Source organism: Anastrepha ludens, chromosome 6, assembly GCF_028408465.1.
Source record: "Anastrepha ludens isolate Willacy chromosome 6, idAnaLude1.1, whole genome shotgun sequence".
In the NCBI taxonomy this organism is placed as follows: Eukaryota; Metazoa; Arthropoda; class Insecta; order Diptera; family Tephritidae; genus Anastrepha; species Anastrepha ludens.
The window spans coordinates 125267889-125410113 of record NC_071502.1 but is presented as its reverse complement, the minus strand read 5'-3'; the positions used below and the strand labels follow the sequence as shown (position 1 = coordinate 125410113).

At 35.9% G+C, this 142225-nt stretch overlaps 14 protein-coding genes across 39 annotated transcripts; 6 read left to right on the top strand and 8 right to left on the bottom strand.

Annotated features, from left to right (window-relative positions):
* Positions 1–4320: 4320 nt before the first annotated feature.
* LOC128868307 (mucin-2-like) lies at positions 4321–28922 on the top strand. Of its 5 annotated transcripts, none has more exons than XM_054110238.1 (5): positions 4321–4487; positions 8776–9046; positions 22308–22607; positions 23625–25904; positions 28242–28922. In XM_054110238.1, the coding sequence occupies exons 2-5, from the start codon at positions 8917–8919 to the stop codon at positions 28727–28729; spliced, it is 3198 nt and encodes a 1065-aa protein (XP_053966213.1). In that variant the 5' UTR covers positions 4321–4487; positions 8776–8916; the 3' UTR covers positions 28730–28922. The 5 variants fall into 5 exon arrangements, with proteins under 5 accessions (XP_053966213.1, XP_053966215.1, XP_053966214.1 ...); XM_054110240.1 differs by having other exon boundaries at positions 4321–4495; XM_054110239.1 differs by having other exon boundaries at positions 4321–4502.
* Positions 28923–28993: 71 nt separating this feature from the next.
* LOC128868306 (KAT8 regulatory NSL complex subunit 3) lies at positions 28994–34978 on the bottom strand. 4 transcript variants are annotated; one of them, XM_054110237.1, is made up of 8 exons: positions 34931–34978; positions 32865–33217; positions 32263–32789; positions 31886–32183; positions 31667–31814; positions 31367–31604; positions 30192–30998; positions 28994–30131 (listed from the first exon to the last, which is right to left on the bottom strand). In XM_054110237.1, the coding sequence occupies exons 2-8, from the start codon at positions 33140–33142 to the stop codon at positions 29191–29193; spliced, it is 3237 nt and encodes a 1078-aa protein (XP_053966212.1). In that variant the 5' UTR covers positions 33143–33217; positions 34931–34978; the 3' UTR covers positions 28994–29190. The 4 variants fall into 4 exon arrangements, with proteins under 4 accessions (XP_053966212.1, XP_053966209.1, XP_053966210.1 ...); XM_054110234.1 differs by lacking the exon at positions 34931–34978 and adding an exon at positions 34507–34924; XM_054110235.1 differs by lacking the exon at positions 34931–34978 and adding an exon at positions 33746–33875.
* Positions 34979–40417: 5439 nt separating this feature from the next.
* On the top strand, positions 40418–43121 carry LOC128868442 (WD repeat-containing protein 43). The gene is made up of 9 exons (XM_054110535.1): positions 40418–40704; positions 40778–40891; positions 40943–41472; positions 41530–42018; positions 42104–42232; positions 42301–42450; positions 42515–42612; positions 42672–42935; positions 43030–43121. The coding sequence occupies exons 1-8, from the start codon at positions 40495–40497 to the stop codon at positions 42848–42850; spliced, it is 1899 nt and encodes a 632-aa protein (XP_053966510.1). The 5' UTR covers positions 40418–40494; the 3' UTR covers positions 42851–42935; positions 43030–43121.
* Positions 43122–43496: 375 nt separating this feature from the next.
* LOC128868443 (glucose-6-phosphate isomerase) lies at positions 43497–49878 on the bottom strand. The gene is made up of 5 exons (XM_054110536.1): positions 49497–49878; positions 44988–45570; positions 44681–44920; positions 44088–44619; positions 43497–44015 (listed from the first exon to the last, which is right to left on the bottom strand). The coding sequence occupies exons 1-5, from the start codon at positions 49628–49630 to the stop codon at positions 43828–43830; spliced, it is 1677 nt and encodes a 558-aa protein (XP_053966511.1). The 5' UTR covers positions 49631–49878; the 3' UTR covers positions 43497–43827.
* A 12583-nt stretch (positions 49879–62461) lies between these two features.
* Positions 62462–67694, top strand: LOC128868278 (protein lines). 3 transcript variants are annotated; one of them, XM_054110174.1, is made up of 3 exons: positions 62462–62785; positions 63308–66407; positions 66491–66584. In XM_054110174.1, the coding sequence occupies exons 2-3, from the start codon at positions 63387–63389 to the stop codon at positions 66497–66499; spliced, it is 3030 nt and encodes a 1009-aa protein (XP_053966149.1). In that variant the 5' UTR covers positions 62462–62785; positions 63308–63386; the 3' UTR covers positions 66500–66584. The 3 variants fall into 3 exon arrangements, with proteins under 3 accessions (XP_053966149.1, XP_053966148.1, XP_053966147.1); XM_054110173.1 differs by having other exon boundaries at positions 62463–62580; positions 63308–67694; XM_054110172.1 differs by having other exon boundaries at positions 62463–62785; positions 63308–67694.
* Positions 67695–67794: 100 nt separating this feature from the next.
* LOC128868280 (uncharacterized) lies at positions 67795–75895 on the bottom strand. Of its 7 annotated transcripts, none has more exons than XM_054110179.1 (5): positions 75720–75895; positions 70521–71395; positions 70321–70405; positions 68618–68851; positions 67795–68522 (listed from the first exon to the last, which is right to left on the bottom strand). In XM_054110179.1, exons 2-5 carry the CDS (start codon positions 71379–71381, stop codon positions 68281–68283), a joined length of 1422 nt encoding a protein of 473 aa, XP_053966154.1. In that variant the 5' UTR covers positions 71382–71395; positions 75720–75895; the 3' UTR covers positions 67795–68280. The 7 variants fall into 7 exon arrangements, with proteins under 7 accessions (XP_053966154.1, XP_053966153.1, XP_053966156.1 ...); XM_054110178.1 differs by lacking the exon at positions 75720–75895 and adding an exon at positions 73634–74046; XM_054110181.1 differs by lacking the exon at positions 75720–75895 and adding an exon at positions 72028–72313.
* On the top strand, positions 74234–76965 carry LOC128868282 (ADP-ribosylation factor-like protein 6-interacting protein 6). 4 transcript variants are annotated; one of them, XM_054110186.1, is made up of 4 exons: positions 74234–74320; positions 74518–75087; positions 76300–76519; positions 76576–76965. In XM_054110186.1, the coding sequence occupies exons 2-4, from the start codon at positions 75072–75074 to the stop codon at positions 76700–76702; spliced, it is 363 nt and encodes a 120-aa protein (XP_053966161.1). In that variant the 5' UTR covers positions 74234–74320; positions 74518–75071; the 3' UTR covers positions 76703–76965. The 4 variants fall into 4 exon arrangements, with proteins under 4 accessions (XP_053966161.1, XP_053966160.1, XP_053966162.1 ...); XM_054110185.1 differs by lacking the exon at positions 74234–74320 and having other exon boundaries at positions 74425–75087; XM_054110187.1 differs by lacking the exons at positions 74234–74320; positions 74518–75087 and adding an exon at positions 75445–75686.
* LOC128868281 (uncharacterized) lies at positions 76966–78055 on the bottom strand. The gene is made up of 4 exons (XM_054110184.1): positions 77984–78055; positions 77401–77904; positions 77210–77335; positions 76966–77144 (listed from the first exon to the last, which is right to left on the bottom strand). Exons 1-4 carry the CDS (start codon positions 78030–78032, stop codon positions 76987–76989), a joined length of 837 nt encoding a protein of 278 aa, XP_053966159.1. The 5' UTR covers positions 78033–78055; the 3' UTR covers positions 76966–76986.
* Positions 78056–78279: 224 nt separating this feature from the next.
* Positions 78280–80790, bottom strand: LOC128868279 (exostosin-2). The gene is made up of 3 exons (XM_054110175.1): positions 79242–80790; positions 79023–79182; positions 78280–78933 (listed from the first exon to the last, which is right to left on the bottom strand). The coding sequence occupies exons 1-3, from the start codon at positions 80707–80709 to the stop codon at positions 78432–78434; spliced, it is 2130 nt and encodes a 709-aa protein (XP_053966150.1). The 5' UTR covers positions 80710–80790; the 3' UTR covers positions 78280–78431.
* Positions 80791–81743: 953 nt separating this feature from the next.
* Positions 81744–83547, top strand: LOC128865904 (GTP-binding protein 128up). Its single transcript, XM_054106299.1, has 6 exons — positions 81744–81933; positions 82031–82154; positions 82235–82410; positions 82480–83018; positions 83082–83204; positions 83266–83547. Exons 1-6 carry the CDS (start codon positions 81892–81894, stop codon positions 83366–83368), a joined length of 1107 nt encoding a protein of 368 aa, XP_053962274.1. The 5' UTR covers positions 81744–81891; the 3' UTR covers positions 83369–83547.
* A 2444-nt stretch (positions 83548–85991) lies between these two features.
* On the bottom strand, positions 85992–92017 carry LOC128868816 (sister chromatid cohesion protein PDS5 homolog B-B). Of its 2 annotated transcripts, none has more exons than XM_054111346.1 (14): positions 91825–92017; positions 91026–91202; positions 90584–90969; positions 90316–90523; positions 90083–90251; positions 89251–89992; positions 88928–89191; positions 88758–88851; positions 87869–88705; positions 87671–87807; positions 87531–87610; positions 87203–87474; positions 86774–87124; positions 85992–86713 (listed from the first exon to the last, which is right to left on the bottom strand). In XM_054111346.1, the coding sequence occupies exons 2-14, from the start codon at positions 91104–91106 to the stop codon at positions 86600–86602; spliced, it is 3735 nt and encodes a 1244-aa protein (XP_053967321.1). In that variant the 5' UTR covers positions 91107–91202; positions 91825–92017; the 3' UTR covers positions 85992–86599. The 2 variants fall into 2 exon arrangements, with proteins under 2 accessions (XP_053967321.1, XP_053967322.1); XM_054111347.1 differs by having other exon boundaries at positions 91026–91164.
* Positions 92018–92398: 381 nt separating this feature from the next.
* LOC128868817 (retinol dehydrogenase 12-like) lies at positions 92399–94813 on the top strand. The gene is made up of 6 exons (XM_054111348.1): positions 92399–92670; positions 92732–92897; positions 93076–93173; positions 93240–93396; positions 93455–93714; positions 93790–94813. The coding sequence occupies exons 1-6, from the start codon at positions 92612–92614 to the stop codon at positions 94022–94024; spliced, it is 975 nt and encodes a 324-aa protein (XP_053967323.1). The 5' UTR covers positions 92399–92611; the 3' UTR covers positions 94025–94813.
* Positions 94814–98224: 3411 nt separating this feature from the next.
* Positions 98225–113575, bottom strand: LOC128868473 (protein 5NUC-like). Of its 2 annotated transcripts, none has more exons than XM_054110595.1 (8): positions 113278–113575; positions 100616–100857; positions 100393–100543; positions 100083–100339; positions 99893–100014; positions 99646–99800; positions 99267–99567; positions 98225–99178 (listed from the first exon to the last, which is right to left on the bottom strand). In XM_054110595.1, exons 2-8 carry the CDS (start codon positions 100840–100842, stop codon positions 98613–98615), a joined length of 1779 nt encoding a protein of 592 aa, XP_053966570.1. In that variant the 5' UTR covers positions 100843–100857; positions 113278–113575; the 3' UTR covers positions 98225–98612. The 2 variants fall into 2 exon arrangements, with proteins under 2 accessions (XP_053966570.1, XP_053966571.1); XM_054110596.1 differs by having other exon boundaries at positions 113306–113575.
* A 10215-nt stretch (positions 113576–123790) lies between these two features.
* LOC128868471 (metallophosphoesterase 1) lies at positions 123791–130097 on the bottom strand. Of its 6 annotated transcripts, none has more exons than XM_054110591.1 (8): positions 128683–128829; positions 127758–128383; positions 127481–127695; positions 127308–127432; positions 127140–127239; positions 124896–125058; positions 124333–124840; positions 123791–124260 (listed from the first exon to the last, which is right to left on the bottom strand). In XM_054110591.1, exons 3-8 carry the CDS (start codon positions 127504–127506, stop codon positions 124073–124075), a joined length of 1110 nt encoding a protein of 369 aa, XP_053966566.1. In that variant the 5' UTR covers positions 127507–127695; positions 127758–128383; positions 128683–128829; the 3' UTR covers positions 123791–124072. The 6 variants fall into 6 exon arrangements, 4 of the variants coding, with proteins under 4 accessions (XP_053966566.1, XP_053966568.1, XP_053966567.1 ...); XM_054110593.1 differs by having other exon boundaries at positions 124333–124813; XM_054110592.1 differs by having other exon boundaries at positions 127308–127417.
* Between the last annotated feature and the right edge of the window lie 12128 nt (positions 130098–142225).

Here is a 142225-nt window from a genome sequence, read left to right as displayed (position 1 = left end):
TAAAATAGTTGAGAAAAAAGGCTTCTAAGTTCTAAATTTTGTATGCCTTCCTATGGAAAAATAAAGGCATATTTTTCTTTAAATTGTGATGTGGTATACAATTTTTGAAATTGGACTCCAATTTGCGATCACAAAATCTGCCGAATCCAATTAACTTCTTTTTGCCGAAAAAATCAATATTGGATTATGCTCTTCTGTTGCTACTTCTAGTGCCGTTATAAAAGTCTCTCAAATACATACAAACATTTTTCTGCTTTTATAATTAATTTTCTTGTTTTCGATGAAATCAAAAGTAAACCCACGGCGACCCCCACAATTTACAGAAGACTGAAACACTCATTCATACGTGTTCGGACTTGCAGACTTTAATCGAGCTAATTTATACAAAATGTCTTAGCTGCTGCTAATTTTATACGGGTAAGCATATAAATGTATAAATGTGTGTGTATACATTTAAGTTTTGAAAACTTAACCTGTTCGAAATTAACATTAACCAATAAAATTCAGCACCAACGTGAAATTCCACAAAGATCTGGTTCCATTCAAGAGAGGTGAAGAGACGTAAACTAAGCTAAGTAAATAGATATCTACATATATAAGTATATGTATATATATGCATACCTATTTAAAAACCAAATCGGCCAGTCTTGCGAAAAAGCGCTAAGACACTCCCTAATACTGATACCACAATCAAATTTCTTAAGTGTACTTGCTTTTGTATAAAGAACACTGCCATTAGAATTCTTTTGAAAGTGAGTTTTAATCTGTTAGGGCTCCACTTCTCTGTGAGGAACCGATATTAAGACCTCTCACAATTCCAACAATTTGAAGGAGAGCAAACTTTTAATTTGTTATTGTTAAATTTTGTTCACACACATGTACATACATAAAAGCATAACTTCATAAGTTTCACAAGAATTACTGAACTTATTTATCGTTATCGAAGAAATATTAAATTTAAACGCAGTCTGTATTATAATTTATATTTTTTCTCACTTATTTTAAAACATTAAATGCATTTTGTAAACAATTTTAAAATTTCATTCGTTACATAGCAAAAATTACTTTTTAATATATTTTCACTTATGTATTGTACATACATTTTGTTATAAAAAAAAGCTTGAATGTGGCTAGTTTCATAATTAAAAAAAATCAAATTAAGACCTTAATAGTGACTTTTAGAGGTAAAGAGTAACGGAGAATTCAGAATCTGGAACTGTGTGAAATCCATATTGACGTGACGTCAATTAGCACTTGAACGGATTATCTGATGCATAACGGTTTTAATAACATAAGATGAAAAATTATATTTTAAATGCATATTTTCAGCTTTGAGCTTTGTTTGTAATATGTACACATACACTTGTGTTCATGTGCACATATACTATATACATATATCTTTCCCATGTCTGCGAGTAGCTCCACAGCATCTTTAATGGACTGCCTTGTTAATTGCGCTCTTTCATAGCTGATTACTTATGTAATAACGTAATAGGGATAATTACGATGACGCTGTTGCTGGTAACGTTACAATGATTAACATTTATTTGCTCTTGTGTTATATTTGACTAATGATTTTACTTTCTGGTACAAAAGTCAGGTTGACCTATTTTTTATAGGAAAATTTATAGTTGTAATATATTTTCACATAACAAATATGTATGACAAAAATTAAATGGGAATTCTCAAAATAAATAAAATCAAAAGCGCTACCTGCAAGTTACATAATAAATTACACTGCCTAAAAACATTTTTCGAACAGAAAAGCTACTATACTTATAATGCTGAAATTCATCAAATATTTAGTAGGCCAATTACAATGGTTCACAAATAATGCATACCTGCTAAGGATTCTCCAGAGATACCTGAGTGAGCGTGAACTGCTCTACGACACACCAGATGGTCAGAAAACAAAAGTGATAACGTCTGGCGCAGCTCAAGGATCTATTCTCGGCCCCGATCTCTGGAATCTGAGCTACGATGAGATATTGAACATAGAAATGCCAGGAGATACATATCTAGTGGGATACGCGGACGATATAGCGGCTGTCATACCAGCTCGGGACACTGAGAACGCTAGAAGGAAGCTGAACCAAGTCATGATAAGGACGCAAATATGGCTTGAGGACCACGACCTGGAACTCGCCAAATATGAAACTGAAGTCATCCTTATGACACGAGGTCACATCCCACTCGAGGTCAGCATACAAATAGGCGACATTTCCTTAGTGACCCAAAAAGTAATGAAATACTTAGGTATTCAACTGGACTCAGGCTTACTTTCTGGGCCCAGATACGGTATGCGGCTACCAAAGCAGCAAAGGTCACGGATATGCTCAGTAGATTAATGGCAAACATCGGCGGGCCAACACAAAGCAAAAGAAAGCTAATTATGGCGCCCACAAGCTCAATTCTTCTGTACGGCAACGAAGTATGGGGAATTGTTCTAAACTGCAAAGCCAAGCGCAAAGCACCGGAGGCCGTGCAACGAACAGTGGCACTCAGAGTTGCCTCATCCTACCGCACTGTATCAGGCGCAGCAATTTTCGTGATCAGCGGGCAGATACCCGTCGACTTCATGGGTCGGGAACGAATTGATGCGTGGGACTCCAAGAAGAAACCCGTCATCACTAGCGTCTCAGAACGGAGATGCCAAGACATGCTGCGGTGGCAAAGTCGATGGTACACTGAGCCGAGTGGCAGATGGACGGCGAAACTTATTCCATCAATTGACAAATTGGTCCAAAGGAACTTCGGGGAAGTGAACTACTTCTTAACTCAGTTCCTCTCGGGCCACGGATACTTCCGGAGATACCTATACCACATGGGCAAGGTAACCGATTCCAAGTGCATATACTGCGAAGCGCTGAGCGATGACGCTGAACACACGTTTTTTAGTTGTAACAGATGACTCACGGAAAGAAATGCTCTGAGGGAGCAGATTAGCGACATCGCACCGAGCAACATAATCAGCAAAATGCTCGAACGCGAGGACAGCTGGAACGCGGTAAAGAAATACATCGAGAACGTACTACGAAAAAAAAGATTGACCTCGACACAGTGCAACAAAACGAAGCCTCGCAGATAAAGACACAAGAAGACGAGCCTATAGCATGAAAGCTGGCTACAAATATGGTGGATGCAGATGGATGCCGTTCTGGGCCCTCCCGAAGTAATATAGAAAGCAATTTAAAGTGTTCTACGAAAACTATCCGCGTCAATAGAACATTGACTAGCAGGAAAGGACTTACAACACTCTTTACACGTAAAATAACGCTTTCTATGACCTTCGACCTTCCTTATGGAAGCTTCGACTATAAAAAACATTTAGGCTCATGATGTACTTTCAAGACTATATGAACGCTTATCTTTTTCAAAAAAACTATAAATATAAGAAATATACAATTCCAAAAGTTTTAATATGTGGCTTTGTAGCACTGCAAAAAACTTTTTGAAAAAAATGCCGGCTTTGACGATGATGACTCGTACAATTTAATCTCGTCTTTCTTATGATTTGTATAAATTTGTACGTATGTACATACATACATATGTGTGTGTCAGTAAATCTTTAGTAAAATGTAGCTTAATGAAGTATGTACTCCATACCCGTCACTTAATTCCAGTTTGAATGCAATTCTTCATAGATATGCGCCAGTCTCGCCGCATTCAGCACGATCGTGTGTTTGAGTATGCAGTTACATATGTATGTGTTGAGATTTGTGCACAATAATTATAATAGCAAAAAATCATAGTCGAGACTTAAAATAACAACAATAAATTTTATAGCTTTCAGAGATTTTTTTCCAATGCATACATTTCCTAAAACTCACATGCCAGCAAAAAAAAGCTACGAGTAAATAAAAGTTTGATGAATATATCACAATAACTCCCGCAATGATATAAATAGTTGTGAATGTATGTCTGTATGTTAGATAGTAAAAACGTCGTGTTGAAAATATACAATGAATGCGCTGAGCAACCAATAATAAAAACGCCCAAACATTTGAATGTTCATTTGTGTGATCAAACGATCAGCTTACCATGCGATCGATTATATTCGATGCAAAAGTATGTGTTCATGTGTATGTATGCATGTATGTAAACTGTGTAACTTTGAAGCGCCTGCGCAGCTCCCTTTTGGCACCTCACGATCGCTTAAAATCCAGATGAGAAAAAATAAACGAAAAGCAAAAATCGAGATTCACAATTAAACGAGTAAATTTCGCGATTTGATGCTGCAGTCAAGACGCTAACGATAGTTCGACAATCACCCGCTGCTGCTGTTGCCGTCATCAGCTTTAGCGACCTGTTATATTAGGTGTTGTGGTGCTTTAAATGCTGGAAGCTCTGCTTCAAGCTGTGGTAGCGGACTGTTGCAAGACAAACTCAAGAAACGCGCGTTTATTAAAACTGTAGAACTCGTGCGGTGCGGACGTATTGTTTGACGTTTCGCGTACATTGCAACAAATTCCACGGAGAAAGAATTGGTACCCAAGTAGAGAGTAACATATGCAAATTTACATACATAAATACTTATATGACTAAATTGTGTAATTCCCGCGTCTACTTAATGCGACGAATATTCGCGACTCCAAATAAAGATAGTGTTTACAGTTTGATTGTCATCTACGCTGAATTGGCCAATTGTCGGTGGGCCGTCCGCCGCAAATCCAAACGACACAATTCTGTGAATTTGAATTTTTAATTTTACCACGAATTTACGATTATTGTCACTCTGCAAATTGCAGCCGGGGGAATATCTATTCGAAGTTCACCCCATTATAGACTCAGCAAGCGAGGAATACTCGCACGTTTCGTTATACATGCATACCTACATACTTTGGAAAAGTTATTCCACTTGAATAGCTGGAAAATAATGGATAAAGATGATGTGTTAGTCTTCGCACGAATTTAAACGACTATTAATAAATATCGGCGTTATATCACTACGAATGACGGTTAAAACCTCAGAATAAATTCAAAATATTTACATGAAAATTTGCTTGATAAATAGGAGAAAAATAAGTGCGAAATAATCGAACACATTTATCAACAAAACTACAAACAATAAAAAGCTACTTGAAAATTTGGATATACCAAATTCATATATAAAAATATTTGTATGCCTAAAATTCGTGACCGTTAACTTATAGTTGAGCAATTTACAAACGAAAAAAATCGGTACTGTTTTTCCATCATTATAATACAATCTTTTGAAATTTCTGAAAAAATATTAAGAAAAGTATTATGACTAAAGTGAGCTGGGCCGACTTGAATGTACCTCAAAAATCCTTATCCTTTTAATTGCGTTGATAAAATTTTTTAACATTTTTATGCCGAGCTTTTAAACTTAAACTCTTCTATCAACCGAAAACAAAAAAATTACGAACTAATTTTATTTATGAAAACATCGATTTTCGGATGTATTTCCAAACGGTTCAGCTCTCGTAAATCTTATTATTTTCCCGAAATATTTTGGTGGTGATAAAGTATATAATTCCCATGGAAAAATCGCAATCTCTTGAATATATTTTGACTAGTTTAAAAAAAGGATTTATTATTATATTATCCTGTTGCGATGCCGATTCCATTTTTTTTAGTTTGATTTAACCATTTCAACAATTTAAGACTCTGCATGGACGAAGTGTCAAAAAAATTTAATATTAAATTAATAATTGAATATAAAATGAACTACTACTACTACCATATTACAAATAAAAAAAAAAGTTATCGATGTATACCTATGAAACCGGAATTTCTAAATAAAAAATACCCGTTGGTTACAAGAAATAATTGTCATTGCTAGATACAATCTTCCCCATTACTCAGGAAATTCATAGACGACTCACCACAAGCATTACACTCTACAACAACAAAAAAATCAAAGCTGACCCGGTTTTTTGCCAAGAGAACCGAGAAGTAACGTCTGTTATAACGAATTTTGGAGTTTAGGTCTGAATTCCTTTTTATAATTTGCCTCTTTTTTGGATGAAATGACATACGAAATCACATTTGAAAAAGGAATTATAATATACATAACACCGTGCATTACTATTGGGAAATATTAACCCCAGATCCCCTTCACATATGTCTCATTTTTGTACCTTTGCAGGCAATATAGGGGAAAACACATATAATATACGACTTAAAATATAGTAAAAAATGTGAATGTTCCACTAAACACTAAAGAAACTCATATGTAAAGAAGAAAGAGAGTTAATATGTATTTGCCAAAGGAGTTATATCCACAGTATACCACACAAAATTGCAAAAATGTTGAAAATATTTCATACCTCAGATATAAGGATCCCCAGATTTCATATGCAGTTTCATTCGAAAGAGGAGAAATTTTGACTATATTGAATATTATTATTTAAAAAGAAATGTAATTTTGCTACAGTTGTATTGGTCTTTTAAGTCTAATAAATGATCGAGCCTTTTTTTCACATTTTTGTAGGGAATCAAATATTAAAAGTTAGTCAGTCCGCTGAATAAGTATCGAGGGGCGGAGCCATCTAGTTAACTGCCTCTGTACGAAGCTTTCTTCTGTGCGACAATGCATTACACTGTGCGACAGTGATATTATACTTTTATGGAGACCTAGTACAACTTGTAGGTATAGTAAAACTAAGAAAAATGGTATAGGAGAATTTTCCAATACACCCCCAAAATCTCATTTTATGGCCATAAAACCGTTTTTCAGTACGTTGATGTGAACAACTTCGCCAATTTCCATCCGATTTCGAATTTGCTTTTTTAGTTCGAAAGAACAAAAACAAGCCTTTTTGACGGTGTGTTGACAATTTTTCTGAAATGACAACTGACGAGACTGTAGACGGAAGTATTAGGATTTTTTTTTATTTTTTCTCTATTTTTTCAACTTTGACATAATTTTTACAATATTATCCGATATTGAGGATTTTTTTAGTACGCTACTGTTTTAGTAAATTTAATTTTGCGTCGAATGAGCTATATTTGACTGTAATTTAATTAAAATGAATAGAGTTGTGTGGGTTTTAAGATTTTTTTTTTTTTACTAATTTGGTATGTAGGTATAACTTACGCTAAATGGGAATAAGGGCGCGTTTCGAAGCATGAAAATGATAACAAGTGTCATTATAAACACATAATATTTATTGGAGTATTGTGCAGTCCAGCACTGTACGGTATGGTACGGAGCGGAACGGTGCAGTACACAACGAAACTGGTTCCAAACTTAAAAATGCATTGGAAACGGCCCTTTGAAGTTTAGTATGGTACGGTACATTTGTTATTCTCTGCATCAGTTTTGAATACTTCTCTGTAAGAAATTCGATCATCATCATTCATCTGAAGTCGTCATCAACTAAATTCCATTGTTTAAATCGAGAAGCGAGCGTTTCAGATTGTCTTCCCAATAGAAGTAAATCACGACAAAGATCCTAAAAATCTGAATTTGATACAATGTGTCGTTCTGAAGACTTAGAACCCGACGGAAAGTACTCTTGTCATCACGTTCATTATTATCAGTTTGATCATCATCAGCTATGAGTTGAACTTCCTTCAGTTCATGACCTGCAGTTGAGTCAGTCATATCGTCCAAGACTACGGGGTTCTTAACAGTTGCAACATCAGCATACTTTATGTGCTTCCGAGTTTTATAATGATGACCGTTTACGTCCGTTTTACAAAAATAACAATCATCTGGTTTATGATAAGGCGGATGATGCCACATCATCGGAGAATATAAAGAAATTCGACTTTTCTGGCAACGTTTTGATTTATATCTCTTGAATTTCAATGAACACTCAGTTCAAGCAAATTCCGATTCATACCAGCGATCCGAAGTATTATATGTAAGCTTAAAGAAATCGTTGTAGCCATCAACCAGAGCTTTATTACTTGTATACTCCAACAAATATTACGTATCTATAATAACGCATCAAAACACGTCCTTATTCCCATTTAGCGTAAGTTATACCTACATACCAAATTAGTAAAAAAAAAAAAAATCTTAAAACTCACACAACTCTATTAATTTGAATTCAATTACAGTCAAATATAGCTCATTCGACGCAAAATTAAATTTACTACAACAGTAGTGTACTAAAAAAATCCTCAATAACGGATAATATCGTAAAAGTTATGTAAAAATTGAAAAAATAGAGAAAAAACAAAAAAAATTCCAAATACTTCCGTCCACAGTCTTGTCAATTGTCATTTCAGAAAAATTGTCAACACACTGTCAAATAGGTTTGTTTTTGTTCTTTCGAACAAATTCGAAATCGGATGGAAATTGGCGAAGTTAGGAGTGATTGTTCACATCAACCTACTGAAAAACGGTTTCATTGCCATAAAATGAGATTTTGGGGGTGTATTGGAAATTTCTCCTATACCATTTTTTTTAGTTTTTCTATACCCACAAGTTGTGCTAGGTCTCCATAAAAGTATATTAAATTTTTTTTTTGTCACACAGTGTTATCATCGAGAAAAATCACTTTGTGTTGCCTATCTTGACATTTTGAAATATTTTTTGTAGCAAAACACGACTTAAAGCGATCAGTTGTTGTTAACAACGTTGAGTAACAATATCTCCTGGTTTTAGAAACTCCTACCAGATTACATAATAACAAAAACCAGTGTTGCCCACATATCGTTGTTTGAAGAAATCATTCCTGCATTTGTAGCTGGCGCCACCCAGCTAAAATATTTGAATTCCGATTTCATAAGTATTATATAACCCTATGGTCAACGATTTTATTACTTAAAAAAATATCAACCATCTAAATTCAACAGGTTTCCAAAGGGAAGTGCACTTAATGGTTCAGTAAAAAATTTATATTCTCCTTTCACTGCTAAAATAGAGAAGTGCCGAAAAAGTGCAAAACAAAAATCAAAACTAATAAAAAGAAGAAATTCATCGTAAAGTATAAAATTATGCGATCATCTCCGCGAATCCCTTACCGGGGATTAAACACATTGTGGCTATTTGCCGTTTGTACTATTACCGTTACTTTATTGAGTGGATCATTTGTGACGACAGCTTTTGGAGCGCCAGCCAAACTTGGTATTTCAAGCACTTATGTCGTGCCATTTTTGCTATCTCACCTTTTATTTTGATATACCTATTTATAATAATATATAATAATACATATCTGCCTTACATTTGCATATACGAGTACTTGTACTTACTTTTGGTGTTGTGGAATTTCAATACTAATACAGCTATTTGTAAATAATTTGGTAACTGCTTAAATAAAATACATACATATAATACATATAAATATTAGTAACAAAGCTTAACTAACAGCTTTCAAAAAAGAAGAAAAACTAAAAAATGATCAAACTTGGTGTTTTAATTACATAATTACGAAAACTACTTTTCTTTGCGTTATATTTAGACGAGCTATACATATATATGTATATTATTATTACTAACCGAACTATTTACAAACTGCATACATTTTAGTTTCACATCAGTGCTAATTTTATCATTTACCCAATTTACTCCAATCACACTAAGCAGCCATTTCAGTTTATGAACATAGGTATGTATGTATGTGTTTCTTAGTATGTAATCCCTATGCTCATGTACCAGAAGTTTAATTATGCATTTAAGCAGCTTAGACCTGAAAGCGAACTTATGCATCTACATACAAATCGAGTCATTTAGATATCCGCACTCCAAATTACCAAAGCCATTAGTGTCATCAAAATACTAGCAAAGAAAAAACACGTCCATCTCTTCACACATACCGATGTATGTACACATCTATATACGTATATATTGTATTTAGGTGGATATATGTTTACCAATTGTACACAGCATACAAAATATATATTTTTTTGCAATTTGAGCATTTCTATGTTGATTTTCTTTCCGCGAAAGCCCACAAAAATTGCTCCTTAAAAAAAATAGATCCGAAAAAAGATCATATTTGGCCGTCAGGTCGAATGATCTTCAAAAAGTAGTGAAAAAAGTGTCCTTGAACTAAAATAAGTGAATTAAATTTTTTTTAATGTCCAACCCAGTACAATAAATTGGTAATTTAAAATGTTTACGCCATTACCAGCTAATTAAACACAACATGGAAGCCCCAGTATTTCTTAACCCTCTAATGCACAAATTTGATACTCTGAAGCTTTGAGCCCATAATTATGACTATGTGTCTAATTTGGTTCCAGGCAGTGGTTGAAGGACTCTCGTGGCAGATTGTGCGCAACCAAGTTTGACGTGGGCGACCTGTGCGTCGACTTCCTTGCGGATTCCATTGAAAAGCCTATTTAGCAACATTATCGTTTTCTCTGCGGAGAGTATGTCCAATCCAATTCCATTTCCGCCCTTTTATTTCGGAATTAATTGGGCAGCTTTTAGTAAGCAGAAGAAGGTCCATATTATGTGGTCAGACACAAACCAGGTTTCAGAGCCATATAGGAGGACCGATTTAACACTGGTATTGGAGATTTTAAGTTTAAGATCGCCCCTGTCTGCTAAGCTTATGGAACACAGTCCTAGCTTTACAAATACGAGCTGCCATATCTGCAACTTCGCCACCATCTTTTGTGATTTGTAAGTTTGTTGTTTGTATTCTCATATATTTTTTTTTTTTGTGAAGTTTATTTTAAGACCACCTGCGCGTGCATTCTTTTCTAGTTGGCGAAGTTTTGCAGTGGCGTCAGCATAATCCAGGTCGCTAAGTTTCTGGTTCAACCTCCATTGCAGTCTTTCTGGAACTTCTGAATTTGTAAGTTTTAAGACACCATCCAGAATTGTTATGAATAAACGCGGCGATAAGAGGCAGTCCTGGCGAATGCCGTTGTTTATGGTAAATTTGCCGCTGCGTTTTCCTTTGAAGCATACTCTTAGCATTGCATTACTATACAAGGCTTTGATAATGCCAATGATTTTATCAGGAACGTCGCCGCTCCGAGAGATGGTGTTATAATTCTGTGATTATAATTATTATTTTTATTCTTTTTTTCTTTTAATAATAATAATAATAATAATAATACAGGATAATCAAATTGAGACTTTTGAAAGAAAATCAATTTCGAAAATTGTGGTTAGACAGGGTGAATCAGTTTTCTGTCCTTTGAATGCATCCAACACTCTAAGAGCCAGATCTCCGGACTGTACGTTTTTTGAACTGTCTTTTTTGTAGTCGACAAAGAACTTCAGCAAAGGAGGCAATTTAGCTTCAGCTCAAAATATCAATCCTCTTTATTCCGCGGTGTACATTTAGCGCACTACCAAAGCACAAAAAAATATTTATTCAATGGCCGATTAAATCAGCCTCTTCGATGGTGGACAGAGATCTTTTTTCTCTTAAGGATAATTTCAGCATCAAAGTCCCAATCATAGGCCATTCCTCTTATATGACTTCAAATCAGTGTTTTAAAGTTTTGACGTGATATTTATTTGTTAATAAGAGGGTTTCCCACGCAAATAAAGTGCCCAAATCGAAGGTTTGCTATTGTCTGCCGAGGATTAATCGAAATTAGAAGTGAATTTCTCTACAATTTTAAATATTTTCAATGTTTTAAAGTAGCGATTGAACCCACAACTTGAGGACTAATAGTAGCCGATATGCCACGCACGAGCGACGTGATGATTCTTAGAAAATACATACGTATGTACTTACAAACATACAAAATTAATTGTTTTGTAATTAAATACATGTGTATCCGGGTAACTGCTTTGCTAAACAGTTATAAATAGTAACGACCTTTAAAAGGATGACTGGAAATACTAGTTTAGCGAAAAAATAGAATTTTTTTTTTTTGGTTTCATTTTGAGAATTCGAATATTTGCATTACTCATGTGTAGAACTGGCATTGTTGTGGTAATATTTTATTCTTCGTTCTATAAATTATGTTCACTTTGGTTCGGCATGCCAGTCACATAGCCATAAAAATTTACTTTGCATATACAGTGCTACATATTCGTTTAAACGCATTGCATTTTTTTCGTTTACTTTAGAACTGTTTTAAGATTACAACAATAACAACAACAAATATTCTTCCAAACTATTCGTTTAGGTAACAGTAAACCATCGTTGCATTTGTTTCTTATCTATTGCTTTTTGTTGTAACATAACGGGTCTCTATTTAAAATTATACTTAAAAATGCTACATATTCGTATAAACGCATAGTTTGTTAAAGACTGCAGTAGTTAAGTTAAAAGTGATTAACTTGTGAATATTGTTTGTAACTGAATATTTTGGTAAATTCTTACAATGTTTTTACACATTCATTCAAATTTCTTAGTTAAATTAAATTTTTTAACCTAATTTTTTCAGATTTTCTAAAATGCCTAAGGCAAAATACTTAAATGATGAGGAACGGGTATTGGTCAGTGTTTACCACGAGGAGGGCTATTCCAATCGTGAAATTGGACGAAAAATTGGAAGATCGGAAGGAGTTGTGCGTGCTTTCTTAAAGAATTGCTCCTTAAGCCAATTTCGAGACTCTCTTGGCACATGGATGGAAGCGTTGTCTTGCTGAAAAATGCTGTCTTCGTCCATTTTTTCATCTAAAAATGTGATGAGGGCATCTTCTAACATATCGGTGTACGTTTTTGAGTTCATTTTTGACGGCACAAAACACAGTTGAGCCTTGCCAGCTGACGAAAATGCTGCCCACACCACAACACTGCCACCACCAAAGTCACAGTTCGACATGCGTACATTATTTTTTTGTAGATCATACCAATAACATGAGTGTGAGTCAGGGCCATCTAAATTGAACTTCTTCTCGTCCGAAAACACAACTTTCATCCATTCCGTAGTCCAATGAATGTGTTTACGGGCAAATTCCAAACGAGCTTTTTTTGATGTTCCTTTAACATTGGCTTAGACTTTGGTTTTTTCCATTTTATATTTGCATCACTTCGTAAAATGTGTAAAGTGTGTTTTGCCGTTACAGGAAGACCCAATTTATTTTTTATTTGTGTGCAATTCAAAAAATTTTTCGTAGCCTCATACTTTATTTTGTTTTTGTCACGCTGTGACAATTTTGTGTTGCCTCTTGTTGCTTTCTTTATTCCATAATTGCCTGCTTTCTTTAAGAAAGCACGCACAACTCCTTCCGATCTTCCAATTTTTCGTCCAATTTCACGATTGGAATAGCCCTCCTCGTGGTAAACACTGACCAATACCCGTTCCTCATCATTTAAGTATTTTGCCTTAGGCATTTTAGAAAATCTGAAAAAATTAGGTTAAAAAATTTAATTTAACTAAGAAATTTGAATGAATGTGTAAAAACATTGTAAGAATTTACCAAAATATTCAGTTACAAACAATATTCACAAGTTAATCACTTTTAACTTAACTACTGCAGTCTTTAACAAACTATGCGTTTATACGAATATGTAGCATTTTTAAGTATAATTTTAAATAGAGACCCGTTATGTTACAACAAAAAGCAATAGATAAGAAACAAATGCAACGATGGTTTACTGTTACCTAAACGAATAGTTTGGAAGAATATTTGTTGTTGTTATTGTTGTAATCTTAAAACAGTTCTAAAGTAAACGAAAAAAATGCAATGCGTTTAAACGAATATGTAGCACTGTACATAAGTGCATATGTATGTATTATTTTTATGTAAATCTCACTAAATTCTTACGTTTTGAAAATTATTGCAAATCTTAAGTTGAACTTAATTAAATTCATAAAAACTCATCGTCAATAAAAAAAAGAAAAGAAAGAAAGAATAATCCAAAATCACTTTTTTCTAAATTAACCAAATATGAACTCAACTCATTTTGCTTAGTTTGCGACATTTCATATTATGAGATGGTCATTAAGGTAATGTTTATAAATTTAATTTTTCTTGTTGAATTAAATATTTTACTGCTTGTGAAGGAAAAAATTAGTTGTTTTTCAGACTTAAGTTGACATTTGTTTCGTAAATCGCGGAATGAAATAAAAAAACACTTTTTTTTTTTGCGAATTCCAGTTTTAAATTAATCTTTTTATTTTTAAGCAAGCGTGGGATTTTCTACAATGCTCTGAAACAAATGATTAAGCCAAATTTATGGCGTTTTGGTGTAGTCGTTCTAGTAAAATGTCATTACTTGACTGGAACAATAAATTACAGTTGTTAAATTAATTGTTGAGTATTTCTCATTCAAATAAAACAGAATTTTTTCTTTATACTGAATTTTGTACATAACTGTATATGTACAATATATGTAGGTATGTACACGCACTTGTGCACCAATGAATATTTTAAAAAATATTTATAAATTATTTAAAAAAATCGAAAGCATGACGCATTCAAAATAATATTCCACTAATTTTATTGCAGCCTGTACATATTCGAAAACAAATTTTAAACTCTACACTTCTATAATTTTTTACATACATACCTAAGTACATATGTGTGTTTTTGTACTCCTATAATATATTTATGAAAGTAAAGCTTGAATGTAAAAAGTATATAGAAATACAAATTTGTTGTAATGCGTCACAATTTCTGACGAGATACTCGTAAGGTTGTACAAATGCGATTTTCAGTCAGAAGTCTTTAAAAATATGTTCTTTAAACATACTTATGACAGTTCCGGGTACTTATCACTTGTATGTATGTGTGAATGTATGTATGTAGGCAAGAACAATGCAAAGCGCAAATCTTAATGCGTAGCCAACCATCAATTAGGTTAGGTTAGGTTAAATGGCTGCCCTAGCTAAAGGGCTCACTTGGACAAATGTTAGTAAATTCGTCCGCTGTGATGCCATACATGGGAGAGGAGGAGGGCGATGGGAAGGAATAAGGAGCCTTGGGATTAGAAACGATGATGACCATACATTTTTACGACGGCGCCGACGGGGGCTGATTTGCGTTCGTAGTTAGCCGTAACAAGCTACTAATGAACTTCACCAAATTTATGATATCTACACCGGCTATATCCGCAGGCGTAGCGAAAAAAATGAGAGCCCAGATATCTAAGTCTTTGCCAGACGAGAGCAGGGCAGCTGAGAAGAAGGTGTTGAGATGATTCCACCTCGTCCTCCAGACAGTTTCTGCAGAACGGACTTGAGGCACTCCCAAGTCTTACGGCGTGAACACCTAACGGACAGTGTCCGGTAAGGATGCCCACCAAATTTGAGAGTTGGGGTTTTGTTAGCCTTAGGAGTTCCCTTGAGCGTCCCCGATCTACCCGTGGCCAGAAGGATCTCGCGACCTTGCACGTTTGCGCAGTAGCCCAGCGCTCGCTGAGTTGACTCGAGGCCCATCTTTCCAGGAGCAGACCACAGGTTCTCAGGGGAACCCCAATTCTCTCATTTCGCGACGAAACCGTCTCCAAAGTTCCCTGTCTAGCCAGCTCATCAGCCCAGCAGTTTCCCTCTATGCCGCTGTGCCCGGGAACCCAAATGAGCCTGATGATGAAGTATTCGGATGCAATCGAGAGAGAAGCCAGACATTCCCCGACCAATCTCGAGCGCACAAACAGCGAGCCCAAGGCCCTAATTGCCGATTGGCTATCGGAGTAGATATTTACTTCCATAACGGTAATTACCGAATTGAGCAACCAGTCCACCGCTTCCTTAATTGCGGATACCATCAATTAATTTGTCATACAAATTTGTTAATAAACGCACATCCATGCACATAAACATATGTGGCACTCCCCGTGTACTTCACATCTCAAAACGAATTATCGAAATGCCAAACAATTTACTTTTAAAATATAATTTTTGCTTGCTTCCGCGCTTTGTATTAAAGCAAGCACAAATGTATGTAAGCATTTGTTTACATACCTACCTATGTATATCTTGAATTGTACATCCATACATACATAAGTAACCGTACATGTAGCACAAATTAATTAAATCGGCATGTTTCCTAATGTTTTTTGCATATTTCTACTAATCGTACAATAGTTTTGATCACCACGAATTTTAAAATCAATTTATTTTAACTTCCCACCCAATAATATGATTAATTATTTCTTTGATAAACAAAATTTGCAGACTTTTAATTATACACACGTATTAATATTAAAGACTAAACAACATTTTTAGTTGTTTTGGCGCTTACGTACACTTCTGAAAAGAAATATTGGCACGTAGATAAAGTCAGCTTTGACATCAAAAATCACTTTCAACGAAATAAACATTATATTTTCATGTGCATTATATTTTACGTGTATTTAAATACGTCTAATTTATTGGCGGCCGCCGTAGCCGAATGGGTTGGTTCGCGATTACCATTCGGAATTCACAGAGAGAACGCAGCTTCGAATCTCGGTGAAACACCAAAATTAAGAAAAACATTTTTCTCCGAGTGTATTTCTGCCATGAAAAAGCTCCTCATAAAAATATCTGCCGTTCGGAGTCGGCTTAAAACGGTAGGTCACTCCATTTGTGGAACAGCATCAGGACGCACACCACAAATAGGAGGCGGAGCTCGGCCAAACACCCAAAAAAAGTGTATGCGCCAATTAATAATAATAATAACTTATTGAATAGTTAAAGCACATTCATGGAATTAAAAAAGTCCCATTTGCACGTGGAAAAAAGTATTGGTACACTTATTTTCATGTAATAAAATAAAAATTTAATGCATTGTTGACATATCATTTCATTTTATAATACAGGGTGGCTGATGAATTTTGCTACATTAAGAAACTCAAATAACTTTTTTTTAGTGTATGGAATTCATTTATTTTTTTTTCAAGTTGAAGGTCATTAAATTTTATTAAATGTAGCTTAACTAGTTTTAAAAATAATTGAATTTAAATGCCCCCCATGCTCGTTGACACAAGTGCGGCATCTTAGTAAAAAGTTGTTCATTGCTGCTTTGAGAGTTGCGACAGGAATGCCGCAATTGTTGCCCGAATGGATTGTTTTAGTTCATCCAAATTTGTTGGCTTTGTTTTATAAACTTCTTGTTTACATAAACCCCACAAGAAAAAGTCAGGTGCAGTAAGGTCAGGCGACCTGGGGGGCCAACGAAATTCGGAGTTTCTTGAAATCAGTTTATTGGGAAATTTTCGTCGCAACTCTGTCATAACAGTCTGGGCTATGTGAGACGTTGCCCCATCTTGTTGAAACCACTCAGAGTTGAAAGGAATTCTCTTTCGGCGTAGTTCTGGATAGAAAAATTCTTTCAGCATTTTCAAATAACGGTCTCCAGTAACCGTAACGGTGTGACCATTTTCTTCAAAAAAATAAGGTCCGACAATACAGCGTGAAGAAACCGCACACCACACTGTCACGCGAAGAGGATGCAATTCCGTCTCGTGGAGTATCTGTGGGTTAGAAGTACTCCATATTCGACAATTTTGTTTGTTCACATTGCCGTTTAAATCGAAATGGGCCTCATCAGACATGAAAAGGCAGTTTAACATGTTTTGGTCTTCTTCCACCATTTGCAGGATCTTCTGGCAAAATTCCAAGCGAATCGGCAAGTCTGCTGCATTCAGTTTGTTAACCATTTGAATTTTGTAGGGAAATAAATCTTTGTGCATTATTGTTTGCAAAGACTGCCGACTGACACCAAGTTGAGCAGATAAACTTCTTGTTGAAACCCTTGGATTGCTTTGTATAGCTGCAGCTACAGCAGCGATCGTTTCCTCCGTCCGAACTGGTGGGTTTCGATGATAAGGCCTTCTTGCGACTATCCAAATTCTTGTTTGCGTGTCCCAGTTATCCATTTTAATAAATTTTAAAGATCAATCTGCAAATTAAAACAAAAATGGAACAGATAACTTAAAAAGAAAAAAAGTTATTCAATTTTTTTTTAGTAGCGGCTTTCATCAGCCACCCTGTAGCATTCAACCGATTTGGCATCGAATGTATCAGCTTTTCGGTAGCCACATTCGTACATCGTGAGCCGTTTGTTAAGTGAAGGTGCACGCTGTACGCAAGTTCAGCTTTTCAACTGTTTTTGAGGTCCTTTGTTGATGTAAAGTTGTTTATCCATTATGCCTTCAATGAAAACTAACTCACACACACCAAAAACGGCCGTGCAACCCCACACCATTACCCGTCCATCACTGTGATCTACGGCGAAAACAAGATTTTTTGGGTCTAATGTCATATTAAATTTTCGCAGTAGCCCTATTCTTCGAGCGAAAGCTATTAAGTTTGCTTTCATTTTAAAACATAATAGTGCACGGTTGTCTTTATAGTATTTTGCATAGGCCTTTCTCTTCATTGATTGGTTGATAAGAGATACGTGTGGTATACGTCTAGCAACTCGTGAATTGAATCCAGCCTCGTGCAAAACATTTCTTACGTTTTTTGGGATGAATTTCATCTTACCCTCTATCCCTATTTGAGTTGATGTGATTTGAGATTGTCAAGTTTAATTTTGCGCTGAGATTGCTTTAATTCACTTTGTTTTCGATTAATCTTAGAAAAATTTAGCTATTCAAAATAGAAAAACTCATTTAGCTGCGCAAAATAAATTATCAATAAATTCTTGCAAAAGAAGAAGGGCACCAAAACTTTTTGAATACGACGTGAAAAAGGAATTTTTTTAATTCCATAAATTAATGTACTTGAATTGTTCAATAAATTATTGTGATGTTTTTTAGATGTATTTTTGTACATGTATTATTTGAAAAAATATGAAATACTAGAATTTGCATCATCAATCAGCTTAATAATATATCTTCAATAATACGAAAAGAAAAGGGCCTGAGATGCTACTTCGGGAAAAATTTTACCTTGGATTATCACAGAGGAGAAATGAAGTTGTCAGATATTATTAGCAACGGGTGAACAATTGCAGAAAATTAAAAAAAAGACGATGCGCCATCAATATCTGTTTGTGATTAAGATCTAAGTGCAAGTATCAGCTTTGAAAAATTAGCTGCAGAAAGGCTTAATGAGCCAAAACTAAGCAATGAACTTACATCGGATGAAAAATCTGCAGGAGAGTCCAACGCTGCGGAAATTTGATTTGAAAAATTCAGCAAACAAACTCGCAGCAGTATTAGGATTGCAGGCAAATTTATAGTTTTGGAAAACAGCAGAAGGAATATTCGAGCATGCCATTCTCGCTTTAACAAAATTCCAAAAACCTTTAAGGTTAGATATAATACTCAACTCCGTATTGCGTATATAATTATGTATGTATATATGCCCATTGAGTTTCTTAATCAAATCAATGTGTAATTGAAATTATATCTCTTTGAAAAAAGAAAGAATTTTTAAACCACGAGACCTCTGTATCTACACGAAACCAAGAACGTCGCATACTCTTACATATATGTGCAAAAGCTTATAAAACAATAGCTGCTGCAAACACAAGTTTACACTTAAATATGTATATATTTAAATATTATTCAGGAATTCCAAGAAATTCTTAACGACGCATTAGTGACTTTTTCCTTGTCTTAAAAACAACTATTGGCTACATTTAAAATGTATTTATTTGGCGTGAGGCAAGTTATTGAATAAATATTTGTGGATGAATCAATAACTAGTTTTATGAAGAAAAAAATTAAAAATAAAATGTAAACTCTCATGCAATATAACACAAATAGATTTAAGGAAGTATTAATGAAAGGAGAATACAAATACAAAAAAGGGACCGAAGCTGACGAGGTACAGCAGGGCAGCAAAAATATATGGGAATATCTCCATTATTATTACTTTGACATTTTCTTTCCTGGGCATTACGAAATCATCGCCACAGGTACAAATTCTCACCCACAGTGGTGAATTGCTAATTCGACTGTTGTAAAATACGTAAACAAGCTGTGAAGGCAGTATGTTAGTTAATAAGGCCATTACCCGAACGTAATCGCTAATTTAAATGTTATCTTAAAATCTAAAAAGCGGAGAAGGAAATGTTAAAAAGATGAATATAAAATGATAATTAAGTTAATTAAACAACATGGCCTAATGGCAAGCCGTACAAGAAGTAATTCAAATCGAGTATGTTGTAGAAATTATTTATTGTATTTATATTTGTATATATGAGTGTATGTATGTACCTTAGGGTGCATCACTCTTCATACAGAAAAACGATCGGTACTGTTTTTCAGTCGGAGCTACCAAATATATTATATATTAACAATTCGACCAAGATGTTTTTGAAAATATAAAGACTTACGTTAGCTGGACCGATTTAAAAGTACCTCCTAAAATCAATTAAAAAAAAAAAAACAAAAATGGTAATATTTGCCAAAGAAAATTTGAGCCGTGGGTAACAACGCTCTAGCGCACCACCTTGAATGAATTCGCCAAAAAAAGTCAAATATCTCATTTTTTCAAAGTCGTTGATACAATTTTTAAATATTTTTATGCACACCTTTTAAGCTTATAATTATATATTCTATCATCTAATGTAATTTTTCAAGAAAAATATTATGGCCAAATTTTTAAAATAAAATAAATGTAATAGGTCTGATGGAAAAACCGCAACTTTTTTTAGTGAGGCACCCTAATGTATGTACATATATATGTGCGTTATATCAACATAAGCGCATAATTATTTGCAAATGTACGTATGTACTTGTCACATGCCGGCATTTGTTGATTCATAATTACTTAAAAGTGCTGACGCTGTAAGCAACTCTTAATTGCAACTTGTGATTCTAATAAGGCGATAAAATAATTCGTCCTCCTCTTCAAATGCTGTTTACAAGAAAATCTAAGAAATGGCTATGGAATGGTATATATGAAAATGGTTATTTATTTGGTTGTTGTTATATTCATTACGAAATAATGGCCATTGACATTGAACCTTATAAAAACTACATGAAAAACGAAATGAATTCGCAAAAATTAAAAGAACATTATTTTTATGTCGAACTTCCTGAATGTATTTCCTGTTACCAAATGAAATGGAATAATTGGTTATGTTAATCGGAGGGAGGCGGCCACCATAGCCCAATAGATTTGTTCGTGATTACCATTCGGAGTTCACAGAGAAAACGTCGGTTCGAATCTCGGTGAAACACCAAAATTAAGAAAAACGTTTTTCTAATAGCTGTCTCCCCTCGGCAAGCAATGGCAAACCTCCGATTGTATTTCTGCCATGACAAAGCTCCTCATAAAAATATCTGCCGTTCGGAGTCGGCTTGAAACTGTAGGTCCCTCCATTTGTGGAATAACATCAAGACGCACACCACAAATAGGGGGAGGAGCTCGGTCAAACACCCAAAAAGGGTGTACGCGCCAATTATTTATATATATATATATAATCGGAGGGAGTTATTTTGGTTATTTTCAATATTCATTCAATATTTTTTTTCTTTAAATTTTAATAACGCTTGAAATTTCAAAAGTATAACCATAAAGCTTTCTCGCTCTAAAATCTACGCAAGTGACTAAAATGCGGTGTATTCAAATACAAATAGGAATGCAAAAGAGACCCACACTGAGTTGTCAATCCCAACTTATTTATTAAATCTTGCGCCCAACGCTCAAAAAATTGTTATAAAAGAAGAAAAGTGAAAATCACAAAAATTTTACCTCAACAAGCGAAATAGCACAACTGAGAAACTTAAGAGATATTGGCTTGAAAAATTATGTAAATAAATAAATTTATACGCTTTCAAGTTTCCCTTCCCAAACAGACAGACATGCATGTATGAGGGTCGTTTGAAAAGTCCGTACAAAAATAAGAACTTTAATTCCAAATAATAAGATGTTTCTTAATCTGAAAAATAGTCATAACGTTTCGCCTTCGTTAAACGCCGGTAATGACTTCTCTATGACTTTGCACCGACTAAGAAGCACACACACACTTTCACACAATTATTTATATGTACATTTATACACTTTGGTGTAAGCACTTTTGACTTTAGTTTTGTAACAATTGCTTTTGCGCCTAAAAATATGTATAACAATTTTCATCATTTAGAAATACCTAAAATTGTTTGATTTTATTTTGCATTCACATATTCACTAAGCAGCTTCAGGAGCTAGCGGCTTAACATTTCCAAAAGTGGCACATTTTTGTATGCTAGTGTGACTAAAGAGCTTACATCTATTTTTTAGTATACACTCTAATGCATCTTAAACCATGAAAGTACTTCTCTATATCCTTTCAATTTCAAATAAATGTATGGTCTTATAGTCAAGCATCGGATAAAAAAAGGAAAAAGTAGAATTCGATTAATTAATGCATGAAAAATATGTAATTGTATCTGTTGGGGAATACACTCAACTTCGACTCAAACACAAACACAAACAAACACACACACACACAAACAACTCTATCTACTATGTCGTATATAAATAATATTTCCGATATATGTATATACATAACTATGTATACTCGTTCAACACACATTCAAAACTAAATACGAAATGCAATACAACAAAAGAACAACAAAACAAAACAAAAACTTCCTTTTCAGATGGCATTGCACCACCACCACAATCGCCATTTCCTTTAGAAGCGCAACCGGCAGTATTCACCGACTCAGTTGCTGCTGCTCTCAATAGCGATAACGGTGGCGGTGCTGGTGGTTTCATCAAAAGCCAACCTTCGGCCGTTGATAGTTATGGTAATCCGATTGAGGCGCTCAAACCCATCGATACACCTGATGGCCGGAAGGTAATCAGTGCGCAGGGTTTACAATTTGAAATACCCAACTATGCCTCGGGCATAACCGAGATAAAGAAGCCAGCCGATGACCTACTGCCACCATTCATTGGTGAGTTTAATAATAACACTAGTACAAAAAATAAAAATTTTATTGCACCAAACAATACTACCAATTTAAATACGAACAATCAACAAAACAAGAGCTGTGAACTTGAATATAGTCAACAAGAGCAGGCCGAAGATGTTGAGGTAAACGAGGACAGAGTAATCAACTTTATTAGCAACGATGATTATGTCTTAGATGTTTTGAAAAATCGACATAAAATTGCCGAGGTCATTAACCTTGACAACAACTCCAAACCCAGTAATGAAGCCGAGCACATTGAGTCTAAATTGTTCGATTCGATTCGATACCAACAAGTACTGAACGAAATCGGTGAAAGCCACTTAGTCTATTTTAAAAATGAATCAGTGCACACATACAACAACAAAAATTCTCGAAAATGGAACTTTATTGAAAATGGTAGCGATTTAATCGGCACTAATGCACACAAAAACATAAAATCACTAAAAACTGATAACTCAAAACAAATCGAGCACTGGAATAATAAGGACCGCACGCTTGCCGGCACTAGCACTACTGATAGCACCACAAATACATTCAAAGCAAACACTGTTGACACAACCGACACTACCACAAGCGCACCAACTTTGTTGGCTTCTTCGCCTCCGCCTTCGCATACACAATCATATTTTAATCAATTAGCTAAATTTAATTTTATTAAGCATTCCTTACTTGATTTAACGGATAAACTTACACCAGACTTAGAATATAATTCAATATCTCCATTAACAACCTCATCAATTCTACTAAAAGCGCCAATTGCCCAAACTAACCCCAAATCATCGCATTATCCTCCACTTGAAAGCGAACATCAAGTTTTCATTGCTAACGATACTAATAAAAACTTCACCCAGCGAGTTAAAAGAAGTCCCACTACCATCCCTCACAGCAAAGCCCCTTCTCCCTTGAGTAATGGTAATTTTAATTATCCACACGTTCCTACTGATCTAGCCATTATTAATCGCATTGCTGCTAAATACCAAACTCCCCTTCCCTCCTTAGATCCCATTGCCGTTGGTGTGCCGAGCGACTCGATTGATGGTACAACCGGTACGGGATCATTTCCCGAGGCTGCTGCTACAGTAGATGTGGAAAATGCTCAACTAGTCGAAATGAAGTCGGAGCAGTCAAGTCCAGTCTCACCAAAGCAAACCGGTCACGAAAGAAATAGCGCTCTTAACTCATTACCGTCATATATACTTGAACTTAACGACCCTGACATTGGTGGCCCGGTTGAATATGTGCCCGCCGATGATACGTCATCCTTGAAGGTCATAGCATGGGATTTACTGCCACCATTAGAGCAAGAATCCATAATAAGTACCTCTCTAACCGCGGCACAGACTTTAAATTCGCAAGGCGGTCTAAATGCCGTCTCTAGTAAAGAAAGTGTTTCCATAGTACCGCTTACTGATTCAAAACGGAGTGGCGTTTATTTCACGAGTTCAACTACTACCATACCCAGGTCAACTACTGGGCGCACAACAAGGCCGACGACAACGAGGACTACAACGACAACCCAGCGACCAACAACGACAACTCATCGTCCAACTACGACAACCCATCGTTCAACCACAACAACACGTCGCGCCGCAACCACATTCCGCACCACTACAACAACAACCACACCCGCGCCACTTAACCCCAACGACTTCTTCCAATTGGAAGGTGGGGACTCTTACACCATACCATCTTGGTTGGCCGATATTGATGACCCTGAGTTGGATGCCGCTGTAACATTTATCACTCCGGAAAATATTCAAGAATACAATGACACAATTTCACGTGATATCCTCCCTCCACTTGAACCATATACCGATCTTAATAACATCGATTTGCCGGGACCAACAGGTCAATTTACAACTACCAGTACCACGAGCCGTCCACGTACCACAGTAACAACTTCTAGTACTCGTCAAGCATTTACCACTACTACCCGACGTCCCACCGTTTCAACACCCCGACCACATTGGGTGCGCGCTTATCCCACGACCGCCCGAACTACCTCTACCACAACCACCCAAAGACCAAATACTTTCGATGATCGTTTCTCTTCTAATCATATTGCACAATCGCACGATTCAATACTCGCCTCATCTACCACATTTCCCAGTTCGAAAGTGAGCACATCATTCCTTAGTAAAAGCGCAACCAGCACCACAACGACGACACAAAGACCGCGTTTGACAACACCTACGCACCTACAACACAATGATTTCAATAGGTTTAATCAAAATCTTCCTACTACTAACACAGATCATATAACGAATACCGAAGTGGAGAATAGTCAAGGAGCCGGAAAATCAAAATTCTCAAATTCAAATCCCTTCTTACCAACACGCAGCAATGATGCACCTTCGTTGGGATCGTTGAATACAAACAAATTTTCCACTACAACCACAACAACCACATCGACGACGATTACAACTCCAGCAACACCAATAGAGGAGAATCCATTCGATTCCGCCACCATACCGTCATGGTTAGCTGATTTCGATTATCCCGACTTAGCCCCAGGTGTGCCGTTCATATACAATACAGGTGACTCGAAGTCAGAGGTCTCCAATGATTTATTACCACCTTCACAACAGAACATACTGGCGACAGATGCAACAAAACCTGTTTTCATAACATCCTCCCCTCCATCCTTTAATTCCTTCCAAATTTCACCCAGTTTAGCTAATCGGCACGACTCCATTTCTGCTTCCGCCTCTACTTCTACTACACGTACTTTCGCTTTTAATAATTTCCCATCAAAAGTCACCACAACTGTCAAACCATCCAGCATCCATAATCCATTCGCGATAGTGCCTAACAACAAAAACAACAATCAAGAAGAGACGGCTGCTTTGCCACCAGTCCTTTTCATACCACCTACTGCAGAAACCGAAAGTAACGTCAACGCTGCTGCCGTAAATGAGGTCAACAAGGAAAATCCACAAACAAACAATCTAAACGCTAATAATTACAGCCAACAACAACAAACTCAACTGCAACCAGCAGCAACAGCTGGACAAGCATTTAACCAGAAACCATCCTCATCAAGTTTTAATAAAAATTTTCCAGCTCCATTCGAATCAACAACGGCGCCTGGAAGCGCGGATGCAGCGTCATCAGGCGATCAAGATCTTGGCAGTTCGACAAAGACCACTTTTACGAAGAGTAACGAAGGCAAAGTGATAACCAACAACATATTCGGTTTTACCAGTGATGCTACAATACCATCAAAGCAATTTGGATTTACTACGAGTACCACCGCTGGACAAACAACTCTTCAAAAAGGTAATTTTTTAATAACAAACATATGTACGCACTTCCATGATTTAAATATCATAGTTGCATAGTTTGCCTGCCCTGGTTTGAAGTCCACTATGGGCATGAAACATCCAATGTCAAACCTCAGAGTATATTTCTGCCGTGAAAAACTACTCATAAATCCATCTGCTACGGAGGCGAGATAGGCATAAAGCTGTAGTCCCTCCATTTGTAGAACAACATTAAGGCGCACACCACAAATCGGAGGATGAGCTCGACTATGGTAAACACACCTAATCCACCTTGCTTAAGTCTCCACTCGGTTGATTTTCAAAACTGCACAACTTTGCGCAGGTTATACAGGACCTTTCAAGTTCGAGTTTCATTTTTAAACTAAACACATCTTTTTCGAAATGCTTCCAAAAATTTCCAGCATGCTTCACCTGTTCCCACTTCTAACGCTTGGCGAAAAGAGGTGGCCGTCCTGTGAATGCCGTAATCGGAGTCCAACCACCACCTATAGCAGATGAAGAGCTCCAGCTTTCCCGTGAGACCCGCGTAACACTGGCACAATTACGTTCTGGATATTGTAGCAGGTTAAACTCCTACTTATCCAGAAGTTACCCCGACATACCAAACATATGTCCGGCATGTGCAGGTACCCCGCACGACACATGCCATTTAAAACCACCCCTCTCCCTCTTGACCCAACCCGTCGAAACAGCATGTTTCCTGGGCCTACCTTTAGATGAGCCAGACGAAGATGACCGGTGATATACCCTACACTGACGGGGCTTCTATTACTGTTAAAACAACAACAACAACAACAAAAGGTGGCCTAATATTTTGATGCATGTTTATTTTTGAGCAAAGTACAGTCTTCTTTTGAATTATCAGAACCCCTTGTGTTACTCGATCAAATACGGCTGCTTTAATAACCATTTTCTTCCATACATTTTTATTTATTGTCTCTAATCAAGTGAAACGGACTGTACATAGAAGTTATTGAAAATTGGGTCGAGGAAGCTAGCACCGCCACAACGTCAAAATCAAAAACTTTTTGTGCCCAATTTATGGGCTATTTATGGGCTAATTTTGGGCCGCAACAAAAATTTTTGGGCTCTTCTCAATCTAGAATCATTGACACTTCAAAGTGGCGGTGCCAGCTGTAAAATAGCCAGCACCGCCACAATGATAACTCGAGAACGGTTGGTCGTAGAAAAATCTCAAGCATATCAAAATTTTGGGCTATTTATGGGCTTTCAAATGCATACAAAAAAAAACAAAAAAAAACCACCCTTTCTGTGTACACTAACACCCCCCTCCTCAACTTGCGTGAATAAAAATGACAAAAAAATATAAAAAATTTTTTTTTGCAACTGAATAGTGTTGAGTAGCAAGTAACTTTGATAATAGTGCTGTGAAAAAATTTCAGTTTGTCGTTTTCATTATTATTTACAGGACATATGCATGTGGGGGTGTCAGTTTATGCAGAGAGGGTGACTTTTTAAAAATTTGTTTATATGGATTTGAAAGCCCATAAATAGCCCAAAATTCTGATATCCTTGAGATTTTTCTACGACCAACCGTTCTCGGGTTATCATTGTGGCGGTGCTGGCTATTTTACAGCTGGCACCGCCACTTTGAAGTGTCAATGATTCTAGATTGAGAAGAGCCCAAAAATTTTTGTCGCGGCCCAAAATTAGCCCATAAATAGCCCATAAATTGGGCACAAAAAGTTTTTGATTTTGACGTTGTGGCGGTGCTAGCTTCCTCGACCCTTGAAAATTCCATTTAAATATTATGTACTTATTTCTATTATAAATTTTATAATGTATCTGAATTTGAATCTTAGTCTGTGAGGATGTAATAATCCACAGACTTGAAAAATTAAATAAATAAAATAAAGAAGCTCTACTACACCCCAGTACTTACAGTTTGTTAGATTGCTTACTAGGCCCTGAACATTTTTTATGAGAAATGTGTCATCTTACAGAAGTTCTGTGGTCTAACTGTGCGGGTGCGACCTGAGTTAACTAAATGCTTTCTAAAATATCTGTGGGTTTCTGGCAAAACAACTTATGTCACGTTAACAGATGATGCTTTAAGGGTCAATAAATTCTGAACTACCATAGAAAAATTTTGTATTTCATTCAACTTTCATTAACATGATTACTCAAACAACCGCTATGAGTGATTAATTGATTAATTATTTCGAGAAAAGCAAGCAATTTAATACGTTACAGAAAAAAGTGCTAATCTGAATTAAGTTGTTTTATCAAAAGTACGCAGATATATTGACACATGTGTGTATTGGCTAGGCCTTTCTGGATTGCTAATAAAACTTTTTTTTCCTACCAACAGATTTCCAGCACAGTACATCAGATCGTTTCTCAAGTAGTAGCAGTAGCTTTAGTGGAAGTTCGCAAACCTTTAATAAAGCTGCAACACCTACCGTTTTCTCTAGTTTTACCAGCACACAGCAAAGCATGAATTTCGGCGGCTTTAATAGCAACGGTGCCATTGTTCCAGCAACTAGTATTGGCGTTGGTAAATACACTGGTGGTTTTGGTGGAGCACCAGGTGTGTTGGGCAGCGGAAAACTGGGTTATGCAGTGCAAGCAGATGGATCTACCCGGCCTTCATCCAGTGGGGCATTCGGCCAGGCAACAGTAGGTCTACCTACAACCGCACCAAAGCTGCCCACAAACCCAAGTTTTGCAAACCGCATCGGCATTGCGACACCAGCCGGTGTCACGCCCGACACCGGTGTGGGTGTTAATAAATACCAGGGCACTTTTGGCGGTCCACCCGGGGTGTTGGTCCCTTTTGACATTGCCAAAAGCGGATAATTTCACTATAAGTAAACATCACTAAGAGCCTATCGGAGTGTCAAAGATTATTTATTTATAACACACGTTTGTTTATACTATATGGTATGTCAGAGAGTATTCTAATTTATGTAAAGAGTTTGCGTTTATTCTGTAACGGGACAAAACTAAGCCAACGATTGAATAAACTATGTAAAATTGTATGTAATAAAATTATAAAAAAATCTAATTTTTTATGTACCTTTGTATAATTCAGTATCTGTCTTATTAAAACCCCAAAGATAGTAAAATTTCTTTAAAAATTTATTTTTAGGAGTATGAATATGTATGAAGTAGTTGAACTACCAAATTATATACATAAGTATGGTGGAATGAAAAATAATATTTTTTAAACTAATATTTTTGTTATGCTACAAAAGGTAAGTTGAACTATGAAGTTAAACGCTAACGTAGGGTTATGGTGAGAAAGCCAAAGATAAGAATCAATCAGCAGCGCTATTGCTATTGGCAGATGCAGTGCTTCCTATGGGAACCGAGGGATTGATCGGATTTAAAGTGATCACCTTTGGCGAGGTTTGAATAGACGTTGATGTACTAGTGACTCCACTATTAATGGAATCCTGTGATACAGCGGTGGTTTGCGCTACTATTGTTACACCAGGTGAAGTTGAGGAAGCACCGACTGCCTTTGTGGCCGGTACAATATTCACCAACTTGCGTACCGTCAAGTTGCGATTGAGTAGCTGCGTCTTCAATTGAGGTGGGATTTGCTTCAAGCCACCAGGTTTTACAACAATATTTCGAATATGGGGTCGATCTGCTAGTACACCGCTGCCACCACTTATTACTGTCGAAGGGCCCGTATTAGTATTATTGCCCACAGTTGGCGTAATAGCCGCTCCACCGGCAGTTGTGCTAATAATTTGCACTTGTGGTAGAGACTTTGTAGAAACGTTCAATATGCCTGATGTCTGACGAGCACCAATGCTCACTGGAGACTTTAGTGCCTGCAAATTTACTTGTTTTACCGAAGAAACAATTGGTGTATTAACGCTGCTACCACTGGACGTAGCTGATGATAGGTGCGTTGCTGGACGTGGCACAAGTGTTGTTGCAGATGTTTTCGGATTGGTAACAACAACTTTGGTATATTTCGGCAATTGTTGTGCAACATTTGATCGAGATATGATATTCGGGCATGGTTTCATTGTATTGCGATTGATGAAAACTACTTTATTTTGTTTATTTGCGGTTTGATTTGTATGTTGTAAAACTGGGCTACCGGTAGTCTTATTGATTATGTATGTACCACCCCCAGTCTTGGGAGATGTAGACATAATACCGGTGGTATTAGATGCAGAAGCATTGGCCTCTTTCATAATTTTTTGACTTATAATCAGTTGGCCAACACCGGAGGTATTAGCTGAAAAAAGTTTAGTAGCCGATATAAATAAAGTTAAGAAAATGTTTATACGAAGCGTACCTGGTTTGGTAGTTACAGCTGATACAGCTACAGAATCAGAGAGATTGCCATCATTATCAGCGAACACAATTGGCATATCTATGATATTTGATAAGTCCACATTTGAAGTCGATACGCCTGAGACGCTCGTCGTAGCCGTTGTCTTTACACCGGCCAGTTGAAGTGTGGTGCCACCACTTGTATTTTTCACAACCGTGTATTTTTGTTGGCCTTGTCCAGGGGGTGCGGCTGTTACAAACTGAGTCGTTTGACCATTCGGAGACTTAAGAGTAAAGATCTGCTGTTGATGCTGTCCTGCAGTGTTGCAGTTTGGCGATGTTGAAACAATGCTCCCTATAGATGTACTTCCGGAAGCGGTGTTCTGCTGCATTGACGCGGTCTTAATTGTATAGATTTTCGATTGTGATTGCAGCGGCGGTTTGAGTTGTACAAATTGATTTGATGGTATCATCTTTATTTTAGCACCAGCTGGGAGCACCTGCTTTTGCAGAGGGTTTAATAATGCTGTTTTTATTGGAGTCGACTTTGATGGTGCAACAATTTCATAGTTCGTCACAAGTTTCTGTGCTCGTTGGGAAGATTCTGTACTAGAATTAAGTATCGAACCATCCTCTTCATTTGAATCGCCCAATATCGATTGTATGGCCATGTTGAGATCATCGTTAGTGATAGAAGAGCTAGGTGATATCTGCGACTTCTTTTGTTGTTGTTGAGTTGCCTTTGTAGAGCCAACCTTCAATGTCGCCTGCGTAACCTTGGCTGGCGCAGAGCTCGGCACATTCAAGGGTCGTGTGCGCGGACGACCCACTATAAAACAATAATTAAAAGAAAATGTAGGTGTATTAGGGATGAACTCCTTTATACTTAAACCAGGCATTAAATTAATGATATGAACATGAGTTTTTACCCTTCCGCTTCACTTGCAACGGGTCGGGGATTTTTACTTTTCTTGGTTTGTCTTGGATAAGGATGGGATTTGAAAGTATACGGTAATTTCGAGTTAATTTCACATTTTGATGTTGATTAGTACATGAAAAATTTAATTTATTAATAAGTATTAAAATTGCCTTGAATAACTTAAGATCTTCTAACTACGATTAAAAAATAGGAGAGTCCCCAAAAACATAAAATGGGAGATATGAGATTTATGAAATATGTGCATTCAAATAACATACTTGATTGAACACATTTGCTTTTCGTCGGCGTCTGATCTTGGTCAGAGCTCAAAGCGTCATTCTTACGCTTGCGTTGTATAACTCCAACCTTGGTGTTCCCTTCAGCACTACTTCCACTGGAGATATTACCCATTGCATTTCGTCCCTGCTTAGTGTGTACTAAACTTGTAATTGTGGTAGGCACACGTGGTCCAGGCGGATTTGTTAGCATTTTTTTAATAAACTCATAAAGTTCATCCTGAATTACGAATTTATTTTCCTTATAAATTTTAAAATAAATGAATAACTAAGGATACGTACCACAACCATAGCGTCCACCATAGACTGCGTAACATTATCTAATTTGCGACGACTTTTAGGAACACGTAAAACGTCGTCAGCGCTCCCCACCACCACCAAAGAAGTTTCCGACTGCATTTTTTCACGTAGTGACTCAATTTCTTCCGTGCTATAATTAAAAATTCATTTGTAATGTTTGGATTACACCTCAAATATTGACTAAAAACAATTATTTCACACCTGGTTTTCGCCGAGTTTTGACCAATCACAAAAAGAATTGGAATTTTTATGTCCAATATTCGGTCATCTGGAGTACCACGCACTCCGTTAAATGTATTGTATGCGAATCCCATACACACCACGCATGCTACATTTTCTGATACAGCCACTTGCAAAGCTAGACCAGCACCTGCATTAAAACCTATCAATATGATGCTACGTTGGGAGTTCTCATTCCGAAGCTCCTGTATTTTTACCCTTGTAAGTGAGACTATTTGTTCGGCAACTTGCTCTAATGGCTGCCGAGTTATATGGCTTACTGTATATTTATAAAAATAAATTAACAACTCATATGAGTACATATACATATAAGTCAATAAATGAGGGCGTGGGCTTACCATTTGAAGGAAGTGTTACTTGTACAATCTGCGTTATGCTTGCCAATTGATGATACCATTTTTGAAGCCTATTTGGTATTGGACCACTGGTAGGTACAGAGGGCAAAGCAACAATAACTGCATTCTGTGTTAGTTTGCGCACTTTCGTATTAACAATGGGCTCCCATTTATTCTTCATTACCGGGGCCAAGAGCTCCTGGCTCACATTTAGTGGCCGTCCAAATAGCATTTTATCCATCAGGTTTGGTAGTTTTGATTTTAAAGTTTGTAAAATATCTAAATATGAGGCCATGTAAGTCGATGGCAAAGAATCCATTAGCAGACAATGCAACCATTGTGTGAGACGTGAGTCCCAAGCGACATATGCTAGAGCCCTACGCATACGACTAGCTGACTTATCGACTACAACACGACGTTGCATTGGCTCGTTTTGTCGGTTGACATTCGCCAGACGTCCTAACTGATCATTGTCCAAAATATTTGCAACTTTACTAAAAAGGGTCTTTTGCATGTTACTCCATCCAATTCTAGAATATTTATATAAACATATTTATAGAGATGTTAAATTTATAATTTTTTAGAATATTGCTTATGATACATACTGATTAACATGTAATTCCCAGTCATCATCGTCAGGATTATTGTTCTTAACGTATTTGGCAATACGAGAGCACTCATTCATGGCTTCTTTAGCTCCGATTTCATTGTACGAAGGCACATTTGCCTGATTGCAGTCATCAAAATCATGCTCTTCAAGTGGATGGGTATGGCAGGAAGGGCACTGTGGAGTACGTCGAACTAGAATTTTCCTAGCCGGTGACAAACCGGTGCTAACGCTTCCTATAGCCCGAGTGTTGTCTCGCGTATAACTATGCTCCATTTTATTGTCGCCACCACCACCGCTACTGATAGCATTAATAGTTCCACTAATTGACTCAGGATTGGTATTCGGTTGCTGAAAATAATTAAATATGGAAGTGGGAATAAAAGAAAACGATATTGATTCTTTTTTTCATTAATGTCTAACACATCATTAGGTAATATTTATTTTAACTGACAACATTTTCATGGGAGTTTCAATATTTTTTAAACCAGTAAAGTATTAAGTCCAGAATTTACGCTCGGCAATTAAAATCTATGTTTCACTAAAGAATTATGTGAGTAAAAATATTAATTTACTCTTTTCATTGCCGGCGCTGCTGCCAGTGCTAGAACTGATCCTCTCGGCCGGACCGGCACACCTTTTGCAATGTAGTTTGCCACTATTGCTTATGCCTGTAACTTTTCGACGATTTAATTTTACACTATATATTCTTCATGTATTTTAGCATTTGTACTCTAGTATTTCCTTTTTTATTTTTTGTCATCATTATATTCTAGGGATAATTTTACACAAAACCAATCTCCTAGTGATTAACCATGTACTCCAAAATTATTATACACAATTATATACTATAAATTTTAAACATTTTAAACTTCTCACTTTTACGACAGTCTTATTGATAAATTTTAATTTCTTTTCCCTCTCCTTTTTTTGCAACATGGCGTCGGTAGTAAAGCTGCCATATATTTACGTTTTGAAAAATTAAAAAATTTGAATTAAGACATATTTTCCAAACCACAATCAAACCTTAGTACAATCGCAACAGTTATGCAATAGGTAACGTGTTGCGCCCTAGATTATTTCCAATGATTTCATTTTCTTTAGTAGTTGAGCTCAAGCTCATATTTGAATAGAACATTGATTTTTCCTTTAACTATATAGTAGGCACATCAAGGTCAATTGAATACTGAAGGTGGCGTCTTCCCAAAACAGTTATTTTATTTTTCGCGATTTTGACAGGTCTCACGTTAGGCTATTTTCCAATACAAAACAAACAAGGAAACATTTCAATTCAGTTTTTTCCGATATGAGAAGTCGCCATTCGCACTTAATCTAAATTTAATTGCTCTTAACTAACATAAAACTGATAAGTAATTAAAGGTAGTTTGTATATTTTGTACATATTAAAATTATCTATGAACTTTTTCATTTTACGATTATATATGGTAACACTGTTATTAATTTTTTTCTTTTTCTGGTTTGTAATAGATTACAGGTAATTTCACCACTACTTTGTAGTGATTCCATAAACAAAATATACATTTAATGAATCCAAAAGAATAATTTTATTTATGTAGCAATCTTTTATGTTATTTGTAATAGAACTTTTTAAGCATTAAACAATTTCAATCATTGTTTACCTCTACATCTTCGTCTTCAGACGCAGCAAGTGCTGTGCGACTGCCATCACATTCTTTGCGCTGCAAAAAGTCTTCAAACAATTTCATATATGAAGCCATCACCAGCAATAGCTTTTCAGCTTTGCAGTCCTTACACCGCTTTGACAATTAGCACAATATTATAATAAACTATATTGATAAACACTGCAAAACGTTTGCAATTTGCCTGCTGTCGCCAACGTTTGCTGATCGGCCACAAATAATTTTGACAACTAATACAACTCAACACGCAATGTCGTAGAACTCAAAGAAACCAGTACTTGCAAAAATATTGCATATTTCTAACTGCCTTTACATGCAGTCTTAGATATTGGTTTCGATACCGTTCCAATGCATGAACTTAAATCAACAATAAAAATAATTTGTATTTGCTCAATTTACTAACATAGTTCCAGAACACTTGCCGCTCTACGAATTATTCCACCATTAACTGATGTTGATTATGCATGGTGAATTTTCACGTGATGCCATATCTAGAAAAAAAAATTTATTGGCTATAGTACGTTCACATATGCATTAATTACCAATTAATCTACTCGTTCACATATGGCAAATTACCTGCAAAATTGACAATCAGCTGTCAATACTGTTGTAAAAGGTTTTTCTTCATAGAAATTATTTTGGTGGAGTAGTTCGGTGTTTGGTTTTGGATTGTTTAATTACACAGGCCTGCAAAATCTCGCTTTTTTACAGCTTCTAAAACGGCTATGGGTGTTTCTTGAAGGTTTTTTTATGCTGAAAACGAATATGACCTTGAAAATGCTCCAGCACGTCAGGATTTTTGGCAATTTGAGGTTAAATAGTCAAAAAATGCAGATTTTGGCCATATTTACAATTTTTTTTGAGCAAGGTAAAGTTTTTTTTTAATTTTCCACAACGGCATCACAAAGTACTACACTACCAAGAAAACTGTACCTCGCAGGACTGTAAAATATATCCGATACATTTTGGTAGATAAACGTTATTTTTACTTAATTGTAAAATGTGAAAAATTGATGGGTGATATAACTTTTTAATAATTTTTTTCGTAATCAGGACACCAAATTACAAAGTAATTAGTTAAAATTATCGAACAAGTTTTTTGGTTGTTGGCCTGTGTTATTATTAACGATATGAAGAAACAATATGGAGAAGGAATAGCTAACTTAATTGCGCAATTGGCTGCTAATAATAAACAGCTGGGTGAAATCCGTAAACGACGTTTACGCATACAACAAAGGAACAAAAATTAATGTACCAAAAGAAAAATGGATGAATGATGAAATTCTGAACTTGATGAATGAGAGAAGGAAATAGCGGAACATAAACATTGACGAATATAAACGTAGAAACAAGGAAATCAGAGACAAAATAAGAAACGCAAGAAACCAATGGATGGGCAGACAATGTGAGGATATAGAGCGATCAGAAAAGTTACCTGATAGTTTTAATTTACACAGAAAACTAAAGGAAATATGCAACCTGAGAAGATACAATGCAATTAATAAACCAATGGATGGGCAGACAATGTGAGGATATAGAGCGATCGGAAAAGTTACCTGATAGTTTTAATTTACACAGAAAACTAAAGGAAATATGCAACCTGAGAAGATACAATGCAATTAATACATTATACGATACAAACGACAAAGTTATAAACGACGAAAACGAAAAACGCAATATTTGGGTACAATATGTCCATGAATTATTCAAAGACGATTCAAGAGATGTAAATATCAGCACAAACGACTCAACAGATGATCCACTACTTAGAATAACTATGTCTGAAATAAAATATGCGATAAAATTATCAAAACCAAAAAAAGCAACAGGCTGTGACGAAATCCCAGCTGATATTCTCAAATTTATAAATGACAGTGGAATGCCAACCCTAATGAAAGTGCAGAGAACGTTAATGTATCATTAATGTATCATTAACGTTCTCTGGAAAGTGTTTAACCATATATAAATATACAGTGGCACAGTAAAGTCTACATACCCCATTGAAAAGCGAGGTTTGGAGATTTCTGTGAACATTGTAGCATTAGAATATATTCCAAACAAATCCAATCTAACAACAAACAATAAATTTTAACAAAAAAATTTTTATCCAAAAATATTGATTAACAAAAACAAACAAAATTCATTTTCCAAACACAGAAAAGTCTGCATACGGCTTTGTAGTGGAGTACACAAAATGCAGTTCTGTACTCAAACAGTGCTACCAATCACTTCAGGCGTTTTTACTAGATACCGTTAGTTAGAAAGAAGTTTAGTTCTTCGATATTAATATTGTAGCTGTGTTAATTTAACCAAAATGGGTAAAGAAATCTGTGTTAAAGTACGTGAGCTAATTGTGAAATATTATAAGGAAAAAAATCTTTAAGAGAGATTGGAGAACTGGTCGGACATCCAAAATCAAGCATTCAAACAATTATTCGGAAATATAATCACACTAATAGTGTAGAAAACAAACCAAGAAGTGGTCGCCCACCTAAACTGACTCCTCGTGCTAAGCGAAAAATTTTGTTAGACGTGCAAGAAAATCCAAGAATAACAGCAATAGAAATTGCAAAAACCCTGAAAAATCAAGATATTGCTTCAGTGCATCCAGAAACGGTGAGATATTTATTGAGAAGCAATGGAATCCACAACCGTGTGCCTCGAAAGAAGCCATTCATCAGCAAAATAAATATGGAGAAACGAGTAGAATTTGCTAAGGAATATATTGATGCATACGAAGATTTTTGGGCTAATGTTTTATTTAGTGACGAAAGCAAGTTCAACTTGTTTGGCTATGATGGCAAACAAAAAGTATGGCGTCGAAATAATGAAGTATTATTGCCCAAAAACTTGCTTCCTACGGTGAAGCACGGTGGAGGCTCCATAATGGTTTGGGGCTGCATGTCAGCGGCTGGAGTGGGTAATTTAACATTTATTGATATTAATATGGATCGCATGGTATATTTGGACATTCTCAAAGATAATTTGAAGCAATCCGCGAGTAAACTGGGTCTTACGGCGGGTTGGTACTTTCAGCAAGATAACGACCCAAAACATACCGCTGGTGTTGTCAAAGAATGGCTACTATATAATGTGCCCCATCAACTTCATTCCCCACCCCAGTCACCGGATTTGAACCCCATAGAGAATTTATGGGATGAATTGGATCATCGCATTAGGAAAAGGACAATTAAAAATAAACAGGACCTCAAAAATGCTTTACTTGAAGAGTGGAATTTAATTTGGAATAATTACACAAAAGTATTGGTAAATTCCATTCAAAATAGATTAAATGCTGTTCTAGAAAGTCGTGGCGGACCCACCAAGTATTAATTCTGTTGTCTTTTTATTTCCTTTTAAGTGAAACACATTCTTTTTACAAAGTATGCAGACTTTTCTGTGTTTGGAAAATGAATTTTGTTTGTTTTTGTTAATAAATATTTTTGGATTAAAATTTTTTTGTTAAAATTTATTTTTTGTTGTTAGATTGGATTTGTTAGGAATATATTCTAATGCTACAATGTTCACAGAAATCTCCAAACCTCGCTTTTCAATGGGGTATGTAGACTTTACTGTGCCACTGTATATATATATATATATATATATATATATATGATTGGCGCATACACCCTTTTTGGGTGTTTGGCCGAGCTCCTCCCCCTATTTGTGGTGTGCGTCTTGATGTTATTCCACAAATGGAAGGACCTACAGTTTCAAGCCGACTCCGAACGGCAGATATTTTTATGACGAGCTTTTTCATGGCAGAAATACACTCGGAGGTTTGCCATTGCCTGCCGAGAGGCGGCCGCTATTAGAAAAATGTTTTTTATTAATTTTGGTTTCACCGAGATTCGAACCAACGTTCTCTCTGTGAATTCCGAATGGTAATCACGCACCAACTCATTTGGCTACGGCGGCCGCATATATGAAACTGCTAATTATCCAAGCTCATGGTTAAAATCCACGTTTATTGTGATACCAAAAAAGACCAGTGCAAAACAATGCGAGGATTATCGGCTAATAAGTCTAATGAACGCTAAAATTTTTTCTTAAAATCATTCACAACAGAATTTATCAGGAATGCGAGGCCGCTATAGGAACAACACAATTTGGCTTTAAGAAAGGGTTTGGGACCAGAGAAGCAATATTTAGTCTTCAAATGCTTACACAAAAATCACAGGACGCCAATCAAGATACATACATATGTATATGCAAGTCGAGAGAAAGCCTTTGACAAAATACAACATAACAAGCTATTTGAAGTAATGAAAGATTTGGACATAAACAAATATGACGTCAAATGTATACAAAACTTATATTGGAATCAGACTGCAGAAATCAGATTCGGAGACAGCACCACAAGAGAGACAAAAATCTACAGAGGAGTGAGACAAGGTTGCATTCTATCGCCACTATTATTTAATGTGTACGCAGAAAAAATATTTGAAGAAGCAATAAATTACGCAGAATTAAGTATTAAAGTTAATGGGATATATATAAATAACATTCGCTATGCAGACGATACAACGTTAGTAACAAACAATTTCCAGGATCTCCAAACTATTGTAAACAAAGTTGAAAAACACAGCAAAGACTTCGGGCTAAACATAAATATTGACAACGCCAAATTTATTATTGTAAATAAAAGCAGCAGATACTATTTCTATGCGAGACTAACCATAGGTGGCAAAACAATAGAAAGAGTAAACATTTCAGGTATTTGGGTATATGGCTGAATGACCAATGGGACCATGATCAGGAGATAAGAGGCAGAATAGAAATGGCTAGAGCGGCCTTCATAAAGATCAAAAAGATACTGACACGCCGGGACATACCAATCGGGTTAAAGACAAGATTTTTAAAATGTTATGTATGGTCAACACTCTTATATGGATGCGAGGCCTGGACATTGAAAACCGTAAGCATACACCGACTAGAATCTTTCGAAATGTGGTGTTACAGAAAAATGTTGAAAATAAGCTGGAATGACAAAATATGAAATGACGTAGTGCTAAATAGAATGCAAACCGCTAGGAACATGCTTAAGGACATAGAAAGGAGGAAATTCGCTTATTTCGGACACATAACAAGAGGTGACAAGTATGCTGATCCAAGGAAAAATTGAAGGACAAAGAGGAATTGGTAGGAAGAAAATGACATGGCTAGACAACATCAAAGAGTAGACAGGCCTCAAAACAATCGGCGAACCAACAGCAGCAGTGAAAAACAGACAAAAATATAATGACATTATTAATAATATGACCTGACAACCGTACGACTAAGATCACAATGACGTTTGTATGTAATCGCGAACATCCAGCATGGATACGCCGATTAAGAAGAAGAAGTGTATATCCGAACAAACTTAAAACTACAAATATGAATATATATCTGCAAGCAAAGCAAGAAAGATAGAATACAGCACGTTGTACAGAATATAGATAGTGGCACCTTCCGGAAACCACTCATTTATGTTTCGCGTTGTTTTGAACACCTATGATGTCAGTACAGCGAATAAACAGATCTGTATTCGTGAATATTCCGTCTATGACTTAATGATAATTAAGATTTTAAGATTTGCTATTTTTAAATTAAACAGAGGAATAAAAATGAAATGCCGCGTGTTAAATTGTGAAAGCAAAAATTATAACAATACGTCCAAATGCTAAAAGAACAAATACTTTCTTTTGTCCATGACGCCATGGCAAAAAAATTGTGTATACAAAAATGATTGTAAAATCTAAAGCAGCCAAAGTGCAGAACATGAACAGAGAAAGTTTCTTTAATCTTCACCTTCACCTTTTATTATTTTGCCATGCAACATCAACACATCACCATTGTGAACACCCATATATTTGAAATTTTCTCTAAGTGGCAGCTCAAAATTTTGACAAAACAACTGATGAAAACAAGTGCAAGAAGCTCAAATTATTTGTATAATTTTGTGTTTTTCAAAGAACGGACGCGATGGCGCTAGGGTCACACCACGTGTTAGGCTTTTCGCCCGATGCCAAGTTATTTGCATTTATCAATGATCAAGGAATTCTTCGTATATGGGACACAGATACAAACGAACTAAAGCAGGAGTATACACCAAATCTGCAACTGTCTGGACCATGCACTGCATGCACGTGGTTCATTGCTGGTTCTGTATCCGGGGAACCAACCGAAAAAAAGGTAATATACTTTATATCATAACTATGGCTTTGTCTTATATAAATACGTTGTTGTTTTGTTATTGTCACAACAGTTTAAGAAAGCTCGGAAGTTGCATGCCGGTTCTACTAAAGATAAAGGAGCAATTTACCTTGCATTAGGTACTAGTAACGGAAATATTTCTCTCTATTCCTACGCTTTGGGCAAGGTAATAAGCCATCTCTAGTATAACAGTGTTAAAAAGAATATACTTTTACAGATTGAAAGATCTTTAAAAGGCGAAGGGCATAGTGGAAAAGTAACTTGTCTGACTCAAGATGGTAAAGGTCACCTATATAGTAGTGGCGAAGATTGCCAGATAATAGTTTGGTCAGTCGCTGATGAAAAGCAGCTATTATCGTGGTCAGTGGGGACAGAAAAACCATATAGCATTGTATATTCGAAAATATCAAAAAATTTGGTGGTTGGAGGACGTCAAATTAAAGTTTTCTCAACAGCTTCGCAAGAACTGGTGCAAACATTTACAGGACATACGTCTGATATAAATTTGATGAGTTCTTTGGAATTAGATGAGAGTATCGAATATGTTCTCAGTACATCACGGATGGAACGTATAATATGTCTATGGAAGATTGGCAAAAAAGGTCGAAATAAAAGTGCAACGTGCACATTGCTTATGGAAGACGTCGCACACTGCCTCACTTCTCATGTGGATAATGACCGTAATTTGAGAGTAGCGAGTGTAACTCGCAGTGGTGTAATACATGTGTACCTAATTGCTGTAGAAAAGTGAGTTGTTCACCATAATTTTGATAGTTCCTTATTTACATTTGTTTCTCATTTTAGCATAAAAGCAGAAAAACCTATAAAGCCAAAACTAACTATAGAAATCGCATCGGACAGTGCCACCGTAATTGCCCCTATACCAGCCTTTTCAGTATCCTTACGGCATAGCGCCCATCCCCAAGAACTTATTTTTGGATATGGAAACTCAAGCTTTTTAGTTTTTGAACGTTTAAAACCGAATTTCGCTGAAAAGCTGCAAGTCCTAATACGTGCCGATCCAAAATTACTATACTTAACACAAGGAAAGTTATCCAGAAAAGATGGCAAATCTGGGGGAGCACTAAAGACACTCACTCCAATTGTCAACGAAGCCAAAGTAGACTACAAGTCTGCTGTAACAGTTTCAAAGAAAAAGATGAAGGCAGTAGAAATGCCTATGGAGTCACGATTACAAAATTTGAACTTAAATGCACTTCCCGGTGGAGTAGCGCCCCAAGCACAGAGCAAAGTACAGCTATTGGTGCAGGCTCTGCACAGCAAAGACAATACGTAAGTATGAAAATATTATTTGAAAGTATCTCAACATCGAACAATCATCCAACAGTTATTAAATATTTATCAATAATCTGTTCAGTCTTTTACGCTCTGTGTTGCACACTCATGACACTAAAACAATACAGTTAACCCTTCATAAACTACCGGTGCCATACGTGGGCCCATTAGTCAATGAGTTGACGCAGTTCATGCAGCAAAAACGTATGAAGTAAGTAATCGCTCACATTACTCAAGAGTTATTCTATCATAGCGAATTCGTATAATAAATATTTTCAGTGTCGAATATGCAGTTGATTGGCTTAAAATTTTAGTACAAACACACTCTAGCCAGCTAATGGCTTTAGGATCTGAAGATCTGCTAAACAAATTCGGTCCATGTATCGGAATAATAGAGCATCGTGTGAACTGCCTTAAAGAATTATCAAAGTTTGTTTGATTTTTTAAATCTAAATTGTAGAAGGTTTAACTAATAGAAATGTTCACTTCACAGAGTTGCTGGGCGACTGGATTTGTTGATTAATCAAATAAAACGCAACACTGACGAAGACAACTTAAACAGTGCAAATGTTTTAGTGTACGAAGATAATGGTATAGAAAAAATAGTAACCATTACTTTATTTTCTTTGTAATAAACAATTGATTTATAGATTCATCTGACCCCGAACTGGAAGATGAAGGGGAAAAGAGCTCACCTGACGATGAATGGGACGAAGATATTGAAGACACTGTCGAAAATATGGAACAAGATGGTGAAGATAACGATGAAAGTGAGAATGAAAATGATGATGACAGTGATGCTGACGAGGGAGAAGAAATGGATACATAAAACTTATATCCATTCACATTTCTTAGCAATTTAGCAGATGTTAACTGATAAGTAAAAACAAAAAAACGTGTTACCACAATCCAATGTAATAGTTCTTTATATTATATATATATGTGGAAATATCATATTTAATATTTATGTTTATATTTATATATCCCCTGGCGGCATATGGGGTGCAGGAGATTGTTGGTAAGAACCTCCGAGCGGAAGATGGGTTTTATTCGGAACTTTTTTCGTGGAAGAAATTTACTATGTGGTTTGCCATTTCCAGACGAGAGATGGTTGCTACTACAATTCTGCAATTTTACATTTCATATCCATAGTAAATTTGGAAACCGGACCCATAAAATAATACTCATGTGGTTCTAGGCAATTTAGACAATACCACTTGGATGACTCAATGATATTTTACCTGGTTTTTTATTGGGTAATGCAAATGTTTATTCAAATTACCACCCAAAATAAATACAATTATTCTACCATCTAACATCAAATTTAATTTTTGTTTTGTAATATAGCGTACAACAATTACTAAATAATTTTATCAGGAAACTCTGAGTGAACCCTGTATGTTTTTCTGATAATCTCTCAATCAGTAGATATTAATAACAAAACTTTGATTTAACTTCAATAAGAGGCAGCCAGCTGACTTTGTGTCTTCAACATTTTTAATTTTCTCACTAAATTGGTTCCAAATTGGCCTTCAATAAAGTTGAAAACTATTCTAAATTCAATTTGTATCACAATCTAATAAATAAAGATTGCAGTTTGAATGTTTTTTATAGTGACTAAACAAATTGCTGGAAATTATATCTAAAACTTACGCTCCAGCGACATTCCTACTTCATACTTGTGTCTAGATTTTCTTGTAATTTTTTTCTATTTTGTGCTTTTTAAAATGCTTTCTGTTGTCTTATTTTGCCGTGGCGCGCTGGAGTACGTTCAAATGGAAATTTTATATAGCGATTAAATTAAGTTTACCAATTCGCTTTCAAGAAGCTAATAAGCCCATTAGTGGATGAGTCGTGTGTGGTTACTTCACTCGGTGTAGCTAATTCGGGTTCAATTGCCTTGGCCAATTGTTTACCCAATTCAACACCCCATTGATCAAAGGAGTTAATATCCCAGATTATGCCCTGTGTGAAGATTTTATGTTCGTATAAAGCTGTAAAACAAAAAAAAAAAATAGTCGCATTTCATTGTTGTATTAGCAATTATTAATTTTTATATTAGTTACCAATAAGTACGCCCAACGTGAATGGTGTAACTTTCTTCACTACAATTGAGTTGGTGGGCCTGTTACCAACAAATGTCTTATGTGGCAGCAGCTCTTCCAATTTCTCACCGGACAAACCAGTCTTCTCGAGTTCCACACGCGCCTGGGCTGTAGTTTTTCCTTGCATCAACGCCTCCGTCTGGGCCAAGAAATTAGCCAAAAGAATTTTATGATGTACTCCTCCAGATATTGGATTATGTGACTGTGCTGCTGCAATGAAATCGCAAGGGATCAACCTAGTGCCTTGATGAATCAGTTGATAGAAAGCATGTTGACCATTGGTGCCTGGCTCTCCCCAAACGATTGGGCCAGTTTTGTAAGTGACTACCTTGGAATCCGTCTTGGTTACAAATTTACCATTACTTTCCATATCACCCTGCTGGAAATAGGCCGCGAAGCGATGCAAATATTGATCGTAAGGAAGTAGAGCATGTGTCTCAGCATTGTGCAAGTTTGAATACCAAATACCCAAAAGCGCTAGTATAACAGGTGCCTTAAAAATATTTTTTATTTACAGTCACTATCAAAAATTATACTAACACTTCTAAACTTACATTTTGTTCCAATGGCGCAGTTCTAAAATGGTTATCTAGAAAATAGCCTCCTTCAAGCAGTTGCTCAAAGTTTTCAAAGCCTATTGACAGACAGATAGACAAGCCAATAGCTGACCAAAGTGAGTAACGCCCACCAACCCAATCCCAGAATCCAAACATATTCTTACTGTCGATTCCAAAGGCAGTAACTTTCTCCTTGTTCGTAGACAACGCTACAAAATGTTTAGCAACGGCGGCGGGCTAACATGAAGAATGAAGAAATAAAAGTTAGCGAATATATAATATTTTTTACAGAAGGAAACTTTACCTCTTTCACTTGCTCGAGCAGCCAGTTCTTTGCGGAGGTAGCATTAGTTATCGTCTCTTGAGTTGTGAATGTTTTCGAGGCAACAATAAACAGTGTTGTCTCATAATTAACACGTTTCAGAACTTCCGCCAAGTGTGTTCCATCAATATTCGAAACGAAATGTGAGCGCAGACCCTTGCAGTAAGGTTTGAGGGCTTCGGTTACCATTAATGGTCCCAAATCGGAGCCACCAATACCAATGTTAACAACATCGGTTATTTGCTTTCCGGTACAGCCACGCCATACACCTGAGAGGACCTGATTGGTGAATTCCTTCATATGAGACAATTCCGCTCGCACTAACGGCATAACGTCATTGCAATCGACAAGAATCGCTTCATTTCCGCGATTGCGAAGTGCAACATGGAGTACAGCACGACCTTCCGTAATGTTGATGGGTTGTCCAGAGAACATGGCATCGCGCGCTTCAGCCACTTTACGTACTTTTGCTAAGTCAAATAACAGAGACATCACATCCTCTGTAATGCGGTTCTTTGAATAGTCAATCAATATCTCGCCATCGTTGGGAGTTTTCAAGCGAAGGCTAAATACGAAAAAATACGAAATCATAGTACGAAATAGAAATGGTGTAAACTCTTATATCTAATATTATAATTTATATATTATTATGGAACACTCAACGACCTTCTTGGTTTATTTTTATTTTTGTACATACATATATAGGTGCTAACTTTGAAGTGAAAATTAACACTTTTTCGTTGATAAATTAACAGCCTATAACTGTCACTCCGAATACCCCAGGTATACAAGTTATCTTACGCTTTTACTCATGGTACATAAAAATGTGAATAGTCTCGAATTTATCTACACTATATTTCTAATTTGTTACGAAAATTCAAATTTAATTCAATATGAATATATTTAAGGATACCTTTCAGCTCGTTACAAATTCAAGTTATATACATATGAATACATATATTTGTGTATATATGTATGATGCCGTAGATATGGTGAACTACTTTCACATCATTCAAATCGCTTTTTACCATGGTGTGTACATATGTATGTATGCACATTTAACCAATGTATTGAGTTGTGAAAAATTTGAAACTATATACTAACTGAGTTGAGTAAGCCGCTACAAGCCACAGTTTGAGCACGTGAAACTTTAACTCACCGGGGTACCAGTCTCCCATTAAATTAATATTTCATGCATATATAAATTTGCTCACGTACATATTTACGCTAAATATTTAGTGATAGGCAATCCAATCTAAGATTCAAAAGTTAATTGATAGAAATAACCTGCCAGCATATATAGTTATATGTATGTATATAACTTACCCTGTGTAGGTCAATAGCAAGGTCTGCGATACATTCATTCAGTCGTTCATTAGAAATTAAGCTGTTAAAATATTCTTATGGATTTGAATACCCGTACATACATTCACTGCCATACAAAAGTATGTGTATGGTCAAATGTTATAAATGTATGTATATGAATGTGCTTTTTCACAGCTTTGCAAATATTTATATGACCTGATACATATACAGTAATATGTATATACAGTGGAAAGCAAAACTGTCCGGATGTTTTGCATTAAGAAAGAAAGGTAATGAAAACAATACAAATATCGGTATATTATTAATTATATGTATTTTTTTCATTTAATTGAATATTATTTTAAATTATAAAGTACAAAAATGCATATATTTGCTTCAAGAAAAATAGAAAAAATTAAAAAAACAACAATTCCATTACTCGGACACTTTTGCACCGATTTGTGTTATACACATTATCACGATATTGCTTTGTTAAAATGTAACGGTATTTGTCCCGTTATTTTTTTTGCTTGTTGCTAGCTCGTTGTCAATCTTTTACTCCTGTATTTTTGCATTGTTGTTTGACCTGTGAAGTGATTAACTTGATTTTAAATTCAATAAAACAAAAAAACTTTAAAAATGAGGAAAACGCCAAAAGACATTGAAAACAATGTGATAAATTTGTTGAAAAATAATAATTCATGCCGTAAAATTGCTGAAAGGTTAAATTTAAGTAAATCTACGGTAAATGACATAAAAAAACGATGTAATGTAGCTTGCAATAATAACCAAGGTGGTCGACCAAGACTGCTTTCTGATGGTGATGCCCGGCAGATTGAGCGTTTGCTACATGATAAGGCCATCAAGACACCAAAAAATGCTGCAAAAAGTATTGGCAAGGATGTCAGTTCCTGGACGGCCAGACGCGCATTAAAGAGAATTGGTTTAGTAGCCAGTGTGAAAAAGAAGAAGCCAGCCCTTTCCGATAGAAATGTGAAAAGACGCCTTCATTTCTGCAATTCCCACAAAAATTGGACGGTAGATGACTGGAAACGGGTTATTTGGAGCGACGAAACGAAAGTTAACAGATACCAGTCTGATGGAAAAGAATACTATTGGCATAGGCCGCATGACCGCATCCAAAAGCACCATGTGAAGGAAACGATGAAACATGGTGGGGGCAGTATTATGGTGTGGGGATGTTTTACCTGGTGGAACATTGGACCTTTGGTGAGAATCCAAGGTATAATGAAGAAGGAGGATTATTTGAATATTCTCCACACAAGTTTACCAGATTTTGTTGATGAGAGTGCTTATCCGGCCGAAGAAGTTTTTTTTCAACAAGACGGGGATCCGAAGCACACGGCTAAAATAGTTTCCACCTGGCTACAAAACCAATCTTTTAAGACAATGGAATGGCCTGCACAAAGTCCAGACCTGAATCCCATAGAAAACTTATGGGCTATTGTTAAGAGAAAGCTGGGAGTATATGAAAACCCTCCGAGAAATGTTGACGAGCTTTGGAGAGAATACAGCATGAATGGCGAGCTCTTGACCATGATATCATCCAAAAGTTGGTAGAGAGTATGCCAAAACGTATTGAAAGCGTAATTAAAAATAAAGGCCTTTGGACGAAATATTGAATTGGCAATATTAATTGATTTTAAGCAAATCCCGCAATCAGTGCAAAAGTGTCCGAGTAATGGAATTGTTGTTTTTTTAATTTTTTCTATTTTTCTTGAAGCAAATATATGAATTTTTGTGCTTTATGATTTAAAATAATATTCAATTAAATGAAAAAAATACATATATTTAATAATATACCTATATTTGTATTGTTTTCATTACCTTTCTTTCTTAATGCAAAACATCCGGACATTTTGCTTTCCACTGTATGTAATATCATGCACACATGTGCACACAATATTTCCTATCCAATATATGTATTATTGGAGATTTTAGTGCAGATAGCTTTTTTGGGAATCATTCAGTTGATGCAATAACGGTTGAAACTGATAAGTATATATTGTAATCACCTTGTTCAGAGAAAATTTCTTAAGTACAGATACGCTTAATTTATTTATAAGACCACGATTGCACATTTTTAAACATAAATGACTTTGATTTGTTATTGAAATTGTGTAGTTGACGTTGGAGTATGTACATATGCATCATTCAAACTTTATGTCTAAACTTTCCATTACTACTACAATGATTGATCGGGGACTTTTTACCTCGGGCCCGAACTCGAGAGTAATTCGATTGATATGAATTAGATATAATTGGAAAGGGCCCGCATTTGCAATTTCCCCCTGCATTTGAAAATCCTAACCTCATATGTTCTCTATAGAAACGCCAGGAAAAGCGTAAAATTATGAATTTATAAAAATAATCTTATACATATATATAATGCGCTCTCGTCAAAAGATTTTTGGTTGAATGGGGTTTTTTTTTTTGGTTAGCTTTATTCATTTCTCACTACAATCCCTTTTGGCAATTAGTCCCTCACATTTATTTTGAATGGTATTACAAACGTTTAGAACAATTGCAATAATAGAATTTTAATAAAATATGAGGGGCGTGTTCCACAAATGTTTCCATCAAGATGCACGCAAAAAAGCTGCAAGCGCCAAATATATATGTATACTTATATACATACATATAACAAAATATGTAAGGTATTTCTTAAAACGCTTTAAATCAAATATCAAACAAAAAGAATGTATGAATGAATATTGTCCTTTTTAGTGTTTGTATTTAAGTAAAATAAGCGCGGGTAATAGGGAATTTTTTTAAACTTATACACAACTAAGCATTTTGAATGCTAAATATTCATATTTATTCTTAATGCCTATTTATACAAAAATAATGTAAATCAAAAGGCCCATATATTTCTTTCATTTGTATGCAATAATTCTTAAATTATGTCTACGCACTTAAATATTATAAACAAAACTTTCGTGAGAGTAATGGAAAGCCAACCCTTCATGAGATACACGTATGTATGATAACCTATATATGTATGTAATATATAAATATGAGATATACGTATGATAACATATATATTTATATACATACAAATGTGGATATACACATCCAAAAATTGTGTTCTTATACAAACTTTTTACTACCCAATTTTTTACACAGCCAAATTACAACCTACATGTACATCCCAAGACGACTCACCTATACTTTTTAAAGCGATTCGGATCCTGAGCGAAGAGTTCCGTCATATTAATATTTTGGCCAGTAGACATATAAAATCGCTCCAAATTTTTATATGCCGGTTCATCTAAAAGGAATGGAAGTGGTCCTGCCATTTTTCTAATATTAATGTAACTATTTGAGACTAAACTTTTGCAAAACCGCCGATTTTTCCGTGCAAGTACTAAACGTAATTTATGCAGCAAATAGTACAACTGACTACGATGACAATTTATTTATTTAATAAAACAAACTAAGTGATAATGCTGAATTATTGCAACTTAACAACTCTCGCACGGATGACCAGAAAAATTTATAACGACTAAACCAATAGGCGAAACAAATTCAATTTCTCTTTACGCAGGTTTGTCAATGTCGAATGAAAAACTAAAGTCTTGAACACAAATCTTGCATAAGTGTTTAAGTTTTGTTCACTTAAAGCGACTAAGCATAGTGTCACAATATAAGGCGTGCCAGACTGTTTGATGCACATTGAAGCTTCCTTATCTTCATTTTGATTTTAACCCATTATAGCTTTAGATCCTGAATTGTTATAGTTACTTTCAATATATGTATGGAGCCCAAACATATGCATGTTTAGAAAGCAGTTTTGAAAATGTTGTATCTTGTAATAATTTTAACGTAAGTTATTTTGTTTAATTGCTTCGTTCAATATTTAATTCTGACGTTTTAATTAATTTTTATTTATTCAAATTAAAATAAAATGTTGGCTAGGTGGTTTCAATGCTTTTTTTTAAATAAAACAGAATGGCAAAAAATTACTGTATAACTGTTAGCCATAGCCGAATGAGTGGGTGCGTAACTACCATTCGGAATTCAGAGAGAACGTAGGTACGAATCTCGGTAAAAGATCAAAATGAAGAAAAAGTTTTTTTCTAATAGCGGTCGCCCCTGGGCAGGCGATGGCAAACCTCCGAGTATTTTTCTGCCATGAAAAATCTCCCCATAAAAAATATCTGCCGTTCGGAATCGGCTTGAAACTGTAGGTCCCTCCATTTGTGGATCAATATCAAGACGCACACCACAAATAGGAGGAGGAGCTCGGCCAAACACCCAAAAAGGGTATACGCGCCAATTATATATACAGTAGGTTCTGTTTTTATGCGGTTTTGAAATAGTGCGGTTTTTTTTTAATTAAAAAATGCATGTCGACCTATCGGGAATTGTACATATAAACAAGATTCTAAACCAGCTAAGCAAAAACTCATTACAGATTACATCAGAAATGCTAACCCTACAAGTATGGAACCGCCTGCATAACCATCTAGATCAGACGTGTACATTTCCTCAAGTGACGAAAGTGATTTTACGCCAAATCCTAAACGAATGCGCAACATGTGGGTATTGTCTGATTCTATTTCTGACGTAAATTTATTTTTCGATTCTGACGTTTCTTAAATAAAGATATAATTTTCAAAAATACAATATTTTGTTTATGCGATTTTATTTAATTATTTCAGATTCATGCGGTCTATGGAACGTATCTATAGTAATAATATGGGACTAGTGCCCTTTTTTATACGATTTTATTACATTATTTCCGATTTATGCGGTTCTTAGCACTTTTGAAACGTATCTATAGTTTTACTATAGAACTGGTAGCTTTTTTTATAGTGTTTTTTTATGCTGTTTCTTGCGGAACGTATCTACCGCATAAAAACAGAATCTACTGTATATATAATTGTTGCTGTATAGCTGAAAACAAATGGCATTGCTATCTGGCATATTTTATACAATTATACCATGCGATTAAGGTCATAGAATAGTTGTTAACAATCAATTAATTTAATTAAATCTTTTACCATATACATTCTTACCTGACTAGCGAACTCGTAAACTTTTTACTTTTGCTTATACTTTTATTTGTTAAACAAGTTCAACAAGTGTATTGTGTTTCAGGGTTAAAGTTATAAAATTTACTTAAACTTGTGTCAAAAGAACATATAACAGCGACACCTGTAAGTCCGTTTTGTAAGCAATATTAACAGTTTTTGACAAGGTGATTTCATTAAAGTACTAGCAATAATATTAAAGTAGAAAGTAAAAAGAAAAAAGAAAAGGACGAACTACGTTGAACAGCCGACATGAAATGGGAGCACGAAGCATACCTATGCGCGTTGAGTACTGAACAAGGTGGATTTAATAAGGTGACAGCATTCACCCAGCTGAATTTTTCGCCGTAGGTATGGCTTACGTCAAAATGATATGCTTTGTTTGTATGTATTGGTATGTTTACATTCGTATGTTTACATTTGCTTGCTGATTTTGACATGATGCTTGCACCAAACGCAACAACAAATACATGTAGGGTTTTACTTATATGTGTTTGCTGTCACCTGTAATAAATTCGCCTTGGTACTGAAGGTGGCGCCATTGAAAAACAGTTACTTTACTCTGACGTCAGATTTCGTCGCAGTACAAAACAAACGAACAAGACAAACAAAAGTAGGAGAAATGACATGTTTGTGAACATTCAGTGAATAACTTTGTGGTTTTGTGATTTGTGAGATTTAAACTAAACAAACTAATGCAAACGAAATGTATTTCGCTCCAAATGTATACTCCCATGAAAAAGCGCACCTCATAAAAAATATCTGCCGTTCGGAGTCGGCTGAAAACTGTAGGTTCTGCCATTTGGGGAACTACATCAAGATGCACGCCACAAATTGGAGGAGGAGCTCGAGCAAGCCAAAGAGTGTAAGGGTCAATTATATATATTTTATATATGTATATTAGGGCGGGTTGATTTAAAAATCGCTCATTGCTCTGTGAAAATCGTATTCTAGGGATCAAAATAAGGAACTTTGCCGAAGGAACCATGCCTCTAAAACGAATTCTGATGTTCTCCAATTTGGGTCGAACGAAAAATCCCACTGTGACCCATTTAGAGTGCTCCAATCGAGTCCAAATGTATGACCGACCCCGACTAACTTTGGACGGCCGATCCACCCATGCCAGTGGCACACCCCCTGGAACTCCCCTGGGGGGTTCCCCATACAATCATTTCAAAATATCACCATTTTTGGCCTTTACATGAGAAACGAAACTAAAAAGTTCGACCCAAATTGGGGGACATCAGAATTCGTTTTAGAGGTATGGTTCCTTCGGCAAAGTTTCTTATTTTGATCCCTAGAATATGATTTTCACAGAGTAATGGGCGATTTTTTTTGCCTCCCCACAAAATACACTAAAAGCTCGACCCAAATTGGGGGACATCAGAATTCGTTTTAGAGGTATTGTTCCTTCGGCAAAGTTTCTTATTTTGATCCCTAGAATATGATTTTCACAGAGCAATGGGCTATTTTTTTGCCTCCCCACAAATCGACCCGGCCTAATGTATAAGGACTGTCACTCCAGCAGCCTTCCCCCTATGGAAGTATGGGGAATGTTTATGCTACTACAACAACAACAACAACCATTCAATTTGAAAAATGCAAAAGAGCGGGGAGAGGAAATTATGAGGAAAATAAATTTTCCTCCTTGAAGTACGGCTCTCGAATGAAAAAGTAAGCATACATTTCATTACGTACATATATAATTTATCGCAAACTGTTGTTTCCATTGTATTTTTTCTTTCAAGATATAAATTGACTTGACAAACCGGTGCAAGAAAAGGATTGGCGAAAATATACGGAGCCTTACTCCGCTTTCGGAAAATGACATATACAATCTTGTTTTTATTTCAAGATCATCAGCTCTGAGCGGCAAAATTTTGGATATTCCTATGTCGGTGACCTCAATCATGTCAAGGCATTTCTCGATTGTGGAAATGCAGCTTTTGTTTGTTTTTGAATCTCTGACCCGTGATCAATTCAGCCCATCCTCATTCCCCCAGAAAAATTTGCAGGGGCATCAATGCTGCAGATAGATGCAAAACTATTTATGTATTTTTTGAAGTGAAAACTTCTTTAGGATCGTTGGGAGTGATTTGAGACTCGATGAAACGAAAAAGCGACACTCTTGGCTACGAAGCGTTATATGTTGATATACATACGTATATGTGTGTGGCTGCGTACAGATGAGCCACGCTAGTATAGTGAGTATTGTAGTGTGTATACTACACTGCCCATTACTTGCTTTGGTGGTTAGTTCAAGCGTCATACGTATGTATGTTTGTATGTATGCTAGTACGTATGTGTGTATGTATGCTAATACTTGCTTAGACCAAGCGTCCTACGAATGCTTGTGTGTATGTTAGTACGTCTGTGTAATATACGCGTTACGACGCTCATAATAGCAACCGCGTGTGCTGTATTGCGTCCGTATTTTTATATTCGTGAATATTTTCATTTTTAAATATAATATTTACTGCAATTGCAGGCGGTGTTGCAATATACCACAATCAAAATGACGGTGCTCGTATTGTAACTCCACAGATAGATCTGAATGCACAGCAACTAGAATCACTGTCTGTTCAGCTCTCTAAAGTGGGAGAAATATGTACATGCGAAACCAGATTGAGCAATGGAAAAACAGTTTTAATTGTGGCAATTTATATTTCACCGAATCAATCAATAAATAGCATCACGGAATTCATTCACGAAAGTTTAATAAAGTATACACCAGAAGTATCGCGGATACTTAGAAAAGATTACGATAAAGTTCCAATGATGTTAAGTGGCGATTTTAACGTAAATTTTGCATTGGACACAGCGGTTCCTTTAGTTGACTTTCTCAAAACAACATTCAATTTAAAAATGTGTAACAATCGCACTGAATCGACAACACGATCAAAAACAACAATTGACGCGGTATTTCAAAGATATGTTGACAACATCGAATCCAAAGCATTTGTATCATATTTTAGCTATCATAAGCCACTCGTATCATTTGTTGAAATTGAAAACATTGAGGATGAATAATAATAAAATGAAGAAAATAAAATATGAACTTTGCATCAATATTATAATGAACCCCGCTCCTAATGCTGCTTTCGTCTCATTCTCTCTCAGTTTGTTTTACGGAAGGTTTCACTTCTATCGCGTCTAACCGTTAGACTGGTATTTTTTTTCTAACTTTCCTTAGTAATACCTTGATTTTTCTTTTGACGTGATAACGTCTTATAATTCGATTTAACAGGCTGCACGCACGAAAAAATGTGTCGTTACCTTGCTCATATGTAGTTACCTTGCTCATTAGTGTTACCTTGCTCATATTAGTGTTACCTTGCTCATTAGTGTTACCTTGCTCATATTAGTGTTACCTTGCTCATTGCCGTTACCTTGCTCATTGCATTGAATGAACTGCAAGCGAAAGGGCGGAACGAACGACAAAGCAAACAAAGCAAACGAACGGCAACGCTCGACATCTTGCTCTCTCCTACTTAGGTGAGCGTATATATGTATGTATGTATATGCGCAAATGTACATATATAAATTCACGTATTTGTATTTGCATATGCCTTCTTATTGATTATTATTAATTTGATTCACTTGAAGAATTTAAAATAAAACCAAGTTTGTTAATAATACCTGTTGTTTTAATGTTATTATTATTATTTTTTTATTATATATGAAGGAAAAAATGTATGGTAATATTTACCATATCTATACTAATATTATAAAGAGGAAAACTTTGTTTGTTTGGTTGTAATGAATAGGCTCAAAAACTACTGGACCGATTTTAAAAATTCTTTCACCATTCGAAAGCTACATGACGAGTAACATGGATTATATTATATTTTGGAAATAGGGCTCGAGATATAGGTCAAATCGTGGACCCGGGTAACCTTCGGATGTGTATGTACAATATGGGTATCAAATGAAAGCTGTGGATAAGTGCTTTAATACGGGGTAATTTTCATGCTGCTCCGTGACTAGGGTCTCGAGATAGAGACCAAAACGTGGACCATAGAATGTGTTTGTACAATATGGATATCAAATTGAAGCTGTTGGTGAATGCTTTAGTTCAGAGTATTTTTTATGCCGCTCCGTGACTGGGGTCTCGAGATATAGGTCAAAACGTGGACCCGGGTAACCTTTGGTTGTGTATGTACAATATGGGTATCAAATGAAAGCTGTTGATAAGTGCTTTAATACGGGGTAATTTGTTATGTTATGTTATGTTATGTTATGTAATGTAATGTAATGTAATGTAATGTTATGTTATGTTATGTTATGTTATGTTATGTTATGTTATGTTATGTTATGTTATGTTATGTTATGTTATGTTATGTTATGTTATGTTATGTTATGTTATGTTATGTTATGTTATGTTATGTTTTGTTATGTTTTCTTATGTTTTCTTATGTTATGTTATGTTATGTTATGTTATGTTATGTTATGTTAAAGTATATTATGTTATGTTAATGTTAACTCATTCTCTATATCCATACAAAATATCTATCAAACAAATAAAATTAAAATTTTCTTTTGAAAATGCAACCATTCAATCAGTATTTTCTTATGACGTTATCACGTTAAACTATCGTCAGTAAACCGACTTTACAGACAACCTCTTTTTTATTAGATTTAAGACTGAAATAATATATGTTTTATTAACATTGTGAATTGAGGGGTGAATTATTATTTTGCCATTTTTTTATTATTTTTTAAGATTTAAGACTGAAAACATATTTTTTGAATTTTTATAAATATTTTATTATAAAACGTTCACACATAAGTAGATGATCTAATTTTTCGAGCTTAACTAAAAATTCATAATTAAAAAGCGTAATTTCCCATACAAAATTTCTCTCCCAAAATATGGGATTATAAAATAATCCTAGATAAAACCATACTTTTTGACATGCAACCCTGTGTTTTCTGTGTAATAGATCATTATTTTTACGAGTGTAAAGCCGTCAAAGAAAACAGATTTGTAGATATAATTCTAATAAAAAATTGTTTAGGTATTATGCGTACTATGCGTTCATATAACAGAAAAATAGCGTGTGTCCTTAAACGTGTGTCCTCTTATTACTTATTATAAAATGCGTATTGCTGTCATAATTTTTTGAAACCTCAGTAAACGTCGTTTACGGATTTTCTCCAACTGCTTTTAATAGCAGGCAATTGCGCAATTAAATTAGCTATTCCTTCTCCTTGTATTTTCTTTATATCGTCAAGAATAATTAAACAAACCAAAAACACCGAACTGTTCCACCAAAAGAGTCATTCCCATGGCAGCCGGTTCTATGTTAACGGAATGACTCGGGTTTTTCCCGACCAAGGGCTGCCGCCCCAGTAAACTAGCCCTGTCTAGTAAACAGTATATCACCCCACCCCTTACGTCACAAGAGCAACTCCTCGCAGCAACCTTGCTCCAAATACTTCTTCTCAGAGCTGGAATTGAATCCAACCCTGGGCCAGAAGTATTCTATTGCTCCGTCTACCAAAAACGGCTCCACCCGAACTCCACCTCGGTTAGGTGCAACAAGTGCAACGGGTGGAGCCATCTTAAGACCTGTTCAGGCCTTAAGACACATATGCAGTGGACCACACGGTATGTGGCCTCGTTTTGCTCCCGCCAGCAGGCCTCTAATGCCTCCACGGCTACTACCCCCCCTGATAGACCGGCACTACCAACCGCCACCACTACCCACACCTCCACGGTGAGGAACCTATCGGAGCAACACAACTCCCCTTCAACCCCTCCCCTTCCTTCCTGCTCCAACCCCAGTGCGGGGACAAACCAGCAGCTCCTGGTCCCCCGCACAGTCTGTTCCGTTTGTCAGGCCGTAATACCTCGGAATCTGGCATCAGTCAATTACAATTCTTGCTATGGGTGGTGCCATTTTCGGAGATGTTCCGGCCTGCGCACCACCCGTGAGTGGACAACAGGCTACGTTGACCCCTGCTATAGAGCCCTGCACCCGCAACCGCCACCCATGGCGCGGCCGCCCACCATCATCAGGCCGCAACAACAACAACGGATTACACAGCAGGCCCAACGTAGGCAACCCCATGCGTCCCTCATCCCCCGAGTTACAACGACATCACCCAGAAACTTTAAGCTTCTTCAATTTAACTGTAACGGACTCACGAGCAAGGTCGACGAGATAGTTGACTTTATGAGCCGGCACAGTATCAAGATAGCTGCGGCCCAGGAAACCAGGCTGCACGCTAGGTCCTCTCTGATCACCAGGGATGGCTATAACGTACACAGACATGATCGCGAGCGAGACAATGGTGGTGGCCTAGCGTTTATAGTCTACCACACAGTGCAGTATCGTCTCATTGATGAAGGAATCGACCGCAGGGACAACACCTTAGAATGTCAAGGCATAGCTGTCGGGACAGGTGATTCAGAGCTCGAATTTTTAGCATTTATATACCCCCTGTCACCTGCTGCCCGGCAGGATATCACCCTGATATAGGTGCGCTCATCAGAGGTGAAAACCGATTGGTTGTAGGTGACTTTAATGCGCATCACGATCTTTGGCATTCAAGCCTGCCAAATGATCGTAGGGGACAGCAATTGGCACAGCAAATAGACGATTCGACATTAAGCACTGTGAACGACGAGGCCCCCACCAGAGTAGTGGGCAATTGTAGCAGCTCGCCTGACCTAACAATAGCTAGCGCGGATCTGATGAATAGCATAACGTGGCGACCTATGCTATCGCTTGCATCAGATCACTTGCCCATTATCGTCTCGATTGAAAGACCTACCGACTTTGTTTCCGCGAATCACCGGCCCTATTTTAACTTTAAAAAAGCTAATTGGGCCGGCTTCACGGAATTCACTGAGGACACCTTCGCCGCTCTTCCCATCCCCACCGATGTGCGCGCATTTGAATACGCATTCCGCAAGGTGCTCACAGCTGCTGCGGCTCGCTTCATTCCAGCTGGAAGCTTTAAGGACATCCGTCCTCATTTCCCAGCCGAAGCAGCCAGCTTGGCAAACGAGCGTGACCACCTACGCCAGGCCGATACCGGGGATCCCCGCATAAGGGATCTAAATTTGGAGATCCGGCAACTGGTAGACACAAGCGGACTAAATGGGTTGAGCACCTGAAGACCTGTAACCTCACCTCTGGGGTGAGTAAGCTCTGGTCCACCGTTAGGTCCCTGTCGAGCCCGACGAAGCACAACGACAAAGTGGCCATCACCTTCAACGGTTGTACTTCGTCGGACCCGAAGAGATGCGCGAGCAATTTTAGCCGGCTTTTTATACTGCATCCTCTGGCCGACAGATCCAAACGTCGTGGTACCAGAAGGCTGCACAAACTGACGAACGACAGTGCGCCACTTACTTTCTCCGGTGATGAGGTTCAGGGGGCCATCAACAAATCGAAAACATCTAAAGCCAATTGCCCTGACGGACTAAACGCGCTGATACTGAAGCACCTGGGACCTTTGGGAGTAGGATTTCTCACAAGGGTCTTCAATCTGACCCTGGCCACTCTCATCATACCTGACAAGTGGAAAGCAGGGAGAACGGTCCCACTACTGAAACCTGGGAAACCCGCCAACCAAGGGGAATCTTATCGTCCGATAACTCTCCTTTCCTCAGTAGTGAAGACACTTGAAGCCCTCCTACTCCTACTCCCACTCTTCACGAAACACCTGGCCCCAGCCCCACATAAGCACGGCTTCCGACGAGTGCATAGCACCACCACTGCACTCACCGCCATAAACGCCCAAAATAAATCGCGGGCTTAACCAAAACTGCCCTGCGAGAGGACTGTCCTAGTAGCGTTGGACCTAAAGAAGGCTTTCGACATAGTCAGCCATTCCACGCTACTAGATGATATTTATCAGTCGACACTCCCGCCAGGGCTGAAGCTGTGGTCCGCAAACTATCTGAGCGGTCGTCACTCGTCAGTGACTTTTCCAGATCAAACATCAAAGCAGGGGAAGATAAAGCAAGGTGTACCGCAGGGTGGTGTAATTTCTCCCTTGCTGTTCAACTTCTATATCTCGAAGCTCCCCCAACCACCAGCGGGAGTTTCCCTGATCTCATACGCTGACGACTGTACGATAATGGCGTCCAGCAATGACATCGATGGCCTGTGTTCCAAAGCGAACAACTACCTCACCGACCTTTCTCGCTTTTTCACTGCGAGGAATCTCCAACTTTCCCCCACTAAATCCACGGCGACCCTCTTCACCACCTGGATAAAGGAGGCCAAAATGTCCCTGAAGGTAAAAGTCGATGACACACCAATACCGACAGTAAACAACCCCAAAATTTTGGGTGTAACCTTTGCCAGTTTGCTCTCCTTCTCAGCGCACACAACCGCAATTACCACTAAGGTCCAAAACCGCAACAAGGTCCTCAAATCGCTTGCCGGCAGCACTTGGGGCAAAGACAAAGAACTGTTGCTATCGACATTTAAGGCAATTGGTCGGCCGGTTCTAAGCAATGCAGCGCCCCTCTGGTCGCCTGAAACTAGTGACACGCAGTGGACAAAGCTTCAGACATGCCAAAATACCGCCATTCGGACAGCGACCGGTTGCCTCCTGATGTCCCCGGTTCAACACCTACATAACGAGGCACAAATGCTCCAAGTAATGGAGCATAACAAACTGCTCAGCAAGCTGTTCCTGCTAGGATGTTACCGCAGGTTTCATCCCTGCAGACACCTGTTTGAGCCTGAGCCGCCTCCCAGGCACGTCAGGAGACATCTCCTAGACTACGCTGACGAAATCCAGGACAAAACTGACCGCAACCTACTGGACCGGACAGTATTTAGACAGTCAATAAACGACATTCACCGGGAGACCGTTACCACCTTCATGAGCTCCCGTCCTGTGAATGCCGTAATCGGAGTCCAACCACCACCTATTGCAGATGAACAGCTCCAGCTCCCCCTTGAGACTCGTGTAACACTGGCACAACTACGTTCTGGATACTGTAGCAGGTTAAACTCCTACCTATCCAGAATCGACCCCGACATACCAAACACATGTCCGGCATGTGAAGGCACCCCGCACGACACTAACCACCTTTTCACATGCCCCCTAAAGCCGACTCATCTAACACCCCTCTCCCTCTGGACCCATCCCGTCGAAACAGCATGTTTCCTGGGCCTACCCCTAGATTAGCTAGACGAAGACGATAGGTGATATACCCGACACTGGCGGGGCTACTATTACTGTTAACAAACAAACAAACCAAAAGAGTTTCTATAAAGAAAAACCTTTCACAACAGTACTGACAGCTGATTGTCAATTTTGCAGGTAATCTGCCATATGTGAACGGGTAGATTAATTTTGTGGATTTTTTTTTAATTAATACATATGTGAACACACTTTTAGATGTAAGACGTAAATGAATTTTACATGTTGACGTACCTGAAGCATATTTTATAATAAACTGCGTTTATATCTAACTAGCTTATAACTCTGCTATTCACATCGTTTTTCAAAATGCATTAAAATATCATCCGGCAATATCATTCCAGCCGGGTCTCAGTAATAGATGTATGGCAAGGCGAAGACGAAGACGAACGGCAGAGTTATACTATGCTCCCACGGCACGTAATTCGCTATCTACGCAATTCGCTAATTAGAATTCGTAATTTACTTTGTCAGCTCTGCTTCTTGTTTTGCTCTTTGCGTTTTATTATTACTCGAATTATACATCAGCTCGCTGGCAGTTAGTCTCCCAAAGTAGTTGTAAAAAGACATTTTATAAGAATATTCACCAGTTAATATTAACTTTTCAAAGGACTCACCTTCTTCCAGTTCAAGCTTTCAGAGACAAGAATTCCACAGTATTTAGAAAGAGCTGGAACAGTTCAGTAGAGGAAATTTGTTTTCCTCCACCTTTCTTAATATATTCAGGATCCTTCTCGACATAATACTGTTGTTCATATTTTATTTATTTTCTTCTATTATTACAAAGTACTTTTTTATGGTTATTATTCAATATTTGTTCACTTCGTTTAGGTTTCAAAGGATAATTGGGAAGTTAATCATAAATTAGAGATCGAATTACGTTTTGTGGGAACATAGCATTATAAGGTTGCAAGCAGAGACGTTAACGCTGCGGACAATTGTGCAACCTATCGTTCGAAATAATACTTAGGCTGTTCTGGTTTTTCTTGCCACAATGTCATTATTTGTTTAAATGTTATGATTTATATAACAAAACATATATGTATATTCAAGAAGTGTTAGACACGACAACAATAGCTATAAGAAAATATGTAGTATACAGGTATCCCTCGTATAACGCGATAGTTACGTTCCAGAAGAATTGCGCGTTATGTAATTCCGCGTTATCTAAAACATAGTTTTCATATAAATTTGGGGGTTATGTTCCAATAGGTTTTTTTTTAAATAAAAATAACAGATGCGCATATATTTCAACTCAATACTAAAGTTCAGACTTTCTTATACAATTAAAAACACAAAACAAAAAATTTAAAAACAAACTAAAACAAATTAAAGGTTTATTAAAAACTTTATTGTTATTCTTCAAACTTCATATGGTAATTAATCTGTTTCACTGTCTTCAAAGATCTTTGCACGTGGGCGTTTTGGGGGAGCAATAACTTCATCAGAAGATATTTCTTCAACATAGTTTTCGCTATTGGATAAGAAACTAGTTGTGGGACCTTGTGGTTCTTCTACTGGTTTTATAGTGGCAAAATCTGTTATCAGTTTTTGGTGGGTGGTTTTTTTAAGCTCCTTTTCAATTTCGTAATAAGGTGCTAGATTAATATCTATTCTATCTATCTAAGGCAAAAAAGGGTAATTTCCGGTTTACATTAAAAATACATTACATATTATAAATATGTGGTACGCAAATTAGTGTTACCAGATTTTATAATTATGTTTTCCCCTTCGCATTATATAAGCCTAAATTTCGCGTTGTACTGAAACCTAATTTTTCCAAATCGTGTTATATCGAAACCGCGTTGTATAAGACCGCGTTATACAAGGGATAGCTGTATTTAGATGTAGCTTGCCCTTTAAATATAACACACAAAGTGGCAGCACAAATTTGGTAACTGGTTGATCGGTTCGTTCTGCCGTCATATTGGTTGCACTGCAAGATGGTGTGTATTAGTGTGTGTAATTAAGAAGTCAATTTCCAATAAAAAAGCAAAACTGAGTAGTACATAATAATTAGAAAAAATGTTTTTGTCGCAGTAAGTGAACATTAGGTTGTATTAAAAATGCCATTTAATGTTTTAATAAATGAATGAAAGAGCTATACGTGAGGAAAAATGCACAGCAGACAGAATAAAGTGAAGAAAGCGGACTCGATCTCGCGAGAAAACGAAAGAAACAAGAAAGTGTCACTGGTCTATTGCTATTGCTAAAAAGCAGAAAGGGGAAAAAGATAGGAAAAAGGTAAATATGCACTTTGGGTTAAAAAGTGCTAACTGGTCACAATCGCAGTTGAAAATATGAGGATATTTAAGGATATTTATCTCTTTAATGATGTATCAAAGTAACAGAGTACTCTGTTGTCGCCGCGTGTGCGTATTCTATGCGATAGAGAACTGACGCCTCCACTATTAAGTTAACAGCGGCATCCACATAAAACCTGTGCGTGGTTTTGGTGTTGCTGTTGAAATGCATACGTAACCTTGCAAATGCGTAGCACAGTAGTTTCTTTTGTCCAATGGGATGGTGCAACTGTTTCATGAGCCAGTTTGAGCATAGTTGATTAAAAGAAAATTCCTAAAATAAATATATGTGATGTTAATAATTGTTCAAATTTTATAAGACAAACACAAAAATTGTTATTAAATTACCAGTTTCGAAGTAATATATTAAATAAAAAAAAACATTTGATCGCGTCACTATTAAACACACATTTACATATGAACCATCATATGTAACACTAGTAATTTTTTTAATATTTTGCAGATCGGAGTTTTCATCGGAGTATATCAATTTGTAAGAGTAAAGGGAAAGTTCTGATAACGTGTTGTCGATCGTTCGCAAAATGTCTAATTCATCATCTATTAAAGTAGATCCGAACGCTGTCAGTAGTAATACCACAACGACGTCAACAAACAATAATCACAATTGCAATAGCGGCAGCAATAACAATGTCGAGCAGCCACAAACAAAACGGCAAAAAATTGAAAAAATTAAAACAAATATAAACAAACCTGCTAAAGTTGTTAAATCGGCTTCGTCAAGAGGAGTGGCCACAGCAACAGCTTCACCGCCACCCGACATCATTGATACCGCAGGAGTTAGCCTTCTACAATCAAGTGTCAATGGCAAATTAGTGAATAACAGTAATCAGCAACAGTTACGTTGCTCTTCGCTTTCGTCTTCCGCTAATTCAATATCGACACCAAGTTCAACAAACAATTCTCCAACTTCCACTCCTGGTGGCTCACGTGCCACATCATTGTCTCATTTATTAAATGACCAGGGAACAGCTGCGCACATTCTACCAGGAATTGAAGGCGTCACAAACAGCACAAGTTCCAGTAATAAACTTATAAAGCCCGAAATAGTACCGCAAAATGGTGGTATTGCAAAAATTAGGGGCACTGGTACAACAGGCAGCAGCTCCGACGAAGTCGATCGCATAACACTGATTCCAGATTTGCTATCCAACATGGTAAACGCAACCAACACAAAATTGTTGACAGAACAAACAATACATCAAAAGGAAACTCCGACATTGACAGCAGCCCATTCTCAGGATATGCGTGAATTCGAAACCTCGCTAAACAAGCAATGCCTTTGTGGTGTATCCGAACGCACATTACGAAAACCTTTCCAATCACATTATTCGATCGACTCGAATGGACAAAAGCGAATTGCGAATCTTTCGGAATGGCCGACGGAAAAACTTTTACAATTTCTCTCAAATTTGCAACTACTTTTTGACATTTATCTTAAGCAAAATTCGAAAGGTTTTATCTGTGCACGCATTATGGACGTGTGCGATGTACTAATACGCAATGATCATAACCTTATTGATGAAATTATCGTTTTGGCTGCCTACAGCAATGAGTATGTACAATTTTTAGCTGCAAGGGTATTGGCCTCATTTCTGGTGATCGCAAAACAAGAGCTAAATGATAATTGGCTTAAGAACTTGGTTGATAATTTATTTAATTTTGATCGACTCGACGGTACTGCGGTGCAGAAAATACATTTCAGTTTGGAGATAATCAAAAGAATAGTTGAGTGGAAAGATATTGATTTGCACCCTCTTGAGGATGAAATTGTCGACATTCAAGGAGGTAGTGGGTCTACTGGGTCTGATCGATGTAGAAATATAGCATATAGCAATACGAGTGGTAGTGCGGAAAGTGATGGGTTAAATCCCGAGAGGTTTTTTCATTTTCAGCCGCATCAACCATCATTAGAAACAAACTACTTCGCATTACAATTTCGTGGCACACTTGGTGATGGAGCTGATCACGAAGAGGATGATGAAGACGATGAGGAAGAAATTGAAGATGATGATGAGGATGATTTGGATGACGATGTATTGGAAGAAAGTATGGTTCAGGCGCACGCGCGGAGGAATCATCATCATCACGTATCACAAATATCGATGCAGCATCACCATCGTCAACATTTTCCTCACGTAACTACCATCCAAAGCAATACGAACTATCTTCCTACAATTCCATATGAGCCAGTAATTTCGGCATCGCATTACGTAAGTGCTCATACCCACCCCTATAATCATCAACAAATGCACCAAAACAGCTTAGGTGATCACCACTCGCATACACCGTCATTTGATACACTTGCGACACACTTTTCGAACACTTCCAATACAGCAGAGTTAAATGTGGACATCAACGACACGCAACCAATTACATCGAACCCCGTTGCCAATTCGCTTTTATCGTCAGGTTGTCATATAATAACGCTTACCGATTCGGAGAGTTTCGATACCTCACATCTTAAAGGGGTCACTATTAAAATACTCGAAAATAAATGGCCTGCTCTGGTGAAGAATATGTCGGCCCTGATAGTAAACCATTTGCATATAGATCATGCAGAGCATTGTATCCTGAATTTTCTACAGTTATGGGAAAATATCATATCAGTGAAGGCGAATCTTTCAGTGGTCGAAACTCGCCCTTTCTACGCGCAACTAGATAAATTCGAATTACTTTTACAACAGCAGCAGTTGTCATGCACCGTCTATAAGCAGCTACTGTGCTTATTTAACGAAGCACTTTGTTACGGATCTACGCTGGCATTGCAGGATATGTTGCCGGTGGAAACGTGCCGTCTAGCTCAAAGAATTGTACGACATGTGAAAGAAGCACGCATTTTAGACTCACTTCCGAGGCGTCAGCCTGAGAACATGGTTAGTTTCTTGGGCTTCAAGCGCGCAGCGGTTATATATACAGAGGATGGTCCACAGACGGGGATGTCGGAACGATGCATGACACAAATGCATACGTCTTCGCCGCAGCCTCATGGCGGCAATTGTTCATCTGCTGCTACAGTCTCTACTCCAACGAATCAGCAGCTGTCTAACTACGACCAGTCCCTCCACTCTACCGTAATTATATCGAGTGGTCCTATAGAACCAGATGCCAATGTCATCGAAATGGATAAAACGATTCTACAAAAAATGGTGCTTCTTGTGCTCAAATCTGTCGCTGTAACAGTGAAGGAGATACGCAGCGATTCCTCCGACTCTTCCATTGATTCACATGACTGTGACGCCTATCAAGATATGGTACTTATTGAGCGGTCCATTCGTGATGTACTGCGGAAATTGGAGTCATTTATAAAACACAAACTAGAATTTCACCCCGAATGTCATTTTAGCAAAATACTCATACATCTTTTCGATGATCAGGATGACCATTTAATCGAAGCAATGGTCTGTACGTTGGACGTAACAGCTGGAATATCCTTTCGCAATAATGCTTTCCCTGAACTCGTGTCTATGTTGAATCCCGTATACACATTTTTAGAATTTCTCAAAATGATTTCAAACAGCTCAGACCTATTGCTTGATCTACTTGTGAGTAATGAGACATGTTTTCTACTTTATCTCCTGCGCTTTTTAAAATATATAAGAGCTAATTGGGATATGTTCTTACGAAGCTGTCATGATTTCGGAATGGGTACACCTACTTTGGACGAAGCAATGAGTGTTCTGATAAGACTGCGCCTGCACATCTCACGATTAGTAGCTCGCCAGCTATATCCCTACGACATTTCGCCGGTGCTTCGGCTACTGGAAAGCTGCGAAAGTCTCTATGAGGGCAACGATCGCAGCCTAACGTGAAATGTTCCTTACAGCGTTCTTAAAAAATCGACAATAGCTTAAAATTACACTATCAGAGAAGTTATTTATTTTTTATTTAATTTATTTTCTTATTGCGGTGACAAATATTGTTCTTGTGCTATCAAAAACCTTTAATATAAATTGAAAATGAAATAAAAACTATCAAACGTAATATTAAATTAAAAGACTTGAATATCTATAGCACAAAGAAATTTTCTTTTAAACAATAGTTACATTTATTTTAATTTAAATGTATCCTTAAAATTTAAATAACTTAATGTAGAACCATAAATTAGTATAATTTAATTTGCCAATTAGTGACTTAAATATATAATAAAGTTAAGTAACTTTAAAGTTGACGTACACAAAATACATATATTAAAATTGTATTTGTATTGTATTTGTGTAACCTAAAACAATTTTTAAAATGATTATTCAACAGTTTTAAGAGTTCTTTTAATCTTGCCTTAGTTTAAGATGTATTTCTTAAAATTTAAAACAATAACACAATACTTAACCATTAAAAACCCAACAGCTACAATACACTTTAAATGTGTGCCCAGTTTGATTATATATGTATATGTATGATTAAAGTAATATTTAATAGCTATAATTTTATAATAAAAATGTCAATGGATGTAAATACGATCTTCCAATTTTGCATATGAAAGAAATATGACTTGAATGTAAAAAACAAATGCCACACTTTCTTTACAATATGTCCCTTAATATCTTACGATCATCACAATTTAACTAAAAGTTCAAAACCTTAAATTCAGTAGTGCATCTTGAGAAATGTTTTAATGTCAATGGCTTAGCGTTTGATCGAAGGGTTGCAAAGGGTGTGTTTAATTTTTTATAGTCAAGCTAATTTTCAACCCCAATAAAGTGCCGAAATAGTTGTGAGAAATTCCACCATTACTGTTGTGTACATATATACAATATATACAATATTTGTAATATTTTATAAGCTTTTACGTAATAAAGAAACATTTTATAAAGTATTGTAGAGTATACAAATTCTATGGAATTATATAATTTCTAATTTTGGATCGTACAATAGCGCACGAATAGTGTGAGAGTGCTGAAAAATAGTGAAGCATACCATATTTTGAAACTGCGTTTCGGTCAGTTATATAAAAACATCTTCACACTATATGTGTGTATATATACATATGATGTATATAAACATTTCTTATTACACTCACATTTTTAATAAACTATAGCAAATATTTTAGAAAACATTTAAAAACATTAAATCGATGTTTCCTTTAGTATCTTTAAATACAGATTTATTAATATGGACTTTTTGTACTTGACATATATTACATATGCACATATGTATACGATACTCAATTCATAGTTATAGCCTATAAAGTTATCTTAAAATTAAATTGTTTTGGGGTTTTATATGTTTGGTTTATGTTTATACATATGTAAGTAAAGTTCATGATGAAATGAATGAATTTTACTAAAAAGAGATTCCCCATAAACTTTGTGAATGATCCTGGCTGATGGTTCTTGGTTAGATATCATTTGAAGTTATTCTGGCAGATCCGACAGTGGTGAGAAGGATCTTTTCTGTTTTGTTCAATCGCCTAACAGCTTAGTGTCGATTTATCATACGCACACGGCGTTTGACTTCGAGGAAGGGCGAATCCTGTCCGCGATCAGCAAATTGTAATCCGCCTAGGAAAGCCTCTGTTCCAAAATGAACGCCTGAGAAAGAAGTTCGGCGGGCCATACTCGAGGCAGGAACTAATGTCATAGTCGATAGTTTTTGACGTTGAAAATTTAGTGAAATTGGTACTGAGCAACGTCGGTTAGATACTTTTGGATACATAGTTTCTAAACATTGTAAAAGAAGAACCCCTTATCTTTAATTTTTTTTTTGGTTTGGTAAATTTTCCTTTTTTTAATTGATAACAATATTATAAACTTACCTTTACGATTGAGAGAAATTGCCCCACTACTCTGGGCCTCCCATGTTGTTAGATGTGGAAAACGAAAGGCACCGTATTCAATATTTTCTAGCCGATTATGATCATCAAACGATGTGTATTTCCGTAGGTTGGCTAGTATTTCAGATTTTTTCGCAGCGTTATCATTGAAGCGATCTACGGACATCGATCGCATTTCCAGTATTAATTCTCTGTTTGATTTTTTCTTCGGAGACCCTAAAGTAGAATTTGTTAATGTTATTATATTATTCATTTTTACTACCCTTCATTTAGGTCGTTGACGTCTTATTTGAGGCTTTAAAGCAGAATCCTTTCACTTATTTCAATTTGAGTTTAAATCTTTTATATGTGTATATGAACTGCCTATATACTTACTATGTATTTATTTAAAAAACAAAAACAAAACTTTATGATCAAATTCAGAAAGTGAACAAATTTAAATTTATAGTGCTTGAAAGCCTAAGACGTCGGTAAATAAAACAGCAAACATTTTCAATTACAGGTATAGAGAGTTAAATTTTTATTGATCTATTAAGCATAATTAAATGTAAATTTCTTTCTTAATTACAATTAAAATTGACATTCATTCGAGGTTTTGCACAACTTTACAGAACTTTTATATATTTTCCAAAGCATTGTAAACTAGTCATAGACCAATTTATGAATAAATACATTCACAGCAAACCATTCTACATTCATACACTTATCTATGGTAATGCATGCATATACATATGTACATACATATATGCTTTAAACGAAGTATATCACACAGTTCATAGATCATATTATTACAATAGCGATAGAGACATATCTAGATGATCAATTTCCAATGAAATTTTAAAACAAAAAACAGAGAGTTTAAAAGATTTTTTGGACCATGGAGTTGCAAGGATGTGCTGTTCGTGTTCATACAATACACATATATCTAGATACTTAGACATTTAATGCGATACCATAAAGAGTGCTAGGGTCGTTCAGTAGGTACGAGTACAAATACGATGAAGACCTGGAATTGAAAAAAGTGTAACGTAAGGAAGACGGAAGAAATTCGAAGGAAGAGAATGTGTATATATACAGAGAAAGGCATACATAGTTATAGAGAATATAACTATATAACTACTATTTAGAATATAAACCGTTGCAAAATTAATCGATAAATACACCAAAATGCATAAATAAATACATAAATATATAAAACAAAATCACATACGTACATTTAATGGAAATTGCCGTAAATTAATTTAATAAATTATTTTATATGCGTGTGATCTCATTTACACTCCCATAAATATGTATATATGCATTTGTGCGTGCGGTAAAATGTATATATTTGTGAATATTTAGTTTTCAAAACCAGTAGTAAACTACAATAGTACACATATTTTCTATACAGATTCTTAAACTGCAGTTGTGAGTACTTTATTTATATTTTATATGTCAGAGGAATGTAAGTATTATTTAGAGTGTTTGCAATTTTTTTGATTAAGTTTGGAATTCATAAACTTTCTTTAGCTTTATATATAGCTTCCTTTTCAACATAATATTCATTGCTTCCTCAGTAAATAAAGCTTTTTTTATTAATTTTAAAAGTTAACTTTCATTTTTTCCCCAATTTAGTTTTAATTAATAATAATAGTTTAACTCTTCTGAATTAACATATTCTTACAATTTATTGTATGCTATACCTTTGGAAGCACGACGATCTTGTTTGTGAGTCTGAGCATAAGACTGCAAAGAGCAACGTCTTAGCCGTTTGCCTCCCTTATTTTGCTGCAAATAAAAAAGTTTAATAATATCCAATTAATAATTTACCCCTTTTTTGGTCTATATATCTTATATTCATAAATACAGATGTGTATATGAACATATGTACGTGTGAACTCACTGATTTGTAGTGTTGATTTATGTCCGAGGCGGCTTTCAATAGTAAATAAATAAATACCAACGCGAATAGATAAATGATAGGTTCTGCCGTATTCGTTTTCTTGGCTATTGGCTGATCTTTTTTATTGTTGGGATTGTTGCCAATGCTATGGTTATTTTTATTATTTTCGCTCTTAACCTTTTTCTTTTTCAATGCAACTGCTCCATGTGGCCAGTTTTGTCCATTCCGGCGTACTGATTTGCTATCCTCTTTAGCTAATTGAGAATCTTCAGGTTCTACTCCAACCTCTTCAATATTGGAACTACCTTGTTCCTCTTCACCGTCAGTACCACTACCACTGTTCATATCTAGAAAACCTTTAGCCGATTGTTCCCATTCATTTTCAAATTCCTTTAACGGATCTAATTTGTCATAAATTTCGTTTGTCCAACGCAGATCTTTCGTAAACACCTCTAGCTCAGTACAAAGATCTTTGTATTCCAAAAGCTTTTCGAGTATTCTTACACGTTTAGCCGCTTCCAGTGCTTGTAGTTCTTGACTTTGCAATATAGTATCGTCGTCTTTGCATCTAAGACCTTCCTGTTCTCTATTCACATAGTTGCATTGTAAGGTAGCAGTTGTTAAATACAAAGTAAACAACACAATCAAAACGCCTACAGGTACCACATGCCGTATGTTGTTGTTCTTGTTGTTTCTTAGATGAGCTAGCGATGCTGATCCTTTCATGCCCGCCTTATACAATTTTACTCGTTCGGATACGTGAGTTCCGAACTCTTCCGAGAGTTCTTCGTTTGCCTTTCGTTCGTCTTCAGCATCCTCTACAAACTCAATTACATCTTTGCTATTCGCAGAATTCGCCATAATTTACAAGTTTGCTAAACAGGAAAAAAATAAAATGTAAAATTTGCAAAACAAAAGGAGATACAGGCATTTCAAACTTCATCAAATAAAACGGAGCATTTAATGTGTCTATATTGGGAGCTTTGGAACATATACATCGAAACAATAAAAATGTGAACAAATAGTGCTCGCTTTTTTAGGCGTTACTGTGGAAAAATCAATAAGAATGGTTAATGCATTGATTTAATATAACTTTGTGTGAAAAATCCATTAAGCACTTGAATAGTTTTAAACTGTTTCTTTATTTTAATACTTTATATTGAAATGGCCGGCACATGCTAAAATATATAAAAAAGAAATATATCTACGCACATGTGTACTTTAGTGCATATAAATGTTTGGGCTTAACTTCGGTTTATTGTCCTGCAGAACTTATTCGAATGTAGTTTTAAAGTTTTGCTTTGCATTTAATTATTACTTCACATTTTAAGTAATTTCACACTAAAACAATGTGAAATATATAATTTTTAAATTGTAGGATGTGATTTAAAACCAATTACTTATGGCAACTTTTTTAATGCAAGATTTGGCAAATGTCTTTAAACGCTTGAGCTTTGACACTGCTTCGTTAGTAGGTATCTATCAGCTTGCTGCGAACACTAATCACCGTAATTGCACTTCCGGACATCAAATCGTATTATCGTGTGGAGAGAGGCATGCACATATCCATATGCACTGTCAATTGCCCATAATCATGTATACAATGTGTGCCGCTTGTGTATGTAGACGGAATGTACACCAATATTTTTTTAAGCCATCTGTTGCAGCATCCTAATAATGCATTCAAATCCCTAATAACTCCCAGCTGTGTCGAAGACAACTGAGAAAAAACGGTACGAGTAATGCTTTTTGAAGTGAAACTTCTTTAGGCGCGTCGGGGGCCCCAAGGCAGATTGAAAATAGGCGGGTGAAACGATAAGTTCGGAGCGTTACCGAAATCCGTCAAATGGGCAGGGCCAAGGAGCAGCTGCTCCTTCCCACTCTCGCCTATTCGCTCTCTCTGAAATGTATATAGCACACAAGTAAGCATTGAAGTAGACTGGCGACATGCAGGCAACCGACAATCGACAACCGACAACGGGTATTATAGATGCTGTGTGTGAGTATCAGATAAAGCGCCGATTGAATGTGTGTAAGCGGGAAAGCAATAAGAAACTGCTGTGAAGTAAATAGATGGTAGGTATGGAGGAGACGAAGCGATACAATGAGTGCGTTTGCCAAACGAGTGACGATAGTTGAAGTAGAAGGTTGTAAAATGACATTTCAACCGTTTCGGTGATCAAAGCAAATTGATTAACGCGCCAAAAGTAGGCAAAAAATACCATTGGAAGTGCAAAGAAATGTCAGCGTCAAGTGCAACACTGCACCCAAGTGTCAAATTTGAAGCTAAGAAGGACAAAAATAAATAGTACAAATTTATGGGGAGTGATATAGAAAAAAAAATATGAAAACCTGAATTTAACACGAGAGAGGGGGGAGAGATCTAAACCGGGGCTCCCATGCATGGAACAACCAACTTAGAAGTTTCACTTCTACCGTGCGTGAGTCTGACAGACCCTAGTTTTTTTATTTACTTTTATCCATGGCCAAACATTTGAATTTGTGTTTACGCATTTTTATACATACATACATCCTTTTTGAAGAGTGAGCGTGTTTCCTAAAACACTGCAGTTTATTTTACCTTTGTAAACTTAAGGAGAACATAATAACTTTTACAATTTTTACCACATTAAAAAAAAAAAAAATAAATAATATTATTATTTCATAAAAACAAAGATTATAACTGTCTTTCTTGGAATAATAAAATTGATGTACATATGTCTTTCAGAAATATATGAATACTGAATCATTTTGGACATGCTTAATTGGTTAAATTTTCAGCTTTTGGCAATTACTTTCCACTCATGAATTAAAGTACGCTTTTAATTGAGAAATATTGGCATAATTCTGATCAGCAATGCGGAGATATAAAAGTTAGGTATACAAATTCTGCCACATTGTTATACTTAAAATTATAGAATCTTATGGACGAGCGCGTAACCTTGGGTTTACACTAATTGAAAATACGTATTAGCTAACGAAATAGAGAAAATTTGTTTGTGTAACTTAGGCGCCTAGACAGTTCACTTTTAAGCAAAAGTCGTTAGCGTCGTTTTGTACAAATTGTCTACACTTACTCGATTAGATTATAAAAATATTTCAATAACACTTACCAAACTCTCCAAATTGAAATAGATTTCTCCGAATGGTGCGCTCTTATGCGGTTTTATTTTTTTTTTTTCGAGAGTTACAGCGATACGTCGCCAAATTGGTCAGTTACGTCAAATCATTTGACAAATTTGCTTTTCGAAAAAGCATGGACAGTGACGAAGGCAATTAAAGAAGTGTGAATGTATTAGTAAAAAAATGTGAATATAGTGTTATTGTGTTTGCAGAACTATCGCGTGTGAGCGTCAAGTAATGTCAATGAAAATCAGATTTTAAGCAAATCCACAGCAAATTTATTTAATCCACAGAAAACATATTAAAATTTAACTGCTATTAAATGTTTTTCTTAACTCACATCTCCTCAGGCAAACGTTTATTTAATGATACTTATGTCAGACAATACTTGCCAATTATATTAGTGTAAATATCTTGAACTGTCAGTTTGGTAGTTCAGCAACCAATTTGTCATTGCCATGAAATGTTCATTGCGGCAACATTTTTAAAATTTTAAGTGCTTTAATGCAACGAATATATCTAGTTGACACCATCTCACAAATATTTATATTAAGATATCAAAAGCCAACTCATAATAATTTGTGATGTATATGGACATTTCTGACAAGCACAATTACAGCTGATCCGCAATAATTGATTGCCTGCGGAGTTTCGTTGTTAGTAAAAGTCTAAAAACGGTGAGCAAACAACACTTTTTGTGACGTCGCCATTTTTAAATGACGTCACCAAAAGCTTATGTATTTCCATTGCGGCTGTTCTGTTTTGTTTGGCACTTGTTTTGTTGACGAAGTAAACACAGGAGTGAGAAGCAAAACTGAAACGATTTGTTTACTTCTCTAGTCTATTGTTGTGCTTTTACTTTATAAATGGACAGAAAAGAAACTGCATCATAGAATTCAAGATACTCGTTGTGGTCCCCGCCCCCACATAAAACAACCGAATCAAAAGTATGGCCGCTAACAGCAACGGCGGTTGTGACGTCGCGTTGGTAAAAAAGCTTGTGGGAAGCCCGGAGCAATTGTGCGCTGCACTCTGCACAGATGCGTTGACTGCGACTACTATGATTCAATTGATAGTTCCACTTCGAACTCTCCGTCAGCCCGATCACGTAGCAGCTCAAACATCATTCACTCGTTTACGCTAATACAGAAATCACCGTCGGCTACATTACTAGTTCAACCGTAGGAAAACAAATACTATAGCGGAATAAAAATAGATTACTCCCTAATTTTTCGGAAATTAAACGATTTAAGGATTCACCATCGAGTTTCAGAACTGCAAACCGGATGTAAAAATATTTCTGACAATATATTCAGGAAAAGTCATGCAAAGATTTGCAAGAGTGAAATAAATTTCTTGACTATAACGTTTGTGGATATACAATTTTTGGCATTGCTTGCACTATTAGTTCTTGCAATATTTTGTAAAATGGTTATTGTTACAAGTAAGTGTTTGTCAAAGAAGTATTTTTCCTATAAATAGTTCGTCTAATACCTGTAATGAACATATATACATACATATTAATTTTTCCGTATTACTTCATTAGTATTCAAGCTATAAACATTCTACATTTTACCTTTTTGCATCATTAGTCTTTCTATGTCATTTCGACTTATTTCTAATATCATTAGCTAGGTTGCTAGTGACATTGACCGAAGCGTAAATTGTTAGTTTATAGACAATATTTAAATATAAATAGCGTAAAGTATCGATGATCTCACAACAGCCGCATTCATGTACCTTGCTTATTTCCACTTACAAACATATGTATGTACATATATGTACGCAAATTATCGATGCGTTCTTTTAGTGTTTTTTTCGCACTGGCCGAAGTGGGAAAAAACAATTTGTTATTAGAAAATCTTGCTTAATGTTTCGCCGTTATTAGACCTATCTGCCAAAAATATAGGAATTCAAGTGAAGTCCTTGATATAAAGTGTGCATGTATATATGTATGTACATGCATATACCTACATATGTTTCAAATATTTCCATAAAATTAAAAGTGGAAATTTAATTGCATTATTATGAACTTTTCTCCAGGTAAGTATACAAATTAGACGCATACATCATTACCTATAATGTTGTTGTTGGAGCATCACAAATACTCCCCCTACGGGAATGCTGCTGGGGTCACAATCTTTGGGCGGATATAAATTCCGGTCGTTCTCGATTGGACTAGATTCTTGAACATACAATTTATATACATACTATGAACTTTACTCTAATACCAATGTGAAGCTGTGTCGGTAATTAGAGTATATGCTGTTCAGTTATTTTCCGAGATCTAAACTCACGAAAACAAAAAGTTTAAATATGTATTGCATATTTACATATGCATTTGCCAGTATAACTACAAACGAATAATTACCCTTTGTTCATTGCCACGTACCTTATTCTTACCTCAGCACCTCTTTCGTAAAATAGGGAAGTCAAAATACATAGATTAAACAACTTTGGAGATAGAAAAAAAAAACGAAATAGAAATATGTAAAACAAAGAATATCGGATACTTTGCTTGCCGGTCTCCTACAGTTTTGTTGAGGGCATATCTATATAAGTATGTACATATGTATTTTACGAAAAATAGTATAGAAATGTTGGACTGCTGTCCCCAAATTTCATTTCTAACAAATTTGTATATATTATTTTTCAGTGCCTTACGCAAAAAACGAAAGCCTTTTCGATATTTGCAAGATGGTGCAAACCAAAATACAAGAGGCTATAAAATGGACACATGAGCAGGATTTATACGTTAAATTCAGCCCATTATTGTGTGGTATAACGGTGGCTTTATTTTCCTGTATGCTGGTATATTTTGACAGCGACGTCCCTGGTATAAGTCCACCATCTCCCTTCTCACCTTTGAAACAAACGTAAGTTTAAAGTTTAAAATGTTTGAATTCTAATTTTAGTATTATTATATTCCTAGTTACCGCCGTGAACGACGTAGTGCTGTGCATCTGGGCTATATAATCGCTCTAGCTGCCGGCGCAATAGTCAGTACTTTGATGTACTGTGATTTTAGTAGTTTTGATCTTTTTGATAGCAAAGTCTGAATATTGCAGTTTAAATTAAAACATTATTTATGAGAAAGTAAGTTAAGATAATTTTGAATTTGTTTAAATCTAGTACAAACTAATTTAAGTATGCCTCAAGTATTGATTCGAATTAATACAAATAAATCATCTGTAGACCATATAAAAATAACATCATACATACACTTGTACCTGTCTATCTAAATATGTGTATGTGCATATGTATGATACCTAAAAAATAAAACAAGCTTGTATGTATTTCTAATAAAAAAATCTAAACTTGACTTCTATTTCTTTATTATTATTCATTGCCGATTTTGGAGCAAGGCAAACGAAGCAACATTATGTATTCGGTTAAAATTCTGAATCCACTGCATGTAATTTTCCTTCTCGAGTTTTTGTAATTTAAACGTCTGCAGACGATTTTCTCCAACAAAGCGTCCGATGGCACGTAAAAAGCATCCTTGGAAATCATAAGGATTAAGTAAATAAGCAAATTTTGCAAGCTAAGAAAGGATTCTAACATACCCGATTCAAATCCACGTAAAGTAAAGTCATAATAAATACTTTGAAGTATAGGCCCTCCATCTGAGTTGCGCAACAACAAAATATTTTCACCTTGGTACTTTCCGCTCACTACCTTCTTTAATTGCCCTGAATAGTTAACGGTATTTATACAATAGCATTTATGGATTCTGTTTTAAATGTAAATAGCAAACCGTAGACATCCCATAATGCGTCCATTGTCGGGTGAACTTTATGCATTTTTAAACAAAAATCGATGCGACCCATCAACGCTAGTTTGCTTCGGCCATTCTTTAGTAATATTGGATTAATGTTAGGGATATTCGCTGGCAATTCTCTAATAAAATCTCGAGAGTTATTTTCATGTGAATCATCAATAACAACATCCATAGTTCTATTTAAACTCCCTTTCCTTTGGATAGAAAATGCTTCTTTTGAATGTGGAAGTGGCAGCAAAAAGAGTTCCGATTTCCCGTATTGTTGTGGAGCAATAGGTATGCCGTTACAATCATCTTCAATTTTTGACCTTTTAACCGAGGTTCCGAAAGGCAATTTTGTTTGCTTTAAATTTTTACCCATCACGTAATTTTTTTGTAGTAAGCTCTCAGCGGTATCGAAACTTACGTTCAAAGCGTTTACAAATTGCTGTCGTGAGTTTTTAATTTTTGAACCCGGTGCATCTAGCATTTTTGGTTTATCTAAATCAATGTCAGTATATCAGTTTTCTTAAAGATGTATTTGTATAAATATATATATATTTGTGCATTAAAAACTTACTTGAAGCAAACATTTTTGAAATCAATTTCAGTAAATTTAACTTTAGCATAAACGCATGTTGTAGCGCTTGCTGTACTTTTACCTATGTGCATTATTGCCAGGTGGAATTAATAACGGATTGTATGATAAATACGGTTGCATTCGAAAAATACTTCAGTCTTATTGTGATCATTTCTTTGATCTTTCCATATTTATTTACTCTCGATTAGCTCGCGTAAAGCACGCAAACAATAAAAAATATATAACATTTCAGCATCGCTCTTACTCTGTATCTTTAAATATTCTATAATATAAAAATATTAAAAATGTACAGTAAAAATAAACTTTTAGGGATTCATATTAGTATTACATAATTATATGGCAATCAGAATTGGTTTATAAAATATTAGTAAAAATTATATTAATCGATGCACAAAACATTCTTTTTGTTGTCATAAACGAGTATGGATTACAAATTTCCAACATCATTGAAACGTTTCAATTTTTCGGGGAAATTATCTCTGAAGAGTACAGGATCTGCTCGAAATTCTACGCTACGCAGGGGCACGCGTCCATAAATACTAGCAAACCTGTCAATGCAAGCCGATCTTTCGCGCATATGATTCAAATCGGCCGAAAGCATTTCTGTATTTGTACATTCAGGACATTTGAATTTCTTACGAGGCGTTACTTTTATAGGTGGCTTATTTGTAATGTTGGCAACAAGAAAATTCATAGCGATATCCTCACAATTCATATGTTGATCCACCCAGTCTTTGATATCTCCAGGCATTGCATAGGTGTACATATGGCTCCAAAATTTATGATGAAAAGCGGCTCCAGTAAGGACCATTGATATCTGGTTAGTCCACTCGGACTCATAACGCCAATGCATAGATACATTATCCCATACATGAATGCGACTGGGAAATCCTACTATTCGGTCTGGAAACTCTCGCCAAACTTCGTACCTAAAATAAATAAATACATATATATTATTTACTGCGCGCATGATGAATGCAAGTAAAAGTACATTGCAAAAGTATGTTGTATTGATTACCCAAAATCCAATTCATCTGTAGTTAGCATGTTAATATCGTCATCAATTGTGAGAATAGCTTCTGTTTCAATTTCATTATATGGATAGAAACGATTTGAAAGCTTGTTTGCTCGCGTTTGAATGACTTTTAGTGGTTTCGAAATTGTTGGAAATGCAGACACTGAAACGAAAAAGAAAATCATTAAAAACTAATAACCTGAAGGTAGTTTAATATCTTACAATGTGGGGGCATCTTATTTTGATTATTCCAAATAACTAGAATGCTTTGAAGTGATGGCACCATCGCTAACTTTTGTATCAATGTGAACAGACTTTCAACCCGGTCATAGGTAAGTATCACAGCAGTAAATCCTTGCGCCTTGGGCGAAATTACTGGTAAAAAGAGGGGATTGAAAGTGCTACGATAATTATCATCCGGTTTATTCCAGTCCATTATGCTCCGAGCACGATGTGGAAATATTCGGTTTTCCAAAATCTCCAATGCAGTAAGCGTTATAGCATTCAAATTTTTAAAATATCGATTATATACCCAGCGCCCTTGCCGTTGTAATTCGAAAATTTTGGTGTGCGATACTTTACGCAACTTTTTTACTATGGAATGTATTTCCGCCTCACGGATTCTTATTGAAAATAACGACCAATCAAGTACATCCTCAAAAGGCAGCACAAAATTATCTACACCAATTAATGGAATGCAATTATAGGCTAGTATTTCTATTAAATCCGATTTTTCTACGTTTCCACTATGCGAATATAAACAGAAAGTTCCTTTTTCGTAAACCCGTGGATATTCGAAAGATTTACCACGACTGTTATTACATCGTATTGTATCTTTAGAGAATTCTGTTTCTTGTGCAATACATTTGTCAACGATTAGAACATCGTTCGGGTTATCGTCAACTAAAATCTGTAAATTTCTGTGGTACTTTTGATACACGTTTGGCAAAACTATTACCAGTATGTTTTTTCGAGGCAAATGTGTCGATTTAGCTGACAAATCAGCTACTTTTTGTTGTGATGGACTAAAAATTGGTATTGCTAAATCAAATCCTGTTCTATAAGACCATGAATCAAATCCACCTCCAAGAACTATGGCACGATCGGTTTTCAGAACACTTAAGTCAACTCGTGGTATCATATTGAATATAATGTGATTCTCTCCATTATCCCAATGATTTTGCATCGCTAATGCTCGTTCAACTGCACTCGGTTCAACCAAGTTCCCATTCAAGGTATCAATGCTTGGAAGGAACAAACACGCCTCATTTGGATTGGGTGTATAGTATCGGCTGCTTACAACCGCCTCAAGAATTTGGTAATATTCGCGTGTAAGAATTGAAATTGTCTTCCGGCTTGTCTCATCGATATATTCCTGAAGAGGATATACATATACGGTGAGTCGGTCATGTCCCATTTGCCCGCATCGATACAAATTCACGCAATCCCATAATCTACAATTATCTTGCCTTTCTCGTGTCTCCTCACTGCCACTTGATAACAAGATCTCGTGGACATGATCAAGGTCCAGTGGAACTTTGTTGTTGTGTCGGCCAACTTCATCCCGCAAGTTGAAAAGATCGCACACGATGCAAACACTACTGATAGCTAAAACCAATATTATTATATACGAAATTGAAGTTTGAAAACGTTCACTACGATGATTGATTGAAGCAACCAACTTCTTCATTCCTAAATATTTAATTGGATGTTACAAGGATGCTAACGTCCCCTACACATAGGAATTCCAGCAACATCAACGATCAGTGATGCCACCTAACCTGTCCACTCTTAAAAGTCATACAATTCTTTACCTTCAAGGCGAATTCATAACAGATTGAGTTATTTCTTTATGACAGTTTGAATGTTTAAGTAATTTGTTAATACCATTGTTGCTTCGATTCTGGCTGAAATGTTGGCATTAAATTCACCAAATTGCAAAAAGCATATACATGTCATAATTCGCCATGGTATAAGCTCGATGTGGAAACAGTAAAATTTCGAGATTAAAACACAAAACAGAGAGGATAAAGTAAGGAGTTCTGCAGGGTGGTGTCCTTCACTCACTATCTCGAAGTTTTCTCAACCACTAGAGGGAGTTTCAGTGATCTCATATTCTGACGATAGCTCGATAATGACAACCGGCAATGACATCGGTAGCTAGTGTGCACACCCTTTCTTGCTTTTCACTGCGAGGAATCTTAAAGTTTTACCCACTAAATCCATGGCGATTCTTTTTTCCACCTGAACGAAAGGGGTCAAATTAAGCTAAACACTAATACCCAAGAATGATAGAGAAGTTTGCGACTACCGAATTCGCCGTGTAGTAAGAGTTCATTAATAAACAAACAAAAGGAAGGGGAATGAATTGTTTGTGAAGAAGAAGAGTAGCCGAAAGCAATGGAAACAACCAAACACAAGAAATTTATATTAATTTGTGCTTTAACAATTTAACACGCGGAGCTTCACTCGCATTAGTCTAGTTTTAGTTTTAATATTACAAATCACAATATTACCAAGCCATGCACTGAATTTTCACAAACATGCAATTTCTCCTATTTTTGTTTGTTTTGTATTGCGAAGGGAGCTGTCGTCAGAGTAAAGTAACTGTTGTTTAATGGCGCCACCTTGAGTACTCAATTCGCCGTGATAGTAATCAGTGCTCAATTCGCCTTGCTTTCAAGCCTTGGTTATTTTTTGACATTTGACGTTTATAGTGTTTGTTGGAGTATTTCTTATTTCTTTTTGATGGAATTTTAGTTGGTTATCCACGCGTTACTTCGGGGTTTTTTGTCAATAAAAAAGGTTTTTTTTCGTGAAAATCTAAGTCAACTATATTTTAGGGAAACCGGTGTGAAAAGGTATCGGCGATATGAGTACAATACTTGAAAAAATTGCGGCCATCGAGTCTGAGGTAAAATTGAAAATGCAATTGATATAGCACTCAAAATAAAAACTAACCTTATCATCTGCTGCAACCGTTGCTACTATGGAAATTTGGATAAATATAGATGGCACGAACGCAAAAGAATAAAGCCACATCAGCTCATCTGGGTCTTTTGAAAGCTAAATTGGCAAAGTTGCGTCGAGAGCTGATATCACCAAAAGGTGGTGGTGGTGGTGCCGGTGGTGATGGTAACAAGACTTATAGATATATTAATATATGTTTAAAGATCTACGAATCATAAATTCTTAAAAATTTCTTATTCGCACAGGCTTTGAAGTTGCTAAAACTGGTGATGCTCGAGTTGGCTTCGTGGGATTCCCATCAGTTGGTAAATCAACGCTGCTCTCTAACTTGGCAGGTGTTTACAGTGAGGTTGCAGCGTACGAATTCACAACATTAACCACGGTTCCTGGTTGTATAAAATATAAGGGCGCAAAAATTCAGGCAAAGAACTCAAAATCAATATATTATATATTTGTTTTCTAAAATATGTGCATAATTTTACGCCAACAGCTTCTGGATTTACCTGGTATCATTGAGGGTGCTAAAGATGGTAAAGGCCGTGGTCGTCAAGTGATTGCTGTTGCACGAACATGTAACTTAATTTTTATGGTGCTGGATTGCCTTAAGCCCTTGGGGCATAAAAAACTACTTGAGCACGAATTGGAAGGCTTCGGCATTCGCTTAAACAAAAAGCCTCCAAATATTTACTTCAAACGCAAAGATAAGGGAGGTGTCAATCTCAATAGTATGGTACCGCAGTCAGAATTAGATCCTGATCTAGTCAAGACAATCCTGTCCGAATATAAGATACATAATGCTGATATTACCTTACGATACGATGCGACCAGTGACGATTTAATTGATGTTATAGAAGGTAACCGTATCTACATACCCTGCATTTATTTGCTGAATAAAATTGACCAGATCTCCATTGAGGAACTGGATGTAATTTATAAGATTCCGCATTGTGTTCCCATTTCTGCGCATCATCGTTGGAATTTTGACGATTTGCTAGAAATGATGTGGGAGTATTTGAAGCTGGTTCGAATGTAAATGCCGTATTATATAAAAGTTAAACTATTACAAATATTTAATATCGTTGTTTTCAACAGTTATACTAAACCTAAGGGTCAACTACCGGATTACAACTCACCTATTGTATTGCACAATGAACGTACAAGCATCCAAGATTTTTGCAATAAATTACATCGCTCAATTGCTAAAGAATTCAAATAGTAAGTACCCTCTACTATCTTCAACAAATTGTTTGACCCAACAATTTTTCACCTGCTTTAGCGCTTTGGTGTGGGGCTCTTCGGTAAAGCATCAGCCCCAAAAGGTGGGCATTGATCATATCCTAAACGATGAAGACGTTGTCCAAATTGTAAAGAAAGTATAAACGTAGGCAGTGTATTATTTGCATGAACACTTTAAAGCTATTATAATTTTTAAACTTAAATAAAGTTGACATTTTTGGATTAAAAATACAGGTTACCTATTATGATTGTATGGAATGTAATTTGTTTGAATGAAAATATATATGCCCAAATTTAAATACACTTGAGGAAAAGATTAAAAGATATTTTTTATATTTTACGTGACCAAAAGAAGAGAGAGAATAATTAAAAAGTATTATCAAGTATTAGGACGTCTATGATTACAGACCGATTTCGAAGTTCTCGTCGATATCTAAACTGTTTGAAAATATTGTCAAACAATAAAATATATTATTTATTTTGCAAATAAAAGTATTGTACAACCATACCAGTATTATTTTGTTACAGGTAGGTTCACAGTTTCCAGTCAAGCCGTTTTCACTGAATACTGTATTGCAGCGTTCTCAGCATGACAACATGTCTACTAAATTTTATTAGTTGAAATTCTTTATTTGGGCCTTTATTTTGCTTATAGTTTGAGCGCGATGTTTCTTAATAATTCTTTTTGCTGCATCTTCTCTTCATCCTCTGGTGTACCTCAGGGAAGTATTTCGGGTCCTTACGTTTTGTTTTATTTATCAACGTTACCTGTAGCTTTTTTTCCTTCTGGATGCGGATGATTTGAAAATAAGATATTTATATACTATTTACAAATATTTATGTATATACTCTTAAAGCCGATGTTAATAGTTAGTTATTTGGTGTAGCATCTCTCGACTATCGCCTAATATTATTGTATTATTATTATTTAGTGACTGGTATGAATACCAGTACTAAAATTATGTTTGAGCATTGGCTGCAGAGGCCATCAGCTCTGTGTCGTCTGTGGGTGTCTGGATTATTTATTATATTGTCATTTCGATAGTTTTAATGAATTTGCTTATTTTTTCGATGTTTGAATGACTGGGAATGGCGAGGATGTCGCTTATTTGTTCTGAGTTTAGTATTTCTTTTCTTGCGTTGGCGTGATTTGGACATTTGTTGAGGATGTGGTCCAATGTTTGGTTTGTGTTGCAGGTTGTACAGATAGGGTGATTTTCTTTTTTTAAGATATGTTCATGGGTCTGTGTTCTGTGGCCTAGGCGAAGGCGGCAGAAAATTCGGGATTTAAATCCGTGTATATTTGTTGGGTAGAGTGGAGGGGTTCCATTCTTATTAATATTTCAATAGTGTTCGTGCTTGTAGTTTTTTAATGATTGCCGCTGTTTGTGTATTATGCATGTATTTATATGTCGTTTTATATCGAGTCTTTCTGTTTTTGGGCTGGTTATAATTGGGGCATTGCAAGCGAATTTCGCTGCATTATCGGCATATGTGTTTCCCTCGATACCTGTGTGTCCTGGGACCCACAGTAGTTTTAGTAATTTACTGTTTTTTATTAGCAAATCCCTTATTTGATTAACAGTTTCCCATTTGTTGCAAGTGGGATTACTAGCCGCTTGAATGACTGACAAACTGTCGGAGCATATTATGGTTTTCGTCTTTTTCTGGATAGATAACACCATAGCTTCGTGTTTTGCCGCTGCTTCTGCCGAGAATATAGAAGAGTAAGGGAGCATGGTTTTTAAACTTAAAAATATGCCATCTTCGGATGTTACGCTGAATGCAACATTGTCTTCCGTTCTAGATCCGTCAGTAAAGACTATTGACCAGCCGTTATTTTTATGGGTATTGACTTTTTCGAGAAAAAGCTGATTAAATATTAAAAAATGTTTTAAACTTGTGTATTCAATAATAACTAACGTTGTTCCTATATGTTCTACTATAATTAGTTGTAGAAATTAAAAATGTAGGTTTTTGATGAGCTTTTTACGGCTTTTGTTCGATTTACATTAGAATATGTCATGGTTTTCGTAAGTATGCTCTCCCTCCCCTGAATTTCTATGATCCTGTCCTGTCCCGTCAAATGAATCCCGCTTACTTGTAATTAATCTTAAACTGTAATTTTTATTTAATATTATTAAGGGTGAAGTTGGCTGCTTGTCTCTTCAAGAAAGGATTAAGTTTTCCATCCCTACTAGGGTTTCACGTAATAAATATCTTTTCCTTTTGATTAAATTAAGATCAAGCCACGTCCACAATTCCCCCAACTGCTCGTTCTCGTCATGAACTCAATAATACCTCGGATTCTATTGAACTTGATTTCACCGTATCTAACCTATACTTTTCTGCTCAATTAAACTGCATTGTAATTTAACAAAAATTTTTGTGGCAACCGGCAGTAAGCAAACCTACTTACTTAACACCCCTATCCCTCTGGCCCCAACCCGTCGAAACAGCACGTTTCCTGGGTCTAAAGTTAGATGTGGTAGACGAGGACGATCGGTAACTAAACTGCACTGGCAGGGTTTAGTAAACTGTTACAACAATAATAAAAATTGTTTATTGATTTCAGAATAAATAAAATTCGTATTAAAAATTTTAGCGAAACTGAATATTAAGAATCCAGGATTTAGCGACAGAAATTTATATTGATTTTAGGCAGTGAAAAATTTGAAGTGAGAGGAAGGAGGATGCCAAAAAATACATAAATCGATTCTTTAATTTCATCCCAAAGTTTAGCGTTTGAGAATAAAAAATTCAAAATTATTTTTAAATATTTTATATTCAATCCAGTTTCTCATTTCGTAAGTTTGCATGCATATTTATATATGATTTTGTAGAGGCATATAATATGATATACATAAATACTTAAATGCTATCTAAAGTAGTTTTATGTTCCTTTGTTTTAGATTATTTTATATAAATCAAACAAATATTTTTCTTAGTACGTGTTCTTTGTGTAATTGTAATTTATAATGAGGCATAACAGTAAATCTGGGAATATCAAACGAAACTTGGCTAAACAGCAATCAACATCATAAGATCGGTCAGGACCCCCAGTCATAATAAAACCAATATATACACAAACATTTGCTTTCATCGTTTGTGTTTGTGCTTCCCCACACACGCAAGCACCAAAAGGGTGCTTGAAGTTGAAAAGTAAAAATTCACCTACTGGTAAAGAATTAATAGGTTGGCTTTCTGATTTAAAAAATGTACAGATCTCCGTCACTAAATGCAACGGCTATGTATGTGTATGTGTTGTTACGGTTCCCTGCATAGTACGTATGAGTGCTCCAAGGCGCTGTGCCGGTTTAGGAGGGATGCATTTGCGGACGTTCGGTTTATTTAACCACGCCATTGCTTTGATTTTATGAAACTGTTTTTCCAGCACGCAATGGACCGCGTGTTCGTTTAGCTGCCGGCTCAACTATACTACTTGCATTCGATTCAACCTTACTCTCCTCGTAAGTAACAGTGTTATCCTATCATGAAAATATGAAAGTTTTTTTAAATGGTTTGTAAAATTCGAGTATCATGCTCACCTGGGCATTAGTCGGGGAGTTTTCATTACTCGCTAGATTATCAGCAGGCCGTTTTTCGCCGAGGCGCATTGTTATATTCGTGCTACTAGCTGCTGAAGTAGCTAACTTTTTAACTACCGTTGAGACATTTGTCGACGTAGTTAACTTTGACGCTGCGGATATTGGACTTGATGCTAACGTGTACATATCCAGAGGTATGTAAACCTTTGTATTGTTACCGGGTTTATCTAAAGGCTTATAATACATCTCTGGTAATTGAATTTGTACAGAAAATGAATTTGAAGAGGTGCTGCCATCACCGATTTTAGAGTTGATTATGTACAAAGCTAGATCACATGCCGCCCATATTTTCTAAAACAGTTTACATAGATTTTAAGTTGCGTTTATATCAAAAATAATTCTTTGCTGTAACTTATAAACATGACTTACGAAGTTATATGAATTATCTTCTGCATTCGGTGTGGTATCCTGGTGGTCTTTCATCATCTGTATAAGATTTGTGTAGAAGCTGTAGGAAAAAGCTTCTCGTCTCGCCATTAGCGGTTCAAGAATAAAACGCAAACATTTTTCAACTTGTTTCAGCTGGTTGCGATCTTCGTAGTTGGTGAACTTTGGGTCATGTGCAAGGAGGGGTATCGCGAAAGCTAACATGAAGTCAGGCAAAATGTATGCGGTTTGTGTATCGTTTTTGCCCTCTGACGCTATAAAAAAAAAAATTATAATGAAATTATTTAAGACAAAAAACTTTTCTACGTACACATTGTCGCTATAGTTTTGAGATAATCACGTCTTTTATTAACATCGACTTCTACGTAGTTGCGAATGACCTCAATAAGTCTAAAAATTAATATAAAATCAATTATAATTCTAAACGATTGTAACAAAATAAATGCATACCTTTTATCAGTTTCATGACCAACTAATGCGTAGTATCCCATAAAATCCAATGGTAAGCATTTGTTCGGTAATCCTTTGCCCAAACCTTTATGTAGCTTTCGTGCGAACATGTCGCGTACCTCAGGCACAGGATCACACTGTCATAAAATTATACATTGTATGTATTTGTAAATTAATATTTATATGTAAAATCCTTACCATAACTTGCGATAAATTGAAATACTGCTCAGCGTTGTATTGATCTCCAACACCTTTTTGTTCGCAAATCTTTAGCATGGCACAAGCAGCACTGAGCCGTAGCCACGACTTTTCTGCCGGACATAAACGATTCTGCTCTAATAAATCACCTCGCTGATTTATAAACGCGACTAACATACGAAACGTTTTCTGTGCGGCATGTTCATCTGAACGCAGGCCTATTAGCCAGCGCGCCATTGTCTTAAGTGCATCAAGCTTGCAAAGTGTGTCCGCAGGCAGTCTGTTTTTGTCACACCAGTCACCATCCGGTAGAATGCAATCACGTGTTTCGGAAACGCCTTGGATCAGTAATTCTTTGACAACGCGTCGCGCTATCATATTTTTCACAGGCGTGAGGAAGGCTTGGGGCATATGATACGCAATGTGACCTAACGTACAAATTTTCGTATGTTGATACGGATCTTGTGGGGAGAGCGTGACGCGTAATGTTTCTATGATTTCATTAAAAATTGGATGAATGATAGGCGTTTTTGGTGGAGGACTAATAGCTTCGGCGCCAGCGCCACCTGCCGTTTGAGTTTGTACATTGACAAATATGCAACGAACTGCGTGTTTGGCTTGTTTTATAGTCCCGGTTAGCGCAAAATCTTTACAAATTGAAGCAAGTGCTTCCAAAAGAGCTGGATTTGTGTCGCAGAGAGGATGGTATCTTCCTAGATGGGCGAGTGCCTTTAAAATAAGTGGTGCAGCGTAATCCTCTTCGTGACTCAATAAGGCGATCATGTGTTGTAAGGTTTCATCGGTGAAAAAATGAGCGGAAAATATATACGAAAGCATCTGAAAAAAAAAAAAATTTTAAAAGATCATATAATTGATATAATGAACTTACACATAGAAATTTAAGACCAAGTTCTCCGGCTTCGTCACTTGGTATACCCACTTCCTCCACAATTTTGCCGCGTTGCATACATTGGTCAATAAGGCTGCGAAAATTGCGTAAACAAATTTTTTTTATTCAAGAAATTCATACTTTTTCCGAATCCTTCATTCACTACATACCTTATCAAAATTCCGATGGACTCTTTATCCACCATAACTGATGCAATTCGTTCTATAAGCATTTTAACGGTATTATAATAAATATTTGCCGTCATTGGATTTCCGAGTTTCTTCAGAAGCAAGGACATGGTATCTGCACACTCTTTACAAGACACATCACGCTTTAATATGATCTCCATGTAACGCAATAATGTTGTATCTTTGCGCATGTTGACACTAAATTTCGCTATAAATTCACTGGCTTTAAGAGGGTCCGGCAGTAATCTAAATTACAAAGTAATATTTTTAAGCTGTAATATTAGAAAAAATAATCATCATCTTACTTGCAAATTATGGCCTGTTTAACGTTAAGTTGGTTTTGCATTTTTTGTGTAAGGTCTTTGGTGTGATGCATTTTTACCCAATCGCTAACAGTTTTTCGTGTTTTCATTTGATTTTTTTGTATTTCCATAAATGCTTTCATGGCATTATCATCGAGTGTACCAAGCAGATGATACAACTTTTTCATTCTTTCCTCGGGCGGCAGTTTGTACGGCACTAGGCAGGTGATAAGTAAGCGTTCAACAAGTAGGCGATCCTCAATCCCAGGCATATAATAGCCATGTAAAATTTTATTTTTAATCCAACCTACAGATTCCTTTATTTCAGAGGAAAGATCATTAGGCTCACATTTAACTCCTTTATAGATAAATGCTAGTCCGTTCATAGCTTCTTTACGAATTTTAAATTTCTTGTCTAGCGTACGTTCACGAACAATGTGCAATAAATCTTGAGATTCGCATACGATATTGAATTCTCGCTTCGCTGTCGCAACAATAGCCATCACAACTTCGTAACGTACCGTTTCATCGGAATCGTGCTGTCGCGCCCGTAAACATTCGATAATATCTTTGCGCAAATGTGGATGATTGAGCAAGAAATGCATTGAAGATTGTACACATTTAACACGTATCGCAGGTGCAATATCGCAAAAGCGACCCAAGAGCACACGCAATAATGCAGTGTGTTTTTTTGAAAGCTGAGAATCCTTTTCGGAAAACATTCTTGCCAATAAAGATACAGCCTCTGAGGTGGAAACAAATTAATTGTTATTATTAAATAATATAATCCTAGATTCATAAACATATTTCCGGTTTTAAATATAAGAATACTCACTCATCCGTTCTATTTCATTTGTAGATTTTAATTTACATTCCAGTTGTGGCAAAACAGAGCACATCAGATTCGGACTAATTTGATTTAGCTCATAAATGAGATCATAAATTTTTGAAGTAATCGCAATATTTTTATCAATTTTACCCATAATAAGCACTTGGTTAAAAAACTAAAATGAAATAAAGAAATTTATATTTGGTTAGTGTACACTCCAGAGTCAGTTTAAAACATACGATTTTTATAATTGGTTCCAAGGCGTAACTAGTCTTCTGCACTAATTGTTCTGCTAACTGATGAGCATGAATATTATTAGATTTCTGAGGTTCTACAATGTTGATCAAAATTAAATCCAATAACGGTGTTGTCACATTGTCTGCCTCCGTAATGAGGGGACTCATTATGTCAATCATGAAATTTTTCACTTTGGTGCTATGATTCTCGCTGAAAATATAATTTTTTAATACCATCTAAGTTTCTAAAAACATTCAAATAAATACATACTTAATTATTTTAAATATCATTGCAAAAAGTTGACAGAATATTTTCTGACAATCCTCAATTTCAAAACACATGTTAAACGATTTTACGAAGGCCAAATTTTCCAGCAAATAGAAATATCTTTTAAATGATGCATCTTTTGGATCTTTGAGACCGTGAAGTTGCTTAATGAAGAACATGAATATAGTTTTGATTTGGTCTTGGTCCTTATATGGTGCCTCAGGGGCAAACACTCTTAAAATATCAGCTATACAACATGCAACTAAAAGTTGAACATCACGCGACGTGTGTTGTAGAAAGTAATCATCTACTAGTAGCAACGCCAATTGTATGTAGTCATGAAGGTGTTTTTCATCTTGTCCCATCGCTTGTAAGGCATGAGTTAGTGTCTGGAATTTAAGATTATGTTACAAAGGGTGCCGATCGAATACATTCATTATCTTACCTTAAGTCTACGGATGAGTTCGTCTGTCCCTAAATCCTCAGTCAGCGGACGACAGCCTGAAGGATATTTTACCTCCGTCATCTTTGATGCTATCAAATTATGCCGGATTTCTTTTGTTTCTGTACTTCCTTTCTGAATTCTTTGTTTTAGTTAAATTTCAGATTATATTTAAAATATCTATATGAATATTTCAGAAAAATAGTTTCGTTGTAATTAAAAACAATTTCGTAAACATGTACAGGTCGGAGACTTTTATTTAATAAGGATCACATTTAAAGTGATATTCAGAAAATTAATAGCAACATGTTATATGTTATTGCAGATAACAGGGTTGCCAAAGTTAATTGACAATGCATTTGAAAAATTTCGTTTATTTTACGATGTTATATGTCTGTGTGAGTAAATATATAGTTAAATTTAATAATGGTATAGCTATATTTCCAAAAATTAGTTTTTATCACATTAAATTGCTCTCCTTGTTTGCCTTTCTTTTTTTATTTAACGGTTGGCATCACTGAATTAGGTATGAAAATAAATTTGGTAAACTTGTCGTCTCATTTAATTTGTTTATTTATTGGAATTCGTACGTAAAATATCACGAAACTGTATTCAATACTTTTATATCAACAATAAGCAAAAAACGAAACAAATTTATAAGCTACCGGCATGCTTATAAGTATTCCTACACTTTTCTTTTTTTGCGTATTCTTATCGTCTTGGTGCTTCACATCAGCGCTAGTTGCCGCTGTGGCTGTCACCAAAACTGGTACACAACACCAAAAAAATTCTATATTCTTACATCTTTGCAATTTAATACACAATTCACTTTATAATAGGAGACATCGAATGTCCACTTCATTTGTCGTTTTTCACGATAGTTGCATATTTCTGCACTAATATTTTGTAGATTTTCGCGCAAATACCTCACAATATTTTTACGCTATTCTTCTCCGTGCTTTATTCTTCTTCAGCCGAAGAGAAAACCGAACGCCATCTTTTGAGGCGTCGCTGTTGCCGAAATTTCCGTTGCAGATGGCGCTAGTAAAACTACTGACTATTTCACCTGTAGGTGGCGCTATTAAAAAAATAATTGATTGTAAATTGAAAAATACAACTCTGAGCTAAAAAATTATTTCAATTATCATAAAGCCGACTGATATATTTGAAAATGCTACATGAATTCCGCCCGGGTATAACCCTATTAACTGACTTGTAAAAAAACATTCCAATCTTGTTTAAGGTTATCAGTTGAAATTCCTTTTTGTTCCAGAACATCTCATAAATTTCTCCTTTCATCTTTTACATGAACTAACCAGAAGTAACACTTACGATAAAAAAGCAGCAATCTTATCCGTCATACATATGTGTAGGTGGTATTTTTCGTACGCTCTTGCAACTCTGGTGAAGTTTTCTCTCTCTTGACCATTTTAGCAAAAATATTTTGGTTTGTGATAGGGATAGATTATTTTACCTTTAAAATATCAGTATTATTCATGGTTGAGATTATAGTTGAATAAAGGCGGAAGAATCTTGAAATCACTAATCAATCTTTAAATTTCAATACGTATTCAAATAAGGGGTGCATCATGGAGCAAATACCGTACGCCTGGTTGCTAATTGGCGCCGGTGCCTTTTGGCTTTTCAGGTATGTAGAGACCGACATTATTTGAATTCTACGTAATATTACAGGACATCTCCTTTTATAGGATTTATATGCAGGGTGGTAAATATCGAAAAAATACCACGGCTTTAGGGAAAGTGGTAATCGTCACAGGAGCAAACACTGGCATTGGGAAAGAGACGGTCCGCGAACTTGCTAAGCGTGGAGCCACTGTCTATATGGCCTGTCGCGATATGAAAAAATGTGAAGAGGTATTAAATTAGAAGGAAATAAGGAATTTACAGATTTTAAGAAAATATTGGTGTGCCTTACACTGACAAACTAAGTACATGAATAGTATATATTATTTCGTTCTCAACATATTGACCACTACGTTCAGATAGATATGTTTATAATTACTGATTTAATTGATGTAATCTTGTTTTTAAGGCCCGACAAGAACTAATTAAAGACACATGTAATAAAAATATACATGGCGTGAAGCTAGATTTGGCTTCCATTAAATCAATAGAAGAGTTCGCTGATAAGTGAGTAATGCAAATTTTATTACAATTCAAACAAAAATATTTTAGAAATACAATTTGTATTTAAAGTTTCAAGAAACTCGAATCGCGTCTAGACATTCTAATCAACAACGCTGGAATTATGGCCTGCCCATACATGGTTACTGAAGACGGTTTCGAAATGCAGATTGGTGTTAACCACTTAGGCCATTTCCATTTAACTAATTTGCTTCTCGATTTGTTAAAGGTTCGTTCATATTTAGAAAATAATTTGTATTGATTTTATGTGATAAATTTTTCTTAAGAAATCCGCTCCCAGTCGAATAGTGGTGCTATCAAGTTTAGCACATGCAATGGGCCCATTTAAAAAAAATGATTTCCTCAGTGAACATTCGTACAATCCTTCAAAAGTGTATTCACATAGTAAAATTGCCAATATTTTGTTCGCTCACGAATTGGCCAAACGTTTACAAGGCACTAAAGTGACTGTTAATTCATTGCATCCTGGTGTTGTCGAATCAGAATTAATGCGGTACAATTCAATAATTAATAAACCGATTTTAAGGTATGTATAGCGTGCATTTCGATATTTCCGTAAATAGTTCCCTCCTTTCCTCCTTTCTCTGTTCTTACAATTCAGTTCTATTGCAAATGGTTTGAAATGGCCATTTTTCAAAACAACGCCGAACGGCGCTCAAACTACCATATATGCTGCTCTGGATCCGGACTTGGAATTTGTTAGCGGGACTTATTTCAGCGACTGTCAGCCAAAAAAAACTACTTCAGTTGCTCGCGATGATGAGTTGGCTAAGTGGTTGTGGAATGAAAGTGATCGCCTTATCAAATTGAGATTAGCGCAATTGGATTTGAAGTAAAATATACTCGTATCTAGAATGGCAGTAAATATAAATATGTCCATATTTCTTGCAATGTACTGCATGTTTTGCAGATTTAGTCGAAAATAACTGCATAATTTTATTCGGAGAACAAACTGCATATATTATTGAGTAAAAAATTAAATTTAATATTCTATCAAATCTTCTTAACCTTTTCGCGATATTGTTGCCATATGGCAACAGTAAACTTTAAAAGGACGTCAACACTCTCTTGTAAAAAATATCAACTTTTTTGTTACATATGTTGAAGTTTAATGGTTAAACAGAAATAAAATAAATAATAACCGCCCATTATAGGTATATCGGTAATACAATATTTTTAAAGAAAGCCTTTTGGCATATAGCACTTCACTCTGAAATTTGTATTTTGCATTTTTAGATTTTTGAGGCATTTTGGGCAAATGTTTTCAACAATTTTTGAATAAAGTATATAGAAAAATGTTCAATCTGTCATTTGGCATATAAATATTTTTTCGCTCGCAGCTTTAAAAGCTGTGCTAATTTTTAAAACTAAGCTTGTTGCCATATGGCAACAAATTTCTCGTAAGGTGTTAACTTGCATTAGATTGCAGAAGAAGTTTATTTGCGATTGAAACCAATACAAAACATTTGTTGCCATATGGCAACATTAAAAAAAGCACTTAACAAAAAAAATAAAAATAAAAATTTATTCGTATTGTTATTGGTCCTAAAATAAATACTCAGACAAAAATTTGGATTTTTTGGATGGCGCAATAAAAAGATGTAGCGAAAGGGTTCATAATACTATATTTTTCTTTTAATGCATTATCTTTTATTTATTGTTAGGCCTCTGTAAGTTTTGTTTTGTTAAAATTTCATACATATTTTAGAAATTGCCTATTGAGAAAAATTCATGACTTAATAAGAAAAGGTTTTGTATTCAAACAGCTTTCACAGAAGAAATCGTCTTCTTAGTTGATCAACAATATTGCTTAATACATCTAATACGCTAAATAAATTTTTTTTTATGATTTATGGGGAAAGATTATAATACTGTATTTCTATTTAAATAGGCATATTATGCCAATAGCCACAGGACGGGGACAGAAGAAGCCACACAATTTGTCCACGTCCCAAGGAAAGAAGTTAAAAGAAAAAAAAATGGATTGTGTCGAGTGGCAACTTCTTGAAGTCTGGTGAAACAAGTATACAGTAGGTTCTGTTTTTATGCGGTTTTGAAATAGTGCGGTTTTTTTTTAAATTACAAAATGCATGTCGACCTATCGGGAATTGTACATATAAACAAGATTCTAAACCAGCTAAGCAAAAACTCATCACAGATTACATCAGAAATGCTAACCCTACAAGTATGGAACCGCCTGCATAACTATCTAGATCAGACGTGTACATTTCCTCAAGTGACGAAAGTGATTTTACGCCAAATCCGAAACGAATGCGCAACATGTGGGTATTGTCTGATTCTATTTCTGACGTAAATTTATTTTTCGATTCTGACGTTTCTTAAATAAAGATATAATTTTCAAAAATACAATATTTTGTTTATGCGATTTTATTTAATTATTTCAGATTCATGCGGTCTATGGAACGTATCTATAATTATAATATGGGTCTAGTGCCCTTTTTTTGTGCGATTTTATTACATTATTTCAGATTTATGCGGTTCTTAGCACTTTTGAAACGTATGTATCTATAGTTTTACTATAGAACTAGTAGCTTTTTTTATGCTGTTTTTTTACGCTGTTTCTTGCGGAACGTATCTACTATAAAAACAGAATCTACTGTATACGTTTCATTTTTCTGAAATGCACTTTGAGACCGAGTCTGATCGGAAAAAAGCTAAACATTCTAGTGATGTTCTTCCAAGGCCTGTTAAAAGGCATTAGTTAAAAACAGCGCTGATCTTTTTAAGAAAAATTAAGCTTTTGGAAGCAACGTTTAGTAAATTGAATGGAAACGAAATACACGACGGTACATCTATTACGAAAAAACTAAAAAATTGTATTTAAATTAAAATATTGTATTAGATTAAGATGAGAATACAGTTTTTTTTTAAATGTCGAATACACTCTCGCATTAAGTATTTGAACAAGCTTTTCTCTACAGAGTTTTGACTATAACTAAGACGTTTTATTTATACCTTCAGTAAAGATTTCAACAAAAAAAATTATTCAAATAAAATGCAAACGAAATTTAAGTTATACACAAGAAATAATACTAGAGTAGAATGGGGTAAGATAGGTATGGGGGCACAATAGGTAGGTGGGGTTTTCGTCGCACCGTTTTTGCAGAGATCACTCGTCTTATGTGAATTGAATACGTGGTGGGGAACAACGTTCGCGACTGTCATTTCGGCCGTCACCATTGATTAGTTATCCTAGTTCTGGCGTCGTTTAGTTTTTTGTGAGCTTTTCTCCGACATAGCATTTTTTTTATTCCACGGTGCAGTGCATTTAATGTATGTAAATATTTTTCAGGTGAGTTTTATTTTACGTAGAAAATAATGCTGAACACGAATAATGTGTCAGTTTTTTGATATTTTTGTATTTTAGAAAAATATCGACACTAACATAAAACATGTGCTTGGGGGCACTATAGGTCAGCCGTCTGGGGGCATTATAAGTCACTACTTTTAATGGAATAAAATAAATTTTAATTGTTTTTGCAGCAAAATGGTGCGTAATTATGTGCGAAAAACGCCGAAACGAAGTGAAGAGGACGTAAAAAACGCAGTCGCGGCAGTCCGAGATCGCGCTAGTGTTCGATCAGCCTCTAAACAATTTAAAATTCCGTTCGAAACATTACGTGCTTGCGTGATGAATTAAAGAAAAATTCCTAACTTTTATAACATGTGCAGTGTTCATACTCTATAAATAAAGGTTAAAACGTTAATTTCCAAGCCATGTACATTGTTCTTTTCCCCTCACATATAGTGACCTATCGTGCCCCCCGATTTTGAAAATATCGAAAAAAAGACCCTTTGTCTTATTGAATGCAGCTTCTAAAATATTTAGCCAAACATAAGTCAGTATAACCAAAATGTTAGCAGATAAATAACCTTTCAAAATCTTGCTTATTTTTCAAAATCAATGCAAAAACACCGTTGCAAGAGCTCTCCAAAAAAAAATGACCTATCTTACCCCATTCTACTCTACATCTTATATAATGTAAAGTAAAAAAAAAAGATTAAGAATACAAATAGTTTCACTCTAGTTCAGTTTTAGCACTGATAATAAACACTTTAGTTAAATTAACAATGCATATTTTTACATATTTTCCTCAATATTTCTTTTAAAACACCAAATATATTGCAAATTTGCATGAATTAATAAAACTCATTTCACCGCTTTATGCACTTACGTATTGTTTACTTTGCGTACTATTTCTACTACCCCCCTACTATCATTTTCGCGGGGGGCGATCACTGGAGATCACATTCTTTCCCTTTCTCCCTACTTCCAAAATGCAACAATAGATTAAGAAGCCAGGCGATCGCCTCTGGTGATGGCGCTGCATGGCAGCTTCAGTTTTCATAATAATTATTTGTTTTGTATTATAAGCTTAATACAGAAACAAAAATTAAGGAGTGGAAAATTTAAGTTGTCACTGATACAGAACAATTTATTATTAAAGATTGGGAAAATTTTCGAAATATGTATTTCGATTTACAATGTGGCCCATCCCCTTTTATAATCACTACGGCGTACAGAAAACTTCAAACAAGTTTTTTTTTACTATATTTTTTAAGAAAGTCGGATTCATAGCTCGAATACTGACCAACTAAATTGAAATTTAAGGTTGACCCATTGTTACAAAAATAGTAATTCGCAGTTGCTGTCGACCCGGCCGCGTGACCTTCAGAAAAGGCATCGTCCAAGAAAAGCTGTGCAGCCGCTATTTTCTTGTATATAGTATTACTTTAAAACCGTTAATGACATGCTCAATAAAGGACTTTTTTCAGAACTTTAATTTATTTTATTGCCTGACTTAAAAGAAATACATCCAAAAAATGGTAATTTCCATACAGCGATAACCGATCCGATTGGTTATTATATGTTTGGCCGCTATTTTCTGTTTAGTTTTGAGTTTATTATATTCAGCACTTGTCTGCACTAACTGTTAATAACTGCCGAATCTATTTTAAAGAGAACTTTGAAAGTACTTACAGTGTTCTTAAATATAATTGAAAATTTATAATCGTGTGAATTATAATGGTTTATTAAGCTTACAAAGTACGTACATACATATATGGAAAAATATAACGAAGCGTGTTAAACGTTTTGGCATTATCAAAAAAGAGCAACTTACCATTTGAAATTGATTTTAATTTTTACATTTACTTTTTTATTAAAATTTTAAATTTACAAAAGACATTTTTGTGCACCTAAATATTTGCTTTAAAGCATGCTTGTGAGTACAATTAATTATAATTATGTTTTTTTAATTCAAAGAAAGCTATAGACATATATGATTCTTTTTCAATTGTTCTACTACAGCAATAAAAGTGTTTATGCCTGAATGTATTTATGCATAACCCTTGAAATCAGCTGTAATTTTGATCTACAAGGATTATTAGTAATGCTGACTGCTAATGAAGTGACCGGATGAAAAACATCATCGAACTCACAAGTGTTAGCCAGATAAGAGATCTGACAGCTGTCGTTCCGGAGTTTGAGGACTCGATTATCACAATTCGCCCTTCCAATTCGGGGTAAATGAAGTCGCGATGCTTCAAATATTCGACCACCGCTTCTTGATCATACCATTTCATGCTTATGGGTACAGTGCCATTTTCAATCAGATCATGGTTGTCACCGCCATCTTTAAGGAATTCAGTCGTTATTATGCTATATTCTTTGGAATCGTCTAACGGTTCGTAATCTGGAACATCACATTCTGCACAGCGTACTTCGACCGCAGTCACCCGATTACCCTCTTCATTACGGTAATCGTAAGTAACTCGGAAACCAGAAAACTGCAGGAAACCACCACTGGAATCTTTGGTGCGTTTCGTGGCCGACAGTTCAAGGGTAGAGCGCAATTTCTTTCCAGATATGCGGATCACATAGAGATTGTTTTTAAATGGCAGAACAGACAAAATGTCATTTTCAGTAATTGAACCATCCGAACGCTTATCGACACCGGCACGTATACCTATTTTATAAATATAAATGTGTATCAGTACTAAGCAAATTAGATATGCATGCAGGTTCGAGCAAATATAAATATAGGTACTACGCACCACCACTATTAATAATTGCAATTGGTGCATCAGTCCAATAAGTACCACCTTGATCTTCAACCACTCGAGCATAAACTAAAGAATCAGCAATAAAATTGCCCAAATTACATTCGAATCTGCGACAAACGGATGAGCTACCCTCAAGTTTCACTTTAGTGTGCCCCACAATTGAGTTTTCCAAATCACTGATATTGGGTCTGTACACTTCTAGTAACTGCAGGACATCGTCTTCTCGTGGCACAGATGCATTTAACAAAATGGGTGCCCCATCAAACTCAATGAGATTTCCCTCTTTATCGAACTAAAAATATTGCCGAAATATTTTATTAAATTATGAATAGTAATATGAAAGTTATAGGGTATTTTCTGAACTGCCCACCTGCAAATGAAGCTTGCCTAAATATTTAGTGTAGGCATACGCTTGTACTACAGGCACTTCCTTGCCGCTCTTCTGTGTTACAACAGTCGGGTAGGGACCCTCACTGCGCTCTGCATCAGGCTCTGTTCCGGTGTATAGAAAAGAGTGGGAGTGGCCTAAAACGATTGGAAATCAATAATGAAACCTAACTAGTAAACACGAACGTCTTTCATTGAATACTTAATAGGAATACTTAATTATAGCTTACCACCAATAACAACATCAATCTCGGGGCAATTCGCAGCAATTTGTTGATCTCGTTGGTAACCGGAATGACCTAAAGCAATAATAATGTTTATGCCTTGCGCCTTCAATTTTGCAGCCTCTTCACTAAGCGAATGAAAACAAAAATATGGTGTTAAGCTTAAAAATAAATAATTCATAATTTAACTACTGACTTAATACTCTCAATTTCGTCCATAAACTCAAGTGTATTTGGCGTTATTAAATACTTCGTATCAGGCGTCAAATAACCAATCACACCAACTTTTGTGCCGTTAATTTCAAAAACAGTCGAGTTCATCAAATGCTCGGCCGCACTCATTTCAGGCACCTTACTTAAGTCCAAATTGCAAGTAACAACGGGGAATTGCACATTTTTCAAAAATGGCACTAAGCCTGCGACTTTTTCGTCAAATTCATGATTCCCCAATGACTAAAAAACGAAAAAGGGGGAGTGTAAGCAAAATAAAATGCTCTACTACTTACGATTGCGTCCGGCTGTAATTTGTTCAGGAATGCTGCGCTGATGTTGTCTTTAAAGACAGCGAACCACGATGTTCCAGTATAGGTGTCTCCAGCATTTAGGTATAGCACCGGTTTACCACCATCTGCTGCCTCTTTTCGATATTTTCGCACTCTTTAATATGTAAAGGAAGGAAACTTATTAACTTTGAAAAATCAGATAGATTGTTAATCTTTATACACTCACTCGTATGCCACTCGCGCAAAACCACCATAACATTTATTGGAGTTGGCGTCTGATTCTAGACATTTGCCGCCATTTACATTGGTTTGTTCGAAACGAGCGTGCATATCATTGTTGTGCAGTACTATGAATTCAGTGGCAACAAAGGCTTTTTTATCAATCGGGTTAGCACGTGACTGACTCAGTAGCGTGGCATAAGTCACCAGCAAGCATAAAACTATTTTGGTCATATCTTTGGTTTAGTGCTGAAAAAGTCAACGAAGCTTTTAGTCTTCGGAAACGTCAACATTAGTAAAGAGTTATTCTAAAAAGGCAATTTTCAATTCCCTCGTTTGGTATCAAATGGTTCGGAGACATTTTTCCAATTCTAACGATGGTTCCACGCAGGGCCAATTTGATAAGTCGTATAAGTTATCCAAGGATATTAAACTCAGAAAACGCGTGTTATATGAAACCACTTTCGTGTTATCGAAAGCGCTTTTAGAATCGACAAAGATGTGGCGTGCATCGTTGCTTTTTTGCAGATTCTTTCCAAGTAAGATGAATAGCGGTTGATCTGTGTGCGTTTGTTTTTTCATAAAAATATAAATAGGTCGATATTCGTGTACGCGTTTGGTAAAAAGTACATACATATATCCGTCTAGTTCTGCGATCTAATATTCTAGTTTTACAGCATATATTGGCCTTCTAACGAAAGCCCCAAAAAAAAAAAATATTTTTAAATATTGCCTAAGATAAGCTATTACTCCATAAATGCGTAACCATAATGAATATACTATAAATGGATATGAGCGCTAATAACGGTTTTTATGTTTGCAATACGGAATAAGCATGCGATATCGGTATATATATTATGGAATGCATATATTCATACATTATATATCCATATGTATATATGTTAAAAATATAAAAACGATTTAAGACTTAATCTTTATTAATTTAAGTCTATTATTTTGACTAAATACTTTTTTATTTAATACATATATTTATTTTCACACACCGTTTAAATAAGACCAAGTAATTAACTTGTTAAGTACACTATGGAGCAAAAGTGATCACAAAATTACAATTCAGCTGTATTATAATCAATTTCCGCGCTATGCATGGTTTTTTATTAAAACTGGTACCACCTTTTTTGGAATTAGTGTGTTACAAAATACTAGGAAACAAAAACAACAATTATACAATAGTATAACAGAAGAATTTGAAAGCAGCGAGCATTTAAGAGCAACATGTAATCACTTTTGCCCTCACTCTATTTCCCCTTATGATTTGGAAGTTAACCGTTAATATCAATAACAAGTTTATTTATTTCGATAGATTTGTACGGTATTCGTTACTTCCTTTATTTTTCTGTTGCGTTGTGGTTTTCATTCGTTAAGGTTCATTTTGTGAAAAATGCGAAAAATTAATAATGAAAAAGTGGTAAAAGCTGGAGAATTAATTTTAGAAGGCAAATCAACGAGACAAATTGCTTCTGAGCTACGGATATCTCAAGCCATGGTGATTAAAATTTAAAAAAATAAAAATTTGAAAGGGCCAAGTGCAAAAAATGGCCGCCCTCGTATCCTATCTGACCAAGATGCAAGGCGCATGGCCAGAAATTTAATGGCTGGAAAAACCAAAACACCAAAAAAAGCTGCTGAAAGCATAGGAAATAATGCTACTGCTTGGACCGCGCGTCGGACACTAAAAAAAGTTGGATGTTTTGCCGCCGAAAAGCCCAAACAACCAAAACTTTCTGTCAAAAACAGAAAGGCTCGAATGTCATTTGCCTTATCTCATCAGCATTGGACTATAGAAGACTGGAAACGAGTAATATGGTCTGATGAATGCAAAATGAATCGGATTAACTCAGATGGCATACGATATTTTTGGTCTGACACAGGAAGAGCCACCCAGAGTCATCAGGTAATAGAAACGGTTAAACATGGTGGCGGATCACTGATGGTCTGGGGATGTTTTTCCTATTTCGGAGTAGGACCGTTAGAGCTTATTAGAGGAATCATGACGAAAGAGGTGTATCATCAAATTCTGTACGAAAATATGCCGGTAGCTTTGGGTCAAATGGAATTTCTAGAGAATGAAGTAGTTTTCCAACAGGACAATGACTCCAATCATTCCTCAAAGCTCGTCCGAAATTTTCCAAAAACCCAGAATTACGAGACCATTGAGTGGCCATCTCAAAGCCCTGACCTCAATCCTATAGAAAACTTGTGGTCTATAGTGAAACGACGGTTAGGTAACTTTGATGAGGCCCCAAATAGCATTCATGAACTGAAAGAGTTCAAATAAGTTGGGAAGAAATACCGGTAGAAACGTGTCAAAACTTAATAGCAAGCATGCCGAAACGTGTGAGTGCAACAATAAAGGCAAAAGGAGGAATAACAAGTTATTAAAATTTTAACTATGTATTTTAAATTTGAATTTCGAAGCGAGTGCAAAACTGAACACATGCCCTTTTTTGGTTTGTATTAATTAATAATATAGAATATAATGTTAAGTTTATAAGTATAATGTAATCAAGTTCCTACACCTAAGTATAGTAATATAAAAAATAAATAATGGTAAAAACTTAAAAGCGGTATTAAAATTTCTGCTGAATCTTTTTAAATATCTTTTTTGTGCTCACTTTTGCTCCATAGTGTATATACAGAGTCACTTCCAATCCAAGTTTTTTTTCTTATTGTTTTAATACTAAATGCCGCTACCTACTTTGAGACGGGCAAACAACCGAACCGATCTTGAGCAGGACTGAGGCACGAGTAAGCTTACGAGAACTACATACATCAGAAAATCGATTGGACTTTATCACGCTATCTAAGGCAGAAATGAATATATGCATACATATGTATGTTGTATGTACGTATAAGCAACATTTTGGACAATAAATGTGGCAGGCTTGAGTACTAAACTGTCGATAAGATACTAAACTACCGAATTCCAAAGTAGCTGAGAGCTGCATACATACATATGGAATATATGTAAGAATACATGGACTTACCCAACTAACACTAAAAAAATATTTCTCCAACTTTGAAGAAATTAATAGTTCTCAAGTTGATATCCAACATCATCTCCAATGCATCACTAATCTTGGACTGCTAAAGAAAATAATTTCAATTTAACTATGCCGTTTCAATTAAAAATATATGAATTATTTTATTATTATTTTAATGGAATGCTTGAAATCAATTGGAAAATCACATAGGAGTTCAAGGTGAGAACTAACTTTTCCCCAACTTGAGTAACAGTTCAATTTTCATCCAACAAAAATGTTCTTTTGTTGAAAACGCTATGACTCTACACTTGAAGTACTGTTGAGAAACAGCTTTGGAGATTTGAGAAGAACCTTAGTTCTCTATTTAACGCCAAGTTGAGCTCAAGCCTAAACGTTTATTGGGTAGTTACAAAAACACGTTCCAAAAAGCAGATCAGTGTTAAGTGTATCACTTACACAGGCTTGTTTAAGTAGATGTGTATGTATTGTACGTTTTAAAATTTTAATGAAATAAATTATCTTCTGCGTCGTATCTTACTGAAGGTGCTTAACGGCGAATGATCAATATTTTGCTAGCTATATGGTTAATTATTTATTTATTTATTTATGGTTAATGTCGCATACATTTGAAAACCAAGGCTAAATTTTAAATTTAAAATACACAGGCTCATCAATTTTTTGTTAGGTTTTGTAATACTGTCGTTGACATCTTGTTAATATGAATATTATGATTAAAAACTTTGGATCTGAATTTGATTAATTTCGTATAAAAACAAATTTCACAACGCAAAATACACAACGAGCTAAAATAGTAACGAAATAAAAATAATAAAGTCTGTGCTTTTGCTTTAAAAACTTCTTAATTGGTTGGGATAACCCTTTTTATTTTTCGACATAGTCTCCTGTTCTAGTTTGTTGATTCCTTCCGAATAATAAAATTTGTCCAAGTTTGGTGCGTTGTTCTTTATTTTAATGGCAGAAATACACTGTGAGATTTGCTGTTGCCTTCCGAGGGGTGACCGTTATAAGAAAAAAAATTTCTATCATTTTGCTGTTTCACGCACGACTACCGCAGAGGTTAATTACTCTGTTAAAATGAAGTGCGTGTACGATTTGTTAATCAGAAAAAGGAAGTCACCCGCAAACTTCCTTCTCTCTTTATCAATTCTTCATACAGATATGTATTTAGTTAGTCATTAAGGGACATGCAGAGTTATATTTACAAAGCCGTGTTCACAGGCCGGCAAGGCTAAGATTAAATGAAACAAATAAAAAGAGAGCAACCAAAAAAAAAAAATTGTTTGGCAACGGCAATTTAATAAAATACACCAACAATCCGTAACCCTAAAAACATTTCTTTATGATATAAAATCTAAAATAATATATATTATATTTCTTTAAATTTGGTGCAATCTAAAAAAAAATTATTAAGTTGCCTCAGCGGCATATTAATAAACGAATATATTGTAATTTAGTCACTTGTTTTCATTCATTTAAAAAAGAAATAAAGACTTCGAGCGCACAAAAACTGTATAAAAACTAGTCATAGTATTTACGCCAAAATTGTTTCTGCTATAAATTAAAGTAACGGTACATTCTGCATCATGAAATTTGGAGGGATGATGTGTGTGATCTATCGATTTTGATAAAAAAAAAATACGAAGCTCGAAAATTGTAGCGCAACTAACTGATTTTTTTTAAATTATGTTCCATTGAAGGTTTTTGTATGTCTTATATGCATGTGCATTTATATCCTGTTAAGATGAATGCTAAGTTATAATGGACAGTTCGTCTCAGTCTCTCGGAGTCCATTATCACTAGACTGCACTGTATATATTTTATTATATTAAATATATAATTTGCGAAAGGGTTGAATTTTTCTTGTTCTTTTCCCATACTTATGATAAGTAACATTTTTGCGAGGCCCTATAATGTGTGGCCATTTTTGTCGTAAAAGCAAATGCTAAGAGTACCTGAAAAAAGTGAAAAATTTCCTGGGGTTGTAAATCATCAATGCACTACCTGCTGCAGTGTGACTGGTTTTTCGAGAGCATTTCGGTACAAATTTAAAAATTGATGTTCCATAACCGTTGTATTTGCATAGGTTGGACTGAGTCATATTAGTATACTTATGAAAGTACCTATTACCTTAGCAACGGTACCCGTGACACTCCTTAAAATTTGTGAACATTCATACACCCCTGCTATGTATACGTGTACTTGTATAAGTACGTACCGTCTTACCGCACAATTTATTACACTCCAGATATATACATAAGTATTATAAAATCACAATTTGCCGTTCAGAAGCGACGTAAGGCTATTAGATCCTTCAACATCAAGTAATAACAACAACACTTCAAATTGAGAGGAAGCTCAGGCAAATACCTAATAAAGGATGTAAGCTCCTATTATGTACAAATGCACATTTATTGACAGATAAATAAGAACATAGTAAAAAAAAAAAAAAAAAAAATTTACTATACTAAAAGTTGAAGTATTTGGCTGTTTGATAAAGTTTATATATTACTTATAGATGAACCGCTTGGAGGAGAGGCGCTTAGTTTTAAAACTAAAAACAAAGTGGCTAGCAGCGATTTCATTGATCAGTGTTTGGTTTTGCTTTTTTGTAAGTATCGGGTGTTTTCTTAACTGCATGAAACCTATCGATATCGATATTTTTTTTTTGACAGCTGAGAATGGCATACAACGTTTAACGCCAGAAAAAAGCTTACAAATTGTGGAAAATTACTTAAAAAAAATAAATCTGTTCGCGTAATTCAAGCTTCGAATACAAATCCATCTGCCATTCAGAGCGGGCATAAAACTGTATGTTCTTACATTTCGGCCATTTGTAGCCAGAAGAAAGGCACATACGCACAGTACGCTGGCACAGTACGTAGGTTGTCTGTCTTAAGATTAATAAGAGAACTGTGTCTGGATGAGGTACTTCGATGAGTAGAGGGCACAAAGGACCATGCGGTCGAAGTGTCTTAGTCTAAGTCTATCTAATGTCTAAGTCTTATCTAATCGAATCTACATTTGTGGAACAACTTCAAGCCCCACACCACAAATTGGAGGAGAGCTCGGCCAAATGCCAACAACACGCTGCAGAGAGTGGCATTCTAATTTATCTGTCCATGGGTGTCTGTATGTGTATATGTATCTGTATGGTTCGTTTAAAGTCTTAATATTTCATGTGATAATCAAAGTTTTACATGCAAGAAGAAAAAAAAAACTATTTTTTCCGAAATAAGTATTCGCATGAATATTCAATGTACATACATACTCGTACCTACATATGTACATAATTTCACATATGAATGTTTTTAAATACCTACAGCTGAACCAATTTGGTTAATTTGAATATAAACATTTAGGGGAAGCAACAATAAATACAACAATATTATTTAAAGAAGTAAGAAATAAACAACAATTGGCATAACAACAACAATATTTACGGGTTTGCAAAGAATTGAAAGCGAAAACACCCTCTTAAATGTTTTCGAACCTGTTGCGGGAATAAGTCATATAATTCTATATATCAAAATGATGAATACCATATAAACCGCACATTTTTGCTAATTGACCTTTTTTTTTTTGCTATGTACATATGTACATGCAAAAGTCCACATATGCTTTCTGGCACTTCTGCTACAAATTTAGCTTCCAAGTTCAGCGGAGTGGCGTAATTGCGTGTCTCATTTCTTTTAATAATTTATTCCTTTTTTAGGGAGCGTTTTATTTTGGTAGCTGTTTGAAATGCAAACTATGGCAGTTTCTTAATAGGGTTTGCCACTAACGGTCTTGGAAATTAATTAACGAACTATGAGTAAGAAACATGTAATAATAAGTATTTGAATACAAAGTTTGAAAGGCGGAGGGTAAAAAGAATTAATGTGGCCAGTCCCACATATTTGGTACATAAAAGTTCCAAGAGCAATTTCAAAGTGATATGCCCACATGTACATGTGAGCAAAAACCAACTTGTGAAAGCTATTAATTAAACCCTAATGAGATCATCTTGGCCCACTTGCCTCTGCAAGCAGCTTACGTATACTAGACTCATGTATGTATGTATGTATGTATGTAATTTCAAGAATAATTCGCTTGAATTTGAGTGTATCGAAAATTGAATATTTGAACCTTTTACTTCATATATTGATATGAAAATAAAATTGAATGAAAATAATAAAGGTTCTTTCAAAAGTGACGCCTAGATGTCAGTAGTGAATAATTCCTAGACGGTACCTTTTTTATGGTAAATGATGTAATTTTTCACATATGGCATAATTGTTGAGAGCCATATTTTGAATAAAAATAGTGAAGCCTGAATGAATGTAAATTTTTTCAGTTAAAAAAACACATCTTGGCGCGTGTTTTGAAAGACCCTTTATATTTTTTCTGGGTCATAAATGGTGTGTGGAAATAGCGAGTTCTAGCGAAAAAAAAATGATAATTAAACTGGATTAATTTGAGAATTAGATTTACCATAACCCCGAATCGCACAGACGCTTTTCAAGTTTATTTCCCGCCAGATCTAAGCATTCGGAATTCGGAGAGAACGTAACGGCTGCTTGAATAATGTCAAAGGCAAAAGTAAACGACTGACCTTCTCTTTTTTGACGATTGAAGATTAATTAATAATGAGTAAGCATTCTAGGAAGGAAACGAGTCAGATAAACGTAAGGAGCGGAAAGCGTATTTAAGGAAACATTTTGAACCCTAGGGACGGAACCGACGCCAAATGAAGGTTCTAAGTAGACTTGATAGCTACATACAGGGTGAACGATATGAAGTGTTACCAACTTCACACTGCTTGTATCTGTTTTACAGACATGACATCAACATCAAAATTGTTCTAATGACAGTTCAATATATTGTTTATAAGCCATCAAAAGCATTTGCGTCTCAGTTTTGTTGAATTTCTTTTTCTGTGATGGAATTCAAACGTTATAATGTGATTGCGTTATATTTGGCTGGAAAATCACAACCAGCCATTGTTCGTGAGCGCAGTCACCTCAAAGTGAATAAAATGTTTGTGTATCGCACTATAAAACGTTACAGTGATACTGGTAGCATTGCAAAACGCTATGGAGGTGGACCAAAAAAAACCGCAACAACGCCCGAAATGGTTCGGAAAGTGAAGGCTCGACTCGAACGAAATCCACGTCGAAGTGGAAGATGGCCAAAGAATTGAAAATATCGCAAGACAGCATTCGACGCATATTGGAAAATGATCTCAAGGTCAAGGCTTACAAGTTCCAAAAAGCACACGATCTTTCACCCCAGCAAAAAAAGTTCGGTGCGAAAGAGCAAAGGAGTTGTTGCGCTTGCACGAACGTGGCGAATTTCCTAACATTGTGTTTTCTGATGAAAAAAATTTCCCAATTGAGCAGTTTATAAACACTCAAAACGATCGTGTTTACTTGACCGAACGCTCATACGAGAATTTGAGCCCGCGTATGGCCACTCGAAGGCCACTCGATGGCCATCGCAAGTAATGGTTTGGGCCGCAGTGACCGCTGATGGACGCTCTCCAATCGTTTTTATCGAGCCTGGTGTCAAAGTGAATGGGACTTATTATCGGGAAAATGTTTTAGAAGCTGATTTAGAGCCGTGGACACGCAACCATTTCAGTCGTAGACCATGGACGTTCCAACAGGACACGAGCGAATTCTATCCGCTCAATTCACATATATTCATACACTTGCCCAATGAGTCGTTATCCAGACGGCAATGAAGCGTTATGAGCGGAGACTGTGTTGATTCTTTCGTATATCACCAATGTATACAAACCGTTGTCATGACCCCGGTTACGTCAGTCAATCAGCTAATGCCTTCAATTCGCGGATATTGGCCACACCTTCTGAATTTGTTTCACCATGAGAACAGTTGGAGATTTATCATTTGGAGAACGAAAGGGTAGAACGAACATCTCAGCCACATAGTTGTGTTGTGAGGGTATTTGGGCAGTCGCAAAAAGAGAATACTGCGAAGAAAGCGCCGTGTAATTTTTGCAAAATCCAGTATATTTCATTGAGAGCAATACAACATGTAACATTCGAAGACCTAATCACTTGTAATAGTTGCGCAGAAATGCAATAAAATTCTATTGGGGAACATTTGCTCAAAATACAAGTTTGTTACTGTTTTTTAAAACAGGATGAGGGTTAAAGCTGATAACTCTACCACAGACTGCATTAATAATTGTAAATAACGTTTTAAATATAATTTATATTAAATAAAAAATAAATATGCAAATTCGTGCGTTGTGGGCAGTGATTCTCACTCGAGCTAGACTTTGTGACACCTACTGAATCAGTCTCCGCTTCACACACGTGTTTCTATAAGCATTTTTAACGATTCTAGGTGCTACTTACATATGTAAATAGTTTTTTTCCGCAGAGCCAAAATTTTATCTTCTCAATTTCGGTTAATTTAATAAAATTGGACATATGGTATTTCGCACAGAACTCAAAAACTGCATGATTTGAAAAGACAAATATCGAATGTATTTTTAAGAAAAGCTGCTGGGATTTTTATCTCCGTAACTGTAGGTATATGCAACCCGTTATATACAAGCTGCGCGGATTTCTTTGTGTGTAACTGTTTGTATATACAAGTATAACAGAAACAGCATTTTTCTTAGTCATACTGTAAGATGGAGTAGGTACGAAAGCCCCAAAAACATTTGTGAATCGGTCTCAATGGCATATACATACATATGTACATGTGCATACGTTCATATATTTGTATACAGAAATCTGCAGCAGCAATTAAAATTATTTGATTCGTTCTTACCACCTGTATGAGATAAGTGTTTGAAAATCTGTATTGCTGAAATTTTTAGTTTATCCTTGAAGACTTTAGTTATTAATAAAATACACATTTTCGCTTAAACCAATTCTCTTAAGTTTTGCTAATTAATCTGCATCATTATTATCTGCAAGTGGTGTGCATGAGCATCTCTCTCCTTTTGATTTCCGCCGGAATCGCCTGAACCACTTTGGACAAGTTCAACGAAAAATATTAGTAATTTTTAAAATATGCAAAAGTACAAACGAAGTTTGGAGAAAATGTGTTTTAAAAAGCCGAACAAGTAAAATCATTAATCATTTGTAATTAAATAAACCTTACATTTTATGTGTATACATGTTTACATACATATATATATACATATCGCACCCTAAATACAAAAGGGTCACAACTCAAAATTTTCCACACTCGAGCTTGACTTGTTTACAGTAGCACAGAAAACAAACTATGTGACATATCACGCTTCAATTTGCCATGTAAGCTTATAACAGTCTTACCAAAAAACAAAAAATTAATTTTTGCCATATGTCATCCGCGGACCGTTTTATTGATAACGTCTCGTTCATATTTGAGCAGAAGGTACATTTTGAGTTGTGACCCTTTTGTATTTAGGGTGCGATATGTATGCTTATGTATGGAATTAAAGTATTTCATTACGAAATACATACAAGTGTACAGGTGTATTTTTCTGCACCTTTATCGAAAATAATTTCAAATGGTTTCATAAAGTTTTATAATTCAAGAAAACTCCGAGCAGAAGTGTAACAGAAAGTACAACAAAATGTGTACGTACATACATGGATAGCCCAAATGCATGTGTAATTGTATTCTCTTGTAAAAGTAATTTGCATAAAAAGTGCCGAAATACATGCAATCATACGAGTGCAAACATATGAGTTCATTTACCCTATTCAAAAACAAAACAAAAAAAAACACTATTCGACAAAAATCTGTTACTACGAGTACATTAATTTAAACTCTAAAGCTAACAAGGAAAATGCACAGGAAGTTAGTACAGGTAATGATTTTGCTTTTGCGAAAAGGAATACGACTACAACGTTCCCTACGGCGGTTCTACGTTACTGGAACGACCCGGATTAATATCCGGCCGAGGACTGTCACTCCACCAGCATTCCCATGTACGGGGAATACAACAACACAACAACATTACAAAAAATAGAAAATTTCCAAGTTAATAAAGAAATACGGAAACGTTTTAGTACTCTATTGAAAACACCTTTGAAATATAAAATTTTACGCCAAGACGAACAAGAATTAATGAGGAAATCATTGGTTTACCATTTCAAAATATAACTTTGCATATTTTACTCCAAAGTGTATTAAACCAAGTGAAATTAATATTTGACTTACGATTATTTGGCAATGAAAATGTTAAAATGTTTGTTCATATATCTGTTTAGATTAACCCTCATGAATGGTTCGATGAACTGCATGAGCTAAGTATATATGTATATGAAGGCGTTTTGGCTTAGGCAATTAAAACCCAACGCCTTCACTTGTTGTGGCAAGTGCTGTTGACGATGGATCTCTAGGAAAGGTCTTGTAAGCTCTGTCAAAGCGGACACATCCTTATTTGTTTAAAAATTTCATCCATTATCCATTATCCATCATCCAACATTACAGCAAAAGGATTTCGGTTCGAATGAACGAAGGTTTTTATAAATGTAAATTTAAAGTTTCTATTGGCAAACGGGTTAATGCAAAATGACAAAACTATTTCGAAAGAAAATATGGCTATTGATTTCACTCTCTTTAATATACTTTATTTTATTGTAAAGCCATGTGCTTTATAAATAAATAAATTTTTGAGTTGAAACAATTTTCGAGATATAATGGAAAACTAGAACTAAAAAATATGTATATTCAAAAAGAATGGGAAATAAAAAAAATTTCTCAAATAAAATTATAGTAATATTCTTTCGGAATTAGATGTGTTTTTAAATTGTTGCACCTGCTAAGTTTAACGGGTTTTTATATCTAACTTAATGTATTTATGCCGATAAGTTTCATTCAATGTTATCAGCTTACACATACTCAATAAGACTGAGAAATTTGCATTCAATAAAACATAAACTTAGGAAATTCTTCTGATTAATTTGAGTACGAGTACATACTTATGCACAGTACAGTAGGTTCTGTTTTTATGCGGTAGATACGTTCCGCAAGAAACAGCATAAAAAAGCTACTAGTTCTATAGTAAAACTATAGATACGTTTCAAATGCTAAAACCGCATAAATCTGAAATAATGTAATAAAATCGCATAAAAAAGGGCACTAGACCCATATTATAATTATAGATACGTTCCATAGACCGCATGAATCTGTGATGAGTTTTTGCTTAGCTGGTTTAGAATCTTGTTTATATGTACAATTCCCGATATGTCGACATGCATTTTGTAATTTAAAAAAAACCGCACTATTTCAAAACCGCATAAAAAAAAGCCGCATAAAAACAGAACCTACTGTATAGTACTTATATGTATGTGTGTGTAATGGGCGAAAAAATAATGGTAGTTGCCCGAAGGCTAAGTCAAAGGAAATAAACTTCAAAAAACCAAAAATTAGATCGAGCAACAAAGATAAAAATTAGAGTACGATATAATTTTCTAAATTTGTCATATTATTGCTGATGCGGATGCAGCAAAATGAACTGGTGGATCAAAATTGCAATGTTGACTTATTTTATCACTTACGACACTGTTGTTAATTGATTAAGTAGTGAAGCCAAATGGCTAAATGAAAGCATCTACATACATATGGTACATACATTTATGTACAGAGAAAAATTTAAATATATATAACATTCACTTGTGTTATCACTCACTTGATACATATATATAATATATATTTACTATATGCAAGTATTGGATGTTTTCAAATTTTGTGAATATTTAAATATTTACACTCGCGCAAAAATGTTACCACTAATTATAATATTCAGCACTTAAAACAATGGCACACGATCAAAACAACCCGGCAAGTTGTCATAACATGCATACATACGTCCGATTATGTATTACATGAACGCGGGATCTGCTATACGAGAAAATAATCAAAAACAGCAGCAGCCGTAACCAAACAAACCAGTGCCAACGACTCCACTACACGTTTTGAAACAAATTTTGTCTTTTGTGCCACTCGAAGTCAAAGCGCGAACACACACATATGTACAATCTAAACGAAGGTATAGAGATGAATAAATATGTGTCTCTACTGGATATTGTTAATAGCATGTAAGAAAATCTTAACGCACAAGCTAATTTGAGTTGGAAAAATAATATAATATAATATAATATATAGGCCGCATCTGAATGACAGACAGATTCAGTGAAATTGTTCGCTACAGCTTGCGAATAAAGCGTTCTCATTTCCATTCATTTTATGTATATGCACTCACCTTGAACATTATCAGCAAATTTTATTTTATGGTTTCAATATACTTACGATAGGTACTCCGATGCAATTATTTCAATTTTGTGGAGAGCTTAGATCTGTTAAATACCAGAGCTAGCCGATAAACGATTTTTGGTATTTTCTACAAATTTTCCACAATTCCAAAATTCCATAATCTGTTTTGACTGTTTCTCCTTCCGGAATGAATTTAGCATACGTCACTTTACGAATATCGAGGTTTTGGTAGAAGTATACACCCAGGTGTTTGCCATTGCTGGCCGAGGGTGAAAGTTTTCATGCGGCAGCGGGAATCGAGTCAATGATATTTTGGCAGCATGTCTTGCACAAATACACTTGGCTATTACAGTCGTGCCATTTTCGGATTACTTTAGGTCTAAAGTGCTTATTTAGCATTGAGCTTTTCGAATAAGCTTCAGCAATAGCGTATGAGTTCTGTGTGACCTTTCGGTTAGTGTTGGGTTCCTGCCCTCTGAAGACATGAAACAGCAAATGATAGAAGCATTTATTTTTAATATCTTTCGCCGATCTGCAGGCAATGTGTCCAATATTGTAAAAAAATCCTACTAATGTTCGGAGCCGGCATTGCATTTTGGTATAAGAGAAAGTAAGCTTGAAGTGACTCAAAAATCGCGTTGATTTTTGACAATTTTTTTGTAGATATTTGTAGGTGAATGAACTATATTTTTATAAAAAAAAAATTATTAAAATTAAATAAAAACAAATAAATTGGTGAAACTTGTTAGTAAGCCCCTGTGCTATAGTTAAATGACTCACTGTTTATATCTGTCTTTATGAAGCTTTGCTAATGCTTGAAACAATTTCTGTAACTACAGCTTAGAGAAAAAATGTTTATTATACGCTTATGTACATACATATTATAGTATATGAGATTAATATAAGCATGGTCACGTTATCACGCAAAAGCAAGCAGGTAGTAAATAATGAATACAACAGTTGCAGTTCATGAGGCCCTCACTAGGAAAGCGATCACTACACGCTAAACTTTCCACTAAGTCAAATCTAATTTAAAATGATAAAAGTAAATAGTTAATTTATTTACATACATACGAGTATTTACATACATACAAATGATCATAAATACTCGTACGAAGGGGTCGAGGCGATTTGTATTGGAGAAAAAGGACTCTGGAAGAACTGATACATACATATTTGTATTCTTTGGCTTCTGCCTTACATAAATATAAATACATTTTGTTTTAATCTGAATGATTTAATTGAGTATTCGAAAAAAAATGTCTTGTGTTTTGCGTCTGACGCATTGGTTTTAGCAGATAAACAATAAACATGTAACCAATTACAATTGATGTATAGTATTACCTGTAATTAAATGTTTATTTGCTCTAAACCTTTCAACGCGAATTACACACTTTAAATTATGTGCGTGCCTTAATGCATCGTACATATGTACATACGTATGTATTTAAAATCCCATAAATATGAAGGCATGAAAGCAAGGGTTTAACGGATCCTAGAGTGGTTAGCTTTTATAGCAAGAATTTCTAGAGCTGTAGTGGTAATGACGATCGCCATTGACTGAAAATTTTGCAAAATACCGATAAATAAGCTTGCAAATTCTTGAGAAGATTGAGTAAGAAGAACTGCATATGTCATTAAGCTTTCTGACCTAAAAAGTTGCGCTTTTTTCCAGCAGAACTATAATATTTATTATATTATCATTTATTTTAAGACTTTCGCCACAATGTTTCGGAAAAATATTAAAATTCAAAATATATACGTGAGCTGGTCCGATTTGAAAATACCTCCAAAATTGAGCAGCTCCAACAACAAGAACAACTTTCAAAATCGAGTGATTTTTATAAAAAACACTAGTTTTTCCCAAAAATCCCCTGAGATGATAGAGGAGTTTAAGCTGAAAAGGTCTGCTAAAAAATATTTAAAAATTGTATCACAGGAATAAAGAAATGAAATACTTTCACGGAGACCCACCTAATGTTTTTTTTTTTTTTCTAATACTTACAATTCATTTAAAACCTTTTACAAATGTCTTAATTTATTTAATAACTGACATTGATTTAAGTATTAAAGGTATATTTCCTGTATATTTTCCTTTTTAGTAAGCAAATTTTATATTTTATAGGTAGCTCTTAGATGAGCTGGATCGGTGTTTTCCTTTTCTACCTTAAAAAGACACGCAATGGTGTCATGAGAGTAGATACCGGTTTGAATTTGATTTTGTACTCCGCAGTTGGATTCCATAAGTCCAGATTTACGGCTTAACACCCAATACATGTTTCGAAATATTAGTCCTAAAGCTTTCCTTCTGGAGAGGAATGCGGTACTGAGGTAAGATTTAAGTTGATTTGTGAGCAGGTAGTTCGCTTTGCGACAAAGCTTACATGTGAAGATTTATTTTCTTCACTTTCAAACGCCGGCTCCGGAGTCATTTAGAGATTTTATTTATGTTGTCGGGATGCTGCTGTCGTCATAATACCAGTGTCATTAGCAAAAGTATTAATGTAAATCTTAATATTTTCACAAAATACTTTGGCGAAGGTCTTAAATGTAATAAATTTTATAGTTTCGATGGAAAAACAGTGTAATTTTTTTATTGTTTGGAGTGAAATGCCCCCTAATATGCATACAAAAATCATCAGATTCCTTTGAAAGTGCTGCAACTTAAGTATAATTAAAAAAGCTGTTTAGTATTTCTCAGTAGTACTAAATGCAAACATGGCTCGTTTGCTGGAAGAATGTCATAACTCACGAGAACACAAGTTCAGTTTCAAATTTAGCTATTTAACTACTATGGGTCCCTAAGTAAAAGTAAATACACACTTTAATATAATGAGGTGCTGTTTATAGATATCGCCACGAATTTTGTTCACAAATGGCTTGACATTCTTTCAGCAAACGAGCCATGTGATTTCAGAGAGAACAGTTGCTTGGTTGGCTTGATAACATTACGAATTATTCAAATAATTTTTTGGGAAAACATATTGTCATTTATCAAGATTTATGTATGTATAAGAATAATGCATAAATGTATGTACATATACATTTGATTAAGTACTTATCTGTATGTATATATGTATATACATATTGTATATATCAATACATAATACGATTAACCGCAGCCCAATGTAGCAACATTTTCTATAGCCTGTGGTTATGAGTAATTCAAAGTAAGATTAAAAGAATGATCCCAACTCCATACACTTCTAAGATATCTTTATAGTACTTAGTGCGAATAAAATGTCATATTTGCTACTAAGTAATATTCCTACATTTGTTGTTTATTACTATTTTTTTGAAACCAAATGCGCGATCATAAAGATTAAAATATTTTTACGGCATGTTTTCTTATTTCTAATAACAGAAAATTTGCGCGTGTGTATGTATGTTTATTGTACTTGTATTCGCATGTGAATTGGAGACCCTTGTGCATGCCTATGCTTATCACAAACAAATCAACCTATCTGACTTTAGAAGATTTACGTCCTTTTTCCAACTATTCAACTGTAAATTACATATGTATACTATAAGTAAATTGTCTTTCAACTTTTATTTAGGTCGTTTCCGGGCAATGGCATTGAATGTTGCGCAAATCTTCTATTTTCATTGCAGAATATGAAAGCTTGAAATTGGATATTATACAAAATTGTTCAAATATACACACATATGCATGCATGTGATTTCAAATAGTCCAAGAGGGATTATAAATTGGGCTGGTAAACACAACATTGTTGCAAATTGAACTGAAAATTAAAAAAAAAAAATATTTTGCCAAATAATTTTTAGTTGATTATTCAAGATTAGTTATGATACCATTTAAAATACACCTTTTTGTTTAAAGTAAAATAATTTTAAAATGAGTTATACCTATTTGTTGATTTGATTTTTTAATGAATTAACTTTATAGTAGGCCTCTTTTTTCCCCAAGACTTAGCAAGTGGCGAATAGATAAAGCAAATGATCATATTTCGGCAACGCGGGAAGAGAGCTGCTTTAAATTACATGTGCTGGTAAGGCAATGTGGCCTAATGAGCTATAACCAAGGCGCATTCATTGAAGGTGGTGGCACTAGACCAACAACAATGTTTTGTACGTTTAATTGTCAAAGCAAAGTATTGGCAAAGTAGAAAACAAAGAGTGAATTCGCCTTTTTTCATTCTAGACTGACAGCCACATGGACAGCCAACGACGAAAGAAAAAAAAAAAACAAATCAGCTGATTTACCGATACCATCTTTAATAAATTCACCTTGGCTATAGCCAAGAATGATAGAATACCGATTGCGTCTTCCGAAATCGTCGTGTCTTGAGAGCGGATGAATAAACAAGCAAAAGGAAGGGGAATTACTTGTTTGTGAAGAAGAAGAGTGGGCGAAAACAATGGAAACAACCAAACACAAGAAATTATACATACCCCCACATACTTTTTTCCACGGCGTTTCCGCATAAAAACGCAAACTGAATTTGGAGGCTTTATATTAATGTGTGTTTTCACAATTTAACAAACGGGACTTCGTTTTCATTAGTTGGACTAGTTTAAATCTCACAAATCACAATATTACCAAGCCAGTCACTGAATTTTCACAAGCATGTAGTTTCTGTTACTTCTTCTTCGCCTTGAGCTATAGCCATACTCGCTAGCGGGGAATCTTACTCGATAATTTTGTTGTTGCTTTCGCATGGAATTTTTTCATCAAGTTAATCGAGCATAGAGATAGCGAGCGGGAAAATGGCGAATAGAAGAGGCCTAGTATAAGGTAGAAATAAAGGCGAATCTATACAAGGTGGTGGCTCTAAAGCAACAACAAAATTTACATGGGCTTTGTTTTTGCAATTTGCTATGTCAAAATGTCAATCAGAGTGTAACCAAACAAACAAAGTAGTAACAAAGACGCAAAGGATTCAAAATACTAAATTGCAAGAAATAAATCAGCTGCTCTAGTAATAAAACCTTATATGAAATCGCCTTGGTAGAAATTTTAGATATTAAAAAACTGTTTGTTTTGTTTCATAGCTGTTATCAGAAAAAGGGGCTTATAATTTCTTTCCTTGTTTCATTCGCTTCTCAATAATATATTTCAAAATGTCATCATGCTCGTTATAAAGGTTTCTGAGAAATTTGTATGAAAGGTTATATTTATATACATATGCATACGTATATATATTTATATACGCGAGTTACTCGCTTTAAAACGATGCGACATTCTTTTTATTTTTTAATGTACTTTGGATTTTTTAAAAAAGAAGGGCATGGTCGGAAATATTTTATATAAAAAAAGGGCAAAAATAATTGAAACTTAAAGCGATTTTTGAGCTACTTCTACTACTACTTACACACTACTATACTAAAAATATTAATAGGCGATTTAACTGCATACCCAGAAGTTTTGTAAAGTTTCTGATTAAAAAGTTGAAAATGCGATGGAAATTTCTTTTTAAATTTGCTACATATTTGTGAATTGATTTATAAGGCTTATAAAACATCAACGAAAACAATTTAGCATGGAAAATATTGCGAATATTGTAAAAAGAAAAAAATACTTAAGTATGTGAGCACAAGTTTATTTACAAATACAAACATTTTGTATGTAAAAATAGGTTGTCTGTAAAGTCGGTTTACTGATGATAGTTTAACGTGACAACGTCATAAGAAAATACTGATGTAATGATTGCAATTTTCAAAACAAAATTTTAATTTTATTTGTGAATTTATATACATATGCGCATATACATACATATCGCACCCTAAATACAAAAGGGTCACAACTCAAAATTTTCCACACTCGAGCTTGACTTGAAATTTGCCATGTAAGCTTATAACAGTCCTACCAAAAAAAAAAAATTTATTTTTGCCATATGTCATCCGCGGACCGTTTTTTCGATAACGTCTCGCTCATATTTGAGCAGAAGATACATTTTGAGTTGTGACCCTTTTGTATTTAGGGTGCGATATATATGCTCACTCAAGAAGGAGAGAGCCAAATGTCGAACGTTGCCGAACGCGGAAGCCGATTGTGCGTCTTTGTCGTTCGTTCCGAGCTCTCTTGCAGTTCAAGCATTAGCTTACATTTGCTTGCGTACAGAATAGATTCGTACATTTGATATGCCCATATGATTTGTATGCATCTTTACATATAGATTTGTTCTTTTTGTATGCAAATTGCGCGAAATTGCATATATGCATGTTTATATGTATTGACATAGGACATATGTATATTATATATATATATTAGGGCGGGTCGATTTAAAAATCGCTCATTGCTCTGTGAAAATCGTATTCTAGGGATCAAAATAAGAAACTTTACCGAAGGAACCATACCTCTAAAACGAATTCTGATGTCCCCCAATTTGGGTCGAACTTTTGGGTAGGGGCAAATTTTGAAAAATCCCACTTTGACCCATTTAGAGAGCTCCAATCGAGTCCAAATGTGTGACCGACCCCCACTTACTTTGGACGGCCGATCCACCCATGCCACCCCCCTGGAACTCCCCTGGGGGGTTCCCCATACAATCATTTCAAAATATCACCATTTTTGGCCTTTACATGAAAAAATCAGCTAAATGGCTATGTTTTTTCTTTATTTTTATTTATTTATAATAATATTTATTATTTATTTATAATAATATCTATTTTTTTCTCTTAAGAAATTTAATTAGTCAGAACATATGTATGTAAATGAAAAAATTAATTTAAGTGAGTTATAGAAAAGAAACTAAAAAAATTATTGTTTGAAGTCTTTTACTTTCAAGTCTGGACAATTTCGCACGGCTCTCTAATGTCGTCGCCATAACAGCCTCTACATTTTCCGGTATAACCCGTTTGGAAACGCTAGCTAGCAATTGAACATGTCATTCCGTTCCTTGTATGTGTGATGGAATTTTTGGATCATTAAACGGTGGATCATCTTGATTTAAATATTCTTTCAATGTATCGTACGGAATGCTTCGCGTGAATGCTGGTTCAAATACGATATTTATATCATTCAAATTGATCATTTCCGTATAACTTGCGCAATTAAAGTTTATATCTGGTCTTTTATAAACTCTAAGTTCCATTGGCTCGTCAACATCGGTTCGATAGCGTAGAATTTTCTTGATGTCACAGTCGCGCTTTTCTTTGCTATCATCAAACAACATTGATAACAAGATATTTTCCGAATGCGCATAATATGAATTTTCTTTAATTACTTGATTGACAATTTTGCGTAAACAAGGTTCTAGAAATCATGACCAACCAATGCACTTGAAAAATAATGCACTGCCGTACACGACAGAGCTGTAATTCTTGATATTGAAGTACATTGGCACATAACATTTAATTATAAAATCAGCCAGAATTCTTAAATTTGCATCTGGATTTTCCGTTGTCACATAATAATCATAAATCAATAATTCAAGTAAATCAAATTAATAACAATCAATAAAAAGGTATATGCAAATACAAATATGTGAATTTGTATACATTTGCGCATATACATATATATATCGCACTTGTTACGTTAAAGCGTAACAACTCAAAATCTGAACATTTTCAGCAGAGACGAAAAACTGTTTTCGTAAATATTAATAATATAGGTATTACAAGGGGAAAAATATGTAATTGCACGAAAATATCATTAAAAACAATATAACGGTTGTTTTATTCTTATTTGTTTAGTAGTTGCGCTAAAATAAAAAATTTTTGAGTGGTTACTCTTTTCCTTTTCTTTTTGAGTTGTTACGCTTTAACGTAACAAGTGCGATATGCTCACTCAAGTAGGAGAGAGCCAGATGTCGAACGTTGCCGAATGCGGGGGCCGATTGTGCTCTTTGTCGTTCGTTCCGAGCTCTCGCTTAGAGTTCAAGCAAGGTAACGACGCATGAACAAGATAACGACGATTGAGCAAGATAACGACACATTTTTTCGTGCGTGCAGCCGGCTAAATCGAATTATAAGACGTTATCACGTCAAAAAATCGAACGTATCACAATAGTTTGTCGCATGAAATGTGAAGATTAAGTTATTAAAGTAATGACGTAGCCAAGTATTCGATTTCGAATCGAACAATTTCATAAGTTCATACATGCATAGATGCACACATGTATTCAATAATTTACAGAGGATTAACTTTATTAATTCCACCGCCGTACCCAAATGGTTTGGTGCGTGGCTACCATTCGAAATTCGGAGAGAACGTAGGTTCGAATCTCCGTGAACCACCAAAATGAAAAAAAAAAAAACGTTTTTTCTAATAGCGGTCGTCTCTTGGCAGGCAATGGCAAATCTCCGAGTGTATTTCTGTCATGAAAAAGCTCTTCATAAAAAACCATTTCCGTTCGGAATCGGATTAAATTGTAGGTCCCTCCATTTGTGAAACAACTCCAAGATGCACGCTACAAATAGGAGAAGGAGCTTGGCCAAACACCCAAAAAGGCTGTAGGCGCCAATTATATATATTTATATAACTTTATTAATTAAAAACCAGATAAGTAATTATATTTAAAAACTTCTACAGCGAAATAAAATGAAAAATTTAGATTTAATAATATTGTTGTTGTTCGGAATGAACTCCCCTTGTTGCGAGCAATACGCCTATATGAGTATGTACATAAGTATATTATACTTTATGAAATACATAACTGAAGGAATACCCAACAAACCTTTTTGTTTGATACCAACTTGAGAAAATATGAAATAGATGTCTGGAATCTCCAACGTTAATGATCTCCAAAATATGAGCCTTTTAAGCCAGGAAAATATAAGTGCTGCATGAAAGTTGTTAACGATTTCCCCAAATATCCCCCAACTTCAGCACTAGTCGATGAATAAGGTTTGAGAAAATCATTAATATGAAATGATAAAGTTTGCTGAAACTCAATTCGCGAACTTTAGTCCTATCAAATGTTGGATTTTTTTTTTAGTTTGCTGGGTAAAATGAAAAATAGATACGCAATCGAAACAAATCTGAATAATGTACACTCGTATACTAATACGTACAATATTATATTTAATATGGGAAATACCTTTAATTTCTTTACATTGACAGCCTTCATGGCGTTGCACTTGTTTTCGCGTGCAAAAATATAAAATTTAAAAAATTAACATTGTGTGTATATATGTATGTATGCATAAAAATAATGTACAGTAATTTTAGCCACGAATAAACACTTCACTACTTTAATTGTGTAACGCAAAATTAATAAAAGAAGAGTTCAACAAAACAAGTCTGAAATATGAGTACACTCGTAGGTATACTATATGTATATGTATGTACCTACATATAGACTAGGCAGTTTATGATTATATTAAATTATTGAGTAATTCAGTATTCAATTAAATACTATTACATGCACAAATATTCATTGTAAAAACTCTACGTTAATGAGAAACGATTATTTAAAGGGAATTGATTTTATGAATCAGAGAATCAGAAAGTTCGTTATTTATTCAATTAAAATTTTTGCTAACATTTGTGTATATTTGTATTCAACTTTAAATGAGGTTGCCGTTCCCGTGTTTCTAAATAATACCTGGTGACTAATCAGTAACTATATGAAAACTAACAGCTGTTATTTGTTTTGTGACGCCTACACCGTTTCAGCACTTTGCTCTACTAATCTAAGCCCGATGTATACTTGTCGTTCGCTCACATTCGGCCTTTGTGAGATAAGCGCGTTATTTCATTTTATTTATTAAAATACAGGAAAAGTCCTTCGACCCAGCACTCATGAGTAGAAAGCGAAAGCGAGAACGCCCACAAACTAAATGAAACGACCAGGTACAAGAGAACCTACCTGCGCTTCGTTCAAGTAATTGTACAGAGGCGATTGGCGAAGTTGTATGGCCTCGGCACAAACAAAAATATCAATTAAATTATATTTAATAACTCAATCCTGTTATACAATTAAATAGTTTAATTACCTGGACATGAGTAATACAATTTCCTTACATAAAAACATGTACCAACAGCACGGTGTTTCCACTTTATTGTTGTACTAATACATCACTTCTACTTTATCTTATAACACATTAATGTTCAACGAATATTATTGTAAAATAAATTATGGTAAATTGAATTATCTTGAACTACAAAGGTATATGTTACTATTAACTAAAGTATAATATTAAAATCTGCTTATTTTTTTGACATACATTGTTTAGTATAGTTCTCAAAAACTGCATATACGGTTAACTGTGTCTACATTATACATATATATTTATGTTAAAATACTCTAAAATTGAGGTATGCTTGAAATTCGGCTGTATGGCGATTGACGTTTGGCTACACGAAAAGGGCATCGCGTCATCATTCTAAACACAATGAAACCACACAATGACAGAAGCAGCCAAAACAAGTACAAAAATAAGTAGATGAACCGGCTGGGCAGCCAGAGCACTGTGTAACTAAGCTGATGGTTCTCTGCAAATAGAATCCCATAAAAAGGTAATTGTTAAATTCTTTAAAACTACAAATGTAGTACAGTTCACTTACCTAACACTGCATATCCAAGTCCCATCTTCATTTTACCCATGCGGTATGAAGCTGTCGGCACCATAATCTCCAAGTATTCATGCTCTTTTTCTTTTAGAGAGCGCAGATCGAAGTGCCGCACAGTTGACTCATAGAAATTCACCACATGTGTCGATGGATGTATAAAAATTCTGGATTCATGCCAATGACCAGAGAATATTACGTGAGGGTCTAATTCGCTGAGTACTGAACGCAACAGTGGCCCACCCCCAATTAGAATTGGTGCATGAGAGATACCAATGCGCAGCCGTTGTCCGTTATGCTCGCGATCTGGATTCGTGAAGTCAAGCATCATCCGATTGATTTTGAAGAATCGTAACATATTCTCGTAATCAAACAGGTCCTCACTTTGAAATGCCTCCTCGAAACGGCGCACATTCGAATTTGAAATATATTCACCATCCTCACCGCCAATGTCATTATCACCCGGCACATGAATGCGCTGCGTATATGGAGATATAAATTTAAACTGTATGCACATTTATTTTCAGATTTCCTTTCCACTAGTGGACATTTGAACTTACTCGTATATCAGTGTTAGTTTTGTAAATGCGCTGAAAACGTTTGACGTAACCTTTGAAATCTTGCTGCGTAGCAATGCTACCCTCGTCCAAAAGATCACCCAGGAAACAAATAACATGTGGTTGAGTAAACTGCAGGGATCGCTCGAAAGTCTTTCGCAAGTATCTGAAGCAAATATTCAAAGCTGAATTATCAACAAATTGGGACTTTCATCTTTTTGTTATTCCACAAATTAAGGAATTTACAGTTAGTTTTATACAGCTTCCGAACGGCAGATTTTTTTATGAGAAGCTTTTTTATGGCAGGAAAAAGGTCTGCCGGGGTGCTCAATATTCTTATAAAAACCTTTTAGATCATTTAGTTTCATGGCAATAGTGGGTTTTGCACCCGGGATCAACCGAATGGCAGTCACACAAAAAAGCATCCGGCCACGGCAGTTCAGAGAAAACAGGGCCAAAAATATAAAATATCGTTCCTACTAAAGTCGGGCAAAGGTTTTAGGCCTTATTTGTACGAATACGGTACGGTAAGAATTCGACAAAAAATCAATTCCATTATTGAGTTGTTATTCCTATGAAGAACTAAACAAAATTTTTATTTTTGAAAGCCTATAGTCTAAGCAGCAAGCGCTTCTTCTCTTTCTTAATTTTTTTTTAGTTTCCCATAAGTGGAATAATTATTTATAATTATTATTGGGTATGGGAATAAGTTTCCGTTCTCGTAAAAGAGGTGTCGCTGCTGATACTATTTTTGTATTTGCTCTAGTAATATACTGGTGATTTGAAAGTGTATATGTGAGGTCTCGATCGCAGTAGTTGACAATCGTTTGAAGCGTAAAGATCCTTTTTTATCTGACGTCAAAAATGTCTACGTTCGTCCCGAAAAAACAGCATTTGCGGAAAGTTATGCTTCATTATTACCTTTTAAAGAAAAGTGCAGCTAATGTTGGCAGATCAACCGTCGGTAAACGTTTGCACGCGATGGGACATGTGAGATGCGTCTTCCTAAATCGGTCCAGAAATATTTAGAGGGACTAAATTGGGAAATCTTGCCCCACTCGCATTACACCTTCGGACTACCATCTTTTCCGATCAATGCAGTCAGCCCTTAAGGGGGGAGCCTGGTTTATAAGGTCAAAAAATCCATTTTTTTATCGTTTTAAGCGATTCCTAATATATTTCAGAATATTCGCACAAAGTTACAGAGCCTAATTCCCAATATTTCCGTAGATACAAAGCCAAAGGTAGGCGAGCGTTAGGTAGTTACGCTGTGACCGGACAGCTATAGTACAAACTTCATCTTCTTTTCTCGACTTTTCTTTTTAATGATTTCTTTGAATTGGCGTACATGAATGTAAAAAACTAATGAACCTTTTGAAATGAATCATGGCTTGTTCCCTTCAGTATTAAATTCTCTTCTATTTGAACTAACAAAATAGATAAAAAAAAATTTTCAAGATTTTTATACCAAGTTGAAGTGAATTTTTTTTTATAGAAAGGCATTTTTTTCTTTAAAACCTTCAAAAAGTTGAAATTTTGGAATTTCTCTCAGTTTTCTTAGTTCATCTAGAATAAAAAATCATGATAATTAGAAATCCATTTGCATTTTTTGCTTTACATAATAGTTACGAGCTGTATCTTGTGCGCCAGTTGGAAACTCCAGCGTTGCAGCGCTCTACTAATTTCTATGTTAAACATTTTTTTCAACTTATTTTAACCAGTACAAACATTTTTATACTTTTTAAATATTCATTAAAAGATAGAAAAAACTTTGCAGTGCTACATTAATTTTTTCCTTAAAAAAAAATTGCAAAGAGATGCAATTTTTAGACCTCATAAACCAGGCTCCCCCCTTAATGGAGAGCGGTTCACTTTTTACGAAAACATCGCAAACTGGCTCAATGAATGAGGAATCCGTATGCTGCCTGAAAGATGGAGTAAAGTTGTAGCTTCGAATGGCACATACTTCACATAATATCGTGTATTATTTAATTGTTTAAATAATTCATAACTTATTCCCATACCCAAAACTATTTTCAAATGTACAAACGTTCAAACATGGAAATCGGTTGTGCACCGTAATATAGATAGTGCTTTTGTGTGTATGTATGTAGTGTGTATGCACGACATTTGTATAGTTGTATAATCAGTATTACAAAGTACATTGTTAATCAAATGGGAATTGGCAATGGGACATATTTTTGAATTATATATATATGTGTACAAAAAATTTTACTGGATACTTACCTATCTGCATCGTATCGCGATATGGGGCTCCAGAAGCCCTTCTCATAAGAATTACCTATTAATTGTGGATCAGCCACAAATAATATGCGGGTACAGTTATCTAACAAAATATGTAAGACATATTAAAAGCTTGCATAATATGCTAGTGTATAGCATATTTATATTCACCATATTTACAATCAATCTGTTGCCACGCGGTTTGACTAATGTAGTATATAATAAATTCGTTAAAGAAAATCAGCAGTAACGATAGTGATATGAATGCACGCAGTACTAATCTATAACATACAAAGCTGTCGAAAAAATACATTTTGTTGTTTGTTATGTCTGCATTAACGTACCTATTTATCAGACGCAGAGATGCCATGATTTGCCCTCGTTTGCTAAGTGTGTTCAAACACGCCCGCGATATGATAAATATGATATATTTTCAAGTGATTCAAAGGCCCTTGTAACTATGCTCTTGAGCTGACTTTAACAAAGCATATCTCAAAGCACATCTACGTACTCCGTTACGTAGATATTCTGTCCCGTTATCTCTCAGATTTGTCTAACACTTAAATGAAAATAAGTAAATATACATTTTAAAGAAATAAATTTTCATGATTATAGACTCACCTGATTAATTGTACAATCCCTGAAATTATTGTATTTATCCACAACTCCTACTCTAATTCCTGGTTCATTGCATTATTCATTATAGATGAACAAGACTGTGCCGGTAGAGGTGCAATTTCCGTTGCCACTAATCAATACATAAACAACGCCAACAAAAGCTCAACACTCCTACCACGGCTGCTATCATAAACGGCATTCGCGAAAAGAAGAAAGTCTACGACAATAATACTCACGCGTCATTTCTTTCATAATTTAATTAAAGCACATTAACATTTGTCTTATGACCGTTCTCTGCATTTGGCACGTACATAATTATACATTTAGACATTGGCTTAAATTTCTATCAATTCGCATTAGCCTTTAGTATTCGTAATCTCCTTTATTTGTAAGTATTCTACATACGGCGTGTTTCCTTTTTACTTTGCTTTGTTTCACTTTGTCCTTCGTAGCCCTAAATAAATAAGACCACCCATTGTTAAGTTCTATTTTTGTGGACGCTACACATTATTTATATTTGATGCATTTTTTTCCTGCGTTCATGTGCAATCTGCTTTTTCGTGCTTGTTTTGTTGGTGTTGTCCGTAAATAATGTCAATTGTTACCAACTCGCATAAATACTGCTGCTGCTGAATAAAATTAATTCCAATACATTCGTACAGATATGGCAACTCAATATTTCATAGCATGTTCAATGCATATGATTTATCGTTATTTGCAATAGTAATTTTTTATGCAAAATTTATTGAAGAATTGTAGATATTAATTCGTGAATGTAAAGTTTCAAATGCATTATTAAATAAATAAATTATTTTTCTTTAGTAAATATTAGTGCGAAAGTACTCAATCATTGAATTGTGTTACGCATGGAGTGTTTCATATCAATATTTACTAGTTTAAACATGTCAAATTATAATATAGGACTTACCTATTAGATTTTGATAAATTCTGGTGGTAAACGCACATCCCTCTCCACGGCTAATTAAGTTTGGATCTTACACTTTATTGAGCATTTTATTTTTATGTATAATACATATGTCCATAATGTAGGCACTGAGAATACCGGTCTTAAAACTCAATAAATGTTATGTATATTTCGGACATGCTCCCTAAGCCCAGTTTTTGTAGTAAAACGTCTCTGGCAATAAGAGCAGGGCACCACACTACGTTTGCAAACATCCTTCAAAAGATGTTCCTCTAACTTCTCTTTAAAACGGAAAGGATATCCACAATGTGGACAATATACTGTCTCATTTTTGTGAATCACTTGATTGTGATATTTCCACTGATCGTAAACTTTAAAATATTTATCACAATCTATGCAGTGATACCGAGTGCTAGTCTGTTCAGTATGCGAGGTGATGAAATGCCTCCGTAGAGTAAATGTTCGGGTAAAAGATTGCTCGCACAGTGGATCAGGGCATTTGAAGTTACGTGGTCTATGACGCTGTTTTATATGTTCGAGCAGGTGCACTTCGCGCATGTAGGCGCGCCCACATTCATTACATAGATATTTTTTATCTGAAGGTAATGTTTTATGGTCGAGCTCAATGTGGCGATAGAGTGTGGGTTTCCAGGAAAAAGATTGAGAGCAAAGGTTGCAAGAGTAGATGTTTGGATCATAAACACCATGCTCAGTTCGTTTATGTTCTATTATACGTTTACCTATCTTGGTACTATAATCGCACTTTTCACAATTGAAAATAACCGATGCGGCGCCAACGCTTTTGATACGTTTGGATTCTAGTTCATGCGAAGACATGCATCTATCGATTTTTTCAGATATATTTAATGTAACTGTCTGGATTTTGCTGTCATGATGTGAAATGTCCAATTTACTTCGTTGGTTATTCGAAGATACCTCTGCTATGCTCCAGTTGGAAATTGAATTTGATTCCTCATAATCATTTGATAGTAATTCACCAACATTTGGGTCGAAATTTTTCGTAGTTGTTATTGGCGATTGCCATTGTGGAAAACTCGCCTTAACACGCTGAAATTGGAAGTACTCTTCTGATTCTTGTATTCGAAGTATAATGTTTTGAGCAACCAATACTGACACAGCGCAGCGATTACAAATTTGCGCATTCGGCTCCTCCTCTATCGATACCTTTGAAAGGTTATATTTCATTAGGACGTCTGTTTCAAATTAAAATTGCGTGATGTACCTGTACTCCACTGATGTGGAAAATTACTCTAGGTAAATATTTTTTCCCCATATATGAATAAACGGAAAAATTGGTCGAATTTCTTTTTAAGCAAATGCGACAATATAGTGGCATTTTTGGTACGTATTTCAAATTATTTTAAAAGCAAAATGATTCCGAAGCCAACTGTCATTGGCGATGACAATTCATCAGCTGCTAAAATGTGTTCGCTATTCATGTAATACTTGTACTAGATACGTAGGAGACATGGTGTACAGTATAATATTTACAGAAAGGATACCTGCACAGAGGATTATGTCACGCCAGGAATGCCAAAACAGTGAACGACGTAAACGCCAAACTAATGAAAACCCCATGTAAATGAAAAATTCCTTCCTTCCGTATCATAGTATCGTAGATTTTATTTCACGATATTTAAAAATTCCCTGTCAGCTGATTGCTCTCACCACACAGTGTTGCCAAGCAGTACATTTCGAAGTCATTTACAAAATAAACTTAGAAAAATTATAGTTTTTATTAAAATAACTTAAAAACACTGTTGAATAATGTTAATTATAGATAAATGAACTATTTGCATTTGTTGGTTTTTGGCTTTGGTTTATTAAACATTGGTCGCCGTAGCCGAATGGGTTGGTGCATGATTACCATTCGGAATTCACAGAGAGGTCGTTAGTTCGAATCTCGGTGAAAGCAAAATTAATAAAAACATTTTTCTAATAGCGGTCGCCCCTCGGCAGGTAATGGCAAGCCTCTGAGTGTATTTCTGCCATGAAAAAGCTCCTCATAAAAATATCTGCCGTTCGGAGTCGGCTTGAAACTGTAGGTCCCTCCATTTGTGGAACAACATCAAGACGCACACCACAAATAGGAGGAGGAGCTTGGCCAAACACCTGACAGAAGTGTACGCGCCAATTATTTATTATTGTTTTTTTTTATTAAACAATGAAAAATTGTAACTGATAACGCGGATGTGTGAAAAAGTGTGTAAACAAAAATATCAATGGCAACATTGTGTAGATACAACCAAACACATGCACACCCAAACCGATGTATTGTGTAAATATGTAATTAAAAGAACGCAGTTGTTCGCACGGGATGAGTTCTTGCGAGCGTTAGGGGCTGCGGTAAGGGACTGCGTACGGCGTTCATTGTTTTCAGCATAAGAAATATAGTCGAGGGTGAGTATCCTCAAGAGTATAGTGGAGTCCCTTTATGGCGGGTAAACAGGAAGAGAGCTCAGTAGAACTTTTTCCCCTACTATCTACGTTCTAAAATTGTTTGGTGGAAGTGAAAGATGAGATTTATGTACATAAATGTTTGAGTTGGAATTTTCAACTCAAAAAAAAGATGTAAATTTCTAAAATTATCCGAGAGCTTCGACAAAGTTTATCGGAAGACATATATTTAATACTCCCATATTGGCAGTAACTTCTCTGCGCAATGTGTTTGGATTCAGAATTCAAAGGGAGATAGTTTAGATACAAATGTACGTTATGCGCATGTGAAGCTTTTACTAAGATTAGTGTCTGGGAATAATGTATGTGACAAATATACATTGTACAAAAATACAAATAAAAACACTCTAAATAAGGTCTTTGACTTGGAAAATTTACAATAACAAATAATTTTAATATATTTCTTAGATATAATATTGCTCTTTATTGAGAAATATCTGAATTTTGACATAATTTTTTAGACCTTTTGATACGATTTTCTACAAAATTTAATCATTGTTCATGCAACCATGTACCATAAAAGAGCGTTTCGGAATCAGGTGACCATTTGAGTGGGCATTTTTTGATAACCAATTGAGTGTTTTTACTTATGCATCTGCACAATACAAATATATTCAAGCGAGTGAATTCATGTTTCATTTTTGATGAACAATTACTCGGGTTTCTTTTTTTTTTTTTGTTAGCAGCACAGACATTTTACAAAGGATCTTTAAAGCATTTGGGGCGACTTCATTTTGTGTTATCTTATGTCAGAGCTTTTAAATTTTTAAAGCTAATTACTGTGTAAATAAGTGTGGCCACTGCGACTTTTTTGTTTGTATTCTCCTACCTTTATTTGATAATTTAGAAAAAACAAACAAAAATATGCATAATGAAAAGCAATTGTTGGAACACAGCTGAAAGTTTCGTACGGGAACACACCTATACCTATCCTTTTAGCCACACTGAATTCATTATTCATTTTTATTCATTATTCAATTTAATTTAACGTCGTTATTCGTTCTAAGAAAGAGATGATTGGAGAAGCGTTCTTTCAAACGACAAGACATATAAAATTTGAGTTCCTTTCAGTAATGGTAAATGTAGGGGAAATTCCCTACATGTAGGGATTTTTGTCGAAAAATGTGGGTGTAGGGAAAAGAAGGACAGATTTTGTTAAAGTCTGTAAATGTAAGGAATTTTCAAGGACAGAAAACAACTTAAAATAGCGGGTAAAATCAGAAAAGTTCATTTAAAATAAAAATCCGCAGTAAGGTTTCATGCCAGACTTTTTTTCTTTATGGCAGAATACTTTTAAAAGCGTTAATACGGCAACATTGCCGTTTTTTTCTTCGTTAACGCTAACGCGATTTTTTCTTCGCGCGAAAATTGTTAGTTTTCTGGTGCTTTTCACTTTTGGAGTAAGTTTGCAAATAATTTAGTTTTAGCTTTTCTTATAATATATTTAAAATGCATACATATTTATATATGAGTTCCCCCTCTTCGACTGACTCTTCGGAGGAACACCGGAAAAAACCATGCAAGTATCGGAATCAAAAGTTCAATAACAAGTGGCTTGACGACGACAATTGTAGTTGCTGGTTGGAAGCTGTGGCTAACGATCCATTCAAATGAAAATGTGCTGCGTGCGACAAAGTTTTTAACTGCGGCAAGTCTGATTTTCAGAAGCACGCCGAATCAGAAATGCATCAAAAAAATATGAAGGCAATAAAAAAGACACCTAAAATAAACGGATTTTTTAAGAAAAAATCGAGTGAAGTAAATGGTTCCAGAAATTTCGAATTAAGACTTAGCATGTTCTTCGCTGAAAAAAAAATAAATAAAAAAAAAATAAAAAAAAATATCGCGCTGCAAGTGGTGAACCATTTAATCCCATTCTTAAAAGAAACCGTGCCGGATTCTGAAAAAAAACTAGGGTCTGTCAGACTCACGCACGGTAGAAGTGAAACTTCTAAGTTGGTTGTTCTATGCATGGGAGCCCCGGTTTAGATCTCTCCCCCCTCTCTCGTGTTAAATTCAGGTTTTCATATTTTTTTTCTATATCACTCCACATAAATTTGTACTATTTATTTTTGTCCTTATTAGCTTCAAATTTGACACTTGGGTGCAGTGTTGCACTTGACGCTGACATTTCTTTGCACTTCCAATGGTTATTTACTTCACATCAGTTTCTTATTGCTTTCCCGCTTACACACATTCAATCGGCGCTTTATCTGATACCCACACACAGCACTCATTTGCACGGGCTATGACTATCTATAATACCCGTTGTCGGTTGTCGATTGTCGGTTGCCTGCATGTCGCCAGTCTACTTCAATGCTTACTTGTGTGCTATATACATTTCGTTCAGCGCTTGCGTTGCGAGAGAGCGACAGAGAGAGCGAATAGGCGAAAGTGGGAAGGAGCAGCTGCTCCTTGGCCCCGCCCATTTGACGGATTTCGGTAACGCTCCGAACTTACCGTTTCACTCGCCTATTTTCAATCTGCCTTGGGGCCCCCGACGCGCCTAAAGAAGTTTCACTTCAAAAATCGTCTTACAGACAAGTGAAAGTTTCCAGTTATAACAACTTTCGAACTTCCTATCCTTAACGAAGCGATTCACATGAAGCGAAAGCTGCCCAAGAGTTATGCCTGGATAACTTTTTGAAAATTTTATGCTCGTATAATATTTATGTATGTATGTATATGGTTTGTCGTGGAGTTTAATTATGTATTGTTGCACACATGGACTTATATTAATTTTCTTAAACAATATGCACGTACTTTCATATGCCTTACATAGCACCCTGTATGAAGCACCAAAGTTTACAACTTGAATTTCCTGACTGAAATCGAACTAATCCAAAATATTTAATATTATTGGAAAAGATAACTTTACTTTAAGTCTTTTAGTTTAGATGGCAAATAATGGAAAATGCTTTTATTTAACCTTGGGATGACACTAATTTTGAAATATTTATGTATTTATTTTTCCTTTCTAACAATATTAGTACCAAATCAAAGACTGATAAATAAAATTAAATAATTTTTAAGTAGCACTTAATAAAGAGGAAACAATAAAGATTCATGCATTTATTTAATTACCTTTTTAAGCTCAATCGGGCTTATATATAACATAACATCGATATATGTATAACTGTAACTATAATTATATTTAGTTAACTATAGTCTAGTTTGGACTAGTATGTGGCTGGTATATTTCTGATCGAAATCTGACAATTGATATCACGTAGGACTTCGCCATGTTAAAAAAACCAGTTGCTTAAATGGAAAGAACACAGTTGCCCAAGATGGGTATATGACCTATAGTATATTAGTTGTGGTACAGATCACAACTAGTACATTTGCTACAGGGTAACTATATCTTTGCATTCACATACATAAATACTAACATACATAGTATGTACATACATATGTTTTCGCAAATGAATTCATTTGTTCATAAACATACATATGTACATATGTGCATGTAAATGTACAATGAGTATAACGGGAACAGTTCAGGGGTAGTCAAACTGAAACCCTCTGAAACGCTATCAAATTATAATAAAATCAAAAAAAAAATGTTTCCTTGGTTTGTCGGGCAGTCGTATCATAAATCTTCAACTTTATAGCATCAATAAATGTCGAAGAGAGCTGCAAAATTCGTCGTAGACAGAAGCGGCGGCGTCAGCACCAACATACTGAAGGATTCGTACGAACATTACTTGCTATTGTTGCTTTGTGACAGCTACATACATACATAAATAGAAGAGAGCTAGGATAGAACTGGTTACTGAAATTATGATTATGTTGGAAAGTATTTACCACCCCTCGTCGCTTAAATGTTAATGCTTTAGTTGCTTAGCATTTTGTTTGTGTACGTAAATTGGCAGAGCGAATTTTTATTAGGATTATTCGTACAACCGCTTTTCTACCTAAGGTGTATGGTATAATTGGGGCAGTCTCACGGAAGTACTAGTTTTACAATACACACTTTATGCATAATGTAAGTGAATCATATTTAGTATTTACAATATTAACTGATTTTTTTAATTTATACTGAGTCTAAAATTATTGGAATAATTTTATTTCTTTATATCTGATTACATGATTGTTGGGGTTGACCCGGCTCGAAGGACCAAAAAGTTGCGGCGGTTTTTTCTGCTTTGAAAGGCACTTAAGTTCATAATGCAGTCATTTATTTAGATAGAGAGTTGACATCCGAGTTGACTGACGAACAATACGTTAAGAGAATAATAATGAATAATGATAATGCAAATATGTATAGCGATGAAAAAAGATATATCGATGTTGTTGAAGTGAACTCAACAAGAGGTATATCGATGTCATGATATGTTCAATATGTAAATTACAAAGGAAATAAATTCGAATACAAACTTAAGCAAAAATAGGAATTTCAGACTTTAAATAAGTTAAATAACTACATTTTAGTTTTCTTCGGAAAATACGTCCCCTTGAGTTGGTAAAATACACAGCTTAGGTATTGGGCGAGTGAATTCTCCGTTTGCGGTTTTTATCGTTAAGATACGTATGTGACCATCTCTACCAGGATGACAATGAATTACTCTTGCGAGTGTCCACTTTGTTGGAGGAGAAGATTCATTAAAGACAGCGACGACGTCTCCAGACCACTCCAGGATCAGACAGTATACAGACAGGCAATTAACGACATTCATCGGGAGACCCTTACCACCTTCTTAAGCTCCCGACCCCCGAATGCCGTTATCGGAGCCCAACCACCACCTATCGCAGACGAAGAGCTCCAGCTTCCCCGAGAGTCCCGCGTAATCTTGGCACAATTACGTTCTGGATATTGTAGCAGGTTAAACTCCTACCTATCCAGAATCGACCCTGACACACTAAACACATGTCCAGCATGTGAAGGTACTCCGCACGACACTAACCACCTCTTCACATGCCCCATCAAACCTACTCATCTAACACCTCTCTCCCTCTGGACCCAACCCGTCGAAACTGCCAGTTTCCTGGGCCTACCGTTAGATGAGCTAGACGAAGACGGCCGGTAATCTACACTACACTGACAGGGCGAAGATACTGCTACAACAACAACAACAACAACAACGTCTCCTTCTTGTAAATTTCGTGATGGACGAAACCACTTAGCACGTCGTTGCAAGCTAACGAGGTATTCGTCTCTCCAACGGCGCCAAAAGTGTTGACGAATAGCAGAGACCAACTGCCACCTTTGTTGCAGGGTTCCAGAAAACCCTTGACCCTCAGGTTCTGGAATTGCCCGCAATGGTTCGCCTACCAGAAAATGGCCAGGCGTTAAAATCGATAAGTCGCTTGCATCCGTCGAAATATCGCATAATGGGCGGGAATTGACACAAGCTTCCACCTCCGTTAAGAGCGTACTAAACTCCTCATAGCTTAAAAGAATTCCTCAGAGGGAGCGTTTTAGATGATATTTTATGCGTTTGATTCCAGTTTCCCAATATCCTCCCATGTGAGGTGCGGACGGTGGATTGAATCGGCACTCAATAGCAGAGTCTGCAAAAAACGATTGAAGTTGGGAGTCTTGCATGCACTCTTGATATTTCTCACGGAGTTCCCTTTCTGCACCAACGAAATTCGTCCCGTTATCCGAAAACATTTCTTTACAATAGCCTCTCCGGTTGATGAATCGTTTAAAGGCAATTAGGAACGAAGAACTTGAGAGATCTCCAACAAACTCGAGGTGCATTGCACCTGTGCACATGCAGATAAATGACGATATATAACCTTTTACGGATTTAGCTCCTCTTCCATGCGTAAATTTGAACATATAAGGACCAGCAAAGTCTACTGCTGTACGAACGAAGCAGCGAGCATATATTATGCGGGACGAAGGAAGATCACCCATTGATTGTGATGCGAGCTTGCGATTTAAAGCGGTACATTTTACACAATTGCGATAGATATTACGAATTAAGTTGCGGGCACCAACGACCCAATACCGGCGTTGCAGGATCACTTGCATTATACGGGGGCCTGCATGTAGCGTATAGTGATGTACATACCTATGTCCAAAACAACGATTTTTGAAAGCGGAGAGTTTTTTGGCAGTATAACGGGGTGTCTGACATCATTTGCAATATCTGCGATTTTTAACCGACCTCCAACACGAAGGATTCCAAACGAGTCGAGAAACGGTTGTAAACGCAGCAAACTACTACGCAGTTTAATCGGCCTTTTTCCCTGCAACAACGTATTTCATTAGAAAAATAGAAATTTTGTGTATACCTGATTAATCTTCGCTCGGATTCCAGCAACTCCCGAGAATTAGGAAACCACGTTTTTTTGTTAGCGAGCTAGAGCGGGTATTGTGTATAAATCTCAATACATAAGCGATAATTCTTCTTAATTTCGAATAAGATGAGTATTTTGTGATGACCGACCAGTGAACGTCAGTAGCTGTGATACAAACCTTAACTTTTCGTAAGCCTATTTCGGTTTTATGCATTATTTGCGAGGGTTGCTTCAAGAACTGTTCCTCGCCGCGTAAGAAGTCAGATCCGAACCACCATAACTCATGATGCATAAGTTGAAGCGGAGATATGCCTCTGGGCGCGCAGTCCGCAGGATTGCTTTCAGAGCGTATATGGTTCCAGCACTCGGGAGGCAGGACCTCGTGAATATAGGCGACACGGCTTGCGACGAATTTTTCCCATTTATTAGGATGTGCTTGCAGCCACGCCAACGTAATTGTGGAATCTGTCCATGCTACCAGTGGACAGCGAAAAATCCTCCCAACTTTGCATGACGGCCTTGACCAATTTTGCGGCGAGATGTGCAGCACACAACTCGAGGCGAGGTAGCGTTGTTGTTTTTAGCGGGGCAACTTTAGTCTTTGATGAAATTAAGCCGATTGTAATGTGACCATCCCTATGTACAGTGCGCGCATATATGATTGCGGCATAGGCGCGCTCGGAAGCGTTGGCGAAAACGTGCAACTCAGTAAATGAGCCTATCGTCCCGACTCCAACCCAACGGTTGACCTTAAGTTCAGGTAAAAGTTGTAATTGCGAGCGATGATCAAGCCACACCTTGCCTATCGTATCTGGTACTGGGTCGTCCCATCCAGTGTTGGAACGCCAGATGTCCTGAAACAACATTTTCGACCTAATCGTTGCGGGTGGAAGTAAGCTCAATGGATCAAAAAGTTTGCTGGCATCGACCAGAAATGCTCTCTTAGTTAAGACTTGGGGCGGTTCTCCTAGAGAAATGGAAAATGTAAAATAGTCCTCTTCCATATACCAAATTAGTCCCAGAGCATATACATTGTTGCCATCTACGGTGCTGTTGTTGTTGTTGTTGTTGAGGTGGTTGAGCATTTCTTAGCTGAAATGTTCCTAATTAGTGACCAGCACCGTTTTAATACCACTATCTCGTGAAATGATGAGTTTTTTTTTTTTGTTGTTTCCAAGTCAGATCCATTTAGTGAGGTCCAAGTATAGGAGCAAATCCTTTATCTCGATGACTGAGATCTCCTTAATTTGCTGTAGGAAAAGCTTACCGAAGGATCGGAGTCGTACCCTGGCTAGTCCCGGACATTCACATAAATAGTGGAACAGACTTTCCTTCGCCCCTTCCGCTTGATAGCTTCTACAGATAGGATTGAAGGGTAGATTGAGTCTAGCTGCATGATCCCCTACTTTCCAATGTCCTGTAAAGGTTGCAGTGATACGTGAAATGTTTGGCCGAGAACATCCTAACAGGTCATTCGTCCTTTGGATTTTATATGACGGCCATGTGTTTTTTGTTGTGATACATGTAGGTATTTGCTTCCATCTTCTTTCGGCTAAAGCATGATAGTGTGAAGCAATAGATGCTTTTAGTGTGTTCAGTGGGGTGGAAACTGACACCGCCTCTGCTATGTCTAGTGTTGAGCCCTTTCTTGCTAGCTCATCCGCTATCTCATTGCCTCGTATGTTCCTATGACCGGGAACCCATATCAGGGTAATTTCAAGCCAATGGCTGAGCAGTTTCAGCTCCTCTCTACACTGTAGGACCAGTTTGGATGAAATGTAGTTGGAGTCTAAGGCCTTAATAGCTGCTTGACTATCTGAGAAGATAGCTACTCTTGCACCAACTACCTTGTAGAGTTCTAGGGATTTGCATGCTTCTCTGATCGTTAAAAGTTCTGCCTGGAACACGGTGGCATAATCAGGAAGACGAATTGATTGAGATAGGTTGAGTGGCTCCGAATGGAAGCCAGCTCCCACACCACAGTTCATCTTAGAACCATCGGTATAAATTTCGATATCGTGTCTTCCAATCACCTCTCCTTTGCTCCACTCGGCTCTCGGTGGAAAACGTACCGTAAAGCCTTTCTTGAAGTTGAGGTCGGGGACTGTGTAGTCTGATCCGTTTTTGAGCAGCGGGGGTCCCTGTAGGAGGATCTTGCTGTGACCGTACGGCCTTGTTGTCCAGCTTCCTATGTCTCTGAGTCTCACCGCGCTGCAAGTAGCTATTGTTTTAATGTGTAAATCTAATGGCAATAGATGTGTTAGTACATTGAGCGCTTCAGTAGGACTGGTGCTAAGCGCTCCTGTAGTTAAGATACACGCTGTTCTTTGTATCTTGTTCAGCTTAGTTTTGTTGTATTTCCTTTCTGTTGCAGGCCACCAAACTAGTGCCGCATATGTTAGTATTGGCCTTACAATGGCTGTGTAGGACCAGTTGGATAATTTTGGTTGGAGACCCCATTTTTTCCCCAACATTCTCTTACACGTGTAAAGTGCTATATTCGCTTTCTTTACCCTGTACTCTACGTTGGACTTCCAGCTGAGTTTGGGGTCCAGGATAACCCCTAGGTATTTTGCCTGTTTGGTTAGCGTGAGGCAAACGCCGTTTAGTTTTGGGAGATTAAAGTTTGGCACCTTGGTTTTCTTGGTGAATATCATCAGTTCCGTTTTACTCGGGTTTACACTTAAACCACAGTCCGTGGCCCAATTGCTGAGTAATACCAGAGCTCCTTCCATAATCTCACTGATTGTGGTTGGAAACATTCCTGAAACCATAAGCACTATGTCGTCCGCGTACGCCACCACTTTAATTCCTTTTTGGTTAAATTTGGTGAGGATGTTGTTTGGCGTCTAGTAACCATAGCAGAGGGGATAAGACTCCTCCCTGAGGGGTTCCCCTGTTGACAGAGCGTTTTATCGTGCAGCTGCCTACCTCACCGATGATTATTCTAGTTTTGAGCATGTTCTCTATCCATTCGTTGAGACCCATGTCTATGCCTAACATGTTAAGAGCCTCAATTATAGATCTTGTGGTAACATTGTTGAAGGCCCCCTCTATGTCGAGAAAAGCGACTAGTGAGTATTGCTTGTATTCTATGCTCCTCTCAATCTCACTTACAACCTCATGAAGAGCTGTCTCTGTGGATTTTCCTTTGAGATAGGCATGTTGAGATGGTGAAATCGTTGAGTTTGTAATCTTTTCCCTGAGATATACATCCAACAATAGCTCGAGAGTTTTGAGGATGAAGGAGGATAAGCTGATGGGTCTGAAATCTTTCGCTGTATCATGACCGCGTCTACCAGCTTTAGGGATAAAGATTACCTTAACCCTCCTCCAGCTTTTTGGTATGTGCCCCAGCGTAAGGCTTTTCCTGAAAAAGACCTCCAGCCAAGGAATCGTCGTTTCTCGAGTGTTCCACAGCATGGCTGGGAATATCCCATCTGGACCGGCTACCTTATATGGTTCAAAGTTTTTTATCGCCCATAATATTCTATCTTGGGATACGATGTGATTGATTATAATGGGTGATATTTTGGATGTTTGAACACTGTCAGTATTGTTCTCAATGTATTCTGTGTTGCCTGGGAAGTGTGTATTTACAAGATGTTCTAGTGCGTCGGCCGATGATTTTGTCCACTCTCCGGTGTCTTTCTTCAAGAAGGAAGGGCAGGAGTGTTCCTTGGATAAAAGCTTGCCTAGTCTGGCCGTATCTTTGGTTGATTCTATGGAACTACAAAAATCTCTCCAAGCCTCTGTCCGAGCCTCTTTGATTGCTTTCTTGTATTCCCTAAGGCAGTCTTTGTAGGGTTTGAAGTATTTGTGTTTGTAGCAGATGTTGAAGATTTCTCTTGTCATTTTCCTGAGTTGACTTAGATCTTCATTCCACCAGGTAGGATAAGTTGTTTTACCATATGTGGCAGGGCATGAAGCTTCAAGTCCTTTCGTCAAGGAAGTTTCGAAAGCTCTTACTTTCTCATCTAGGTCTTCCCTTGATGTTATGGTTCTGTTTAAGTGTTGAAGTTTAGACTGGGCCACTCTACGGAATGTGTGCCAGTTTGTTCTTCGAGGATTTCTATATGGGAAAGGTTTCTCAAGCTTGAGATTAATATCGAAGAGAATCCAGCTGTGGACCGAGAAGGATCTCTTGTCGGATACCCTCCAATTTGTGACTATTTGGGAGTTATTGTTTGTGCATAGGGTAACGTCTAAGACCTCTTCCCAGCCAGGAAAGTTTGCCGAGCTCGGAAAAGTGAAGGTTGGGGTGGTCCCTACATTACATATGTCTAGGTTGGTGTTTAATAGGAATTCAAAAAGTGACTCACCTCTTTCATTCGTCTCTGAACTGCCCCAGAGCTCATTTCTAGCGTTTGCGTCACAGCCCATCAATAGTTTGTCTGTGCTGTTTAGTGTTGACAGGAATCGAGCCACTTCGTCTGGCGGCGCCGGTTTCTCGTGTGGCATGTACACCGATGCCAGGTATATCGCCGATTTCTGCAGCTCCACTTTCACCACCGTAAAATCAGGAGTACTAAAATTAGAACACAGAAAAGCTTTTAGGTGTTTTTTGGTGATTATGCATGACCGTGGCTTACCGTCTGCTTTGTTGTAGAAAATGTTGATGCTCTTGTTGTTTTGGAACCCCTTAATTTCGTTGTCTCTGACCCAGGGCTCCTGTATGAAACCGATGTCGATGTCCCCTTCCCTGAGGAAGACATCCAAGTTCTCTGTAGCACATTTCGAGTGCTGCAGATTCCCCTGTATGGCTCTAGGCATCGGATTTATTGTCGTCTTCAGCTAGGTCCAGCTTTTCTAGCCT

Bases quoted from the DNA above. Each gene is read 5' to 3' on its own strand.
- LOC128868307 (XM_054110238.1), top strand. From the start codon at position 8,917: ATGCGATCATCTCCGCGAATCCCTTACCGGGGATTAAACACATTGTGG. The intron at 9,047-22,307 runs GTATTTCAAGCA...CTTCCTTTTCAG, and splicing joins TGGAGCGCCAGCCAAACTTG to ATGGCATTGCACCACCACCA. The intron at 22,608-23,624 runs GTGAGTTTAATA...TTCCCTCCTTAG, and splicing joins CCTACTGCCACCATTCATTG to ATCCCATTGCCGTTGGTGTG.
- LOC128868306 (XM_054110234.1), bottom strand. From the start codon at position 34,605: ATGGCTTCATATATGAAATTGTTTGAAGACTTTTTGCAGCGCAAAGAA. The intron at 32,790-32,864 runs GTATGTATCATA...TAAATATTCTAG, and splicing joins TGGGAATTACATGTTAATCA to AATTGGATGGAGTAACATGC. The intron at 30,999-31,366 runs GTATGTTATTTG...ATTGTTTTATAG, and splicing joins AAGCAAATGTGTTCAATCAA to TGGGTCGTCCGCGCACACGA.
- LOC128868442 (XM_054110535.1), top strand. From the start codon at position 40,495: ATGGCGCTAGGGTCACACCACGTGTTAGGCTTTTCGCCCGATGCCAAG. The intron at 40,705-40,777 runs GTAATATACTTT...TTGTCACAACAG, and splicing joins GGGAACCAACCGAAAAAAAG to TTTAAGAAAGCTCGGAAGTT. The intron at 42,613-42,671 runs GTATAGAAAAAA...ATTGATTTATAG, and splicing joins TTTAGTGTACGAAGATAATG to ATTCATCTGACCCCGAACTG.
- LOC128868443 (XM_054110536.1), bottom strand. From the start codon at position 49,630: ATGGCAGGACCACTTCCATTCCTTTTAGATGAACCGGCATATAAAAAT. The intron at 45,571-49,496 runs GTGAGTCGTCTT...TTTCGTATTTAG, and splicing joins AATCGCTTTAAAAAGTATAG to CCTTCGCTTGAAAACTCCCA. The intron at 44,921-44,987 runs GTAAAGTTTCCT...TCTTCATGTTAG, and splicing joins TGCTCGAGCAAGTGAAAGAG to CCCGCCGCCGTTGCTAAACA.
- LOC128868278 (XM_054110173.1), top strand. From the start codon at position 63,387: ATGTCTAATTCATCATCTATTAAAGTAGATCCGAACGCTGTCAGTAGT.
- LOC128868280 (XM_054110179.1), bottom strand. From the start codon at position 71,381: ATGGCGAATTCTGCGAATAGCAAAGATGTAATTGAGTTTGTAGAGGAT. The intron at 70,406-70,520 runs GTGAGTTCACAC...TTTTATTTGCAG, and splicing joins TAAATCAACACTACAAATCA to CAAAATAAGGGAGGCAAACG. The intron at 68,523-68,617 runs GTAAGTTTATAA...TACAATGTTTAG, and splicing joins AATTTCTCTCAATCGTAAAG to AAACTATGTATCCAAAAGTA.
- LOC128868282 (XM_054110186.1), top strand. The intron at 76,520-76,575 runs GTAAGTTTAAAG...TTATATTCCTAG, and splicing joins TTCTCACCTTTGAAACAAAC to TTACCGCCGTGAACGACGTA.
- LOC128868281 (XM_054110184.1), bottom strand. From the start codon at position 78,032: ATGCTAAAGTTAAATTTACTGAAATTGATTTCAAAAATGTTTGCTTCA. The intron at 77,905-77,983 runs GTAAGTTTTTAA...ACATTGATTTAG, and splicing joins TTCAAAAATGTTTGCTTCAA to ATAAACCAAAAATGCTAGAT. The intron at 77,336-77,400 runs GTTTGCTATTTA...TTAACTATTCAG, and splicing joins CGCATTATGGGATGTCTACG to GGCAATTAAAGAAGGTAGTG.
- LOC128868279 (XM_054110175.1), bottom strand. From the start codon at position 80,709: ATGAAGAAGTTGGTTGCTTCAATCAATCATCGTAGTGAACGTTTTCAA. The intron at 79,183-79,241 runs GTAAGATATTAA...TTTTCGTTTCAG, and splicing joins AAATAAGATGCCCCCACATT to TGTCTGCATTTCCAACAATT. The intron at 78,934-79,022 runs GTAATCAATACA...TATTTATTTTAG, and splicing joins ACAGATGAATTGGATTTTGG to GTACGAAGTTTGGCGAGAGT.
- LOC128865904 (XM_054106299.1), top strand. From the start codon at position 81,892: ATGAGTACAATACTTGAAAAAATTGCGGCCATCGAGTCTGAG. The intron at 82,155-82,234 runs GTAACAAGACTT...TTATTCGCACAG, and splicing joins TGGTGGTGCCGGTGGTGATG to GCTTTGAAGTTGCTAAAACT. The intron at 83,205-83,265 runs GTAAGTACCCTC...CACCTGCTTTAG, and splicing joins ATTGCTAAAGAATTCAAATA to CGCTTTGGTGTGGGGCTCTT.
- LOC128868816 (XM_054111346.1), bottom strand. From the start codon at position 91,106: ATGACGGAGGTAAAATATCCTTCAGGCTGTCGTCCGCTGACTGAGGAT. The intron at 90,970-91,025 runs GTAAGATAATGA...CTTAAATTCCAG, and splicing joins AACTCATCCGTAGACTTAAG to ACACTAACTCATGCCTTACA. The intron at 87,125-87,202 runs GTAAGTCATGTT...AAACTGTTTTAG, and splicing joins AAGATAATTCATATAACTTC to AAAATATGGGCGGCATGTGA.
- LOC128868817 (XM_054111348.1), top strand. From the start codon at position 92,612: ATGGAGCAAATACCGTACGCCTGGTTGCTAATTGGCGCCGGTGCCTTT. The intron at 92,671-92,731 runs GTATGTAGAGAC...CTCCTTTTATAG, and splicing joins GGTGCCTTTTGGCTTTTCAG to GATTTATATGCAGGGTGGTA. The intron at 93,397-93,454 runs GTTCGTTCATAT...ATTTTTCTTAAG, and splicing joins TGCTTCTCGATTTGTTAAAG to AAATCCGCTCCCAGTCGAAT.
- LOC128868473 (XM_054110595.1), bottom strand. From the start codon at position 100,842: ATGACCAAAATAGTTTTATGCTTGCTGGTGACTTATGCCACGCTACTG. The intron at 100,544-100,615 runs GTGAGTGTATAA...TACATATTAAAG, and splicing joins TTTGCGCGAGTGGCATACGA to AGTGCGAAAATATCGAAAAG. The intron at 99,801-99,892 runs GTAAGCTATAAT...CAATCGTTTTAG, and splicing joins GATTGATGTTGTTATTGGTG to GCCACTCCCACTCTTTTCTA.
- LOC128868471 (XM_054110591.1), bottom strand. From the start codon at position 127,506: ATGGCATCTCTGCGTCTGATAAATAG. The intron at 124,841-124,895 runs GTAAGTTCAAAT...ATGTGCATACAG, and splicing joins AAACTAACACTGATATACGA to TTTAAATTTATATCTCCATA. The intron at 124,261-124,332 runs GTAAGTGAACTG...TTCTATTTGCAG, and splicing joins ACTTGGATATGCAGTGTTAG to AGAACCATCAGCTTAGTTAC.